Here is a 140,609-nt window from a genome sequence, read left to right as displayed (position 1 = left end):
AGTGACTTGCTGACTTCCCAATCTCCTGTCTTTCCCCGCGCCAGTCCATATTTGACTCTATTGCCCAGATCATCTTTCTACAAAAACATTCAGGATATGCCACCCTCCTCCTCAAAAATCTCCAGTGGTTGCCTGTTCACCTCCGTATCAAACAAAAACTTCCCACCATTGGCTTTCAATCACTCCATCACCTTGTCCCCTCTTACATCATCTTGTTTCTCTCCTTCTAAAACCCAGCCCACATACTTTGCTCATCTGGTGCTAATGTTCTCACTGTGCCTTCATCTCGCCTGTCTCGCCACCGATCCCTGGCCCAAGTCCTGCCTTCGGTGTGAACACCCTCCCTCCTCAAATCCGACAAACATTGACTCTCCCCCCTCCCTCAAAGCCTTACTGAAGGCACATTCATTCATTCAATCATTCATTCATTCAATCGTATTTATTGAGTGCTTACAGTGTGCAGAGCACTACACTAAGCGCTTGGGAAGTACAAGTTGGCAGCATATAGAGACAGTCCCTACCCAACAACGGGCTCACAATCTAGAAGAGCACATCTCCTCCAAAGGGCCTTCCCCACTTTCCTCAGCTCCTACTCCGTTCTGCCTCACCCTGACTTGTTCCCTTTGCTCTTCCCCCACTGCAACCCCACAGCACATAAGTATATAAATACATTCAATCGTATTTTTTGAGTGCTTACTGTGTGCAGAGCACTGCACTAAGCGCTTGGAAAGTACAATTTGGCAACAGATAGAGACAATCTCTACCCAACAACAGGCTCACAGTCTAGAAGGGGGAAGACAGACAAGTAGACAGGCATCAATAGCATCAAAATAAATGAATAGAATTATAGATATATACACATTAATAAAATAAATAGAATAAATATGTACATATATACACAAGTGCTGTGGGGGCGGGGGAGGCGGGTAGGACAGAGGGAGGGAGTAGAGGTGATGGGGAGGGGAGGAGGAGAAAGGGGAACTCAGTCTTACATATATACCTGTAATTTATTTATTTGTAGTGATGTCTGTCTCCCCTCTTCCCCCCATGGACTGTGAGCTCGTTGTAGTCAGAGATTGTCACTGTTTATTGTTGTATTGTACTTTCCCAAGTGCTTATTACAGTGCTGTGCACACATTAAGTGCTTAATAAATATGAATAAATGGAGGGAGCTTCCCGGGGGGCAGGTCCGCCCCGACGGCAGCCTGACGGGCGCAGCGGCCCCATTCCCAATTCCCCATCCCCGTTTCCCGGGAGCAGAGCCAGTCTAGAAGCCGGGCCAGGCCGCCCCTATTTGCCCCCTCTTCTCCTCCCCATCCCCCCCGCCCTACCTCCTTCCCCTCCCCACAGCACTTGTATATATTTGTACAGATGTATTACTCTTTGTACCTGTACATATATACTATTCTATTTATTTTGTTAAAGATGTGTATATAGCCATAATTCTATTTGTTCTGATGAGTTTGACACCTGTCTGCATGTTTTGTTTTGTTGTCTGTCTCCCCCTTCTAGACGGTGAGCCCATTGTTGGGTAGGGACCGTCTCTATCTGTTGCCGACTTGTACTTCCCAAGCGCTTAGTCCAGTGCTCTGCACACAGTAAGCGCTCAATAAATACAGTTGAATAAATGAATGAATGACCGGGGGGGAGGGCCTGGGACCCCCTCGCCTGGCTTGGCCCATTCCCGCAGAACCGGGGCCATCGGGGGACCACGCAGGTGCTGGATTACCACTGGGCATTGCCCTCTGCAACCCTGGATTGGGCTCTACCGCGGGGAAATGGGGAGACGAGGGGAAAGGGAGGGAAAGAAAGAAAGAACAGCGAGAAAGAAAGAGAAAAAAAGAAAGGAAGGAAGGAAAGAGAGAGAGAGAAAAAAGAAAGGAAAGAAAGAAAGAAAAAAGAAAGAAAGAAAGGAAGAAAGAAAGGAAGAAAGAAAGGAAGAAAGAAAGGAAGAAAGAAAGAAAGAAAATAAAGAAAGGAGAAAAGAGAGAACAAACTGGGGTAAAGGCAAAGTGGGAGATTCAAGAAACATATCTTCTTTTAGGGGCCTCCTAAACTAAGCTGGGCGGGGTGGGACGTGGCTGGTTTCCTGGGATGGTAGGGAATGCCGTGAGTGTAAAATTTTCCCAGAACAGCTCACAGGCACTGGCAGCTTGGTGTCCGGGGGTGGAGGGATGGTCAGGGCAGGACCCCACTATGACTGTAGATTGAGTCTGCAGCGGGTGGGTATTTGGGCCTCTGGGGAGAAGGGAAAGACCTGAGAAATGGGCTCCCCACCCTCACTGCACAAAGGGGAAGGGGACTCTTCATTTACTTAAAGTAGCCATACAAGGCAGCTCATCCGGGACAACAAGAAACCAGGCCACTGGCAAGTAATAATAATAATAATGGTGGTATTTGTTAAGCACTTACTATGTGCCAGGCACTGTATTAATGCTGGAGTGCATACAAGCAAGTCAGGTTGGACTCGGTCCCTGTCCCATGTGGGGCTCACAGCCTCAGTCCCCATTTTACAGATGAAGTAACTGCCAGGCAAGTTCAACTGCCAGGTCACACAGCAGGCAAGTGAGATTTTTCACCGCCCTGGACCATCTCCCCTCCCCTCGTTGGCCTTTCCCAAGCCTGGCTCCGTTCTCCTTCGGGCCAAGTGGGGCAGGGCCGGGCTGTGCTGCTGGACTGGGAAGTGGGAGAGGGCATTGCTTGGGGTGGGTAGAAATTCTATGTGGCACGCTTAGAGTCCCGGCCTGGCCACCGCTGAAGGCTGTCGCGGGCCGGGGTCCCGAGCCTGATGCCATGAGGCCCGTCCTGACCTGATCCAGACAGTTCCTGGGGCCTTTTCCACCCTGCTAGGGCCCTCTCGGGGCTCCCAACGACGAACGGAGGGTTTGGGGGAACTCGACTTGGACTGACTCAACATCAACAATCCCCGGTGCCCCCTCGGCCTGCATTTCCCGGGGGTGCAGCTGGACATTTATTCATTCAATCGTAGTTTTTTTTGAGCGCTTATCTGTGTGCAACACAGTGTCAGATCAGTGCCAGCGCTTAGAACAGTGCTTGGCACATAGTAAGCGCTTAACAAATACCAACATTATTATTATTCATTAATACGATTGAATGAACGAATTACTATTATTATTTCCAAGCGCTTGGAAAGTACAACACAGCCAAACCTACTTTGCCGTCTAGCTTCAGCAGGAGAAGCAGTGTGGCTCAGTGGAAAGAGCCCGGGCTTTGGAGTCAGAGGTCATGGGTTCAAATGCCGGCTCCACCACTTATCAGCTGTGTGACTTTGGGCAAGTCACTTACCTATGTGCCAGGCACTGTATTAATGCTGGAGTGCATACAAGCAAATCAGGTTGGACTCAGTCCCTGTCCCATGTGGGGCTCACAGCCTCAGTCCCCATTTTACAGATGAAGAAGCTGCCAGGCAAGGTCAATTGCCAGGTCACACAGCAGGCAAGTGAGATTGCCTGTGCCTCAGTTACCTCATCTGTAAAATGGGGATGAAGACTGTGAGCCCCCCGCGGGCCAGCCTGATCACCAGTTTTGACACCTGTCCACATGTTTTGTTTTGTTGCCCGTCTCCCCCTTCCAGACGACTGTGAGCCCGCTGTTGGGTAGGGACCGTCTCTATATGTTGCCAACTTGTACTTCCCAAGCGCTTGGTACAGTGCTCTGCTCACAGTAAGCGCTCAATAAATACGATTGAATGAATGAATGAATGAATCACCTTGTTAACCTCCCCAGCGCTTAGAACAGTGCTTTGCACATAGTAATCCTTAATAAATGCTATCATTATTATTATTATGCCCAGTCCTTCGAGGCCTCCCAGCGGGCGCCTCTGCGGGCCGGCGGTGGGGGGACTGAGCGGGGCGCTGGGGTCTGTCTGCAGGGGGACTCCCGTCCCCCTCCCCCAAAACACACACACACACACACACACACGCAATTCTCGGAGCCCCAAACAGTCCCCAGGTGGGAGGGCAAAGCTGTTGGAAAAACTGAGCATCCTCCGGTCCCACATTCCAGGCCGCCCCCCATCCCTCCCTTCCAACCACGCCAATCATCCCGGGCCCCGCCCCCCGAGGGGCTCACAGCCTCAGTCCCCATTTTACAGATGAAGAAACTGCCAGGCGAGGTCAATTGCCGGGTCACACAGCAGGCAATCTGTCCTCCTCAAGGCCCTACTGAGAGCTCACCTCCTCTGGGGCCTTCCCAGACTGAGCCCCTTCTTTCCTCTCCATCCCCCCATCTTACCTCCTTCCCTTCCCCACAGCACCTGTATATATGTATATATGTTTGTACATATTTATTACTCTATTTATTTATTTTACTTGTACATATCTATTCTATTTATTTTATTTTGTTAGTATGTTTGGTTTTGTTCTCTGTCTCCCCCTTTTAGACTGTGAGCCCACTGTTGGGTAGGGACTGTCTCTAGATGTTGCCAACTTGGACTTCCCAAGCGCTTAGTACAGTGCTCTGCACACAGTAAGCGCTCAATAAATACGATTGATGATGATGATGATCTGTCAAATGGGGATGAAGACTGTGAGCCCCCCCCCACTCGTGGGCCAACCTGATCACCTTGTTAACCTCCCCATGGCTTAGAACAGTGCTTTGCACGTAGTAATCCTTAATAAATGCTATCATTAGTATTATTATTATGCCCAGTCCAGCTGGGGGGGGGGAACTCCTGTCTCACAGACACCACACACACACACACACACACACACACACAATTCTCGGAGCCCCAAACAGTCCCCAGGGGGGAGAAGGCAAAGCTGTTGGAAAAACTGAGCGGCCTCTGGTCCCACATTCCAGGCCGCCCCCCATCCCTCCCTTCCAACGATGCCAATCATCCCGGGCCCCGCCCCCCGAGGGGCTCACAGCCTCAGTCCCCATTTTACAGATGAAGAGACTGCCAGGCAAGGTCAATTGCCAGGTCACTGTGCCTCAGTTCCCTCATCTGTCAAACGGGGATGAAGACTGTGAGCCCCCCCCACCCGTGGGCCAACCTGATCACCTTGTTAACCTCCCTACGGCTCAGAACGGTGCTTTGCACGTAGTAACCCTTAATAAATGCTATCATTATTATTATTATGCCCAGTCCTTCGAGGCCGCCCAGTGGGCACCTCTGCGGGCCGGCTGGGAGGCGGGGGACTCCTGTCTCACACACACCACACACACACAATTCTCGGAGCCCCAAACAGTCCCCGGGGGAGGGAAAAACTGTTGGAAAAACTGAGCGGCCTCCGGTCCCACATTCCAGGCCGCCCCCCATCCCTCCCCTCCAACGATGCCAATCTTCCCGGGGAGAGGGGGCGGAGCCAGGCTTTTCCCGGGCCCCGCCCCCCGAGGGGCTCACAGCCTCAGTCCCCATTTTACAGATGAAGAAACTGCCAGGCGAGGTCAACTGCCGGGTCACACAGCAGGCAAGTGAGATTGCCTGTGCTTCAGTTACCTCACCTGTCATCATCATCAATCGTATTTATTGAGCAGTTACTATGTACAGAGCACTGTACTAAGCGCTTGGGAAGTACAAATTGGCAACATATAGAGACAGTCCCTACCCAACAGTGGGCTCACCTGTCAAATGGGGATGAAGACTGTGAGCCCCCCCACCCGTGGGCCAACCTGATCACCTTGTTAACCTCCCCACGGCTTAGAACGGTGCTTTGCACGTAGTAACCCTTAATAAATGCTATCATAATTATTACTATTATGCCCAGTGCTTCGAGGCCTCCAAGTGGGCACCTCTGCGGGCCGGCTGGGGGGGGGGGACTCCTGTCTCACACACACCACACACACACACACACACACAATTCTCGGAGCCCCAAACAGTCCCCGGGTGGGGGGGAGGGCAAAGCTGTTGGAAAAACTGAGCGGCCTCCGCTCCCACATTCCAGGCCGCCCCCCATCCCTCCCTTCCAACGATGCCAATCATCCCGGGGGGAGGGGGCGGAGCCAGGCTTTCCCCGGGCCCCGCCCCCCGAGGGGCTCACATCCTCAGTCCCCATTTTACAGATGAAGAAACCGCCAGGCGAGGTCAACTGCAGGGTCACACAGCGGGCAAGTGAGATTGCCCGTGCCTCAGTTCCCTCACCTGTCAAATGGGGATGAAGACTGTGAGCCCCCCCACCCGTGGGCCAACCTGATCACCTTGTTAACCTCCCCACGGCTTAGAACGGTGCTTTGCACGTAGTAACCCTTAATAAATGCTATCATAATTATTACTATTATGCCCAGTGCTTCGAGGCCTCCAAGTGGGCACCTCTGCGGGCCGGCTGGGGGGGGGGGGACTCCTGTCTCACACACACCACACACACACACACAATTCTCGGAGCCCCAAACAGTCCCCGGGTGGGGGGGAGGGCAAAGCTGTTGGAAAAACTGAGCGGCCTCCGCTCCCACATTCCAGGCCGCCCCCCATCCCTCCCTTCCAACGATGCCAATCATCCCGGGGGGAGGGGGCGGAGCCAGGTTTTCCCGGGCCCCGCCCCCCGAGGGGCTCACAGCCTCAGTCCCCATTTTACAGATGAAGAAACCGCCAGGCGAGGTCAACTGCCGGGTCACACAGCGGGCAAGTGAGATTGCCCGTGCCTCAGTTCCCTCACCTGTCAAATGGGGATGAAGACTGTGAGCCCCCCCACCCGTGGGCCAACCTGATCACCTTGTTAACCTCCCCACGGCTTAGAACGGTGCTTTGCACGTAGTAACCCTTAATAAATGCTATCATAATTATTATTATTATGCCCAGTCCTTCGAGGCCTCCAAGTGGGCACCTCTGCGGGCCGGCTGGGGGGGGGGGGGGGGACTCCTGTCTCACACACACCACACACACACACACACAATTCTCGGAGCCCCAAACAGTCCCCGGGTGGGGGGGAGGGCAAAGCTGTTGGAAAAACTGAAAAACTGAGCGGCCTCCGCTCCCACATTCCAGGCCGCCCCCCATCCCTCCCTTCCAACGATGCCAATCATCCCGGGGGGAGGGGGCGGAGCCAGGCTTTTCCCGGGCCCCGCCCCCCGAGGGGCTCACAGCCTCAGTCCCCATTTTACAGATGAAGAAACCGCCAGGCGAGGTCACCTGCCGGGTCACACAGCGGGCAAGTGAGATTGCCCGTGCCTCAGTTCCCTCACCTGTCAAATGGGGATGAAGACTGTGAGCCCCCCCACCCGTGGGCCAACCTGATCACCTTGTTAACCTCCCCACGGCTTAGAACGGTGCTTTGCACGTAGTAACCCTTAATAAATGCTATCATAATTATTACTATTATGCCCAGTGCTTCGAGGCCTCCAAGTGGGCACCTCTGCGGGCCGGCTGGGGGGGGGACTCCTGTCTCACACACACACCACACACACACACAATTCTCGGAGCCCCAAACAGTCCCCGGGTGTGGGGGAGGGCAAAGCTGTTGGAAAAACTGAGCGGCCTCCGGTCCCACATTCCAGGCCGCCCGCCACATCCCTCCCTTCCAATTATGCCAATCATCCCGGGCGGAGGGGGCGGAGCCAGGCTTTTCCCGGGCCCCGCCCCCCGAGGGGCTCACAGCCTCAGTCCCCATTTTACAGATGAAGAAACCGCCAGGCGAGGTCAACTGCCAGGTCACAGAGCAGGCAAGTGAGATTGCCTGCGCTTCAGTTACCTCACCGGTCATCATCATCAATCGTATTTATTGAGCGCTTACTATGTGCAGAGCACTGTACTAAGCGCTTGGGAAGTACAAATTGGCAACATATAGAGACAGTCCCTACCCAACAGTGGGCTCACCTGTCAAATGGGGATGAAGACTGTGAGCACCCCCCCCCCCCGTGGGCCAACCTGATCACCTTGTTAACCTCCCCACGGCTTACAACAGTGCTTTGCACGTAGTAATCCTTAATAAATGCTATCATTATTATTGCTATTATGCCCAGTCCTTCGAGGCCTCCAAGTGGGCCGGCTGGGGGGGGGGACTCCTGTCTCACACACACCACACACACACACACACAATTCTCGGAGCCCCAAACAGTCCCCAGAGGGGGGGGGAGGGCAAAGCTGTTGGAAAAACTGAGCGGCCTCCGGTCCCACATTCCAGGCCGCCCCCCCCCATCCCTCCCTTCCAATTATGCCAATCATCCCGGGAGGAGGGGGCGGAGCCAGGTTTTCCCCGGGCCCCGCCCCCCGAGGGGCTCTCGACCAATGGGAGGCGCTCCCGACGGCCGGGCCACGCCCCCCGACGAGGGGCTGGCCAATGGGCGCCCTCCGGGCCCGGGGAGGCCACGCCCCCCCGCTGGGAACGCGGCCTGGCCCCGGCCGGGCCCGGGCGCGCAGGGCAGTCGCGCCTCGAGTTTGCACGGTGCACGTTGCCCTCGGCCTCGCCTCCGTCGGGCCCCCGCGGCTCCGGCCCGCAGCCATGGAGGACACCCCGCTGCACATCATCGAGACCCCGCTGCCCGCTCTCCCCGAGGACCGGGCCCCGCCCGCCCCGTCCCCGGGGCCCGAAGAGGCGTCGGGCCCGGCGGAGGAGCTGATCCGACCGGACCAGGTGAACGGCGTGCTGGTCCTCACGCTGCTCGACAAGATCATCGGCGCCGTCGACCAGATCCAGCTGACCCAGGCGCAGCTGGAGGAGCGGCAGGCCGAGATGGAGGGCGCCGTGCAGAGCATCCAGGGCGAGCTGAGCAAGCTGGGCAAGGCGCAGGCCACCACCGGCGGCACCGTCACCAAAATGCTCGACAAGGTCCGCAAGGTCAGCGTCAACGTGAAGACCGTCCGGAGCAGCCTGGAGCGCCAGGCCGGACAGATCAAGAAGCTGGAAGTCAACGAGGCCGAGCTCCTCAGGCGTCGCAACTTCAAAGTCATGATCTACCAGGTGAACGAGGCCGCTCTCCTGACCCCCTCCTTCCCTTCCCTTCCCTTCCCTTCCCTTCCTTTCCTTTCCCTTCCCTTCCCTTCCCTTCCCTTCCCTTCCCTTCCCTCCCCTCCCCTCCCCTCCCCTCCCCTCCCCTCTCCCTTCCCTTCCCTTCCCTCCCCTCCCCTCTCCCTTCCCTTCCCTCCCCTCCCCTCCCCTCCCTTCCCCTTCCCTCTCCTTCCCTCTCCTTCCCCTTCCCTCCCCTTCCCTCCCCTTCCCTCCCCTTCCCTTCCCTTCCCTTCCCTTCCCTTCCCTTCCCTTTCCTTCCCTTTCCTTCCCTTTCCCTTCCCTTTCCCTTCCCTTCCCTTCCCTTCCCTTCCCACCGCGGGCCGGAGTTCCCGCGCTGGAAACGGACCCGGCCGGGCCGGGACCGATTTAGCAGGGTGATTCAGGGCTCAGGCATCCGCTCGCAGAGCCGCCCGGGGAGGAGGAGGAGGGGGCTGGACCCCCTTCCTCTCCGTTTCTCACGACACCAAGCTCACCCCAGTTTGCCCCCACTCCGGGCGAACGGAGCCCTGGGCCTTGGGTCCGTTCGTTAAGGGTGCGAGAAGCCCCTGACGTCTATTTCTGGGCCCACCGGAGAGGAGGGCGAGGCCCGAGGGAGTGGGACCGGGCAGGGGGCTTGGGCCCGTTCGTTAAGGGTGCGAGAATAATTATAATAAGAATAATAATATTGGCATTTATTAAGCGCTTACTATGTGCAGAGCACTGTTCTAAGCGATGGGGAATTTACAAGGTGATCAGGTTGTCCCACGTGGGGCTCACGGTCCTCATCCCCATTTTCCAGATGAGGGAACTGAGGCCCAGAGAAGTGAAGTGGCTTGCCCAAAGTCACCCAGCTGACGAGTGGTGGAGCCGGGATTTGAACCCATGACCTCTGACTCCAAAGCCCGGGCTTTTTCCACTGAGCCACGCTGCCCCTGACGTCTGTTTCTGGGCCCACCAGAGAGGAGGGCGAGGCCCCGAGGGAGTGGGACCGGGCAGGGGGCTTGGGCCCGTTCGTTAAGGGTGCGAGAATAATTATAATAAGAATAATAATATTGGCATTTATTAAGCGCTTACTATGTGCAGAGCACTGTTCTAAGCGATGGGGAATTTGCAAGGTGATCAGGTTGTCCCACGTGGGGCTCACAGTCCTCATCCCCATTTTCCAGATGAGGGAACTGAGGCCCAGAGAAGTGAAGTGGCTTGCCCAAAGTCACCCAGCTGACGAGTGGTGGAGCCGGGATTTGAACCCATGACCTCTGACTCCAAAGCCCGGGCTTTTTCCACTGAGCCACGCTGCCCCTGACGTCTGTTTCTGGGCCCACCAGAGAGGAGGGCGAGGCCCGAGGGAGTGGGACCGGGCAGGGGGCTTGGGCCCGTTCGTTAAGGGTGCGAGAATAATTATAATAAGAATAATAATATTGGCATTTATTAAGCGCTTACTATGTGCAGAGCACTGTTCTAAGCGATGGGGAATTTGCAAGGTGATCAGGTTGTCCCACGTGGGGCTCACAGTCCTCATCCCCATTTTCCAGATGAGGGAACTGAGGCCCAGAGAAGTGAAGTGGCTTGCCCAAAGTCACCCAGCTGACGAGTGGTGGAGCCGGGATTTGAACCCATGACCTCTGACTCCAAAGCCCGGGCTTTTTCCACTGAGCCACGCTGCCCCTGACGTCTGTTTCTGGGCCCACCAGAGAGGAGGGCGAGGCCCGAGGGAGTGGGACCGGGCAAGGGGCTTGGGTTTAGAGCTGAGGGGGGTCTCTGGGATCTCTCAGATCCATCCTCTCACCCTGCCATCCCACCGCCAGCCCCCAGACATGGCACTGTCCTCTCCCCCTGCCCGCAGACTGGGCTGGGCAGTTGGGGAGGAAACTTCCTGGCCCTGGAGCTGGCCTGGTGCCGAGGGCTCCCTGTCCCACCTTGTCCCCTTCCGGACTTTGTTTGGTTCTGGCAAAGAGCGGGACATGTTTCTCTCCCCCCCCCCTGCACCCCATCCAGCCTCAGTAGAGAAGCAGCATGGCTCAGTGGAAAGAGCCCGGGCTCTGGAGGCAGAGGTCATGGGTTCAAATCCCGGCCCCGCCAACTGTCAGCTGTGTGACTTTGGGCAACTTCTCTGGGCCTCAGTTACCTCAACTGTAAAATGGGGATTAAGACTGTGAGCCCCCCGTGGGACAACCTGATCACCTCATTACCTCCCCAGCGCGTCGAACAGTGCTTTGCACATAGTAAGCGCTTAATAAATGCTATTAAAAAAGGGGGAAAGGACAGCATCTACATCTGGGCTGAGCCCTTCTCCTGCAGAGAGTCCCCCCCTCAAGTGCGTTTAGCATCCTCCCCAGCACACCCAAGCCATTCCTGGGCTCCTTCCTAAACTTTAAGTGCCCGCGTCCCTTCTCTCTCCCCCACCCAAGGAAGGTGGTCTCATTCAACACTAGTCAGCCGGGCCAGGTGTCCAGCCCAGGTCCAGTAGTTCTCTCCAGGCTCGCTCCTCCTGCAGAAGGGAGCCAGGAGAGAAGGCCGGGGGAGGCCGCAGAGTTTGACCCACCAAGGGGACCAAGAAGTTGACTCGCTTGACGGGATGCTCCTCGAGGGAGGGATCGTGTCTACCAACCCCGTCATATTGTACTGTCCCAAGCGCCTAGTACAGTGCTCCGCACACAGTAAGCGCTCAATGAATACCACTGATTGGATAGCACGAAGGGAGACGAGGTTTCTGGGCCAACCCCGCTTCCCGCAATGCAGGGCAGTCACATTCCACTTCTTCCCGATGAGTCCGGGCGTCCCCAGGCCTCGCCCGGGTCTTGTGGGTGGGAGTTCTGCTGTACGGAGGATGCCCGAGGCCGGGGGAACCGAGTTGTGCGGAAAAGAGAGGGCGGGGGTGGCCAGCCTCTCACCTGCTTCTTCCCCTAGCTAGAGGAGCAAGGCCACCATCACTTCAAAAATAACAATGATGGTTTTTGTTAAGCGCTTTACTATGTACCAAGCTCTATTCTAAGCGTTGGAGCACTGTTCTAAGCGCATGAGCGGGGCGGGTCCTAAGGCTTGCCAAGCGCAGAACATTTTGGGGGAAGGGTGAGAAAGCGGACCGTTGTACCCAGCCAAACCCCAGCCCCAAGACAGCCCTGGCTTCGCGCTCCAAAAGCCCCGGGCGGAGGGCAAGTGGGGGCTTCTTGCCCTGACTTCACCCAGGGAGTGCACCCTCCCGAGCCAGAGGCCCGGCCAGCCGACGAAGCTGAGAAGGGTGGCAGGGGGCTGGACCAGATGGCCTCTGGCTCCCGGTTTTGAAATTCTGGCCAGTAACGTCCCCTGACCTCCCTAGTCTGCAGCCGGTTCGTCGGAGCGGGCTGCATCTTTGGCCCTGACGGCCGAGACTGGGCCTGGTGTCGGCACCGCCCTGGGCATAGAGGTAGGAGAGGGAGTGGAGGCCGATCCGTCTGTGCTTCTAAAGGGGTCTCCTGACGATCTGATCATCCTCCACGATCCTCCCCAGCCCTTGTGTGGAACTCAGCCTCCTTATCAATCTGCCAGTCAAGCACTTAGTACAGTGCTCTGCACACAGCCCTCAATGAATACGATTGAATGCATGAATGGAGTTTATTGAGTGCTCCTGGAACCGCCCTGGCACCTCGGCGCCCCCTCCCCCTGGCTGGGCCCAGGATCAGTGGTCCTCTGCAGCTGTGGGAGGGAGGAGAGGCTTGGGGCGGGCTCAGGGGGCTACCCAGAGGCCCCCAGCCCCGTCCCTCCCACCCGTCCAGATGGCTGCGGGGGCGGAAAGCAGAGCAAGTATAAATAGCCCCTAGTCGGTCCGGTCCTTATAGGGACGGTGGGGTGGGCGGCTTTTATGGTAAAACCCCCAGCTGGGGGGCTGTCTGGTCCGGGGGCCGCTGGACCGACCGGGTCGTGGGTCACGGAGAGGCTGGGGAGTGGGTTAGGGCAAGGGTGGGGCCACGCTGGGAGAGACTCTGGGGAGGAGGCTTCAGGGTATGGTGGAGTCAATCTCTAAATGCAGCTTGGGACCTAGGCCCCTTGGGATGTCACAAAATAAAGGATCATGCTTGACACTGGGGGTGAGGGCTGTCTCCTCTCCCCCGCCCCAGGGATCCCCTGTCTCCGAGCGGGAAGGGGGCCAGGTGGGGCGGACAGGTAGGGCAGGCAGGTGGGCCAGAGGGCTGCATTAGGGACCAGGGGTGGGGTGGAGGCTATTGAAGGAGATGGAGTGGGTCTTTTTAGCCCCGGGTCCTTCTAGGTGGAATGAGACCCCACCCATGCCCCTCCCGGCCGCCTCACCTGGATCTGAGGGGTCTCTCTGGCCTTGCAGGGGCTCTGCCCCGGCCCAGGGAGAAGGGCGGTGGGCTGGAGGGAAAGGGTCCAGGCCTCCAATAATGCCCGGAGTGGGGAAGGGGGGGCATCTGGGAGTGGTCTGAGCTCCTGGAGGGCGGGGTGGGGCAGGAGTCTGGGGTTCCGGGCACTCCTGCACAGTAGCTCTGCTGAAGCTGGTTGGCTAATAATAATAATAATGGCGTTTATTAAGTGCTTACTATGTGCAAAGCACTGTTCTAAGCGCTGGGGAATTTACAAGGTGATCAGGTTGTCCCACGTGGGGCTCACAGTCTTCATCCCCATTTTCCAGATGAGGGAACTGAGGCCCAGAGAAGTGAAGTGACTTGCCCAAAGTCACCCAGCTGACAAGTGGTGGAGCCGGGATTTGAACCCATGACCTCTGACTCCAAAGCCCGGGCTTTTTCCACTGAGCCACGCTGCTCATCCTCTCCCAACAGAGCTGGAAGGGGGCCCTGGGGCAGGGGGACCAAAGGGTGGAGGAGGGGGCTGGGCTAGAGGAGACTAGAGGGAAGGAGAAGGGACCTAGGGCTGGGCTGGAGGGGCCCAGGGGGAGAGAGAGTACGGATGAGCAGCTGGGCCCAGCCATGGCCCACACTGAGAGAGGCACTTTTCATTCATTCAGTCGTATTTATTGAGCGCTTACTGTGTGCAGAGCACTGTACTAAGCGCTTGGGAAGTACAAGTTGGCAACATATAGAGATGGTCCCTACCCAACAGTGGGCTCACAGTCTACCCACCCCTGCAGGGCCTCCTCTGGCCACCCATCCCTACCTTACCTGCCTGCTTCCCTGCCTGGGTTACTGCCAACTGGCCTTTTGGCAAACAGGCTCTTCACCCCAGTCTCACTCCCCCCAGACCCACCTCCAGGGCTTCCCTCCATGGCTGGAGGGTAAGGAACATCTGTGCTCTGTGAGTCACTGTCAACATGGGCTCCAACACGTTGCAGTCGTCCTCCTGGCTGGGCCAGAGGCTGGGGGTGGGGTGCCGGGGTTGGGCCTGGGACCGGACGGGGATGGGGTTGCTACTAGACTGAGGCCGAGCCAGGGTGTTATCTGGGACTGGACTGGACTGGGACTGGCCTGGGGATGGACTGGGGCCGGGCTGAGGTGAGGCTGGACCAGGCTGGGAGCTAGTGGGTTGGGGCAGGAAGAGGAGAAACTAGAGGAGAGTGTCCTGTGTCCCACTAATGAAGGGGAGGAGATGGGGGAGAGAATGGATCCCAAGTTGCTGGGACCAAGAGGTATCCCTGTGTTTTGACATTAAATGTGCGATCGACAAATGAGCAATTTTATTGGCAAGACAGTAATAATAATGATTGTTAAACTCTTACTATGTGCCAACCACTGTATTCATTCATTCACTTGTATTTACTGAGCACTTACTGTGTGCAGAGCACTGTACTAAGCGCTTGGGGAGTACAAGTTGACAACATATAGAGACGGTACCTACCGAACAGTGGGCTCACAGTCTAGAAGGGGGAGACAGAGGACAAAACTGTATTAAGCACTGAGGTGTTTACAAGATAATTAGGTCAGGCACCATCCTTACCCACATGGGGCTTATAGACTAAGAGGGAGATGGGTGTGAATCCTCATTTTACAGATGAGGAACCTGAGGCTCAGAGAAGTGCAGTGACTTGCCCAGGATCACATAGCAGACAAGTGGTGGAGCCGGGATTAGAATCCAGGCCCGAGCTCTCTCCATCAGGCCATGCTGCTTCCTCAGTAGTTTGGGCACCTCCTCTAACTGTGCTGCAACTTCAGTGTGCGCTTCCCCAAACGGAGGTTGCCCGGGTTCTGTCGTCCCCTCTGCTTTACGCACCCTCCACTCACCCAATCCCACCTCAGTTTGCTGGCTGTGCTCGGCACTCGGGACCCCCTCCGTGTACCCCTTCATTGAAACCCCTTTTCCTCACCTTAGCCGGAGAAGATGCCACGAGCACCCTCTGACCCGGCCACAGCCGAGACCGTGTCCTTTGACCTGCTGTCCAAGAACGAGCCTGCCAGCCTGCCCTTTGACCCTGCTTCCCGGAGCGTACCCTTTTATCCGCTGCCCGGACCCCCGGCCGCCGAGGAGGGCGTGGGCCGGGGAGCTTTCTAGTGTCCCTCGGGGCCTGGGATGTGCCAGGAGCGGGATTTGGGAGCCGTGGGGCTCTTGAGCTGGCAGGTGGCCAGCAGCTTCAGGAACGGATTCGGGGCACGGGAGTCGGGTGGGGGCCCCTCAGAGTCCACCATGGGCCCCCCTAGACCCTGAAAGTCTGGCTGGGCCGCCTGGTGCCCCCATCCCCCTCCCAGGCTGGGCTGCCTGATTCCAGCTCCAAGCAGCCAGAGCCTGAGCTCCGCCCGTGGAGCCCAGCAGCTGGGCCCTCCCCCTCCCCTATCCCTTCCTGCCCACCCCTCCAGCTGGGAAAAACGTTCTTACTTGTTTTTTCCACTTTTATTTTAGAAAATGTTTTGCAAAAGACTCCTTGTGTTTCCCAGGCCCTGCTCTGGGAGCGAGCCCGGGGTGGGAGGTGGGGATCAGACCACAAGAGGCATGGGTGGTCCCAAGGAGTCCGCCTCCGGTTTTTCTGTTTCAGGGGCCGGGGGAGAGACTCTCCAGGGGGAAGGGGTCCCGTCCCCACCTTCCAGGTCTAAATGTTCCCATCCTGGAACCCCCTCAGGGGAATTTGGCTCCTATTGCATGTAAGGCTCTGTACTGGGTGCCAGTTGTATGCCAAGCACTGAACTAAGCTATTCATCCCTCCTTCAGTTTACAGCATAGTCTGAGCCCCGAGCCCTCCCAAATTTGCTCTTGGAGAGAGGGAAGGGAAACTGCATGTGTGTGTGTGTGTGTGTGTTTGTGTGTTGTGCCCACTGTTTGCCTCCCCGCTTCCCTCAAAAAGTCCCCTGCCTTCCCCAGTCCCATCTCCCCTGGGCACTCTTGCCCAGCTCAGGGGAAGGTTCGAGGGGGGCTGGATCAGGGGAGAGAGGTCCTCTGTGGCGGGATTTGAGGTGAGAGTGGGTGAGAAGGCCTGTAACAGGACTGTGGTCTGCAGCAGGGAGAATCCTTAGCCCTCGGGTGGGCTGCAGGTGTGAAATGGAATGAGTCTAGGTCCCGGCTGGGCCCCCCTCGTGTGCATGCTCAGACCCTGGACATTAAAGGTGCTAACTTTCACCCCTGCGCTCTGCCTCTGGTGTCTGAAAGTGTTCCTGGCCCCCCACGCCCACTCCAAACCCCCAGTTCTTCCCTCCTTCCGTCCCCCAACCCCACCTAAGGCACATCAGGGTGGGGTGCAGGTGTGTTGTCAGCTTGCGTCAGCTGTGGTGGCTCAATGGCAGCCTGAGCACCCCTGCTCTTTGGGGGTGGAGTGGGGTAGCCCCCTGGTCCAAACATACAGGAAAGGAAGCTGCCCCCCTCCTCTAGCACCCTCCCCTGAGCCAAACCTCCAAAGCAAACAGCAAGACCCATCCCCGATCCCCAGCAGGGAGGGGAGGGAAGAAAGGTCAGGCCTGGGGTTGAGGTTAGGCCACTCCCCAGCCCCTTACCCACTTGGCACTCTGGGCGGTCATTGAAGGCGAGCCCCACAGTCCTGGCACCCCCAACCCCCCGCCGCTCCGTGGCTCAGAAAACCTGCCAGCTCAGCTGTGCAGTAGGCCAGCCAGAGGGTGCAGGGGAGGGGATTGGCTGGGACACTGGACAGTGCTGATCTGTTTCTCTGATGCCCACCACCCCGAGCTGTTGGCTTACCCTGCCAGCAGCCCATTGTCTCTGCCCTCACTCTGGTACTGAGCATGCCCACCCTCCAGGTCACCTGGGCCAGCCTGGCCCAGAAGATCCCTCTCCCCTTCTGGGCCGTCCTCCAGTCCGGCTGCCCTGGTTCAGCAAGGGGGGTGGACACTCTAGCCTAAGCCTTGGGGTCTCTGGAGCCCCACAGAGAGCCCTTTGAAGAGAGGGCACTGGACAGAGCAAAACCAGCTGGGGAGGCCGTACTCCATTCCTGGAAACCCTTCCGGGGGGTGAGAGACCCCCCACCCGAATGGGCCCGTGGGGGCAAGATTGGCCGGTCTCAAAGGAGGTGGGAGCCCCACTGCCCCCTCAGTGTGACTGGGCTCTGTTTCAGACACAGGTGTGGCCCATGGAGACTACAAGTCCCAGCATCCCTTGGGTCCTAGACACTTGGCCTGTTGGGAATTGTAGTTTTGTGCCTGAGGGCTGGGGAAGCTGGGGGGGGTCTTTGGGCAGGGCCTGCGGTTAGGTGACGGGGGCCGGGGGGCTGGGCAGGGAGCTCCCTTTGTCCAGTGCTGTTGTCAGGAAGGAAGGAAGTGTGTCAGGGGAGGATTTGTTCCTGGCTTTCTGTATAAACCAGGAAATGGGGTGGGGGGGTGGGGGGGGGGAGAGCCAATCTCTGTAGCAGGTGGCCTGGAGACTCAGGCCGTCCTTGTAGGAACAGGGGGGATATCCTGCCCACCCCCACGCCCTGCCTGCTCCTCTGGCTCCCTCCTTCAGTTAGCTTTCCAGAACTAGGGGGGCCACCACCCCTCACCCACCCAGGAACCTCTGAGAGTGCTACCAGCCTTAAGGAAGAAAAGAAACCCCCTCCCCTGCACACTCATGCCAGCTTCCACCTCCAACCTCAGGGCTCCCCTGCCGTGGACCCACAAGCAGCCTGAGGGAGTCGAAGATCTCCCAGTCTCCTCTGTATTTTCAGGGTGTCACCTTCCCCCCTTCCCGGTCCCATCCGCCCCCCAGGGTCAGTTACACCCCAGTCCTTTCATTCATTCATTCAGTTGTATTTATTGAGCACTTACTGCGTGCAGAGCACTGTATTAAGCGCTTGGGAAGTACAAGTTGGCAACTTATAGGGACGGTCCCTACCCAACAACGGGCTCACAGTGTAGAGTAGCAGGGGAGTCATCCCTGGAGTTCTCCTCCAGCTCCTCAGGTTGGGACAAGCCGAGCCCTGGAATGTGTGGGAAGGTTCAGGGCCTTTAGAGCGACTTGGGAAAACATTCCAGCCCTGGAGTTCCACCCTCCCCCTTCCCTGCTGGAGGCCTCTGAGCCAGCAGCTCTAGGGAGGGGAGCAGCTGGGGTTGGGGGGGGGTGGCCAGCGCTGATCCCAGCTGAGAAAGAGGGTAGGAGGGGCAGGGGTGGTGGGCGAGAGTGGGACATCCTGGAAAATGAGCTGCCCTGCATCATCCTCCTCTGAACCAAGAACAGTGCAGGCAGCGTGAAGGACCCTCCTCTCCCAAACCCTTCCCCTGCTGCCGCTCCCTTCCAGGCCGGACGGTGACTGTAGCCACCAGACGGCGCTCGGCCCCAAGCCTGGGATTTGGGGGAATAATAATAATAATGATAGCATTTATTAAGCGCTTACTATGTGCAAACCACTGTTCTAAGCACTGGGGAGGTTACAAGGTGATCAGGTTGTCCCACGGGGGGCTCACGGTTTTAATCCCCATTTTCCAGATGAGGTAACTGAAACACAGAGAAGTGACGTGACTTGCCCAAAGTCACCCAGCTGACAGCTGGCGGAGCCGAGATTTGAACCCATGACCTCTGACTCCAAAGCCCGGGCTCTTTCCACTGAGCCACGCTGCTTCACAGCGTGGAACCACAGGCCTCCCGGTCTCAACCTGAAGCAGCGTGGCTCAGTGGAAAGAGCCCGGGCTTTGGAGTCAGAGGTCATGGGTTCGAATTCCGACTCCGCCACATGTCTGCTGTGTGATCTTGGGCAAGTCACTTAACTTCTCTGGGCCTCAGTTACCTCATCTGTAAAATGGGGATGAAGACTGTGAGCCCCACGTGGGACAACCTGATCACCCTGTATCCTCCCAAGTGCTTAGAACAGTGCTTTGCACATAGTAAGCGCTTAACAAATGCCAATTATTATTATTATTATTCTATTGGCTTCGAGTGGGGATGTTGGGGAAACAATCCAGCCGACCCCAGCCCCAAGAGAATCCCCTGTGCAGCCCCCATCCTGCTTCAGCGGGAGCCTGCCCCAGCCCCCTCGCTCCCGTCTGGCCGCGTGGGGAGACTGGGGCAGGGATGGAATCATTTATTAATTATAACCATTATTATTATAATGGTACTTAATAATAATAATGGTATTTGTTAAGCGTTTACTATGTGCAAAGCACTGTTCTAAGCGCTGGGGAGGTAACAAGGTGATCAGGTTGTCCCATGGGGGGCTCACAGTCTTAATCCCCGTTTTCCAGATGAGGTAACTGAGGCCCAGAGAAGTGAAGTGACTTGCCCAAAGTCACCCAGCTGGCAGTTGGCGGAGCCGGGATTTGAACCCATGACCTCCGACTCCAAAGCCCGTGCTCTTTCCACCGAGCCACGCTGCTTCTCTGAGGTTAAGCGCTTACAAGCACTGTCCTAAGCGCTGGGGGAGCCACAAGTTAGTCAGGTTGGACACAGTCCCTGTCCCCCATGGGGCTCACGGTCTTAATCCCCGTTTTACAGATGAAGGAACTGAGGCACAGAGAAGTGATTTGCCCAAGGTCACCCAGCAGACGAGCGGAGGAGAAGCCAGGCCCTTCTGGCTCCCAAACCCGGGCTCTAGCCCCAAAGCCACGCTGTTTCTCACTGCTTGCGAATGACTTATGTAATATTGGCAGGAGCGGTGCCCCCCGCCCCCCATCAATGGTTTCCCCTTCTCCTCCCCCAGATCCTCTCTGACTTCCCCTTCCTGATGCTCATAGTCCCCCTTCACCACGCCGTGCCTCTGACCATGGCTCCATCTGTGGCTTCTACTACAGATTCCTGGGCCTTCCCCGGTACCCTTGGCCAGGCCTTTTCCCACGGCCCCTTCCCCAAGATCCCCCCGGCCTCCCCGCGCCCCCTTCCCTTCGGCCCCACCTGGGATCCCGCCCGGAGCGCTGACCGCCCCTTTCCACTCTGTGCCCTCTCCAGGATGAGGTGAAGATGCCCTCCAAGCTGAGCATCGGCAAATCCCTGAAGGGATCGGAGCTGGCGGAGAAGGAGGCGGGAGAGCTGGCCGGAGAGCAGCGAGGGGAGGAGGAGGAGGAGGAGGAAGAGGGGGTTGGCGGGGCCCTGGAGCTGTCCTCCGACGAGGCCCTGGAGGTGGAGGAGACCATCGAGGAGTCGCGGGCCGAGCGCATCAAGCGGAGCGGGCTGCGACGCGTGGACGACATCAAGAAGGCCTTCTCCAAGGAGAAGATGGAGAAGACGAAGGTGCGCACCCGGGAGGGGCTGGAGAAGACGCGGCTGAGGACCAAGGAGAACCTGGAGAAGACGCGGCACAGCCTGGAGAAGCGGATGACGCGGCTGGGCACCCGCATCGTGCCCGTGGAGCGGCGGGAGAAGATGAAGACGTCGCGGGATAAGCTGCGCAAGTCCTTCACCCCCGACCACGTGGTCTACGCCCGCTCCAAGACGGCCGTCTACAAGGTGCCCCCCTTCACCTTCCACGTGAAGAAGATCCGCGAGGGCGAGGTGGAGGTGGTCCGGGCCACCGAGATGGTGGAGGTCGGGGGCGAGGAGGGGGGCGAGGACGGGGGCGACCTGCTTCGCGGGGAGAGCCCCGACGGGCACACTCTCCTGGAGATCACCGAAGAGTCGGACGCCGTCCTGGTGGACAAGAGCGACAGCGAGTAGGAGGAGGATGGAGAAGGAGGAGGAAGGTTGGAGGAGGAAAGAAGGAGCGAAAGCAAGAGAAGGAGCGAGAGAAAGAGGAGCCAGCGACCCTCGGGAAGGGGTGAGGGGCTGGGGGAGGGGGGGTAGGGCAGCTTCTCTCTCCCCCCCCCTCTGCCACCCTCCACCCCCGCCAATCCCACCCCGTTCGGACTCTTTCCCCAGCCGGAGTGGCAGCTGTTACTCTCCCAAATGGAAGAGTCTCCCAGCCCCGGCTCCAGTCGGAGACCCCGGGGCTGCGTCCCTGGGCCGGGCAGAGGGTCCGGCCGAAGAGGAATGATTTCTCCGGGAGCCAGGCCTTCTGCCCTCCCGCTCCTCCCGCGGCCCCTGGCCCAGTCTTGGACGGCATTCATTCCCGGCCCTCCCAGGCCTTCCTCCCTCCGGCCGCCCTCCGGGGCTGCCGTCGCGGTCAGCTGAGTTGTGAAGGCAGCCTGGCAGGGCGGTGGGCACTGGAGGCAGGGGGAGAGGGGACGGACGTTTGCACACAGACACACACACACAAACATGCGACAAACATGTATACCTGCAGGGGGACACGCATGCACCCTCAGACACACGTGCACACCCAATCGCCCATGCACGCACAGCCAGGGGTCCAGGTTGGGGGACAGGAAGGTGAAAGCGGGAGGAGTGGATAGAGGGGCGGGGGCGGAGGGGTGTCCCTCGAAGGCAGCCCTCCCTCACTCAGCGGGAGGGGACCCCAGGGAGCCGGAATCGAGGGAAGGAAGGAGTCCAGCTCAGCCACTAAATTCCTCAAGTGCCTCAGTTTCCCCACAGTTCCTCCCCCCACTCCTCTCCAGAACGGGGTCGGCCTCATTCTGCCTCTGGGCTCTTCCCAGACCCGAGTTAATCCAAACCAAAGGTGGAATGCTGGAGGTGGGCAGGGAGTGGGCCAGGACCGGAGTTGGGGTGGCAAGGTAGGGTGCCGCTGCCCGAAACTCCCCCTGGCCTCAGAGGGAGGACTGGGCCTGTCAGAGCTGGCTGGGCAGGGAGTCCCCGCCTCTGTCCAACCGTGCCGGGGTGACGGGGCACCGGCTCACTAACAGCACGGTGGTTTCTGCCCCTTCGCGGGGGTTTGGGCTGTTCTCACCCCTGCTGCTCCCTGCAGTCTTCCCCCATCCTTCAGTGGACACGGTGGGGGGCTCGGGGGGCTGTGCCCTTTGGCCAAATTCCCCTCCTCCCATTATCCCCCCGGGACCCGCTGCCCAGCCAGCTTGGCACTGACCCACACTGCCCTCCGTCCTCACCCCCAGCTGCTTCCCTGCTTTCTTTTGTAACCACATTCTGGGTTTTTTTTTTTTTCTGGTGGGCGGGGTGGGGGGGCTTGGGGACACAAACTTCTTTTATACAGTTCAAGGCTTTGCTTATTTTTCCTTCCCTCCCTCCCCAACCCCGATTTGACGGGGCGGGGGGTGGGGGCGGGCACCGGAGCATGGTGCTGGTGGTGGGAGGCGTCTCCCGTGACTGCATCCTGGTGATCAGCCTGACCAATAAACCTGCTTTTCTAAAGACTCCGTGTGGACTGGGTTTGTGTGGGAGGGGAGCGGGGATTTGACACCTACGTGGTCTACACCTACATCACTCTCACAGGCCTCTCCCAACTTCAAAGGGGGTAGGCAGCCCACCTAGGCCCTAGTATCGGGGTAGGGGCTCAATGGTGGGTCTATTCCCCCTTGTCCCCCACTCCCAGGCTGGAAACTGGAAACCTGAGGGGAAGGGGATGGGAGATTCCAGGGTAGGGGCTCAATGGTGGGTCTATTCCCCTTGTCCCCCACTCCCAGGCTGGAAACTGGAAACCTGAGGGGAAGGGGATGGGAGATTCCAGGGTAGGGGCTCAATGGTGGGTCTATTCCCCTTGTCCCCCACTCCCAGGCTGGAAACTGGAAACCTGAGGGGAAGGGGATGGGAGATTCCAGGGTAGGGGCTCAATGGTGGGTCTATTCCCCTTGTCCCCCACCCCCAGGCTGGAAACCTGAGGGGAAGGGGATGGGAAATTCCAGAGTAGGGGCTCAATGGTGGGTCTATTCCCCTTGTCCCCCACTCCCAGGCTGGAAACTGGAAACCTGAGGGGAAGGGGATGGGAGATTCCAGGGTAGGGGCTCAATGGTGGGTCTATTCCCCTTGTCCCCAACCCCCAGGCTGGAAACTGGAAACCTGAAGGGAAGGGGATAGGAGATTCCAGGGTAGGGGCTCAATGGTGGGTCTATTCCCCTTGTCCCCAACCCCCAGGCTGGAAACTGGAAACCTGAGGGGAAGGGGATGGGAGATTCCAGGGTAGGGGCTCAATGGTGGGTCTATTCCCCTTGTCCCCCACTCCCAGGCTGTAAACTGGAAACCTGAGGGGAAGGGGATGGGAGATTCCAGGGTAGGGGCTCAATGGTGGGTCTATCCCCCTTGTCCCCCGCCCCCAGGCTGGAAACTGGAAGCCTGAGGGGAAGGGGATGGGAGATTCCAGGGTAGGGGCTCAATGGTGGGTCTATTCCCCTTGTCCCCCACTCCCAGGCTGGAAACTGGAAACCTGAGGGGAAGGGGATGGGAGATTCCAGGGTAGGGGCTCAATGGTGGGTCTATCCCCCTTGTCCCCCGCCCCCAGGCTGGAAACTGGAAACCTGAGGGGAAGGGGATGGGAGATTCCACGTCCCTCTCGACCCTCCAGCCATATCTGCCCCTCGAAGCTGCGCCTGTCTGCCTAATCCAGATTCCTTCCCCCCATCGCTCTTAGGTCCAGAAAAGGGTCCCAGCCGTTCTCCCAGCTCTGTCTGGTCTCCCCCCATTTTAGCCAGCTCACACCAACCCTCCTACACCAGGAGGGCGTTAGCCAGGTCTACACCAGAGGAGCAGGGCTGTCCAGTGAATAGAGCACAGCCCTGGAAGTCAGAAGGACCTAATAAAAATAATAACGATGGTATTTGTTAAGTGCTTACTACGTGCAAAGCACTATTCTAAGCGCTGGGGAGGTTACAAGGTGATCAGGTTGTCCCATGGGGGGCTCACAGCCCGCTGTTGGGTACGGACTGTCCCTATATGTTGCCAACTTGTACTTCCCAAGCGCTTAGTACAGTGCTCTGCACACAGGAAGCGCTCAATAAATACGATTGAATGAACGAGTGAATCCCCATTTTACAGATGAGGTAACTGAGGCACAGAGAAGCTGTGACTTGCCCAAAGTCACACAGCTGACGGCAGAGGCGGGATTTGAACCCATGATCTCTGACTCCAAAGCCCGGGCTCTTTCCACTGAGCCACGCTGCTTAATAATTATGGTACTGGTTAAGCACTTACTATGCTTCTAGACTGTGAGCCCACTGTTGGGTAGGGACCCTCTCTATATGTTGCCAACTTGTACTTCCCAAGCGCTTAGTACAGTGCTCTGCACACAGTAAGCGCTCAATAAATACGATTGAATGATTGAATGAATATGTGCCGTGCACTATTCTAAACACTGGTGGAGCTACAAGTTCGTATCCCAGCTCTTCCGTTTGTCAGCTGTGTGACTTTGGGCAAGTCACTTAACTTCTCTGTGCCTCAGTTACCTCATCTGTAAAATGGGAATTAATAATAATAATAATAGTGGCATTTATTAAGCACTTACTATGTGCAAAGCACTGTTCTAAGCGCTGGGGAGGTTACAAGGTGACCAGGTTGTCCCACAGGGGACACACAATCCCCATTTTCCAGATGAGGGAACTGAGACCCAGAGAAGTGAAGTGACTTGCCCAAAGTCACGCAGCGGACCATTGGCAGAGCCAGGATTCGAACCCATGACCCCCGACTCTAAAGCCTGGGCTCTTTCCACTGTGCCACGCTGCTTCAAGATTATGTGCTCCATGTGGGACAACCTGATGACCTTGTATCCTCCCCAGAGCTTAGTACAGTGCTTTGCACATAGTACGCACTTAACAAATACCATTATTATTATTATTAAGTTGATCAGGTTGGACCCGGTCTTTATCCCACGTGAGGCTCACAATCTCAATCCCCATTTTACAGATGAGGTAGCTGAGGCACAGAGAAGGTAAGTGACTTCCCCAAGGTCACACAACAGACAAGTGGCGGAGCAGGCATTAGAACCCAGGTCCTTCTGGGTCCTTCTGAGTGGCAGTGTGACCTAACGGTTAGCGCGTGGGCATGGATTATGCTCATACTCTACCCTGCTTTCTAATCCCAGCTCTTCCACTTGTCAGCTGTGTGACTTGGGGCATATCATCTAATTCCTCTGAGCCTCAGTTACCTCATCTGTAAAATGGGGCTTAAGACTGTGAGCCCCATGTGGGACATGAACTGTGCCCAACCCGTTTACCTTGTATCTACCGCAGTTCCTAGATCAATGCCTGGCATTTAGTAAGGGCTCAACAAATACCATAAAAAACAAAACAAAAAAACCCGGTAATCTGCCTCGGTATTCCTTGGAATAGCCCCTGCCAGGGGTGGCAGGGTGTGGCGTTTTCCTTGCATCGGTTTCCCATCTGGACCAAAGCCCTGCCCCGGAGATTGGAAGAGTGGGGAACAGTCAGGTTTAGCGTTCTGGCAGGAAGGAACCATTCATTCATTCATATTTATTGAGCACTTGCTGTGTGCAGAGCACTGTACTAAGCGCTTGGGAGAGTACAATATAACCCTAAACAGACACATTCCCTGCCCACAGTGAGTTTACAGTCTGGGGGTGGAGGGGAGACAGACATCAATACAAATAAATGCAGTACAGATATGAACGGCATAGTGGATAGAGCCCGGGCCTGGGTGTCCGAAGATCATGGGTTCTAATCCCGGCTCGGCCCCTGGTCTGTTGTGTGACCTTGTGCGAGTCACTGCCCGTCTCTGTGCTCACTTCACGTCTCTGTGCCTCATCTGTAAAATGCGGTGTGAGCCCCAAGTTGGACAGGGACTGGGTCCACCCCGATTTCCTTGTATCCACCCCAGCGCTTAGTACAGTGCCTGACATATAGTAAGCATTAAACAAATACCGTGATTACTATAATTAGAATTATTATGTAACACGGGACGCTTCACTCTCCGCTTCAAGGCTGTCCATCCCCTCGCCCCCTTCTCCAGCCCAGCCCGCACCCTCCGCTCCTCTGCCGCTCACCTCCTCACGGTATCTCGTTCTCGCCTGCCCCGCCGTCGACCCCCGGCCCACGTCCTTCCCCTAGCCTGGAATGCCCTCCCTCCACACATCAATCAATCGTATTTATTGAGCGCTTACTGTGTGAAGAGCACTGTACTAAGCGCTTGGGAAGTACAAGTTGGCAACATCCGCCAAGCTAGCTCTCTTCCTCCCTTCAAACCCCTTTTCCTCTCCTCCTCCCCATCCCCCCGTCCTACCTCCTTCCCCTCCCCACAGCACCTGTTTGTACAGATTTATTACTCTATTTATTTTACTTGTACATATTTACTATTCTATTTATTTTGTTAAGGATGTGCATTTAGCTTCAATTCTATTTGTTCTGACGACTTGACACCTGTCCCCATGTTTTGTTTTGTTTTCTGTCTCCCCCTTCTAGACTGAGCCCGTTGTTGGGTAGGGACCGTCTCTATCTGTTGCCGACTTGGACTACCCAAGCGCTTAGTCCAGTGCTCTGCACACAGTAAGAGCTCAATAAATACGATTGAATGAGTGAATTTGCAAATCAGTTGGCAGCGGGGCCCTGCTCCGGTCCTAAGGCTTGATATGTCTCCAACTTGTACTTCCCAAGCGCTTAGTCCAGTGCTCTGCACACAGTAAGTGCTCAATATTATACATATTTACTATATTTATTTTGTTAATGATGTGCATATAGCTGTAATTCTATTTATTCTGACGGCTTTGACACCTGTCCACATGTTTTGTTTTGTTTTATTGTCTGTCTCCCCCTTCCAGACGACTGTGAGCCCGTTGTTGGGTAGGGACCGTCTCTATATGTTTCCTACTTGTGCTTCCCAAGTGTTTAGTCCAGTGCTCTGCACACAGTAAGTGCTCAATATTGTACATATTTACTATATTTATTTTGTTAATGATGTGCATATAGCTGTAATTCTATTTATTCTGACGGCTTTGACACCTGTCCGAGTGTTTTGTTTTGTTGTCCGTCTCCCCCTTCCAGACCGTGAGCCCGTTGTTGGGTAGGGACCATCTCTATATGTTTCCTACTTGTGCTTCCCAAGCATTTAGTCCGGTGCTCTGCACACAATAAGCGCTCAATATTGTACATATTTACTATATTTATTTTGTTAATGATGTGCATATAGCTGTAATTCTATTTATTCTGACGGCTTTGACACCTGTCCACGTGTTTTGTTTTGTTGTCCATCTCCCCCTTCCAGACGACTGTGAACCCGTTGTTGGGTAGGGACCATCTCTATGTGTTTCCTACTTGTGCTTCCCAAGTGTTTAGTCCAGTGCTCTGCACACAGTAAGCGCTCAATAAATACGATTGAATGAATGAATGAATGAATGAGTTTGCAAATCAGTCGGCAGCGGGGCCCTGCTCTGGTCCTAAGGCTCGATATGTCGCCAACTTGTATTCCCCAAGCAGTTAGTCCAGTGCTCCGCACACAGTAAGCGCTCAATATTGTACATATTTACTATATTCATTCATTCATTCAATCGTATTTATTGAGCGCTTGTATTCATTGTGTTAATGATGTGCGTATAGCTGTAATTCTATTTATTCTGACGGCTTTGACACCTGTCCACGTGTTTTGTTTTGTTGTCCGTCTCCCCCTTCCAGACCGTGAGCCCGTTGTTGGGTAGGGACCGTCTCTATATGTTTCCTACTTGTACTTCCCAAGCGTTTAGTCCAGTGCTCTGCACACAGTAAGCGCTCAATATTGTACATATTTACTATATTAATTTTGTTAATGATGTGCATATAGCTGTAATTCTATTTATTCTGATGGTTTTGACACCTGTCCACGTTTTGTTTTGTTGTCCATCTCCCCCTTCCAGATGACTGTGAGCCCGTTGTTGGGTAGGGACCCCCTCTATATGTTTCCTACTTGTGCTTCCCAAGCATTTAGTCCAGTGCTCTGCACACAGTAAGCGCTCAATATTGTACATATTTACTATATTAATTTTGTTAATGATGTGCATATAGCCGTAATTCTATTTATTCTGATGTTTTTGACACCTGTGCACATGTTTTGTTTTGTTGTCCATTTCCCCCTTCCAGACGACTGTGAGCCCGTTGTTGGGTAGGGACCATCTCTATGTGTTTCCTCCTTGTGCTTCCCAAGTGTTTAGTCCAGTGCTCTGCACACAGTAAGCGCTCAATATTGTACATATTTACTATATTAATTTTGTTAATGATGTGCATATAGCTGTAATTCTATTTATTCTGATGGCTTTGACACCTGTCCACGTGTTTTGTTTTGTTGTCCATCTCCCCCTTCCAGACCGTGAGCCCGTTGTTGGGTAGGGACCACCTCTATATGTTTCCTACTTGTGCTTCCCAAGCATTTAGTCCAGTGCTCTGCACACAGTAAGCGTTCAATATTGTACATATTTACTATATTAATATTGTTAATGATGTGCATATAGCTGTAATTCTATTTATTCTGATGGTTTTGACACCTGTCCACGTTTTGTTTTGTTGTCCATCTCCCCCTTCCAGACGACTGTGAGCCCGTTGTTGGGTAGGGACCGTCTCTATATGTTTCCTACTTGTGCTTCCCAAGGGTTTAGTCCAGTGTTCCGCACACAGTAAGCGCTCAATAAATACGATTGAATGAATGAATGAATGAGTTTGCAAATCAGTTGGCAGCGGGGCCCTGCTCCTGTCCTAAGGCTCGATATGTCGCCAACTTGTACTTCCCAAGCGCTTAGTCCAGTGCTCAATATTGTACATATTTTCTATATTTATTTTGTTAATGATGTGCATACAGCTGTAATTCTATACAGCACTGAGCAGCACCTGTATATATGTATATATGTTTGTACGTATTTATTACTCATTTATTTATTTTACTTGTACGTATTTATTCAATTTATTTTATTTTGTTAATATGTTTTGTTTTGTTGTCTGTCTCCCCCTTCTAGACGGTGAGCCCGCTGTTGGGGAGGGACCATCTCTATATGTTGCCAACTTGTACTTCCCAAGCGCTTAGTACAGTGCTCTGCACATAGTAAGCACTCAATAAATACGATTGAATGAATGAATGAATGAATTTATTCTGACGGTTTTGACACCTGTCCACATGTTTTGTTTTGTTGTCCGTCTCCCCCTTCCAGACGACTGCGAGCCCGTTGTTGGGTAGGGACCGTCTCTATATGTTTCCTACTTGTGCTTCCCAAGCGTTTAGTCCAGTGCTCTGCACACAGTAAGCGCTCAATAAATACGATTGAATGAGTGAATTTGCAAATCAGTTGGCTGCGGGGCCCTGCTCCGGTCCTAAGGCTCGATATGTCGCAAACTTGTACTTCCCAAGCGCTTAGTCCAGTGCTCTGCACACAGTAAGCGCTCAATATTGTACATATTTACTATATTTATTTTGTTAATGATGTGCATATAGAAGTAATTCTATTTATTCTGATGGCTTTGACACCTGTCCACGTGTTTTGTTTTGTTGTCCGTCTTCCCCTTCCAGACAACTGTGAGCCTGTTGTTGGGTAGGGACCGTCTCTATATGTTTCCTACTTGTACTTCCCAAGCGTTTAGTCCAGTGCTCCGCACACAGTAAGCGCTCAATATTGTACATATTCACTATATTAATTTTGTTAATGATGTGCATATAGCTGTAATTCTGTTTATTCTGACGGCTCTGACACCTGTCCACGTGTTTTGTTTTGTTGTCCATCTCCCCCTTCCAGATGACTGTGAGCCCGTTGTTGGGTAGGGACCGTCTCTATATGTTTCCTACTTGTGCTTCCCAAGCGTTTAGTCCAGTGCTCCACACACAGTAAGCGCTCAATCAATCAATCAATCAATCAATCGTATTTATTGAGCACTTACTGTGTGCAGAGCGCTGGACTAAGCGCTTGGGAAGTACAAGTTGGCAACATATAGAGACGGTCCCTACCCAACAGTGGGCTCATACGATTGATTGAATGAATGAATGAATAAATGTCTGACACATAGTAAGCGCTTAACGAATATCACAATTATTGTTATTATTATTACAGAGTTGATAGACGTTATTCCCGTCTTCTGGGAGTGTACATAACATGCCTGGGAGCTCGGACTAAACCATAGTGATGTGCTACCTACCTCCTTCCCCTCCCCACGGCACCTGTATATATATATATATATATATATTTGTACAGATTTATTACTCTATTACTTGTACATATTTACTATTTATTTTGTCAATGATGTGCAGATAGCTTTAATCCTATTTGTCCTGTCAATTTTGACATCTGTCTACATGTTTTGCTTTGTTGTCTATCTCCCCCTTCTAGACCGTGAGCCCGTTGTTGGGTAGGGATCGTCTCTCTAGGTTCCCGACTTGTACTTCCCAGTGCTTAGTACAGTGCTCTGCACACAGTAAGCGCTCAATCAATCAATCAATCAATCGTATTTATTGAGCGCTTACTGTGTGCAGAGCACTGTACTAAGCGCTTGGGAAGTACAAGTCTATTTGTCCTGTCAATTTTGACATCTGTCTACATGTTCACTGTAAGCCTTTTAGACTGTGAGCCCACTGTTGGGTAGGGACTGTCTCTATATGTTGCCAATTTGTACTTCCCAAGCGCTTAGTACAGTGCTCTGCACACAGTAAGCGTTCAGTAAATACGATTGATGATGATGATGATGTTTTGTTCTGTTGTCTATCTCCCCCTTCTAGACTGTGAGCCCACTGTTGGGTAGGGACTGTCTCTATAAGTTGCCCATCAATAGTATTTATTGAGCACTTACTGCGTGCAGAGCACTGTACTAAGCGCTTGGGAAGTACAAGCTGGCAACATCCGCCAAGCTAGCTCTCTTCCTCCCTTCAAAGCCCTACTGAGAGCTCACCTCCTCCGGGAGGCCTTCCCAGACTGAGCCCCCTTGTTCCTCTCCTCCTCCCCATCCCCCCGTCCTACCTCCTTCCCCTCCCCACAGCACCTGTTTGTACAGATTTATTTTACTTGTACATATTTACTATTCTATTTATTTTGTTCAGGATGTGCATTTAGCTTCTATTCTGAATAATAATAATAATAATAATAATAATGGCATTTATTAAGCGCTTACTATGTGCAAAGCACTGTTCTAAGCGCTGGGGAGGTTACAAGGTGATCAGGTTGTCCCCATTTTCCAGATGAGGGAACTGAGGCCCAGAGAAGTGAAGTGACTTGCCCAAAGTCACCCAGCTGACAAGTTGGCGGAGCCGGGATTTGAACCCATGACCTCGGACTCCAAAGCCCGGGCTCTTTTCCACTGAGCCACGCTGCTTCTCATGAATGAATGAATGAATGAATGAATGAATGAATGAATGAGTGAATGAATGAATGAATGAATGAAGCCAAGCCTCGCGAGAACGGGCCGCGACTCCGGCCCACGTGGCACCTCCGGGGGGAGGGGGAGCGGAGGGAGGAAGAGCGACGTCAGGGGCATTTAAAGGCCCTGTGACGTCATCAGCTGCCAGGAACTCAGCTGAGTTTCTAGCAGGCCGTTCCCACCACTTTCCCTCCCTCCCCCCGGGGCTTCCGCCCCCGCGGCGGCGGGAGGAGCGGCGCCGCTCGGGAAGAGCCCGCACGGGGGCGCCCCTGCCTCCATTTACATAATCCCCCGAGCCGGCGCGCCCCATTGGTCGGCGGGGCGGGGGCCGCGCTGAATAGTCAATGAGGATCCCCGCCGGGGGGCGGGGCCTGCGGGGCGGCCTCCGATTGGCTGCGCGCCTGTCAGTCAGACGCTTCCTGGCCCGCTCGGAAGGGAGCGCCAGCCCGGCCCGGCCCGGCCCAGCCCAGTCCGGCTCGGTCCGGTTCGGTCCGGTTCGGTCCGGTTCTCCAGCGCCTCGCGCCCTCAGGCCGCCAAGGACGAGGTAAGGCCGGGCCGGGGGATTCATTCATCCAATCGTATTTATTGAGCGCCCACTCTGCGCACAGCACTGATAATAATCATAATAATGATCATCAATCGGATTTATTGAGCGCTTACTATGTGCAGAGCACTGTACTAAGCGCTTGGGAAGTCCAAATTGGCAACATATCGAGCCAGTCCCTACCCAACAGTGGGCTCACAGTCTAAAAGACGATGGTATTTGTTAAGCGTTTACTATGTGCAAAGCACTGTTCTAAACGCTGGGAAGGTTACAAGGCGATCAGGAGGTCCCACGGGGGGCCTCACAGTTTTCATCCCCATTTTACAGATGAGGGAACTGAGGCCCAGAGAAGTGAAGCGACCTGCCCGAAGTCACCCAGCTGGCAGGTGGCGGAACCGGGATTTGAACCCGTGACCCCTGACTCCAAAGCCTGTGCTCGTTCCCACTGAGCCACGCTGCTGCCCAGCAGCTAGAGCCGGTCATCATCATCATCAATCGTAATAATAATAATAATAATAGGCATTTGTTAAGCGCTTACTATGCGCAAAGCACTGTTCTAAGCGCTGGGGAGGTTACAAGGCGATCAGGAGGTCCCACGGGGGGGCCTCACAGTTTTAATCCCCATTTTACAGATGAGAGAACTGAGGCCTAGAGAAGTGACCTGCCCAAAGTCACCCAGCTGGCAGGTGGCGAAACCGGGATTTGAACCCGTGACCCCTGACTCCAAAGCCTGTGCTCGTTCCCACTGAACCACGCTGCTGCTCAGCAGCTAGAGCCGGTCATCATCATCATCAATCGTAATAATAATAATAGGCATTTGTTAAGCGCTTACTATGTGCAAAGCACTGTTCTAAGCGCTGGGGAGGATACAGGGTGATCAGGTTGTCCCACGGGGACCTCACACTCTTAATCCCCATTTTACAGATGAGGGAACTGAGGCCCAGAGAAGTGAAGTGACTTGCCCAAGATCACACAGCAGACATGTGGCAGGGTTGGGATTCGAACCCATGACCTCTGACTCCAAAGCCCGGGCTCTTTCCAGTGAGCCACGCTGCTTCTCTATCGTATTTATTGAGCACCGATAATAATAGTAATGATGGTATTTGTTAAGCGCTTACTATGCGCAAAGCACTGTTCTAAGCGCTGGGGAGGTTACAAGGCGATCAGGTGGTCCCACGGGGGGCCTCACAGTTTTCATCCCCATTTTACAGATGGGGGAACTGAGGCCCAGAGAAGTGAAGCGACCTGCCCAAAGTCACCCAGCTGGCAGGTGGCAGAACCGGGATTTGAACCCATGACCCCTGACTCCAAAGCCTGTGCTCGTTCCCACTGAGCCACGCTGCTGCTCAGCAGCTAGAGCCGGTCATCATCATCATCAATCGTAATAATAATAATAATAACAGGCATTTGTTAAGCGCTTACTATGCGCAAAGCACTGTTCTAAGCGCTGGGGAGGTTACAAGGCGATCAGGTGGTCCCACGGGGGGCCTCACAGTTTTAATCCCCATTTTACAGATGAGGGAACTGAGGCCCAGAGAAGTGAAGTGACCTGCCCAAAGTCACCCAGCTGGCAGGTGGCGGAACCAGGATTTGAACCCATGACCCCTGACTCCAAAGCCTGTGCTCGTTCCCACTGAGCCACGCTGCTGCCCAGCAGCTAGAGCTGGTCATCATCATCATCATCAATCGTAATAATAATAATAATAATAGGCATTTGTTAAGCGCTTACTATGCGCAAACCACTATTCTAAGTGCTGGGGAGGTTACAAGGCGATCAGGAGGTCCCACGGGGGGGCCTCACAGTTTTAATCCCCATTTTACAGATGAGGGAACTGAGGCCCAGAGAAGTGAAGTGAGTTGCCCAATATCACACAGCAGACATGTGGCAGAGTCGGGATTCGAACCCATGACCTCTGACTCCAAAGCCCGGGCCCTTTCCACTGAGCCACGCTGCTTCTCTATCGTATTTATTGAGCGCTTACTGTGTGCAGAGCACTGGACTAAGCGCTTGGGAAGTACAAGTTGGCAACATATAGAGACGGTCCCTACCCACCAGTAGGCTCGCAGTCTAGACTGTGGACAGTCGACCCGACAAATGAACAAAATAAAATAAGCAGACTAGGAGGACGAGGCCAAAAACAGCGGGGAAGGGGAGTAACTGTTGGCTGTCACCCCCTTTTTTTTTTAATGGCATTTTTTAAGCGCTTACTATGTGCACAGCACTGTTCTAAGCCCTTCTAGACCCCAAGCCCGTTGCGGGGAAGGGACCGTCCCTATCTGTTGCCAACTTGTCCTTCCCAAGCGCTTAGTACGGTGCTCGGCACACGGTAAGCGCTCAATGAGTAGGATCGAATGAATGAATGAATATTTGCTAAGCGCTTACTATGTGCCAAACGCCGTTCGAAGCGCTGGGGTAGTGAGATGGGGTTGCCCCTTGCGGGGCTCACAGACCTAATCCCCATTTTACAGATGAGGTAATTGAGGCACAGAGACGTCAGCCGCCCTGCCCAAAGTCACACAGTGGGCAAATGGGTACTGAAATGGGGTTGCCCCATGCGGGGCTCACAGACTTAATGCCCATTTTATAGTTGAGGTGATTGAGGCACAGAGACATCAACCGCCCTGCCCAAAGTCACACAGCGGGCAGATGGGTAGTGAAATGGGGTTGCCCCATGCGGGGCTCACAGACTTAATGCCCATTTTACAGATGAGGAAATTGAGGCACAGAGATGTCAACCACCCTGCCCAAAGTCACACAGCGGGCAGGTGGGTAGTGAGATGGTGTTGCCCCATGTGGGGCTCACAGACTTAATGCCCATTTTACAGATGAGGTAATTGAGGCACAGAGACGTCAACCACCCTGCCCAAAGTCATACAGCAGTGAAATGGGGTTGCCCCATGCGGGGCTCACAGACTTAATGCCCATTTTCCAGATGAGGTTAATTGAGGCACAGAGACGTCAACCGCCCTGCCCAAAGTCACACAGCGGGCAAATGGCGGAGGCGGGATTAGAACCCGTGACCTCTGACTCCCAAGCCCCGGGCTCTTTCCACTGAGCCACGCTGCTTCTCGGAGAAGCCCGGGGGCCGGATTGATGGGGGGGAGGCCAGATGGGGAGGGGGCCCGGGCCCGAGGCAGCCCGGCCCCAGAGCTGTCAGGCCGGAGAGAAGCCCCTCCCTATCCCGGGGGTCCAGCTGGTCTGGTCACCTCCATCTGGGTGCTCCGAGCTGGTCAGCCCGCCTCCCTCGGGGGGCCCTCCCTTCCCCGACGCCCCTGGGGTTCTGGCCACTGCCTGGGCAGTGGGGGTCATGCGTGACCGGCCCTGGGCCCCATGGCACGGGACCTGGGCCTCCGCCCCCCCGTAGACCCCGGTGGACCCACTCCCCCACCTGACCCCAGGTGCCCGGTTAGAAAGGCCCCGCTCCTCCCCAATCCGGTCACTGCCCCTTCCCGGATTATGCTATTGCTCAACTGAGCTGGAATAGTGGGAGTTTGTTTACCCAGATTCTGGGCACGCTGTCGGCCGGCGGCCAGAGCCCGGAGAAGCCCGGCATCTGGCTCGGCGGCTGCGAGGCCTGGGTGATCGTGGTGGCATTTAACCTCTTACGATGTGCCAAGCTCTGTTCTAAACACTGGGATAGATACAGAGTTATCCGGTTGTCCCACGTGGGGCTCACGGTCTTCATCCTCATTTTACAGATGAGGTAACAGGCACAGAGAAGTTATGTGGCTTGCCCAAAGTCACACAGCTGACAAGTGACAACTCCCGAGCCCGTGCTCTTTCCACTAAGCCATGCTGCTTCTCTGTCGAGGCTGCCCTTATCTTGGGCCGTGGACCCCCGTCATCCCTCACGTCCTGCCTGAGGGGCTCCCCGGGCTCCGCTACGGGCGAGCCACTGCTTGGATTATGTTAGGAGGCCGTGATGGGCAAGGAATCTCCGGAAGGGATCGGAGGAGCCTCTTGGGCTGTCCATCGGTCCGCTCCACCGAGGGGGTCGAAAGAATGCGCTCCTTTCCGCCTTTGGGTTCTGCAACAGATATGGAGCTGGGCTCTGGGGCCTTGCAGGGGGGAGCTCTGGACGGGGGGCAGGTGTCCCAAGTCGCAGCATTTTGTGGGATTGGCCCCAGACACTCCTCCTGACATCCCTCTGGGGCGATGGTCGGTGGTATCCGCACATCCACTCAAGGTGGAGTGTGTCCTCTCGGGATGCGCTGCAGAATGCATTGTGGCCGCCGGCTAATGACCAGGTGAGTGCCCAGGAGCCCCTTTTGGGGCCTACTTTCCACAGCCCTGTATCTCTCTGCATGCCCATGGGCACACGACGTTAGGTTCATCCCTGGAATCCCAACTCGGGGCCGGAGCAGTCCTCCTCTCGTGATCCCGATCTTGGCCCTGCCACGCCGTAACTCTGGAGACAGTGGCCCAGATCTTGTCCTCAGTCCCGGTGGGAAGTGGAACTAGAGGCAGGAGGGAAAGGAGGGGTGAAAGATCATTGTGGCTCCGGTCCTGGCCGTGGTCCTACCCGGCAAGAGCCTAAGTGTGTTAACCAGAGCCCCCCGTACCCCCCCACAACCCGCCCCACTGTCCTAGCCCCCGTGGACCTGGTGATCGGAAGCGGGGGGGCTCCGGGGGCACGCGTGTCCCCTCCACACTATCCCTAGTTGGACTAACGGCCAACACGAGACGATGTCGTGTATGCGTTTGGCAAAACAGAATGGAGACAGAACATCTCTTGGCTCTGGCCTGATTCCTCATCTGCCAATGCCACCCACAGGGAACTGTGGAGTTGGGGTCAGTTGTGGTGCCGTGGCTGCCTCGACTGTGAGGGTCAGCATGGTGCCCCCCTGCCCCAGCAGCTGTCCGGGGGCCATTGGGGCGTCCATCCTAAAACCATATTTGGGGGAAGCAGACAGTGCTATATTGGGGCAGTTACCACTCCAGGAAGGACCCGCACCTGGGACCAGTCAGCCTCTCCCCACACTGGGGCCAGAGCGGGGCCCCTGCTGCCCGGATGGCAGCGGCCCAGCCCAACACTTTCCCCTCCATTGGGTCTGCCCAGCCTCTGGGGAAGGAATTTCCAAGGGAGTCAAGGATGGAGAAAGCACATTTAAAGTTTTCAGATGGTTGTGTGCTGGGTCTCTGGGGAGAATCAGGGATGGAGAGTCGCTCGATCGATCAGTAAGCTCTATTGAGCACTTACTGGGAGCAGAGCGCTGTACTAAGAGCTTAGAGAGTACGATGCAAAGTACGGAAAGATGATCTCTACCCACAAGGAGGTTACACACCAGAAGGGGAGACGGACACTTAAATTACCGGTGGATAGATACAAAAGTGATGTGGGGCTGGGATGTCAAGGATGAAGAGGGGAGAGTTAGGAGTAGTAGATGGTCCATGTTGGGTCTTTGGGAGGAAAGAGAGAAAGAGAAGGAGAAGGGGGCATTAGGGGTGTTGGATGGTCCATGCTCGGTCTCCAGAGGAGAATCGGGGATGAAGAGGGGAGAGTTAAGGGGTTTGGATGGTCTTTGCTGGTCACTGGAGGAGAATCGGGAATGCAGAGGGGTGTTGGATGGTCCATGCTGGATCACTGTAGAAAACCAGGGATGGAGAGGGGAGAGTTAAAGGTATTGGTTGGTCTGTACTGGGTTACTGTGGGAGAGTCAGGGGCCCAGAAGAACAGTTTGCATATATTTCCTCTAAGGATCCTAGTGCCCTTGTCAGAGACAGAGTCCTGGGCTGGGCTTTACAGGGCTGTGGGGTCAGTCAGTCAATCAGTTGTATTTATTGAGCAGTTACTCTGTGGAGAACACTGGTCTAAACACTTGGGAGATTGCCAAAATTTTAGGAGACGAGACCCTGCCTGCAAGGAACTGACAATGTGACAAGGGAGACATAAAAAATAATGATGGGTAGGAGCAAGAGGATGTCAGTGAGTCTGCCCACGGGTGCAGAGGGAGGTTGATTGTGAGTGAAAAAGTGCCACTTGTGGCAGCGCCAAGGTGCGGAGATGAGAGGCGGGAGGGCGGGACCTGGGGAGAAGAATTAATCGGGGAAAGTTTCCCGGAGGTGGTGGGATTTCGGAAAGGCTCTGGGGATGGGGCGATCAATAATCTGGCTAATTTGAAGGGGGAGGACGTTTTAGGTAGGAGAAAGGACATGAGAGATGGAAGAGTGGGGAAGGAGGCAAAGTGAGAAAGTGAGTTTGGGAGGAACGGAGAGTGCGAGTCGAGATGGAGTGGGAGAAGAGAGTGGATAGGTAAAGGTGAGAGCGCTGATGGACGGCCTTGAAGTCAACAGGCAGGAGTTTCTACTTGTTTCAGGAAGGACCGGACAACAGTTGGAGTTTTGGAGGAGTAGGGAGAGGGCTGTATGAGAAAAATGCTTTGGGCAGCAGAGCGAAGAATGATCTGGGGAGGGGCAGGAGGTGGGGAAATCAGTCTGGAGGCCCAGGGGCTGATGTTCTGATCCCCCTTTGGGTCTCAGCCCTCATCATCCTGTTACCTCAGTTACAGCTGATCTGAACTCTGAGCCAGAGGGCAATCAAACAGTTGTATTTACTAAGCAATTACTGTCTGCAGAGCACTTTAATGAATGCTTGGGAAAGTACCATACAACAGCCTTGGTATTTACGATGCCTACCCACAAGGAGCTTGTCATTATTATTATCGTCATCATCATTATTATTTTATTATGGCATTGGTTAAGTGCTTATTATGTGTTAAGCTTTGTTCTAAGTGCTGGGGAAGGTCCCTGACTCATATGGGGCTCACGGTCTAAGTAGGAGGGGGAACAGGTATTTAAACCCCATTTTACAGTTGAGGAAATTCAGGCAGCGAGAAGTTAAGTGACTTGCCCAAGGTCGTGGAGCAAGAAGTTTGGGTGAGTTAGCATTTTGTACAGATTTAGTACTTTCATACAGATTTATTACTCTATTTTACTTGTACATATTTACTATTCTGTTTTTGTTAATGATGTGCATCTAGCTTTATTTCTATTTATTCTGATGACTTGACACCTGCCCACATGTTTTGTTTTGTTGCCTGTCTCCCCCTTCTAATAATAATATTAATACTAATGTTGATATTTGTAAAGCGCTTACTATGTGCCAAGCACTGTTCTAAGCACTGGGCTAGATACAATTAATCAGGTTGTCCTATGTGGGGCGCACGGTCTTCATCCCCATTTTACAGATGAGGTAACTGAGGCCCAGAGATGTTAAGTGACCTGCCCAAGGTCACACAGCTGACAAGTGGCAGAGGCAGTGACCTCTGACTCCCAAGCCCGTGCTCTTTCCACTAAGCCATGCTGCTTCTCTAGACTGTGAGCCCGTTGTTGGGTAGGGACCGTCTCTATGTGTTGCCAACTTGTACTTCCCAAGCGCTTTGTACAGTGCTCTGCACACAGTAAGCGCTCAATAAATACGATTGAATGAATTAGAACCCAAGTCTTCTGTCTCCCAGGCTCATGCTGTTTCTAGCCCTAAGCAGTCCAGAGCCTGCTGCGTTACCCCAAAATCCCAGCACTGAGCCACCGTCTTTCTGTCCCCCCGTGCCTTGATGGGTACAGTGGGAGCCCAGTCCTTGCTGGGAGTCACTACCATGGGGCAGTGCCAGGTCATAGGCAAGTGGCAGCATCTTTTCAAAGATACTCTGTTCTGCCCCTGGTTGACTCTCCTGGGGAACCAAGAGGGAGGGAGGGAGAAAGTGTGTGTGTGGCCGTCCCATTCCCTGTCTGGACCCCTAAGACCTCCAACTGTGCCACCCCCTCACCCCACATCCGGCTGAACTCACTGGCCCAGCCTCCTCGCCCTTACCCTCCTGGCAGGTCCCGGGGGACTGACTGGCCGATGGAGGAGTGGATTGGTCCAGGCTGTGGCTGGGGGGGTGGTGGGGAGACTAGCAGGGGTTGGCAGAGGGCTGACTCGGGCTGTGGCTAATGGGGAGTCGAGGCGGGGGCTGGCTTGGGCTGTGGCTGGTGGGAGGGCTCGGGTTGGCAAGGGAGGGCGGGCCGGCCTGGGCTGTGGCTGGCAGAGGGGGCTGGGCTGTGGCTGGCCCGGCCTGCGCTGCGGCTGGAAATTGGCGTCGGAGAGGGAAACGGGCTTTTGGAAACAGAAAGTAACCGTTCGTCCCCCGTCACAGGAGGCTGGTGGGGGCTGGCTGCCGCCACAGAAATTTTTGGGTGCTTTGTAGCCGTGGCAGTTTCTGAAATTTGCTGTGGGCAAGAGCCAGGGTTTCCTGAGGATCTAAACCGCAGGCCCTGGCCCCAGAGCCAACTGGTTTGTTCCCCCTTGGCCCTAGAGCCACTGGCTAGGAAAGGCTATTGGTTGCTGAGCAGGGCTTTTGGCACCGGCCAACTGAATGTGCTGGACCCCTCTACCGTCCTTCAGTCCACCTGTCCACCCAGATTGTCCTCCCCGTGAGCTGAGGAATTGATGAGAGCTGCAGGCCTTGGGAATGGTGTAGCAGGATGCTGGGGGGCCTGGGTACCTAGAGCTCAAAGGATTGGGGCTGGGTGGGGGCAAAGTGGGGAGGGGGGCTAAGCCTGGACGGGAGGGCAGCGAGAGGGGGGCTGGAGATTGGGAGAACCAACATGGTGGCAGAGCCCGCTTGGCAACTCAGAGTAGATGCAATGGAAGAAGGGAATTACAGATTGAAGTTCATGATCCAGGAGGGGGGGCAGCAATCAGGCAAGGCCTCCTGGAGGAGGAGGTGGGTTGTCAGAGGGCTTGGAATGGTGGAGAGCAGATTCCATGCCAGGACAAGGGAGTGAGGCCCAGCTAGGAGAAGTGGAAGGGTTGGTGTCCTGCTCAAAGGGAAGCAGATGGTGGGGGAAATGGGGAACCGATGGTGGGGGTGGAGGTGTTGGAGGAGGTGGTCGGGGGACACTGTGTTCAGGGAGGTTGAGGGGGGATGACTGGGCAGTTCAGTGCCCTGCCGCTGCGCCCGTCGCCAGGATGGAGGGTAGTAGTAGGGGCTGCTGGGGTGGGGGAACCCTGCGGCCGGTCCCGTTCATCTCCTCCCGACTTTAGGTGTTGGTTACGGGGCTCGCTGAAGGTGGAGGGGATGCTAGCGGGCTTTGGGGAGGGAAGGGTTAACAGCTATGAATTAATTAATTCAGTCATATTTATTGAGCACTTACGGTTTGTGGAGAATTGTACTAAGCACTTTGGAGAGTACTGTTCAACAATAGACACACTCCTTGCCCACAATAAGCTTACTTTCTAGAGAGGAGCTTGTGGGTCCCCTTTCCTTCCTAAACCCAGGACTCAGGGCTCTGGCTGTGGTTCTTCCCACCATTATTAGGAGGCTGCTGGAGCCACTGCTGGGGTCTTCTGGGGTCCAGTGCTTTGGCTGCCCACTAACGCGGGGCCAGGGGTGGGGGACAGTTGGCTCAGTTTGGCCCAGAGCCAGGGGCCACCTGCCAGCACCCAGTGGGCTGAGAGACCCACCTAAGTGCTTAGTACAGTGCTCTGCACACAGTAAGCGCTCAATAAATACGATTGAATGAATGGGAAGCCATTCATTCAATCGTATTTATTGAGCGCTTACTGTGTGCAGAGCACTGTACTAAGCGCTTGGGAAGTACAAAGCCCGGGCTTTGGAGTCAGGTGTCATGGGTTCAAATTCCAGCTCCGCCAATGGTCAGCTGTGTGACTTTGGGCAAGTCACTTAACTTCTCTGGGCCTCAGTTACCTCATCTGTAAAATGGGGATTAAGACTGTGAGCCCCCCGTGGGACAACCTGATCACTTTGCAACCTTAGAACAGCGCTTTGCACATTGTATGCGCTTAATAATAAATGCCATCATTATTACAAGTCCGCAACATATAGAGACGGCCCCTACCCAACAACGGGCTCACAGTCTAGAGGCGGGAATAATAATGGCATTTGTTAAGCGCTTATTATGTGCCAAGCACTGTTCTGAGCACTTGGGGGGGATACAAGGTCATCAGGTTGTCCCACATGGGACTCACAGTCTTCATTTACAGATGAGGGAACTGAGGCCCAGAAAAGTTAAGTGACTTGCCCAAAGTCACACACCTGACAGGTGGCGGAGCCGGGATTAGAACCCACGACCTCTGACTCCCAAGCCCGGGCTCTTTCCACTGAGCCACGCTGCTTCTTCTTCCCCAAACCCCTCAGACTGGCATGATTGCGGGCTTCAGGGCATCACCAGCCCACCAGTCTCTGCCCTGCCACCCACTTCTCATCCTAGCCTGGGGCCAGACCGACCCTGAACCAGAGGAGAGTTCGGGCTCCCCAGGGCTGCTGGGAATTGTAATCCAGAGGTTGGGAAGAGGGAATAAAGAGGGTTGGGAACTGGGCATAAAAGAGGAAAACAGATGAGCGAGTTGGGGAGAGTCTTTGAAGCAAGGGAGAATTTCTGCTTGCTGTGGGAAGGGAAGAGTGCTGTGGAAACTGCTGTTCTGAGCAGCAGTGTATAATAATAGTAATAATAATAATGGTATTTGTTAAGGGCTTACTATATGCAAAGCACTGTTCTAAGCGCTGGGAGGGGATAGAAGGTGATGAGGTTGTTAATAATAATAATAATAGTAATGGTATTTGTTAAGCGCTTACTATATGCAAAGCACTGTTCTAAGCGCTGGGAAGGGATACAAGGTGATGAGGTTGTCCCATGTCAGGCTCACAGTCTTAATCCCCATTTTACAGATGAGGTAACTGAGGCTCAGAGAAGTTAAGTGACTTGCCCAAGGTCACACAGCAGACATGTGGCGGAGCTGGGATTCGAACCCACGACCTCTGACTCCAAAGACCAGGCTCTTTCCACTGAGCCACGCTGTGTGCGGTCTAGGCTGGGGACCCATCTCTCCAGGAAAGGCAGTGAGCTCACAGTCATTCATTGATTTGATCATTTTTATTGAGAGCTTACTGAGTGCAGAGCACTGTACCAAGCACAACATACAGAGTACGAGTCGGCAACATATAGAGACGGTGTCTACCCAACAACGGGCTCACAGTCTAGAAGGGGGAGACAGACAACAAAACAAAACATGGAGACAGGTCTCAAAATCGTCAGAACAAATAGAATTGTAGTTATATGCACATCATTAACAAAATAAATAGAATAGTAAATATGTACAAGTAAAATAGAGCAAAAGATCTGTACAAATATATACAAGTGCGGCGGGCTCAGTGGAAAGAGCCCGGGCTTTGGAGTCAGAGGTCATGGGTTCAAATCCCGGCTCCACCAATTGTCAGCTGGGTGACTTTGGGCAAGTCACTTCTCTTCTCTGGGCCTGTTACCTCATCTGGAAAATGGGGATTAAGACTGTGAGCCCCCCGTGGGACAAGCTTATTACCTCCCCAGCGCTTAGAACAGTGCTTTGCACATAGTAAATACTTAATAAATGCCATTATTATTATTATTCCCAGGCCACACAGACCCCAATCCCTGACCACTGGGCCTCTGGGCTTCTCCTCATCCCCCTTCCCCACTCCGCTCCCTCAATCATACACATCCCCTCTCTTCTCTCCTCCCAAGCTCCCTGCCTAACTGCACATCACTTTTGACTGTCCCGCCTCCGCCTCCTCGCTCACTCACACTGATCCCCCCCGCCCAGGTCTCCCCTGCTCCTCCTCAGCCCACGAGGTCACGACCCTCTCCGGGATCAAAGCTATTTCTGCGCGGCCCACCCGTCTGATGCTTCGGGTGGATGTGGACATGTGAACTCCTTGCATTCACTCATTTTCTGCTTTTCCTAGTATCAGTTGTGGCCCTGTTTTCCTTCCCTCTGTACATTTGCAATCTTGATCTGTCCTTCCGTGTCTCCCAGTGGAAGCAACTGACAGCAGGGATGGTTTGCTCCCAGATGCCTGGTCCAGCACCCTGTGCCCAGTGGCGAAGCTCGGTCCAATGTCCTCTGCCCAGTGGGGGTTCATTTTGGCAAGCACCCTGCCCACAGGCACTGTAGGAGGACGGAAGAGGCCCAGGGTGTCCTAGCTGGGTCAGCTACTTACCTGCCTGGAGGGAGTGGACCGGCCGGGCCGGGTTTCTGTCGTCGGTGCTGCTGATGGAGACTCAGCCGGAACTGGCGCTGAGCTGATGGGAAACCGACTTGTGAAGGCAGAGCTGCCGGCTCTTCCCGGCCCCCGCCATGCCCTGCCCGATCTGGAATTCCCTGTCACGTCCTCTCTTGCCCTTTCTGCCTTTCCTGGAGAGACCGGTCCCCAGCCCTGGGTAGGCAGAGGGCGAGGCCTGGAATTCCCGGAGCGTCCTCCTCTCGGAGACGGGGGGGGGCCCAGCTATCCGGCAGCTCCACCCTGCCTCTCTGCTCTGCCCGCTTCAGGGGACAGTGCCGTGGGTGAGGGTGGGGATGGGGAAAGGTGTGGATGGGCACGGGACTTCTGTAATTTATTTATGTTAACGTCTGTCCCCCCCCAGACTGTAAGCACAATGTGGGCGAGGAAAGTGTCTACCAACTTTGTTATAATTAATCTCACAAGCACGCTGTAGGGTGCTCTTTACACTGTAAGAGCTCAGTAAATAGGACGGACTGACTGAGTGGCTCCCTAGCAGTCCTTGCTGTGAGACTCCCTAGGGCGACTGGGTGAGGCTGGGGTATGGCCAGGGCCCTGGGTGCCAGGAAGCCATGTGGCAGTGGTGGCACAGGTCTGCGGCTGGCCGCAGCAGTTAGATTTCTGCTTGGAGCCTTGGGCCTTACTTCTGAGGCCCTCTTTCCTCAAGGCTAGCTGGGCTCTGTGTGTGCGTGCATGTGTGTTTACGCGTGCGAGCACGCCTACTCCCATCTCTGCCTGATTCAGAACTTCCTGGTTGCGGCTTTGTCCGGATTCCCGCCCCACTCAGCAGGGATTCACAGGGCCTTCAGGGTTTCGGGCCGGGCACCTGTTGCTGGCAGAGCACTGGCCCAGGTGCTCGGGAGAGCCCCATGGGATCAAAAGACACGGTTTCCTGCTCCCGACTGCGCACAGCTGAGAGGGCAGACGGGAGAGGGCAGACGGGCCGACCCCAGCGGACAAACTATTCTAGGTAGGAGCCATTTAGTGAGTGGGCTGGCGACTGGCACCCGTGTTCCTGGCGGGGTGCGAGGGGGTGCTGGGTCGGTCAGGGAGGGCCTCCCGAGGCTTCACTGAGCGCCCAGTTTCCCTTCCCCGTTTGCCTGGATTCCCAGCAGGCTCAGGCCCAGTCGGTTCCCATAAGGGCAGGGATGCGAAACTCACACACATCACCTGAGCTGTTTGGGCAGCTGCAGAAAGGCCCTTTGAAAATGGGCTGTGGGGGCTGGGTGGGGAGCCCGCCCACCCGCTGCCTCCCCAGGATGGAAGGGCCTGGGGATGGACGGGCTGGGCCGGGAGGGTGGTCAGGGTAACTGGTTAGCCCCTTTCCCATCCCCGAGCCCCCGAGGAGCCCCTCGCCCTCAGTCCAACTGGGCAGAAGTATGGCCTAGTGGCTAAAAGGCTGAGGAGGAGCTGACGCCCGACCTGTGGCGTCGGGCAGCTGAGGGTCGGGCCCGACTTTTGGGGTGGGCAGCTGCCTCCTCGGCTCGGGGTCCAGGAGCCATGGGGATCTTCCTTGCAGAGTGAACCTTCATCCCTTCAAGGCCCTACTGAGAGCTCACCTCCTCCAGGAGGCCTTCCCAGACCGAGCCCCTTCCTTCCTCTCCCCCTCGTCCCCCTCTCCATCCCCCCATCTTACCTCCTTCCCTTCCCCACAGCACCTGTATATATGTATATATGTTTGTACATATTTATTACTCTATTTATTTATTTATTTTACTTGTACATATCTATTCTATTAATTTTGTTAGTATGTTTGGTTTTGTTCTCTGTCTCCCCCTTTTAGACTGTGACCCCACTGTTGGGTAGGGACTGTCTCTATTTGTTGCCAACTTGTACTTCCCAAGCGCTTAGTACAGTGCTCTGCACTCAGTAAGCGCTCAATAAATACGATTGATTGATTGACTGATTGATGTATACATGCTTGTACATATTTATTACTCTATTCATTTATTTATTTATTTTACTTGTACGTATCTATTCTATTTATTTTATTTTGTTAATATGTTTTGTTTTGTTGTCTGTCTCCCCCTTCTAGACTGTGAGCCCGCTGTTGGGTAGGGACCATCTCTATATGTTGCCAACTTGTACTTCCCAAGCGCTTAGTACAGTGCTCTGCACACAGTAAGTGCTCAATAAATATGAATGAATGAATGAACCTGATGGGGGATGTGTGTGTATGCGTGTGAGAAGCAGCATGGCCTAGTGGATAGAGCACAGGTTTGGGAGTCAGGAGGCCATGGGTTCTAATGCTGCTTCCATTACTTGTCTGCTGCTTGGGCGAGTCACTTAACTTCTCTGTGCCTAAGTTCCCTTATCTGTAAAACGGGGGTTAAGACTGTGACCCCTATGTGGGACAGGGACCGTGTCCAACCCGCAGCGTGGCTCAGTGGAAAGAGCCCGGGCTTTGGAGTCACAGGTCGTGGGTTCAAATCCTGGCTCCACCACTTGTCAGCCGTGTGACTTTGGGCAAGTCACTTAACTCCTCTGGGCCTCAGTTACCTCAACTGTAAAATGGGGATGAAAACTGTGACCCCCCCATGGGACAACCTGATCACGTTGTAACCTCCCCAGTGCTTAGAACGGTGCTTGGCACTTAGTAAGCGCTTAATAAATGTCATCACTATTATTAGTATTATTATTGTATCTACGCCAGCACTTAGTACAGTGCCTGGCACATAGGAAGTACTTAACAAACACCATTATTATTATTAGCAATAATAGTAATTATTATTCTAGGCCCCCAGACCCAGCGGCGATGGCGCAGTGGAACCAGCTGCAGCAGCTGGACACCCGGTACCTGGAGCAGTTGCACCAGCTGTACAGCGACAGCTTCCCCATGGAGCTGCGCCAGTTTCTCGCCCCGTGGATCGAGAGCCAGGACTGGTGGGTCGGGGCGTGGGGGGAGCCCCCGGGGAGGGGAGGGGGGCTAGTGTGGGTGTTGGCTGGGACGCGGGGCTGGCTCTCAGTGCCGGCTCCTCCGCGCTGTCCCCACAGGGCTTACGCTGCCAGCAAGGAGTCCCACGCCACGCTGGTGTTCCACAACCTCCTGGGCGAGATCGACCAGCAGTACAGCCGCTTCCTGCAGGAGTCCAACGTGCTCTACCAGCACAACCTGCGCAGGATCAAGCAGTTTCTGCAGGTGGGGGAAAGGGGCCGGACCCACGGAGGAGGGCAGGGATCGTGGAGAGGGGCCGGCGGGCGGGCTCATGGCAAGAACTGGGGCCAGGGGCTACCCCACTGGGGCTGAGGGGGCAGGGAAAGCGGTCCCACCCCACCATCCTGCCCCCGCCTCGTTGCCTCCTCAGAGCAGGTACCTGGAGAAGCCCATGGAGATAGCGCGGATCGTGGCTCGCTGCCTGTGGGAGGAATCGCGTCTGCTTCAGACGGCGGCGGCCGCTGCCCAGGTAAACCTCAGCCTCTGCTGGGAGCGGATGGGGACCCTCCCCGCCCCCCGTTGGGCCCTCCCCCATCCATCTGTCAGTAGAGTTCACTGAGCACCTGCTGGGGACAGGGCGCTGTAGTAGACTTTAAGCTCGTTGTGGGCAGGGAATGTGTCTGTCGTGCTGTATTGTCCTCTCCCAAGCGCTTAGTACAGTGCTCTGCACATGGTAAGCACTCAATAAATGCGATTCAGATGCCCAGACTGAGCCCCTTCCTTCCTCTCCCCCTCGTCCCCCTCTCCATCCCCCCATCTTACCTCCTTCCCTTCCCCACAGCACCTGTATATATGTATATATGTTTGTACATATTTATTACTCTATTTATTTTACTTGTACATATCTATTCTATTTATTTTATTTTGTTAGTATGTTTGGTTTTGTTCTCTGTCTCCTCCTTTTAGACTGTGAGCCCACTGTTGGGTAGGGACTGTCTCTATATGTTGCCAATTTGTACTTCCCAAGCGCTTAGTACAGTGCTCTGCACACAGTAAGTGCTCAATAAATACAATTGATGATGATGATGATGATTGATTGACTGTCTTGGCGCTTGGGAAAGGACAGTAGAGTTGGGGCAAGGTGGGTGTGGGGGCCGTGAGTACCCAAGGTCTCTGTCTGGGGGTTGAGTTCCTGGGTATGTCCCTCCCCGACTTCCGCAGAGACCCCTCCCCTGGCTCAGGAGATGCAGCTCCTTGGAGATAACAATAATAATAATATTAATTATTAATATTATGGCACTAAAGCACTTACTATGTGCCAGGCACTGTTCTAAGCGCTGTGGTAGATACAAGCAAATCGGGAGGGACACAGTCCGTGTCCTACATGGGGCTAGCTGTCTCAATCCCCGTTTTGCAGATGAGGTAACTGAGTTACTGTGAAATGAAGTGACTTACCCAAGGTCACACAGCAGACAAGTGGCAGAGCCAGGATTAGAACTCATGGCCCTCTGACTTCTAGGCCGGTGCTCTATCCACTAGTCCACGCTGTAACCTAGGTTATGCCGACCCCTCCCAGCCTTTCAAGATACGACTTGGGGCCGAGTCTCCCCTCGGGCATCCTGTGCTGTGTTGCAGGGGCTGACCTCCCCCAGGGACTGACCGGGGGCTGACCCGGGTGGGAGGCAAGAGGTTTTCGGGTCTGGGGCAGCGGCTATGTAGTCTATAAGCTCCTTGTGGGCAGGGAATGAATCTACCAACTCTGTTGTATCGTACGCTCCCAAGCACTTAGTGCAGTGCTCTGCACACAGTAAGCGCTCACTAAATACCAGTGATCGCTTGATTGACTCATGTCCAGTTGCCCCCGTGTCTCTTGGGGTGGGCCCAGGGCTGCCCCTGGGGCACTCACCTCAGGGGCCCGGAGAGGGGACGTGAGGCCAGGAATGGGAGCTCCGAGCATGATCACACACTCTCATCACCTATCCCATCCCACCTCGGCCCTTCCCATCCACAGCAAGGAGGGCAGGCGAACCACCCCACGGCGGCCGTGGTCACAGAGAAGCAGCAAATGTTGGAGCAGCACCTGCAGGATGTGCGCAAGAGAGTTCAGGTACGACAGGGGGAGAGGTGAGGGTGTGGGAGGAGGGAGGGAGGATCCCCCCTAGATTTAAGAGCGAATGGCCTTTCCCCCGCCCCCATTCTCCTGTCCCCGGAACAGGACTTAGAGCAGAAGATGAAGGTGGTGGAGAACCTCCAGGACGACTTTGACTTTAACTACAAAACCCTGAAGAGCCAAGGAGGTCAGGGCGGCCCGCCTCATCCGCATCTCGAGGGGACAGCCGGGGACAGTGCGTGGGACCGCCCGGGTGTCTGTGTCTGGCGTGTGCATGTGTGCAGGGGGGCGGGGGTGCACGTGCGGTGTGGGTCCCTGCGTGTGCAGGTATTCCCACCTCCGACACCTGTCCAGCGTGGCAGGGAGGGGAGAAGGAGAGGGCTGGGGCCGGGGTTGGGTTGGGGGGTTGGAGGTCGGAGTCAGGATTGGGATGGGGCCGGAGGCTGGAGTTGGGGGTCAGGGGTTGGGGTCTGGGTTGGGGTGAGGGCTGGTTGGCCGGTCAGTGAGGTCCCGTCACCACCGCAGACATGCAGGACCTGAATGGGAATAGCCAGTCGGTGACGCGGCAGAAGATGCAGCAGCTGGAGCAGATGCTCACCGCCCTGGACCAGATGCGCCGGGTACCGTACCCCTTTCCCCTCCCTCCCTTGCCCCCAGGATGGGCACCTGCTGGGCTCCCCTCCCTCCCACCGTCCCCTGAAGGCCGGCTCGAGCCGGGGGGAGGGTGACGCGTGTGCCTCCTCCTCCCCACCCAGGGCATCGTGAGCGAGCTGGCCGGGCTCCTGTCGGCCATGGAGTACGTGCAGAAGACCCTCACGGACGAGGAGTTGGCCGACTGGAAGCGGCGGCAGCAGATCGCCTGCATCGGCGGCCCCCCAAACATCTGCCTGGATCGTCTTGAGAACTGGTACCCCATTCCCTGCCCGTACCCCGCTCCCCCCGGGCCTCCTGCCCTCTGAGGTGGAGGGAGCGAGGAGAGTCATCCGAGAGTCGGGGTCCCGGCCTCCCCCGCCCACCGCCCCGCTGGGCCTCGGGCCCGGTGCCGCCCGCAGGATCACGTCCCTGGCGGAGTCGCAGCTGCAGACGCGCCAGCAGATCAAGAAGCTGGAGGAGTTGCAGCAGAAGGTGTCGTACAAGGGCGACCCCATCGTGCAGCACCGCCCCATGCTAGAGGAGCGCATCGTCGAGCTCTTCCGGAACCTGATGAAGAGGTGGGTGCCGGGTCGGGGAAGGGAGGAGGTCGGCCGCTGCCCTAAACGGTCTGACCGCCTCTCCGCTCCTCCCCCAGTGCCTTCGTGGCTGAGCGGCAGCCGTGCATGCCCATGCACCCGGACCGGCCCCTGGTCATCAAAACCGGAGTCCAGTTCACCACCAAAGTCAGGTGGGTGGCCGGACAGACCTGACGCATTTGGAGATGGGAAAGGAGGGGTTGGGGGGAGGGGATCAGCGGCCGGTACTGTCACACCCCACCCCGGGACCGACCCCAACTGGTTTCCCATCAGCCGAGCGGCCGAGGGATTGAGTTTGACCGGCGGACACTGGTCCCTCGGGGTCACGAGGCCATAGAGCGGGGACCCTCGGTGGCCAGCTGCCTCGTTCCGGACCCATCTCTTGGGCTCCTGCCAACTCCCGGCCTAGTTCTCGTCCCTCATCCTCCCCAAACCTCCATTCCGGCCTGACCCCTGGACGTGCCCTCCATGTCCAGCATCGGTGAAGGGGACCTGAGGCGGAGAGTGGGGTGGACATTGCTGAATCTCTCCCTGAGGATGGGGCTGGGAGCGCAAGGGAGACCCTGGGCCGTGCGGGCATTATCCAGGCGGGGACTGCCTTTGCTATCTGGCAGTTTAGCAGGGAGAGATTTTCTGTCTCCCTGTAGTGGGATGGTCCATCTCCCCGCCCCCTACCCCTCCCCGGGCCGGCCAGCCTTCCAGCCCCTTTCTCCCCGGCTCTCTCCCGTACATAGGTTATTGGTCAAATTTCCCGAGCTCAACTACCAGCTGAAAATCAAAGTTTGCATCGACAAGTGAGTCTGCACAGCCCCAAGTGTGCGATGGGGCGTGGTTGAGGTGGCCTTTGACCTCTACCCTCCAAACCTATGCTTTTCCCCTCCCACTTCAGTTCACTTGCACGCACGGTCATGATGATGCCGGTGATCAATCAATCAATCAATCAATCAATCAATCGTATTTATTGAGCGCTTACTATGTGCAGAGCACTGTACTAAGCGCTTGGGAAGTACAAATTGGCATCACATAGAGACAGTCCCTACCCGATAGTGGGCTCACAGTCTAAAAGGGGGAGACAGAGAACAGAACCAAACATACCAACAAAATAAAATAAGTAGGATAGAAATGTACAAGTAAAATAAATAAATAAATAAACAGAGTAATAAATATGTACAACCATATATACATATATACAGGTGCTGTGGGGAAGGGAAGGAGGTAAGACGGGGATGGAGAGGGGGACGAGGGGGAGAGGAAAGAAGGAGCTCAGTCTGGGAAGGCCTCCTGGAGGAGGTGAGCTCTCAGCAGGGCCTTGAAGGGAGGAAGAGAGCTAGCTTGGCGGATGGGCAGAGGGAGGGCATTCCAGGCCCGGGGGATGACGTGGGCCGGGGGTCGATGGCGGGACAGGCGAGAGCGAGGTACAGTGAGGAGATTAGTGGTGGAGGAGCGGAGGGTGCGGGCTGGGCAGTAGAAGGAGAGAAGGGAGGTGAGGTAGGAGGGGGCGAGGTGATGGAGAGCCTTGAAGCCCAGGGTGAGGAGTTTCTGCCTGATGCGCAGATTGATCGGTAGCCATTGGAGGTTTTTGAGGAGGGGAGTGATATGTCCAGAGCGTTTCTGGACAAAGATAATCCGGGCAGCAGCATGAAGTATGGATTGAAGTGGAGAGAGACACGAGGATGGGAGATCAGAGAGAAGGCTAGTGCAGTAGTCCAGACGGGATAGGATGAGAGCTTGAATTAGCAGGGTAGCGGTTTGGATGGAGAGGAAAGGGCGGATCTTGGCAATGTTGCGGAGCTGAGACCGGCAGGTTTTGGTGACGGCTTGGATGTGAGGGGTGAATGAGAGAGCGGAGTCGAGGATGACACCAAGGTTGCGGGCTTGTGAGACGGGAAGGATGGTAGTGCCGTCAACAGAGATGGGAAAGTCAGGGAGAGGACAAGGTTTGGGAGGGAAGACAAGGAGCTCAGTCTTTGACATGTTGAGCTTTAGGTGGCGGGCGGACATCCAGATGGAGATGTCCTGAAGGCAGGAGGAGATGCGAGCCTGGAGGGAGGGGGAGAGAGCAGGGGCAGAGATGTAGATCTGGGTGTCATCAGCGTAGAGGTGATAGTTGAAGCCGTGGGAGCGAATGAGGTCACCAAGGGAGTGAGTGTAGATTGAGAACAGAAGGGGACCAAGCACTGAACCTTGGGGAACTCCCACAGTAAGAGGATGGGAGGGGGAGGAGGAGCCTGCAAAAGAGACTGAGAAAGAACGACCAGAGAGGTAAGAGGAGAACCAGGAGATCAGGTGATCACGGTGGTACCCTCACCGTGCGCCCGGCACCCACAACAGCACTCCCAGGCCTCCATAGCAGTGCTCCCACGCATCCATACTTTCACTGTCGCACAGTCAGACTTGGCGGGAGAGCAGGTCAGCAGCTAAGGTGCTGGGTGACCAGCCTTTGGCCTGCTATCTGCTAGCCTAGCGAGTGGGGCCCCGGGTTGGGAGTTGGAAGGCAGGTGCCCGTGTGACATCCAGCTTTCTCCTGGTCCGCAGAGACTCCGGGGACGTGGCGGCTCTTCGAGGGTAAGACAACCGATGCCTGTCCCACTCCCCCACACCGGTCCATTCCTCCCCCCACTCCCATCCCCCACCTGGAGGGTTCACTGCTCCCACCCCTGACCACAGATCCCGGAAGTTTAACATCCTGGGGACCAACACGAAGGTGATGAACATGGAGGAATCCAACAATGGCAGCCTGTCTGCCGAATTCAAGCACTTGGTAGGCGTTACATCCTTCACTCGCCTGAGTCTAGTGTTTCCACCCCACTAATCCCTAAACCCTCATTTCCCCTCCCATCCCTGCCCTCTGCCTATGCTCTTGGTGGCTTTTTAGACTGTGAGCCCACTGTTGGGTAGGGACTGTCTCTATATGTTGCCAGTTTGTACTTCCCAAGCACTTAGTACAGTGCTCTGCACATAGTAAGCGCTCAATAAATACGATTGATGATGTGTATTCCTTAAGCACTTTGATACTTTGAGAAGGAATATGTTGTAGTGGATAGAGCACGGGCCTGGAAATCAGAAGGGCATGGGTTCTGATGTTGCCTCCGCCACTTGTTTGCTGTGTGACCTTGGGCAAATCACTTCACTTCCCTGGGCCTCGGTTCCCTCTTCTGCAAAATGGGGATTGAGGCTGTGAGCCCCACAGGGAACAGGGACCGTGTCCAACCCAATTTGCTTGCATCCATCTCAGTGCTTAGTACAGTGCCAGGCACATAGTAAGTGCTTAACAAATGCCACAATTATAATCATAATTATTATTACTCACCCCAGCCCCTTAGCACTTAACATCCTTATCTTTATACTCAACAGTTTCCTCTGAAGTTTATTTTAATGCCTGTCTCCCCTATAGACTGTAAGTTCCTTGTGGGCAGGGATCTTGTCTACCTAATCTATTATACTGGACTTTCCCAAATGCTTAATACAGTGCTCTGCACACAGAAAGTGCTCAATAAATACTTAATCAATTGGCTCAGCAGTGACCCATGTGTTCAGCTCCCACTGTTAGCAGAGTACCATGCTAAACGCTTGAGAGCAGAGACCCACTTCCTGCCCTGGAGAAGCTTCCAGTCTATTGGGAAAGTCAGTTGGGCCCAGCTTGTATGTCTAGAAGAAGACAAAGGGGCACAGCTGGTGGTGGTGAAAGTGAGGGAGGGTGGGAGAGATGAATGAGTTGGAAAATAAATCTGCCTTTGAAGATGGTACTACTCCACCCACCCAGAGATATGTGCCCTCCTGCACAGGATGGAGTAGAATTTTTTTAAATGATATCCATTTAAGTGCTTTCTACGTGTCCAACATTGTTTTTAGTGTTGGGGTAGATACATAGCAACTAGATCCAACACAGTCCCTGTCCCACATGGGACTCCCACTCTAAGTAGGAGGGAGAACAGGTATTGAATCCCCATTTTGCACTTGAGGAAACTGAGGCCCAGAGAATTTAAGTGACTTGCCCAAAGTCACACTGGGGGAAAAGGGAAGGATTAAAAGCTCTAACTCCCGGGCCTGGGCTCTTTCCACTAGGCCGTGCTGCTTCCCAGGGCGGGTCAATCAGGGGAGGCTTCCAGAGGAGGTGGGGTTTTGAAACCGGGGGAGCAATGGGGTGACTCCCCCCGGGTGACCCTTCCTTCATTCCACGCAGACCCTGAGGGAGCAGAGATGCGGCAACGGGGGACGAGCCAACTGCGATGTAAGCGGGCTGTGCTTGGGAGGGGCCTGGGGCAGATCTGTGGGCTCCCCGGGGGCAGGGGGGTCCCTGGCCTCCTTGGGAGTCAAAGTGGAATAAAAGTTCTATGCTCCTGATCTCCGCTAAGGAAATACCTGGGCTTCTGGAAGAACCCCTACCTGCCGGCCCAAACTGACCCGCTCACTGTGCTTTTGGGTTGGGCCAAACTAGTCTGCTGTTGCCCCGACTCTGCTCTGCCTCCATCTCTCAGCCTCTGCTGCCGCGTCTCTGTCTCTCCATGCCTGGGTCTCTGTGTGCCGCTGCATCTCTGGCTCTCCATGCCCGGGTCCCTGTGTTCCTGATCGCGTGATTCCCTGGCCCCCCAGGCCTCTCTGATCGTAACCGAAGAGCTCCACCTCATCACTTTTGAGACGGAGGTGTACCACCAGGGCCTCAAGATCGACCTGGAGGTTTGTTGCCAGCGGCGGGGAGCGGGGAGGTGGAGGGGGCATGGGACGGAAGGCTAGGTGGGGGGCTGGTAGGGAGAGCCTGGAGGGTTAGTCGGCGGGGTGGGAGGCCAGGTCGGGGCACAACTCTGAGGCAGTGGGATAGCACCTCCATCTGTGGGACCCCGAGGCTCTGCGCCGGCACTGCAGAGGGCTGGATGCGGGCCGCCGGTGTCTTGTAGAGGCTGGAGGAGCCCAGTGGCCAGGCCCGGGGTGGGGGCTCAAAGGGGTGGGAGCGGGGGGCGGGATCTCAGGCCTGAGATGATCCCACCCCATTCTCAGACGCACTCCCTGCCGGTTGTGGTCATCTCCAACATCTGCCAGATGCCAAATGCCTGGGCCTCCATCCTGTGGTACAACATGCTCACCAACAGCCCTAAGGTCTGCCCTGTGGGGTCTGGCGGGGGAGCCGGAGCGGGAGGAGGGTCGGGGGGGCTGGGTGAGCAGTGGCCTCCGTCCTGTGGTACAGCATTCTCACCAACAGCCCCAAGGTCGACCCCAAGGTCTTGTGGGGGCCGGAGCGGGAGGAGGGCCCGGGCAGGTGGAGGTCTCTGTCCTGTGGTATAATATGCTCACCAACAGGCTCAAGGTCTCCCTTGGGAGGGGGCTGGGGGTCTCGTGGCCAGAGTGGGCAGAATCCTCCATCCTATGGTAGAGCATGCTCACCACCAGTCATCTGGGTTTCCAGCCCGAGGTACTGCGTGCTCCCTGACAGCCCTATGGGCCTCCCTGAGGGGAGCCAGTGGGGGTCCTTGGCACTGAGCCCCTTACCGGCGGCTTCCCCGAACAGAACGTGAACTTCTTCACCAAGCCGCCCATCGGCACGTGGGATCAGGTGGCCGAGGTCCTGAGCTGGCAGTTTTCGTCCACCACCAAACGTGGGCTGAGCATTGAGCAGCTGACCACACTGGCTGAGAAGCTCCTGGGTGAGATGGTCGAGCCGTGCCTGGGCCGGGCTTCCCTCTGGCTCCATTGCCCCGGTCCCGGCCCCCGCCCTAGAATCATCCGCTTCGGGCCAGGTTCCCACTGGCCTGGGGGTCCGAACACCAGAAAGAACAGAGAAAACAGCCCAGCTCCTCCCCTCAACCCATGCTGTTCCCCAACTCTCCCTCAGTTCCTCCCCATCCCTCCTCCATGCTCTCCCCTCTAGTGTCCGGGATGGGCTCCTTGTCTGGGAAAACTGACTGTGCCCTTCCCTTGCCCCCCACAAAATCCATCAACCCCATGCTGTTCCCCAGCTCCTGCTCTGCTCTTCCCCATTCCCCTCTCTGTGCCCGCCCCCCATCCTCCAGTATCAGCTGGTTATCTGGGGGAGACTGACTGTGCCCCTTTCGCCCTCCCCCCCCAACCCCGAAAATCCATCCCTAGGGCCCGGAGTCAACTATTCCGGCTGCCAGATCACATGGGCCAAATTCTGCAAGGTAAGTTGGGGGGCTCGCCCTGCGGGGAGGGTGGGGGGTACTCGGCGCGGTGGCACGGCCTCCGGGAGGCTCCGAGTGGCCCCATGTTGCCCTGTCTGCATCTTGCCAGGAAAACATGGCTGGGAAAGGGTTCTCCTTCTGGGTGTGGTTGGACAACATCATCGACCTGGTGAAGAAGTACATCCTGGCGCTGTGGAACGAGGGGTGAGCCCAATCAATCTGTCCATCAGTCCGCCCGTCCGTCCACCAGTCGTTCTTACTGAGCCCCTGCTGTGTGCAGAGCACTGTGCTAAGCGCTTGGGAGAGTACAAATACAGTAAGTAGACACGATCCCTCCCCTTGAGGAGTTTACAATCTAGCGGGGGAGACAGGTCATAAAGTAACAGGTAGGGGGAACAGCTAAGTTTGAAGATGGCAATCAGTGGTATTTATTGAGTGCTTACTATGTGCAGAGCACTGGACCAAGGGGATGGGAAACTACAAAGCCAGCTATGCTCTGTGAGGCCAAAACCAGACTTTACGTATTTCTTGGTGTTCTCTCAATTTGCCTGATTGTAATGAATATTTTTTTTTGTTACCTCCTCTCAATCATTCTAATATTCTTCTAATGTCATCCCTGCAGAATCATGTTATTTCTTTATCCTTTTTACTAATATAACCTAATTTTACATTTTTGGTAACTTTCACAACTTTGCCCTTCAAATGTCTTGAGTTCTTGGCTTAGCCGATTTAGCAACTTGTTACTTGTACTATCTTTGCCCTGCTGGTTGGCATCTAAGCTGGTAGAATTGTCACTGGGACGTACAGCCCGTTTTTTTGGACTTTTTCAATTCTTACACTTTTCTTCTACCAAGTCCTTGCTATACTATATTTCCTATAATAAACCAAAGGTTTTGATGTATTTTTATGGTATTTGTTAAATGCTCTGTATGTGCTGGGGTGGATACAAGATAATCAAGTTGGACACAGTCCCTGTCCCAAATGGGGCTCGCATTTTATGTGGGAGGGAGAATAGATATTGAATCCCCGTTTTACTGACAAGGAAACTGAGGCAGAGAGGAGTTAAGTGATTTGTCCAAGGTCACACAGCAGGCAAGCGGCAGTCGGAATTAGAATAATAATAATAATAATGGCATTTTTTAAGCACTTACTGTGTGCCAAGCACTGTTCTAAGAGCTGGAATAATGGTATTTGTTAAGCGCTTACTATGTGCCAAGCACTGTTTTAAGCCCTGGGGAAGATACAAGGTAATCAGCTTGCCCCACATGGGGCTCACAGTCATAATCCCCATTTTACAGATGAGGTAACTGAGACACAGAGAAGGTAAATGACTTGCCCAAAGTCACACAGCTGACAAGTGGCGGAGCTGGGATTAGAACCTGCGACCTCTGACTCCCAACCCCGGGCTCTTTCCCTAAGCCATGCTGCTTCCCTGTCCTCCGACTCCCAAGCTCTTCCTGCTGCTTTTGTAAATTTTCCACCCTATTTTAGGATCCTGAGTAAGATAGTGATGATCTTCCTCCCATCATGGTATCGATCCATCTTTAGCCCTTTGACTAATTTTCCACATTAGTGCAGCTTCAGTCAAGAAGTATATTTACCCCAGTCATTGCATATACTTTCATCTGTAGTAAGAAACTGCTCCTAATTTAATCCAAAAAGGTGTCATTTGTGGTCAGTAGAACTACTTTTACAGCATGGTCTGGTGGAAAAGAGCACGGGTCTGAGAGTCTAACCCCGGCTCCGTCTGCTGTGTGACCTCGGGCAAGTCACTTCACTTCTTTGTACTTCAGTTCCCTCATCTGCAAAAATGGGAATTCAGTTATACCTGTTGTCCCTGCTTATTGCTTATCTACCCCAGAGCTTAGTAGAGTGGTTGACACGTAAGTACTTAACAAATACCACAGTGATTATTATTAGAAAAGATCAATTTAATCAATTGTATTGAGTGCTTTCTGTACTAAGTGCTTGGGAGAGTACAACGTAACAATATAATAGAGTTGGTCGACATGTTCCTTAACCACCACGAGCTTACAGTCTAAAGGGGGAGGCAGACATGAATATAAATAAATGAATTGCCGATCTGTACATAAGTGCTGTGGGACTGAGGGAGGGATGAATTAAAGGAGCCAATCCAAGTGCCAGGGTATTGCAGAAGGGATTGGAAGAGGAATGGAGGGCTTAATCAGGGAAGACTTCGTGGAGGAGATGTGCCTTCAGTAAGGCTTTGAAGGTGAGGAAAGTAATTGTTTTGGATATGAAGAGGGAGGGCATTCCAGGCCGGAGGCAGAATGTGGGTGAGAAGTCGGTGGAAAAAGGTGGCCTTAGAGGAACAAAGCGTGCCGGCTGTGCTGTAGTAGGAGAGCAGCGAGATGATGGTAGTAATGCTATTTATTAAGTGCTTTCTATGTGCCAAGCACTAGTCTAAGCACAGGGGTAGATACAAGGTAATCAGGTTGTCCCACGTGGGGCTCACAGTCTTAATCCCCATTTTACAGTTGAGGTAACAGGCACAGAGAAGTTAAGCGGCTTGCCCAAGGTCACACAGCGGACAGGTGGCGGAGCCGGGATTAGAATCCACATTCTCTGACTCCCAAGCCCGGGCTCTTTCCACTAAGCCACGCTGCTTCTCTAAGATAAGGTAGTAGGGGGCAAGATGAGTGAGTGCTTTAAAGCTGATGGTAAGGAGGTTCTGTTTAAGTTTCCCGGCCTTGACCCAAAGCCAGTTTTTGACCAACGTGCTCACCCGCCGCCTTTTCTTGGATTGGAAGAGTGCAACAGTCATCCCCTTTTCACTGCAGCTCAGATATGGCTATTAAATGGCTGCCTTCTGCTCTCTGTAGATAGACAAATTTGATATACCAGTTACCCGAGGACTTAATCCCATTTCTGCCACTGATGTGCTGCGTGACTTCAGGCAAGTCACTTCACTTCTCTGGGCCTCCATTTCCTCATCCTTAGAATGGGGATAAGATGCCCCATCCTTATAATTCTGTTGTGTTCTCCTCTTCCAAGTGCTTAGTACAGTGCTCTGCACATAGCAAACACTCAATAAATGTGACTAATACCGGCTCTCCCCCGTCCTTACACTGAGAATTCCACGTAGGTCAGGGACTCTGCCCAGTCTGATTATTTGCATCTATGCTGGTGCCTTGGCACATACAAAATCAATCAATCGTATTTATTGAGCGCTTACTGTGTGCAGAGCACTGTACTAAGCGCTTGATGCTTAATAAATAAAATGCTTAATAAATTCCATAATTCATTAGTTATTAATATGGCGCTATCCCTTGACTGGTATCCTAATTAACTTGCCACTCATACTAGAATTTTTGAAGTCTATTCTTGTATTCAGGCCTCCCCACCCGGATCCGTTAGACTATAAGCTCCTTGGGGGCAGAGATTATGCCTACCTACTATTGTACACTCCCGAGCACTTAGCCCAGTGCTCTGCACAAAATAAGCACTCAGTAAATATCACTGATTTACTGATGGGCAGAGGAGAGTCTTCCAGATATGAAAGACAGGAGTTTCAGGCAGGAGGAAGGTCATGAGCAAGAGTTCATCGGTGAATGAGACGAGAACAAGGCAGTGAGCAGTTTGGCGAGCTGTCGTAGTAGAAGAGTGGAGGAGTAGTGGGGAGAGAGCTGATTAAGTGCCTTAAAGCCAATTCATCAGGAGTTTCTGCTTGATGCAGCAAGGCAGGGACAACCATTGGAGGTTTTGGAGGAGCAAAATGATGTCTTGGGAAAACAGTCTGGGCAACTGAGCTAACTGTGGACTGGAGAGGAGAGAGGCTGGAGTCAGGGAGGCCAGTGAGGAGGAGGATGCAGTAATTGAGTTGGGATATGACAAGTATTTGTAGCAGTTTGAGTGAAGAGAAAGGGGCAGATTCTGAAGCTGTTGTGAAGAAAGAACCAACAGGATTGGGTGACTGAATATGGGGATTGAGAGAAGGAGAGAGAGGAGTCAAGGTTAATGCCAAAGTTGTAGAGAGACAGTGGTGGTGTTGACAGCGGTGCTGGGAAAGTTGGAAAGAGGAGAGAGTTTGGATGGCATGATGAGGAGTTCTGTTTAGGACACATTTAGTTTGAGGTGTTAGTGGGACATCCAGGTTAATATATTCCAAAGGCAGAAGGAAATGTGAGACGGCAGAGAAGGAGAGCGGTCGCCGCTGGAGAGGGAGATTTGGAAGGCACCCGTAGAGTTGGGATTTGAAGCTGTGGGAACGAATGAGTTCTCCAAGGGAATGGGGTGTAGCTAGAGAATAGAAGAGGACCTCGAACTGAACTTTGAGGGATTCCCCCACAGTTAGGGAGTGAGAGGCAGAGGGGGAACCAGTAAAAGAGGTTGAAAAGGTGCAGCCACAGAGGTAAGAAAAGGACCAGGAGAGGACAGTTTTGGTGAAGCCAAGAGTAGTTAGTGTTTTCAGGGAAATGGGGTGGATTACAGTGTCAAAGGCAGCAGAGAGGTCTAGAGGGATTAGGATGGAGTAGCGTCTCTTGGACTTGGCCGGGAGGAGGCCATTGATGATCTTGGAGAGAACAGTTTCCAATGCATGAAAGGGGTGGAAGCCAGATTGAAAGGGGTCGAGGAAAGAATTGGAGAACCGGTGGAGCCAGTGGTTGTAAACAACCTGTTGGAGGAATTTGGAAAGGAAGGGGAGGAGGGAGGTGGGGTCCAGAGAACGTTTTTGAGCATGGGGGGAGATGTGGGCACGTTTGAAGGCCGAGGGGAAGGAGCCATGAGAGAGAGAATAAGTGAATGGTTGAAAATGGTGGTCAGGAAGGGAGAAGGATGGGCCTGAATATTTTTAGAAGGTGAGAAGGGTTGGGGTCGGAGGCGCAGGTAGAGGGAGGAGATTGTTTGAAATTAGGTGGGAGTGCTCCTCTGGAGAATCGGTGAGGAGGACTGAGAGGCTGTTTGGGGGGTGGGAGAGAGTTGGGATGGAGAGGAGGAGATTTACACAGTAAGCTGTCAGTAAAGACGATTGATTTTTAAAACCTGATGGATTTAATTTTTGTCAATAAAGTAGTTGGGAAAGGACGAAGGAGGGGGCGTTAGGAGTTACAGGTGGGAGTGAAAGGGTTGGGATGGTGGGTAGGGAAAGTGGGAAGGACAGTGGGCATGGATGAGGGAGAATCCTGTGCCGCTGAGTGGAGGGTGGGGCAGGGGTCTAGCAGCTGACAAGGAATCTGAGGTAGCCAAGGTCAGCCTGGCCCCTGGACTCAAGGCCCAGGCCCTGCCCAGGAGAAAACCCCCGGGGATCCTGGGTGGAGGCACAATTGGGGACCCAAAAAGACAACAGAGAGAGAGACAAATCCCCTCCCTGAGGTCTGAGCGGGGAGGCTGTCTCGTGGCCCAGGAGAGCTCCCAACCCCACCTTCTTCCTCTTCCTCCTCTTGACCAGGTACATCCTGGGCTTTATCAGCAAGGAGCGGGAACGGGCCATCCTGAGCACCAAACCGCCCGGCACCTTCCTCCTGCGCTTCAGCGAGAGCAGCAAGGAGGGGGGCGTCACCTTCACCTGGGTGGAGAAGGACATCAGCGGTGAGGGTCGGGGCCTGGGGGTGGGCCGGGGCCTGGGGGTGGGACCACAGGCCTTCTCCATCCCTATCCATTCCTCTGGTGACCAGGGCTTGAAAGGATAAGCTGCCCAGCCGCCTCAGACAGGCAGGCTCGGGTCTTGGACTGCCAGCCCCCAGACCCCTCACGGGTCCGGGTCCCCTTCTTCCCCATCCACCCGTCCGTCCGGCCTCTGCCCGCCCAGGGAAGACGCAGATCCAGTCGGTGGAACCGTACACGAAGCAGCAGCTGAACAACATGTCTTTCGCTGAGATCATCATGGGCTACAAGATCATGGATGCCACCAACATCCTGGTGTCACCGCTGGTCTACCTGTACCCCGACCTCCCCAAGGAGGAGGCGTTCGGCAAGTACTGCCGCCCCGAGAGTCAGGAGCACCCCGAGGCCGACACAGGTAGGCACTGGTTTCCCATGCCCGGGCTGGGCCCCGGGCCGAGCAGGGGAAGGTGAATCCCAGGGGCCAGTGGGTGGTGACTGGGGACAGCAACAGGGGCCAGAGCCAACAAGTGGGGGTCTGGGGCTGGAGAGGAGACAGAGGTCCGATAGAGGGGTTGGGAGGACTGGGATGGCCACCTCAGATTCCTCCTCAGGATCCTGCCCTCCTCTCGGCAACATGGTTTCTCCTCCCTAGTAGCCTCCTGTGCCCACTGCCCCCACTCCATTCCGTTCCACCCCACCCCATTCTCCCCTGAAATCCACAGTGCTCCTACCTTCGCCCTTTCCCATCTCCCCCGGGATGGCCCCGAACAAAAGAGTGGGGGATGAGGTACAAGACCCCCAGGAGAAAGTTGAGGTGGGGTGGGGCAGGGAAAAGAGCTGGTTGATGGCATGAAGGGGCAGGGGGTGTTCACCAAGGGCAGCAAATGGGCTGCTTTTAAGCGTCTGCTGGACTCCTGGGGCAGTAGAGCTCGGTGCCCTCCCCTTGGGACTTGGGGTGACCCCTACGGCCGGCCACTCGATGTCTATTTTGGGGAGTCACTATAGGGTACCCCAGACAGAATGGGTTCCCCCCCGCCCCATCTGTCAGGAAATTCCCCTTAGGGTCCCACCACAGTGTCTTCAGCTGCTGTCTGAGCCACCAACTTCCTCCCTATAGAAACCCTGCACGCCCCCTCCCCACTCTCCCCCGCCACACTTACACTGGGCAGGGGGACCACCCTGTGCCTCTGGAGGGGAGAGGGGAAGGGGGCCCTGGGAGAGGGACGGGGCCGTTTGGCCGGACCGCCCCATCCAAGGTGACCGGGACCATTTCCGCGGCAGGTGCGGCCCCCTACCTGAAGACCAAGTTCATCTGCGTGACCCCGTAAGTGACTCCCCGCACCAGGGTGGGCGAGGGGCTCCAGGTGTCGGGGAGCCGGGGTTCAGCACCCCAGCGTAGGGTGAGGGATGGAGGGCTCATTGTCCCTGGCCCCCATTGCCCCCAGAACCACCTGCAGCAACACCATTGACCTGCCCATGTCTCCCCGGACCCTGGACTCCCTGATGCAGTTCGGGAACAACAGTGAGAGCGTCGAGCCCCCGGCCGGTGGCCAGTTTGGTGAGTCCGTGGGGCCGGGGGGGGCCGGGGGGGGCCGGGACTGAGACCGCCCCACCCTCGTCCCCTGCACCGGACGGCGCTGGGGCCTGAGCCGGCGTTCCCGCCTGTGCCCCCTGCAGAGAGCCTGACCTTTGACATGGACCTGACTTCGGAGTGCGCCACGTCCCCCATGTGAAGCCCCCAGTTCCTGGCTCCGCCTGCTCCCCCTCCCTCCCCTCCCTCTCACCCACCCACCCCAGTTGGAACTGGCGGGGGTGAAGCCGAAGCCACCGGCTCCCTCTGAGTTCAGGCCAGGGGGCTGTGGGCCTCTCCTCCCCCCCACACCCCTTTTCTTCATTTTCTTTCGCTACACAAGTGCCTCTCGGCCAGCACCTTCCACACCTCTCCGGCCCAGGGTCCGCGGGGTGGAGAGTGACGCCTTCTCTACGAAGCCCCTTCCTCTCCTCTGAGCCCTGGGCCGAGGGCCCCGGCCGGCCTCCCACAGTGCCCTCAGGGCAGGACAGAGGGCGGGAGCACGGGTCCCGCTGGCAGCGCCCAGGCCCGTCCCCACCGCTCCGTCCCCCTCCGACAAACATAGTGTGTTGGGGCGGAGAGGGGCGTCGGGGGTGACTGGCCGGCCGTGCTGACCCAGCCCCCCGTGTCCTCCGCGGGGTCAGAGTTGGGGGGTCACCAGGGCTCAGCATCAGGGGCGGTCTTTTCTGTTTGGATTTGAAACCCACGGGCAGAGGCGAAATGGGGTGCAGCCGTGGTTGTGCCCATCTGGGGGAACAGAAAGTACCCACACAGATCCTGGTTGGGCCTTGGTCCCCTGCACCTGGCCCCCTGCCCCTGTATACTTCAGACTGTAAAAATTATATTTTTTTTGTATATTTTATTGCTGTACCTACCCATACTGGAATAAACATTCTCAAGCTGAGTGTGTGAGGTGCCGGGATGGAGTTATTTGGGGAGAGGGAAGGGAAGATACCTGCCTGCACTGCCGAGACGTTATGGGCGGGGAGGCCCGGGAGCAGGGACTCATGGCAGATACATAGTCCATATAGCCGAGTGGATAGAGCATGACCCTGGGAGTCAGAAGGACCTGGGTTCTAATCCCAGCCCTGCCACTTTTCTGCTCTGGGACCTTGGGCAAGTCACTCACCTTCTCATCTGTAAAATTAAGACTGTGAGCCCCAAGCGGGACAGGGACTGTGTCCAACCTGATTTGCCTGTGCTTAGTACAGTGCCTGGCACATAGCACTTAGCAAATACCACAAATACCAGTACTAGGAGGTGGGAGCAGGACCGTGGATGAACTGAGCTGGCTTGCTTGACAGGAGTCAGCGTCACTGGAGGGAGAGTCGGGGATGGAGAGGAGAGATGGTCTGTGCTGGGATGCTGGAGGGAGAGTCAGGGATGGAGAGAAGAAAGGGAGGAGTGTTGGACAGTCCATCCCTGTCCAGCAAGGGCCAGCAACACAGTTCATGAAAGCATCTGGGGGCCCCAGATGGACACAGTAACGGTAATGGATCTGTGGCGAGAACATGTCACCTAAGGGAAAGTCTTTATTTTACTGAAAAGGCTACCCACATCTTTCTCCTACACAGAATCATTATGTAAAGGTCTCACATACTACCGACAATCTCCACCACACCCAGGAACCCACACGAACAGCCCTGGGCCCGGACAGGGTGGGCAGAGGCGGTCAGATCAGGGAAATGTCCCCTGGCTCATGATCTCCTCCCCCTGACCCCTAAATCCCAGCACCCGTCCGCATGCAGCATGGAACCAGCGTCACGACAGTCACGACTAGCAACAACACTTCACATCATCAACATTGTTTCCAGAGAGCGGAGGCCGATGGTGGGGGGGGGCGGGGGGGGCCCGGTGGGTTGGGCGGGCGGCAATGGTGAGTCAGGACTGGGTGTGAGGAATCCATTGGCCGACGAAAGAGCTCCTCCACGTGTCTCACCATGTCCGTTGTCGTCCAGGTCAAAGTCGCCGTCGTGGTCCAGGATGGAATTGGGGCTGGAGGAGAGAGGATGGTGAGAGGAAGGGCTTTGTTGGTGGGGGGCTGCCGGACCCAGTGTTGAGGGACAGGGAACACACCCACAGGCTCCAAGCCATCTCCTCCCCCCGCCCCTGCCCGTCCCTCCACCGAGTCTTCCTGGGGATGGCACCCAGAAGCCCGGTTAGCCTGGCAGGGCCCCATGGCTGCGTCCCCCCTGCAACCTGCTGCCGCTCCCAGGCCCCATGGCCGGGGGGGAGGGTTGTGTGGGGCAGCACTTAATTTGTGGGGTACATGTTGTAATGGGACTGGTGGACTGGGCCTGGTCCATTGACGTCGTCCCGCCCAGTGAGTCCACGACTAGCCAGATGTAAAGCCAAGCCAGAACCCCAACTGTATACCTCCTCGCTGGCCCCTCCCCGTTCCCCTCTGCCCTGGGGTTTGGGGGGTGGCGGCTGAGCCGGATGGTTGGGCTCCCCTGGCCCCATGTGGGTCCCAGGACTGGGTTCCCTGGGGCTGAGGGTGGCACTGGGGGATTGGGTACTTATTCTGGCACCAGCTGCTTGGTCTGTGGCTTCACGTACCCATCGGTGGCCTTGGCTGCAGAGGAGGAGGAGGAAGAGGAGGGGGCTGCAGCTTTAGCCCCATGGGTAGTGGTGGGGGTTGGATTCCTACCGGCCTGCCCCTCACCCTAACCGCCCCTGCTGGGCCTCCTGCTCTCCCCAAGCACCAATCAATCAATCAATCAATCGTATTTATTGAGCGCTTACTGTGTGCAGAGCACACTAAGCGCTGGGGAAGTACAAGTTGGCAACATACAGAGACGGTCCCTACCCAACAGTGGGCTCACAGTCTGGAAGGGGGAGACAGAGAACAAAACCAACCATATTAACAAAATAAATAGAATAGATATGTACAAGTAAAATAAGTAGAGTAATAAATATGTACAAGCATATATACATATATACAGGTGCTGTGGGGAAGGGAAGGAGGTAAGGCGAGGGGGAGGAGGGGGAGAGGAAGGAGGGGGCTCAGTGTGGGAAGGCCTCCTGGAGGAGGTGAGCTCTCAGTAGGGCCTTGGAGGGAGGAAGAGAGCTAGCTTGGCGGATGTGCGGAGGGAGGGCATTCCAGGCCAGGGGGAGGACGTGGGCCGGGGGTCGATGGTGGGACAAGTGAGAACGAGGCCTGGTGAGGAGATTAGCAGCAGAGGAGCGGAGGGTGTGTGTAGTACTTGGAAAAGCCCTCGTCCTTGGGCCAGTTGGGGAACACAGAGATCAGGTAGCTCAGGCCTCCCAGCCAGTCCACCAACGAGCAAATGGAGAAGTCCCGCAGGGTGAACGGCTTTAGGTTCCACAGGCTGTGGAGGCACGGTCCCCCAGCCCCCCGGGATTGGGGACACCCACATGGAAGCCTGAGGCAGCCTTGCAGAGAGGAGCGGGAAGGGCCGGACCCTCTTCCACCCTGCCCCCCAGCTCCTGGGCCAGTGGGTAAGTGGCCACATTCCCAAGCTCTGGCCCACCTCGACACAGGAGGCCGGCAGGCCGGGGCTGTCTGCGAGGCCAGGCTTGGATTGAGAAGGCCAGCTTTGAGAGGTGGCAAATGGAGGGATTATCTGATTTGGGAGAGGGAAGGAGGGATGGGCAGGACAGGAAACTCACGGGAGTCGAACTTCCAGGCGATGGTGATGCCGCCGATCACAGAGTCGCCGAATTGCAGCTGGAAGGTGTTGTCAGGCTTGTTGATGGGCCTACTGTTGGTTCACCAAGCCCAGAATGGTGCTGGGTGCAGGCGAGGGACACGCAGGACCAGCAGATGAGATTTCCACCGTTTAAAGGGGTGTCCCCCACCCCAGCCCTCGCCCAGGGCCAAGCCCATTCAGCGCCCGTCGTTCCAGTGGGGCTTTTTCAACACATCCATGATGCCGTCGAACCACTGCCAGAATGGGTAGCTCCAGCCAGGGAGGTTCTCCTGTGCCAGAGGGCCGGTAAGTACCCCCAACCCAGGCCCCCTGCCTGGCCCCCAGCCCAGCCTTCAGCATCCAGCATCCAAAGACCACAGGAACTGGGCAGAGTGGGGAGGCAGGGGCTCAGCCTGGGCTGAGCAGTGGCGTGAAGTTGGGGCGGGGGAAGTTTCCTTTGGCTCCAAAGAGCCTGGGGACTCATATGATTCCGGGATTTTCCACGTCAAATTAGCAACAGGCTTGAAGCAGCGGCCGGCTCCCACAGGAATCACCAGCAACGACCGATGGGGTCCAGAAAATGGCCTGGACACAGCCCCGACAGGGCCCAGACTGAGCTTGGCCTGCGCCTGCACAGTCAGAGTGCTGGACCAGAAAACTAAGAGGCAGTGTGGCCTAATGGACAGAGCACGCACTTTGGGCTAGTCACTTTAACGTCTCTGTGCCTCAGTTACCTCATCTGTAAAATGGGGATTAATACTGTGAGCCCCACGTGGGACAACCTGATCACCTGGTAACCTCCCCGGCGCTTAGAACAGTGCTTTGCACGTAGTAAGCGCTTAATAAATGCCATTATTATTATTATTAAGGGCCTGGGTTCTAATCCCACATCCACCACTTGTCTGCTCTGTGACCTAGGGCAAATCACTTCATTTCTCTGGATCTCAGTAACCTCATCTGTAAAATGGTGTTTAAGATTGTGAGAGACTCTGGCCAACCTGATTATCTTGCACCATCTACCCCAGAACTTCAAACAGTGTCTGGCACATAGTAAACTCTTAATAATAGTAATAATAAATAATAGTTATTATTATGGTATTTGTTGAGTGCTTACTATGTGCTAGGCACTGTACTTGGGTGGATACAAGCAAATTGGGTTGGACACAGTCCCTGTCTCACGTGGGGTTCACAGCCTCAGTGCCCATCTTAACAAATACCTTTAAAAAAACCCTCAATCAATCAATTGTATTTATTGAGCGCTTACTGTGTGCAGAGCACTGTACTAAGCGCTTGGGAAGTACAATTTGGCAACATATAGAGACGGTCCCTACCCAACAGTGGGCTCACAGTCTAGAATACAGAGATAGGACGTGAGCCGGGGTTCGGCGGCGGGACAGGCGAGAACGAGGCACAATTGGCAGCAGAGGAGTAGAGTGTGCAGGCTGGGATGTAGAAGGAGAGAAGGGAAGTGAAATAAAAGGGGAAAAGGGGATGGAAAGCTTTGAAGGCAATAGTGAGGAGTTTTTGCTTGATACGAAGGTTGTTAGGAAACCACTGGAAATTTCTGACGGCGCGGGGATGGGGGTGGGTGGTGAAATGCCCAGGGTGTTTCTGTAGAAAGATAATCTGGGCATCAGAGAAACTGGATGGGTACTGAACTGAGGTGGAAGGCCCTGGGGTGAGGAGAGGAGTTAGGCCTTGATACTCGATTTTCGCTCTCCTCAATCAAATGGCAAACCCAGGAGAAAGAAGCAGGCCGGGACCATGCCAAAGCCCGAAGTGACGGGACCCAGGGCCCTTTAACGCTGGTGCTCACAGGATGCTGAGCCCACTGTTGGGTAGGGACTGTCTCTCTATGTTGCCACTTTGTACTTCCCAAGCTCTTAGTCCAGTGCTCTGCACATAGTAAGCGCTCAATAAATACGATTGATGATGCTGGTAGTTCCCACCCCGCCTTTGAGACATCACGACCCAGCTCCTTGGCAACCGGCTGTGGGGTCAGTTGGGGACACGGTCACCTGGTCCTCGAGCCCAACAGCCCCCTCAACCCCCAGACCCTCACACACTCCTGGGGTGGATGGGGGGCTCGGAAATGGGGGGCTGCCTGGGAAAGAGGGAGGGGGAAGGGGTCTTGGCCTCCCCCCCACCAACAGCCTTTCTGGTGGGGCTGTGGTCCACTTTCCCCACCCCCGGAGCCGGGTGGGGAGGGGAGGGGGTGCACAGCCGGGTGGGGGGGGGGGGGGCCCTCGTGACTCTGTGTGTGTGTGTGTGTGTGTGTGTGTGTGTGTGTGTGTGTGTGTGTTGGGGAGGCGATAGGGCGGTCTAGACTGTGAGCCCACTGTTGGGTAGGGACCGTCTCTCTATGTTGCCACCTTGGACTTCCCAAGCGCTTAGGACGGTGCTCTGCACGCAGTAAGCGCTCAATAAATACGATTGAATGAATGAATGGTCTTCAGGTCCTCCCACTAAGTTGGGGGGGGCGGGGGGGCAACGGCCCGGCCGGCTCAAAAAAAGAAAGGGAAACCAGGCTGCGGAACTGGGTGAAGGGCCCCGCCCCGCCCCGCCCCGCCCCCCGGGGGGGAGCAAGGAAGCGGGAGGGGGCCAGACAGCTTCCCCCCACCCCCCCACGCCCCGGGGCTTCGTGCCGCCGCGCACGTGCTTTCCCCGGGGGAGGAGGAAGGGGGACCTGCCGGGAAACGGGGCGGACAGGGAGGGGGCGGTGCTTCTCCGGCCCCGGCCGCTGGGGGGCACACGGCCCCCGGCCCGCCCCCCGCCGCCTCCTCCGGGCTCTTCTCCCGCCCCAGCCGCTAGGGGGCGCACGGTTCCCGCCACCCTCCGGGCTCTTCCCCGGCCCCGGCCGCTGGGGGGCGCACGGCTCCCGGCCCGCCCCCCGCCACGGCCTCTGGGCGCTTCTCCAGCCCCGGCCGCTGGGGGGCGCACGGCCCCCGGCCCGCCCCCCGCCCACTCCTCCGGGCTCTTCTCCCGCCCCAGCCGCTAGGGGGCGCACGGTTCCCGCCACCCTCCGGGCTCTTCCCCGGCCCCGGCCGCTGGGGGGCGCACGGCTCCCGGCCCGCCCCCCGCCACGGCCTCTGGGCGCTTCTCCAGCCCCGGCCGCTTGGGGGCGCACGCCCCCCAGCCCGCCCCCCGCCGCCGCCGCCTCCGGGCTCTTCTCCAGCCCCGGCCGCTGGGGGGCGCACGGCTCCCGCCCGCCTCCGGGCGCTTCCCCGGCCCCAGCCGCTGGGGGGCGCACGACTCCCGGCCCGCCCCCCTCTGCCGCCTCCGGGCGCTTTTCCCCCCCGGCCGCTGGGGGGCGCACGGCTCCCGCCCCCCTCCGGGCGCTTCCCCGGCCCCGGCCGCTGGGGGGCGCACGGCTCTCGGCCTCCCGAAGGTCAGCTGCCTCCCGGAGGCCTTCCCAGACTGAGCCCCCTTTTTCCTCTCCTCCTCCCCATCCCCCCCCACCTCCTTCCCCTCCCCACAGCAGCTGTCTATATCTGTACAGATTAATTATTCTATTTTACTTGTACATATTTACTGCTCTATTTCATTAATGTTGTGCATATAGCTATAATTCTATTTACTCTGACGGTTTTGACACTTGTCTACTTGTTTTGTTGTCCGTCTCCCCCTTCTAGACCGTGAGCCCGTTGTGGGGTAGGGACCGTCTCTAGATGTTGCCGACTTGTACTTCCCAAGCGCTTAGTACAGTGCTCTGCACAAAGTGCTCAATAAATACGATTGAATGAATGGCCTCCCTGCGTTCCCGCAGAGACCCCCGACTCCTCCCACCTCCCCGGGCACCCTGCCTCCCCCGGGCAGCCCCCAGGGCTTGACTTCTTTTTTTGTTTATTTTCGATCGCCTTTTTAACGACTTACTATGTGCCAGGCACCGTTCTAAGCGCTGGAGTTAATACAAGGTGATTATAATAATAATAATGGTATTTGTTAAGCGCTTACTACATGCCAAGCACTGTTCTAAACGCTGGGGTAGATATGAGGTAATCAGGCTGTCCCCCGTGGGGCTCACAGTCTTCCCATTTTACAGATGAGGGAGCTGAGGCACAGAGCAGTTAAGTGACTTGCAAGCGGCAGAGCCGGGATTAGAACCCACGACCTCCGATTCCTAAGACTGCGCTCTTTCCACTAAGCCACTCTGCTTCTCTATCAGGTTGGACACAGTCCACGACCCACGTGGAGTGTGCAGTCTTAACCCCCATTTTACAGATGAGGAAACTGAGGCCCAGAGAAGCGAAGTGACTTGTCCAAGGTCACACAGCGGACAAGTGGCAGAGGTAAGATTAGAACTCGCGTGAAGCAGCGTGGCTCAGTGGAAAGAGCACGGGCTTTGGAGCCAGAGGTCGTGGGTTCAAATCCCAACTCCATCAATGTCAGCTGTGTGACTTTAAAGGGGCAAGGCACTTAAACTTCTCTGTGCCTCATCTGTAAAATGGGGATTAAGACTGTGAGCCCCCCATGGGGCAACCTGATCCCCAGCACTTAGAACAGTGCTTTGCACATAGTAAGCGCTTAATAAATGCCATTATAATAAAAAGCCCAAGTCCTTCTGACTCCCAGACAGGTGCGCTAACCATTAAGCCATGACTTTTCCCTGTCTTCCCATTCCAGCCCACCCACTCCGCTCCCCCACCCACCCAGTGCCCGGGATGCAAGTTGGGGGAGGCTCCCAACCCCGCGGGACCCGACAGGAGGGGAACTGGGGGGGCTGGACAATGAGGAGTTACGCTACACGCTGCACAACTGACACACACATGCTCCGCACACAGTAAGCACTGGATAAATACGACCGAATAAATGCACAACAGATACAAACACAAACTACGCGAGACACAACCGTGCCGTAGACACTACAAAGAGACCAATGGGCAGAATAATAAGCATGTCCATAGGGACACCCACGCAACAGACACACTGAACTCCAAATAGGCCGACATGCTATCGTATTTATTGCAACCCGCAGATATGACGCCAAGGATACTCGGACAGTACACAGCTACAGAGATATCGCAGGAGACGTGAAGCTGCTAGAGAGAGAAAGCAAAAAGATATTCATTCATTCAATCATTTATTGAGCGCTTACTGTGTGCAGAGCACTGTACTAAGCGCTTGGGAGGTACAAGTCGACAACATATAGAGACGGTCCCTACCCAACAACGGGCTCACAGTCTAGCACCTCGAAAGGCACCCCCATTCTTCCATTTATTCATTCAATCGTATTTATTGAGCGCTTACTGTGTGCAGAGCACTGTACTAAGCGCTTGGGAAGTACCAGTTGGCACTTTCCCCCCGCTGGCCCCTCAGTCCCTCCAGCCCAGGACTCTGTCCATGGACAGTCAGAGGAACTGAGTTTGATTGATTGACTGATTGGTTGAGAAGCAGAATCGATCATCATCATCATCATCATCATCATCAATCGTATTTATTGAGCGCTTGCTGTATACAGAGCACTGTACTAAGCGCTTGGGAAGTCCAAGTTGGCAACATATAGAGACAGTCCCTACCCAACAGTGGGCTCACAGTCTAAAAGGGGGAGACAGAGAACAAAACCAAACATACTAACAAAATAAAAGAAATAGAATAGATATGTATAAGTAAAATAAATTAATTAATTAATAGATAAATAAATAAATCAGTTGAGAAGCAGCATGGCGAAATTGAGAGAGCCTGGATCTGGGAATCAGAAGGTCATGGTTTCTAATCCCGGCTCCGCCACTTGTCTGCCGTGTGACCTTGGGCAGGTCACTTCACTTCTCTGGGCCTCAGTTGCCTCATCTGTAAAATGGGGATTGAGACTGTGAGCCCCACCTGGGGAAGGAACTGTGTCCCACCTACTTGCCTGCACACACCCCAGCTCTTAATACAGTACCCGGCACATAGTTAGTGCTTAACAAATATCGTAATTATTATTGTGGGTTGACTGCAGAGTGTGTGCAGAGCACGACTGCTTGGGAGAGTCATCATCATCATCAGTCGTATTTATTGAGCGCTTACTGTGTGCAGAGCACTGTACTAAGCACTTGGGAAGTACAAGTTGGCAACAGTCCCTACCCAGTAGTGGGTCCAGTCCAGCAGCGTGGCTCAGTGGAAAGAGCCCGGGCTTTGGAGTCAGAGGTCACGGGTTCAAATCCCAGCTCTGCCACTTGTCAGCTGTGTGACTTTGGGCAAGTCACTTCACTTCTCTGTGCCTCAGTTGCCTCATCTGTAAACTGGGGATTAAGACTGTGAGCCCCCTGTGGGACAACCTGATCACCTTGTAACCTCCCCAGCACTTAGAACAGTGCTTTGCACATAGTAAGTGCTTAATAAATGCCATTATTAGTGGTAGTATTATATGTACTCTGCTCATTAGGTGCTGTCTTACTTTCCCCTTCTCCATCCTTGACTTTCCCCCAGTGCCTCAGCGCAGACCACTCATCCGTGGATTTGTCCAAGCTCCATGGACCAATTGATGTTTCCAACTGCACGCACGCACACACGCATGAATATGGACTCCCCTGCCCCCTTTTATTATATAATAATAAATATTATTATTTAATTAATTTTATTTGGGGGCCAGGCCCAAGGCTAGGATATAAGATGGGATAGGATGGTGCTGCCCACCTGGGGACAGTCGTACTATTCCGACAAGGTCTCGGTCAATCAATCGATCTTATTTATTGGGCACTTAATGCGTGCAGGGCACTGTACTAAACAGTTGGGAGAATACAACGTAACAGATACATTCCCTGCCCACAACGAGCTTAAATCTAGAGGATTATAGAGTGCAAGTCTCCCAATTTGCCCTCTCCCTAACCCTTGCTCAGCTCCCAAGTCCCATCCCCTTCTACGAGGCTGGCTGAGCCCTGGGCCTGGGCCCTTGTGACTGACCTGCTCCCCTTTGCCAAGGGCTCAGCCAGCCCAACCCCTCTGAGAGTGACTGCGGCTACTGGCTTCATGTACCTCTATGATCCAAGGACAATTCTCCTCTGGCCTAGCACTGTCTGCCCTAGCCAAGAACCCCCATCTTAGTTTAGGACCAGGGGGGTGGTGAGCACAGTGGCGGCGGGGTGCCTGCAGAGAGCTCTGGGATCAGAGGCCCGGTCAGGGGGTCTTCTCAGCCCCTCATACAATATTAGCCCTTTCAGCCGCTCTGAGGGAGACTAGAGCCCTGCCCAGCCTCCAGCTGTAGCGGGACGATGGCTTCATCACAGCTCATAGCTGGATGGGGAGGGGGGAGATGCTTCCTTTGCCCCACAGCTGGGCTGGGGATAGGCAGGGGGGCCTGAATGCCCCATTCTGTCCCACCTCCTGACACTCCCACTCAAGGGTAGCCCCAGCTCACAGATCCCCGGGTTGTCCCTGGGGTGCCCCCAGTGTAACCGGGTGACTGGATCTGGACGGTCCAGGGCTCACCCACTAGCCTGGCCCACCCCCCTCTTCTCTGGGGGCTGCACCCACCAGCCGGCCAAATCTATCTGGACTGCTTGATTCAGACCCACTGGCCACTTGGGGCCGGCCCAGCTGCCCTGTCCCCCCCAGCAGTGACTAGCCTGCCTGGCAATGACTAGCCCGGTGGCCCTGTCACGGACGGAGGGGAAGGAACAAGGTGGGGAAGGAAGGAGGGGAAGTCTCCCTGCCTACCCAGACCCCGACAGCTCCCAGCAACGGCATCCTGGCCCGTTCCCCATCTCTCCGGGCGCTTCTCTGCCTCCACCCACTCCTCTGAACCTGATCTTCCATCAACCTGTCTCTATCTCTCCCTCTCTCTGTGTGTCTCTGTCCATCTCTGTCTCTCTGTCTGTCTGCCTGTCTTGTCTCACTCTACCTTTACCCTGTGAAGGAGGAGCCAGGACCCTGACCTATCTCCCTCCCCAGTCCGGGCTGAGGGTCTGAGGCAAGGGCAGGGACAAGACTGAGCACTTTGGACCAGACTAGGGCAAGGAAAGGGCAGTCCCCCCACCCCCTTCTGAGTTGGAGTCATTCCACAGGGCCATGGGGGTGTGGCAGGGCAGGACAGCCTGAGGGAACATGGTGGTGGGGAAGAGGGGAGGCTCTGGGAGCACGGCTCTCGGCTGGGAACTCCCTGGGGAAACTGGAGCATCTCCCAATCTGGAACTGTGGGCAGGCGGGCGGGCAGGCGGGCGGAACCGAGGTCACGGTGCCCCTGCCGCCCGTCTGGCCTCCGGGGTTGGGGGAGGGGGTGGGGGACGTCAGCAACATAGAGCTGCCTTTGTCTCCTCTTCCCTGGGGAGGGATCTTAGTTGGGGGGGGGGGGGGTACTAGAGGGAGCCAATATTGGTGGGGGGGGGGTAGGGCCTTCTTGGGAAATCTGGGCTGTTCTGTGAAGCTGCTCCAGGCAGAGGAGCAGGGGGAAGGACAAGATGGGCCCAGGGCCCTGGAAGCCAAAGCCAAACATCCTGCTTCTGGCAGCAGGGGGGACCGTGCAGCCCCCGGGGGGGGGGGGAAGCCCCGGCCTGTCCCCTCTTGGCTGGGGAGGGGGCGGCCGTTGAGGCCAGGAGCCAGATGCGGGGAGGAAGGGAGAGCTGGGGTGCTGGCGAGGGCTGAGGGGGGTGGCAGGAAGGAGAGCCCTCGCCCCGCAAGGGGAACCCTCAAGGAACGGAGGGTTGTGGGAGGGGGACCCTGAATCGGCCATTCAGAGAAGCCGGGTTCCTGGGAAAGTGCTGGGATGGAGTGATTGGGCCTGCCTGCTCACAGGGCCCTGCCTGGGGCCTGTTTATTGTTCCATCATTTCTGGGAATGGCTGCTCAAGGTGTGGGGGTTCGGGACTTCATGACCTGCCCTCCCTCCCACCCCACCCCCACACACATCAAGGGAAGGATGGTCCCGGGAGGATGGGGGGGGGGGGGGCAAGGGGAGGACCTGAGATGGAAATGTCAGGAGGACAGGCTCGGTGGCACAACAGGGCTGGTGGGGCTGGGACTTTCTCAGCACCCGCCCCTTCGCCTCCTTCCCACCAACAAGAACTCATTTTTCAGGAGTCCAGTGGGGGCCAGAACTCAGGCAGATCAATACAAAATAGGGGGAATCAAGCTTTTTTGCCCCCCCGCCCCCATAAGGTCTGTGGCTCTGCTCCTCCCATTACTGGAGAGGGACTGCCTCGCCACCCCCCTCAACTTTCCAGGTAGCTGTCTGCCCCATCCAGCCTGCCTCCAAAGCCCAGCCCAGTCCAGAGGGCCGGGCTCTTCCCCGAGGACAGGGGCAGGGCAGGGCAAGCCCACGGTCTCCTCCTTGTCACGCTCTTCTGGTTGGGCCCTCCCCAATCCCCAAGCCCTGGGGATTCTCTTAGGTTGGTGAGGGGGTTCCACATTCCTTCTTGGGCCCACCAGTACCCAGAATTCAGCACCCCTTGTCTCCCCATGAAGGTTGGGAATCCTTATTATTTAGGATCTGACTGGGCCATCCAGCCAGAGAGGACCATTGACACCTGTTCCCCTCCACTCAATCAATTAACCATATTTAAGCATTTGGGAGACTACAGTACAACAGAGTTCGTAGACACATTCTCCGCCAACAAGTTTGCAGTCTAGAAGGGGAGACAGCCATTAATGTAAACAAATAAATAACAGATATGTGCTCAAGTGCTGTGAGACTGAGTGTGGGGTGAATGATGATGATGACGGTATTTAAGTGCTTACTATGTGCCAGGCACTGTACGAAGCGCTGAGGTGGATACAAGCAAATCTAGTTGGACACAGTCCCTGTCCCATGTGGGGCTCACAGTCTCAATCCCCTTTTTACAGATGAGGTAACCGAGGCACAGAGAAGTGAAGTGACTTGCCCGAGGTCACACAGCAGACAACTGGTGGAGCTGGGATTACAATCATAATAATAATAACGATAGCATTTGTTAATTGCTTACTATGAAGCAAATTGGGTTGGACAGAGTCCCTGTCCCACGTGGGGCTCACAGTCTCAATCTCCATTTTACAGATGGGGTAACTGAGGCCCAGAGAAGTGAAGTGACTTGCCCGAGGTCACACAGCAGACAACTGGTGGAGCTGGGATTACAGTCATAATAATAATAACGATAGCATTTGTTAATTGCTTACTATGAAGCAAATTGGGTTGGACAGAGTCCCTGTCCCGCGTGGGGCTCACAGTCTCAATCTCCATTTTACAGATGAGGTAACTGAGGCACAGAGAAGTGAAGTGGCTTGCCCAAGGTCACACAGCAGACAAGTGGTGGAGTCAGGATTAGCACCTGTGCCCTTCTGACTCCCAGGCGCTTGCTTTTTCCACTATGGCTCTTTGCTGCCCTTGGCTCTACTCTTCTCCCCTGTCCTCCACTCCTCTTTCATCTTCTCCCCTCCTTTCCCCTCCCCTATCCTCCCCTCCTTTTGCTCCCTGCCCCAGGCCCCCAGTCCACCTGACATACCAGTGAGGACCCCACCTCTGCCTGGGGCTCAGGTGGGCAGGGGTAAGGTAACCTCAACCCCGGCCCCAGCCGGCTAGACGAGTCAGTATGGGTTCCAGGACTGCCCCATCCCTGTAGCCTCCCCTCCCTCCTCCCCCCGGCTCTCGCCTATATTGGACTCGGGCTCAGCAGAGAGTCCCTCTCCACCATTCCCGAGCCTAGGCTCCAGTTTGTCCCTGGGACCTGGAGAAAACGGGGCTGGAGCTACCCAGGGGGCCCAGACTGTAACCCCCTCTTCCCAACCGCATCCAGGCTCAGTTGGCATCATGGCCTTGCAGAAAAACCACGGGCCTGGGAGCCAGAGAACGTGGGTTCTGATCCCAGTTCTGCCACTTGTCTGCTGTGTGACCTTGGGCAAGGCGCTTCGCTAGTCTCCATTTCTTCACCTGTGAAATGGGAACCCAATACCTGTCCTCCCTCCTCCTTAGACTGCGAGTCCCATGTGGATAAACTTCTCTAGACTGGGAGCCCATTGTGGGCAGGAATGTGTCTATTTGTTGTTCTATCGTACTCTCCCAAGCGCTTTGCACACAGTAAGCGTTCATTAAATATGACTGACTGACTGAATGAATGAATAAGCTTGTTCTGGGCAGGGAATGTCTCTACTTATTGTTATATTTTACTCTCCAAGCACTTAGTAAAATGCTCTGCACACAGTTAATCACTCAGTAAATATGATTGAATGGACTGAATGGACAGGGACTGCATCCAACCTACCTTAGTGCTTAGAATCGAGGTTGGCACGTAGTAAGCGCTTAACAAATATTATTATCATTATTATTATTCACAGAGACCCTTTGAGGAAGGCCAGACTGTGGAGATCGCCTCCCTCTCTCCTTCCTCACCAGGGACCTATGTGGCCTTTACCTTTTGGCCTGGGCCTTACTGCCCAGCATTGCAAATATGTGACCAGGTGGAGCAGTGGCCCAGGGTCCGTGAGACACCATAGGTCCCAATTTGGTGTCCTCCGCCCTCCACAGAGGCAAGGCACAGTGAATCTGCAGGGAGACAATGACGTGACCCTGGCTGGAGTGGTAGAGAGACAGACAAAGACAGACAAACACTATTACTGTTACGATAATTGTGGAATTTGTTAAGTGCTTACTATGTGCCAAGTATTGTACTAAGCACTGGGGTAGATAAGCAGGTCCCACATGGGGCTCACAGTCTAAGTAGGAGGGAGACCAGATATTGAAATCCCGTTTTGGCAGATGGGGGAACTGAGGCACAGAGAAGCTAAGTGACTTGCCCAAGGTCACACAACAGGTAAGTGGCAGAACTGGGATTAGAATTATTCATTCATTCAATCATATTTATTGAGCTCTTACTGTGTGCAGAGCACTGTACTAAGCACTTGGAAAGTACAATTCAGCAATAAAGAGAGACAATCCCTGCCCACACTGGTCTTACAGTCTAGAAGGGGGGAGACAGACATCAGAACAAGTAGACAGGCATCAATATAAATAGAATTATAGATACATACATATATACATAAGTGCTGTGGGGCGGAGAGGGAGGGAAGGGAGGTGACGTGGAAGGGACGGGGAGCTGAGGAAAAGGAGACCTTAGTCTGGGAAGGCCTCTTGGAGGAGATGAGCATTCAGTAGTGCTTTAAAGGGGGGGAAGAACGATTGTTTGGTGGATTTGGGGAGCGAGGGCATTCCAGGCCAGAGGTAGGACATGGACCAGGGGTCAACAGTGGGCCAGGGGTCGACAGCGGGACAGGCAAGATTGAGGCACAGTGAGATGGTTAGCACCAGAGGAGCGGAGTGTGCAGGCTGTGATGTGGAAGGAGAGAAGGGAGGTGAAGTAAGAAGGGGGCAAGGTGATGAAGAGCTTTGAAGCCATTGGTGAGGAGTTTTTGTTTGATACAGAGATTGATAGGCAACTGCTGGAGATTGAGGAAGGGGGTGACATGCCCTGAACGTTTCTGAAGAAAAATAATCCAGGCAGCAGAGTGAATTATGGACTGAAGTTGCAGGAGACAGGAGGTTGGGAATTCTGAAAGGATGCTGATGCAGTAATCCAGTCGGGATAGGATGAGAGATTGTACTAACATGGTAGTGGTTTGGATGGAGAGGAAAGGGCGGATCTTGGTGATGTTCTGAAGGTGAGACTGGTAGGATTTGGTGATGGATTGGATATGTGGAGTGAATGAGAGAGCCGAGTCAAGGATGACACCAAGGTTGTGGGCTTGTGAGATGGGAAGGATGGTTGTGCTGTCCATAGTAACGGGAAAGAGTGGGGGGAACAGGGTTTGGGAGAGAAGATAAGGAGCTCTGTCTTGGACATGTTGAGTTTTAGGTGGCGGAAGGACATCCAAGTGGAGGTGTCCTGAAGGCAGGAGGAGATGTGAGCCTGGAGGGAGGGAGAGAGAACAGGGGAGGAGAATTGGGTGTCATCCACTTAGAGATGATAGTTGAAGCTGTGGGAGCAAATGAGTTCTCCAAGGAAGTGAATATAGATGGAGAATAGAAGGGGACCAAGAACTGACCCTCGAGGAACCCCTACAGTTAGGGGATGGGAGGGGGAGGAGGAGCCCGTGAAGGAGACTGAGAGTGAACGGCCAGAGAGGTAGAAGGAGAACCAGGAGAGGACAGAGTCAGTGAAGCCAAGGTTGGATGACGTGTTGAGGAGAAGCGGATGATCCACAGAGTCAAAGGCAGCTGAGAGGTCGAGGAGGATTAGGATGGAGTAGGAGCCGTTGTATTTGGCAAGAAAGAGGTCATTGGTGACCTTTCAGAGGGCAGTTTCAGTGGAGTGGAGGGGGTGGAAGCCAGATTGGAGGGGTTCCAGGAGAGGGTTGGAGGAGAGGAATTTGAGACAGCAAGTGCAGACAACTCGCTCAAGGAGTTTGGAAAGGAAAGGTAGGAGGGAAATGGAGGAATAACTGGAGGAGGCTATGGGGTCAAGGGAAGGTTTTTTTTAGGACGGGGGAGACGTGGGTATGTTTGAAGGCAGTGAGGAAGAAGCCATTGGAGAGTGGGCGGTTGAAGATGGTAGTTAAGGAGGGAAGGTGTTTCAGTCCTTCCAATCTGCCCCTGCTTCTCCAGCTGCTTCCAACAGAGCTTAACTGGGCCTTTTCCCTCATGCCCCCAGCCTGGGGGCAACACACCGCTCCAACTGGGGACCACTATCCTATCTGGGTTCACCTCACCCCGTGCCCAGGGGGTGCAGGGACCTTTCCAGGGACCACTCTGGAGAGGGACTGGCTCCAGAACCCCACCTTCTTCCCAGCCCTTTCCTTTGGAAGAGGCAGCCTGCCGCCTGGGCCTTGTGGGGGGGTCATCCCTGAAGCCATGCTGCCTTCCCTAAGCCCAGTCTGGCAGCCTCCTCTCCTGCTCCATGCAGTCTGTCTCGTGGGGACCTGCACCCCCGTCAACCTCCACTGGACCCTTTCTGCCCCTTCCTCCCAGCTCTCCACCCCTCCTGTGACTATGATTTAAGGGGGGAAGTTGCAGGGCACCTGGTCATCTTGGGAGGGCCTGAGGATGATGGGGGATGCTCTGAGTGGGAGAGATGGACAGGAGGAGGGGGCAGGCAGATAGATGGACAGGCCAGTATGGGGCAGCCATCTTCAAGGTGAAGAGGGTATGTGGTCTGCGGAGGCGGGGGATGGGGAGTAGAGGGGCCCTGGACCTGGGGTGGGGGGGGAATCAGTGACAGGGAAGGAGAAGTTGGGCTGACCTATACTCAGAGATTGGAAGTCAGGGGCTGCCTTGGGGGTCTTATGAGGAGATGGGGCTGCAAGAAAGAGTCATTCATTCATTCATATTTATTAAATGCTTACTGTGTGCAGAGCACTATCCTAAGCGCTTGGGAGAGTACAATTCAACATTCCCTGCCCAAAACGAGCTTACAGTCTAGATGGGGTACACAGACATGAATACAAGAAGGAGGACATGACTGGGAGTCGAATAGCAATCATTATAGATGGCCTTCATCACTGTGAACCACCCCCATCTCCTGGAAACATTACCCAATCTTGGCTTCACTGAATGTCCTCTCCTGGTTCTCTTCTTATCTCTCTGGTGTTCATTCTCAGTCTTCTTCATGGACTCCTCCTCTGCCTCCACCCCTTCATGGACTGTGTGGTTCCCTCAGGGCTCAGTTCTCGTCCCCTTCTATTCTCCATCTAGCCCGACTCCCTTGGAGAACTCATTTGCTCCCATGGCTTCAACTATGTGAATGATACCAAATCTACATCTCCAGCCCAGATCTCTTGCCCTCTCTCCAGTCTCGCAACTCCTCCTGCCTTCAAGACATCTCTACTTGGATGACCTCCTGTCACCTCAAATTTAACCTGTTCAAAATAGAACTCCTTCTCTTCCCACCCAAACCCTGCCCTCCCCGTGACTTTCCCATCACTGTAAATGGCACCACCATCCTTCCAGTCTCACAAGCCCATAGCCTGGGCATTATCCTTCACTCCTCTCTGTCATTCAACCCACACATTCAATCCATCACTAAATCCTGTTGGTTCCTCCTTCACAACATAGCTAAAATCCGCCCTTTCCATCCAAACTGCTACCACATTAATACTCGTCCTATCCTGCCTGGATTACTGCATCTGCCTCTTTATTCATTCATTCAATCGTATTTGTTGAGTGCTTACTGTGTGCAGAGCACTATACTAAGCACTTCCTGACCTCCTGACCTTGTTTACTGACCTCCCAGCCTCCTGTCTCTCCCAACCCTAGTCCATACGTCACTCTGCTGCTCAGATCATTTTTCTACAGAAATGTTCAGGACATGTCACCCTGCTTCTCAAAAAATTCCAGTGGTTGCCCACTCACCGCTGTATCAGACAAAAACTCCTCACCATTGGATTTAAAGTACTCCACCACCTTGCCCCCCATATCTCACCTCACTACTCTCCTTCTATATGCACACTTTGCTCCTCTAGTGCTAAACTTCTCACCGTGCCTCGCCTCGCTCTTGCCTGTCTCGCCTCCTGGCCTGGAACGCTGTCCCTCCTCAAATTCTACAGACAATTACTCTTCCCCCCTTCAAAGCTTTATTGAAGGCACATCTCCAAGAGACCTTCCAAGACTAAGCCCTCCCTTTTCTCTTCTCCTACTCCCTTCTGTGTCACCCTGACTTTCTTCTTTTATTCACCCCCCCCTTCCCAGGCCCATGTGTAATTTATTTATTTATATTGGTGTCTGTCTCCCCTTATAGACTGTGAGCTTATTGTGGCAAGGACTATATCTGCTTATTGCTGTATTGTTCTCTCCCAAGCGTTCAGTACAGTGCTCTGCTCATGGTAAGCATTCAATAAATATGATTGGATGAATGAATGAATAGTAGTAGTAGTAGTAGTAGTAGTAGTAGTAGTAGTAGTAGTAGTAGTAGTAGTAGTAGGTTTGGGGCTGGACACTTGTCCTGGAAGCTTGAGAAGAACAGAAGACACATTTCCTGCCCATAACGAGCTTATACTGTAATGTAGAAGACAAATATAAAAATATTTTCCCAGGAGTGCGAGGTTCTGGTCTAAGCCCTGCCTCTGGTCAACTGTGTAATCACAGACAAGTCATATAATAATAATAATAATAATAATAATAAACACTTACATTCCCACCTTTACCATCAGCCTCCTTGCTGACCCCCCTGCCTCCTGTCTCTCCCTACTCCAGTCCATACTTCACTCTGCCGCCCAGATCATTTTTCTAAAAAAATGTTCGGTCCGTGTGGTCCCACTCCTCAAGAACCTCCAGTGGTTGCCCATCCATCTCCGCATCAAACAGAAACTCCTTACCATAGGCTTTAAAGGATTGAGTCAGCTGGCCCCCCTTCTACCTCACCAACCTACTCTCTGTACCTCGATCTCATCTATGTCGCCGCTGACACCTTACCCATGTTCTCCCTCTGGCCTGGCACTCCCTCCCACTTCATATCCAACAAACCATCACCCCTCCTCTCTTCAAACCTTTATTAAAATCACATCTCCAGGAAGCCTTCCCCAACTAAGCTCTTTTTTCCCCCCAACTCCCTCTCTCTTCTGCATCATCAGATGATCATCCTTAGGATCGGTATCCTTTGAGTACTTGGTATTCACTCTACTTTCAGACCCACAGCACTTAGATACATTTCCAAAATTTATTTATTGATATTAATGTCTGTCTTACCCTCTAGACTGTAAGCTTGTTAAGGCCAGGGAGCGTGATTACTACCAACTCCGTTGTACACTCTCAAGAGCTCAGTATAGAGTTCTGCACACAATAAGCATTCAATAAATATCTTTGATTGATTAATGAGAATAACAGTGGTATTTGTTAAGGGTTTAGTATGTGCCAAGCATCATGCTATGCGCTGGCTAGATTCAGATTAATTCGATAGGACAAAGTCGCTGCTTTACATGGGGCTCACAGTCTGAGAGGATAATCTTGGGGGCTAACAAGGTCTTGGGGACTTTTCAGGGAGAGAAGCAGCATGGCTTTAGCAGATACAGCCCGGGCCTTGGAGTCAGAAGGACCTGGGTTCTAATCCCAGCTCTGCCACATGTCTGCTGTGTGACCTCGGGCAAGTCACTTCACTTCTCTGGGCCTCAGTTCCCTCATCTGTAAAATGGAGATTAAGAGTGTGAGCCCCATGTGAGACAGGGACTGTGTCCAACCTGATTAGCTTGTATCTACCCCAGCGCTTAGAACAGTGCTTGGCCCAGAGTAAGAGCTTAACAAGTGCCATTATTATCATTACTATTGTTATAAAATATCTCTGCTGTCCCTCCCCCTTAGGTCGTGAGGCCCTGTGAGACAAAGCCTGTGACGATGTGATGATTTTGGATCTACCCCAGCATTTAACACATCACTTGACATACAGCACATAGAGAAGCATTGCCCAGTCATTAGTACAGTGCTTTGCACACAGTAAGCGCTCAATAAATACGACTGAATGAATGGTTAAAGCAAGGCTTGAGCGTCAGAAGGACCTTGGTTTTAATCCCAGCTCCGTCATTTCTCTGCTGTGGCCTTGGGCAAGTCACTTCATCTCTCTGTGTCTCAGTTGCCTCATCTGTAAAATGGGGATTAAGACTGTGAGCCCCTTGTGGGACAGGGGCTGCGATCAACCTGACCAGTTTGTATCTTCCCCAGCGCTTAGTGCCGTGCCTGGCACACAGTGAGCCCTTAACAAATACCATTAAAAAAACTGTAAAGTGCTGAATCCAAAAACATATCTAGATTTGGCCTGACCCTGCTTTGGGTCAGGAGGCTGGCTGAGGGGAGAGTGGGAAGGAGATCATGGCTGATAAACAGGTCCAGAGGACAAGCAAGGAAAGTGGGAACGGTCCCTTCCTCTGCAGGGCAGGTTGCTATGGAGATGCCTTGTTAATCAAACGATCCAATCAATCGTAATTTTTGAGTGCCTATTGTGTGCAGAGCACTGTACTAAGCACTTGAGAGAGTACAATACAGCAATAAAACAATCTCATTTCCTGCCCATGTCCTGAATGCCTACTGAGGCATTACCGGTATGATCTAAGAGGGAGGGAGAGCAGAGATATTTTATAATAATAACAATGGCACTTGTTAAGCACTTACTATGTGCCAAGCACTGTTCTAAGCGCTGGAGTAGGTACAAGCTCATCAGGTTGGACACAGTCCCTGTCCCACATGAGGCTCATGCTCTTAATCCCCATTTTACGGATGAGGTAACTCCTAGACTGTAAACTTCTGGGCAGGGACCATGTCTTCCAACTCTGTTGTATTATACTCTCCCAAGCGCTTAGTACAATGCTCTGTACACAGTAAGTGCTCAGTAAATACCATCGATTAAGGATGAGTCACTGCATTAAGTACAACAGACTCCAGAAAGATGTTTCCTGCCCTTAAGGAGCTTGCAGTGTAGTGAGGGACATAGATGGAGATAAATAATATACAAACGGAGGGAGCAGGAGGGAGAACAAAATGTCAGGTATTTTATTTTGATATCTCCCTCTTCCATTAAATGTATGCTCCTTGAGAGCAGGGATCACCTCTAGCAACTCTATTCTACTCTCCCAAACACTTTAACACAGTGTTTTGTGCATAGTAAGTTCTTAGTAATAATAATAATTTATTTTTTAACCACTTACTCTTGTGTTGAGTACTATTGTAAGGGCTGGATAGATACAAGTTAATCAGGTCAGACACGGTCCGTTTCCCATATGGGGTTCACAGTCTAAGTAGGAGGGAGAACAGATAAATACTATTGATTGATTGACCAATTGAATATACTAATAAATATTCATATACATATATAGGTAAATGTATATGAGAAGCAGTGCGGCTTACTGGAAAAACATAGGCCTGGGAGTTAAAGACCTGGTTTCTAATGCCGATTTCACCACTTACCTGCTGTGTGACCTTAGGTGAGTCACTTGACTTCTCTGTACCTCAGTTCCCTCATCTGCCAAATGGGAATTTAATACCTGTTCTCTCTCCTACTTAGACTGTGAGTCCCAAGTGGGATCTGATTATCTTGTACCCATCCCAGCGCTTAGTACAGTGCTTGGTACGAAGTAAAGGCTTAACAAATTATTGTCATTATTACCCAGATGCTGAGGATAGGAATGAAATACATAAGTGCAAAGGGGCACTGATGGATGACACAGGGAGTGGGGATGGTGGGGAGAAGGGGAGGGGTCCCAGTCAAGGGTAGTTCCCCCAGAGACAATCTTCTTGCCCCCAGCCTAGGCAGAGATTTAGGGGAAGGAAACCCTTGGTCTCCCCATCTAGATGCTCAGACCGCCCACCTGCTGCAGCCTAGGGTGGGCAGACAAATCAATCAGTAGTATTTACTAAACGCCCACTATGTGCTAACTACTATGCACCCGAGAGAATACAAAAAAAGTAAAAGATTTGATCATGGTCTACAGGGAGTTTACAGTCTGAAGGGGGAGGCCGAAAGAATCATTTACAAGTAGAAGAAAGAAGTGTTCAAACAGCACTGCCTGCAAATTCATACGTACTTAGAATGATGAGAGGTTGTGGGTGCAAAAGTGCCGAGATGAAAATTAACCTGGGGAGAGGAAAAATTGATTGGCGAAAGCTTCCAGGAGGACTTTGAAAATGGGGAGACCTGCGGGCGGTGGACTTGAAGAGGAAGATGCAGCGCATGAGCTGGGATTAGAGGCTGGACAGGCGAGAACAAGGCAAGATGAGCTTGAGCGGAATGGAGACTGTGAGCTGTATATGTAAGATGTCTTCTCTCTCTCTCTCTCCAGGCTCTAGGGTCAGGCAAGTCTATATGTTTGTACATATTTATTACTCTATTTATTTTACTTGTACATATCTATTCTATTTATTTTATTTTGTTAGTATGTTTGGTTTTGTTCTCTGTCTCCCCCTTTTAGACTGTGAGCCCACTGTTGGGTAGGGACTGTCTCTATATGTTGCCAATTTATACTTCCCAAGCGCTTAGTACAGTGCTCTGCACATAGTAAGCGCTCAATAAATACGATTGATGATGATGATGATGATGAAGTCTAGGGAAGGGAGTCAGGACAGGATCCTATATTAGTGAAAGACTTGTGACTGTCTGTCTTCCCCATTAAATTGCAAGCTCCTTGAGGACAGAGATCTGTCTCCTATTTAGTTGTACTCTGCACATAATAAACCTTCAATAAATGCCATCGATGAATTGGGAGAAGATCGGGGGGGGGGGGGGGGGGGGCCGGTTGTGGTTGTTCAAAGCGGTCCTTCTCAGTGCCGAAAAAAGCAGTGGGGAAAGGCCAGACCCAAGCAGTGTGGTCCAGTGGAAAGAGCCCGGGACTGGAAGTCAGAGGACCTGGGTTCTAATCCCGGCTCCACCACTCGTCTACTGGGTGACCTGAGCTGGGGGAGGGCCGGGCCATCATGTTAAGGGCTACTAGCTCTCTTCCTCCCTTCAAAGCCCTACTGAGAGCTCACTTCGTCCAGGAGGCCTTCCCGGACTGAGGCCCCCCTTTTCCTCTCCTCCCCTCCCCATTGCTCCCCCCTCTGCCCTACCCCCATCCCCTCCCCACAGCACTTGTGTATATTTGTACATAATTATTACTCTATTTTACTAATTCATTCATTCATTCATTCAATCATATTTATTGAGCGCTTACTGTGTGCAGAGCACCGTACTAAGCGCTTGGGAAGTACAAGTTGGCAACGTATAGAGACAGTCCCTACCCAACAGTGGGCTCACAGTCTAGAAGGGGGAGACAGAGAACAAAACAAAACATATTAACAAAATAAAATAAGTAGAATAAATATGTACAAGTAAAATAGAGTAATAAATACGTACAAATATATATGCATATATACAGGTGCTGTGGGGAAGGGAAGGAGGTAAGGCGGGAGGGATGAGCTCACCTCCTCCAGGAGGCCTTCCCAGACTGAGCCCCCTCCTTCTCCCACTCCTCCCCCTCTCCATCCCCCCCGCCTTACCTCCTTCCCTTCCCCACAGCACCTGTATATATGTATATATGTTTTGTACATATTTATTACTCTATTTATTTATTTATTTTACTTGTACATATCTATTCTATTTATTTTATTTTGTTAGTATGTTTGGTTTTGTTCTCTGCCTCCCGCTTTTAGACTGTGAGCCCGCTGTTGGGTAGGGACTGTCTCTATATGTTGCCAACTTGTACTTCCCAAGCGATTAGTACAGTGCTCTGCACACAGTAAGCGCTCAATAAATACAATTGATTGATTGATCGAGAGGAAGGAGGGGGCTCAGTCTGGGAAGGCCTCCTGGAGGAGGTGGGCTCTCACTAGGGCCTTGAAGGGATTAATGACATTATTATTAATAATGACATCATTATTAATGATGTGTACATAGCTATAATTCTATTTATTCTGATGGTATTGACACCTGTCTACTTGTTTTGTTTTGTTGTCTGTCTCCCCCTTCTAGACTGTGAGCCTGTTGTTGGGTAGGGACCGTCTCTATATGTTGCCGACTTGTACTTCCCAAGCGCTTAGTCCAGTGCTCTGCACACAGTAAGCGCTCAATAAATACGATTGAATGAACGAATGGCCCTACAATAACAGGCCCAGGAGGTGAGGGAGGGATGGGCCTCCATGCTAAGGGTGACCCTACCGTAACTGTCCCAGGAGGTGGGAGAGGGTCGGGGGCTCTATGCTAGGGATGCAAGGAGTGTGGGAGGGTTGATGCCTCTATGCTAAGGGCCATCCTACAATAATAGTAATAATAATAATAATAATAATGACATTTGTTAAGCACTTACTATGTGCCAAGCACTGTTCTAAGCGCTAGGGTAAATACAAGGTAATCAGGTTGTCCCACATGGGACTCACAGTTAATCGATTGAATGAATGAATCCCCCCTGCCTTACCTCCTTCCCCTCCCCACAGCACCTGTATATATGTATATATGTTTGTACATATTTATTACTCTATTTATTTATTTATTTATTTATTTTCCTTGTACATATCTATTCTATTTATTTTATTTTGTTAATGTGTTTGGTTTTGTTCTCTGTCTCCCCCTCCTAGACTGTGAGCCCACTGTTGGGTAGGGACCGTCTCTATATGTTACCAACTTGCACTTCCCAAGCGCTTAGTACAGTGCTCTGCACACAGTAAGCGCTCAATAAATACGATTGAATGAAGGAATGAATCAGGTTGTCCCACGTGGGACTCACAGTCTCCACCCCCATTTTACAGATGAGGTAACTGAGGCCCAGAGAAGTTAAGTGACTTGCCTACGGTCACACAGCAGACAAGTAGCGGAGCCGGGATTAGAACCCATGACCTCTGGCGCCCAAGCCCAGGCTCTTGCCACTAGGCCATGCTGCTCACAACAGGAGTCCCAGGAGGTGGGAGGACGACCCTAGGAGCACAGGCCGGGCCTCCACGCAAAGGGTGACCCTACAATAACAGAGAAGCAGCGTGGCTCAGTGGAAAGAGCCCGGGCTTGGGAGTCAGAGGTCATGGGTTCTAATCCCGGCTCCGCCACTTGTCAGCTGTGTGACTTTGGGCGTCACGTCACTCTTCTGTGCCTCAGTTTCCTCATCTGTAAAATGGGGATTAAGACTGTGAGCCCCACGTAGGACAACCTTGATTACCTTGTATCCCCCGCCAGCGCTTAGAACAGTGCTTGGCATATAGTAAGAGCTTAACAAATACCAACATTATTATTAATAACAGGACTAGGAGGTGGGAGAGGGCTGGGCCTCCATGCCATGGGCCACCCCCGAGGCCCAGGAAGGGGGGGAGAGGGGGCTGAGGCTGGGCTCCGTGGCTCAGTGGAAAGAGCCCGGGCTTTGGAGTCAGAGGTCATGGGTTCAAATCCCGGCTCTGCCACTTGTCAGCTGGGTGACTTTGGGCAAGTCACTTGAATCAATCAATCAATCAATCGCATTTATTGAGCACTTACTGTGTGCAGAGCACTGTACTAAGCACTTGGGAAGTACAAGTTGGCAACATATAGAGACAGTCCCTACCCAACAGTGGGCTCACAGTCTAGAAGGGGGAGACAGAGAACAAAACGAAACATACTAACAAAATAAACTAAATAGAATAGATATGTACAAGTAAAATAAATAAATAGATAATAACTTCACTTCTCTGGGCCTCAGTTACCTCATCTGTAAAATGGGGATTAAGACTGTGAGCCCCCCGTGGGACAACCTGATCACCTTGTTACCTCCCCAGTGCATAGAACAGTGCTTGGCACATAATAAGCACTTAATAAATGCCATTATTATTATTCCCCCTCCTTCTTCTCCCCCTCCTCCCCCTCCCCATCCCCCCTGCCTACCTCCCTCCCCACAGCACCAGTATATATGTATATATGTTTGTACATATTTATTACTCTATTTATTTATTTATTTTACTTGTACATCTTTATTCTATTTATTTTATCTTGTTAATGTGTTTTGTTTTGTTGTCTGTCTCCCCCTTCTAGACTGTGAGCCCGCTGTTGGGTAGGGACAACCTCTATATGTTGCCGACTTGTACTTTCCAAGCGCTTAGTATAGTGCTCTGCACACAGTAAGCGCTCAATAAATACAAAGCCCTATTGAGAGCTCACCTCCTCCAGGAGCCCTTCCCAGACTGAGCCCCCTCCTCCCCCTCCCCATCCCCCCTGCCTTACCTCCTTCCCCTTCCCACAGCACCGGTATATATGTATATATGTTTGGACATATTTATTACACTATTTATTTATTTTACTTGTACATATTTATTCTATTTATTTTAGCCTGTTAATATGTTTTGTTTTGTTATCTGTCTCCCCCTTCTAGACTGTGAGCCCGCTGTTGGGTAGGGACTCTCTATATGTTACCAACGTGTACTTCCCAAGCGCTTAGTACGGTGCTCTGCGCACAGTAAGTGCTCAATAAATACGATTGAATGAATGAATATTTTGTTTTGTTGTCTGTCTCCCCCTTCTAGACTATGAGCCCGCTGTTGGGTAGGGACTCCCTATATGTTGCCAACTTGTATTTCCCAAGCGCTTAGCACGGTGATCTGCGCACAGTAGGCGCTTAATAAATACAATTGAATGAATGAATGAATGAATGTTTTGTTTTGTTGTCTGTCTCCCCTTTCTAGACTATGAGCCCGCTGTTGGGTAGGGACCGCCTCTCTATGTTGCCAACTTGGGCTTCCCAAGCGCTTAGCATGGTGATCTGTGCACAGTAGGCGCTCAATAAATACGATTGAATGAATAAATGAATGTTTTGTTTTGTTGTCTGTCTCCCCTTTCTAGACTATGAGTCCGCTGTTGGGTAGGGACCATCTCTCTATGTTGCCAACGTGTACTTCCCAAGCGCTCAGTACGGTGCTCTGTGCACAGTAAGCGCTCAATAAATATGACTGAATGAATGAATGTTTTGTTTTGTTGTCTGTCTCCCCTTTCTAGACTATGAGCCCGCTGTTGGGTAGGGACCGTCTCTAGATGTTGCCAACTTGTACTTCCCAAGCGCTTAGCACAGTGCTCTGCACACAGTAGGTGCTCAATAAATACGATTGAATGAATGAATGTTTTGTTTTGTTGTCTGTCCCCCTTCTAGACTGTGAGCCCACTTTTGGGTAGGGACCGTCTCTAGATGTTGCCGACTTGTACTTCCCAAGCGCTTAGTATGGTGCTCGTCTCTAGATGTTGCCGACTTGTACTTCCCAAGCGCTTAGTATGGTGCTCTGTGCACAGTAGGTGCTCAGTAAATACGATTGAATGAATGTGTTGTTTTGTTGGCTGTCTCCCCTTTCTAGAATATGAACCCGCTGTTGGGTAGGGACCGTCTCTATATGTTGCCAACTTGCACTTCCCAAGCGCTTAGTACGATGCTGTACACACGGTAAGCGCTCAATAAATATGATTGAATGAATGAATTTTTTGTTTTGTTGTCTGTCTCCCCCTTCTAGACTATGAGCCCGCTGTTGGGTAGGGACTGTCTATATGTTGCCAACTTGTACTTCCCAAGCGCTAAGCACGGTGCTTTGCGCACAGTAGGCGCTCAATAAATACGATTGAATGAATGTTTTGTTTTGTTGTCTGTCTCCCCCTTCTAGACTGTGAGCCCGCTGTTGGGTAGGGACCGTCTCTATATGTTGCCAACTTGTACTTCCCAAGCGCTTAGTACGATGCTCTGCACACGGTAAGCGCTCAATAAATATGATTGAATGAATGAATTTTTTGTTTTGTTGTCTGTCTCCCCCTTCTAGACTATGAGCCCGCTGTTGGGTAGGGACTCACTATATGTTGCCAACTTGTACTTCCCAAGCGCTTAGCACGGTGCTTTGCTTACAGTAGGCGCTCAATAAATACGATTAAATGAATGTTTTGTTTTGTTGTCTGTCTCCCCCTTCTAGACTGTGAGCCCGCTGTTGGGTAGGGACTGTCTCTAGATGTTGCCGACTTGTACTGAGGTACAGTGCTCTGTGCACAGTGAGCGCTCAATAAATACAATTGAATGAATGAGGCGGGGGGGGAGGCGCAACTTGTACTGAGGTACGGTGCTCTGCGCACAGTGAGCGCTCAATAAATAAGATTGTATGAATGAGGCGGGGGGGAGGGGTTGGCTTGTACTGAGGTACGGTGCTCAGCGCACAGTGAGCGCTCAATAAATCAATCAATCGTATTTACTGAGCGCTTACTGTGTGCAGAGCACTGTACTAAGCGCTTGGGAAGAACAAGCTGGCAACATGTAGAGACAGTCCCTACCCAACAGTGGGCTCACAGTCTAGAAGGGGGAGACAGAGAACAAAACCAAACATATTAACAAAATAAAATAAATAGAATAGATACGCACAAGTAAAATAAAATAAATACGATTGAATGAATGAGGCGGGGGGGCGACTTGTGCTGAGGTACGGTGCTCTGCTCACAGTGAGTGCTCAATAAGTACGATTGAATGAATGAGGCGGGAGGGAGGGGCGGCTTGTGCTGAGGTACGGTGCTCCGCGCACAGTGAGCGCTCAATAAATACGATTGAATGAATGAATGAGGCGGGGGGTACCTTGTGCTGAGGTACGGTGCTCCGCGCACAGTGAGCGCTCAATAAATACGATTGAATGAATGAATGAGGCGGGGGGGCGACTTGTGCTGAGGTACGGTGCTCCGTGCACAGTGACCGCTCAATAAGTACGATTGAATGAATGAATGAATGAGGCGGGGGGAGGGGAGGCTTGTGCTGAGGTACGGTGCTCCGCGCACAGTGAGCGCTCAATAAATGCGACTGAATGAATGAATGAGGCGGGGGGGAGGGGCGGCTTGTGCTGAGGTACGGTGCTCTGCGCACAGTGAACGCTCAATAAATACGATTGAATGAATGAATGAGGCGGGGGGAGGGGCGACTGTGTGCTGAGGTACGGTGCTCCGCGCACAGCGAGCGCTCAATAAGTACGACTGAATGAATGAATGAGGGGGGAGGGGCGACTTGTACTGAGGTACGGTGCTCCGCGCACAGTGAGCGCTCAATAAATACGATTGAATGAATGAATGAGGCGGGGGGGAGGGGCGACTTGTGCTGAGGTACGGTGCTCCGCGCACAGTGAGCGCTCAATAAGTACGATTGAATGAATGAGGCGGGGGGGAGGGGCGGCTTGTGCTGAGGTACGGTGCTCCGCGCACAGTGAGCGCTCAATAAATACGATTGAAGGAATGAATGAGGCGGGGGGGAGGGGCGGCTTGTATTGAGGTATGGTGCTCCGCGCACAGCGAGCACTCAATAAATACGATTGAATGAATGAATGAGGCGGGGGGGAGGTGCGGCTTGTGTTGAGGTACGGTGCTCCGCGCACAGTGAGCACTCAATAAATACGACTGAATGAATGAATGAGGCGGGGGGGCGACTTGTACTGAGGTACGGTGCTCCGCGCACAGTGAGCGCTCAATAAGTACGATTGAATAAATGAGGCCGGGGGTGGGAGGGGCGGCTTGTGCTGAGGTACGGTGCTCCGCGCACAGTGAGCGCTCAATAAATACGACTGAATGAATGAATGAGGCGGGGGGGGAGGGGTGGCTTGTGCTGAGGTACGGTGCTCCGCGCACAGTGAGCGCTCAATAAATACGACTGAATGAATGAATGAGGCGGGGGGGAGGGGTGGCTTGTGCTGAGGTACGGTGCTCCGCGCACAGCGAGCGCTCAATAAATACGATTGAATGAATGAATGAGGCGGGGGGAGGGGCGACTTGTACTGAGGTACGGTGCTCCGCGCACAGTGAGCGCTCAATAGATACGATTGAATGAATGAATGAGGCCGGGGGGGGCGACTTGTGCTGAAGTACGGTGCTCCGCGCACAGTGAGCGCTCAATAAATAAGATTGAATGAATGATGGGGGACGACTTGTTCTGAGGTACGGTGCTCCGCGCCCAGCGAGCGCTCAATAAATACGATTGAATGAATGAGGCGGGGGGGGGGGGGCGACTTGTGCTGAGGTACGGTGCTCCGCGCACAGTGAGTGCTCAATAAATACGATTGAATGAATGAATGAGGCGGGGGGGAGGGGCGACTTGTGCTGAGGTACGGTGCTCTGCGCACAGTGAGCGCTCAATAAATACGATTGAATGAATGAATGAGGCGGGGGGGCGACATGTGCTGAGGGACGGTGCTCTGCGCACAGTGAGCGCTCAATAAATACGATTGAATGAATGAATGAGGCGGGGGGGAGGGGCGACTTGTGCTGAGGTACGGTGCTCCGCGCACAGTGAGCGCTCAATAAATACGATTGAATAAATGAGGCCGGGGGGGAGGGGCGGCTTGTGCTGAGGTACGGTGCTCTGCGCACAGTGAGCGCTCAATAAGTACGACTGAATGAACGAGGCGGGGGGGGCGACTTGTGCTGAGGTACGGTGCTCCGCGCACAGTGAGCGCTCAATAAATACGATTGAATGAATGAATGAGGCGGGGGGGGGCGACGTACTGAGGTACGGTGCTCCGCGCAGTGAGTGCTCAATAAATACGACTGAATGAATGAGGCGGGAGGGAGGGGCGGCTTGTACTGAGGTACGGTGCTCTGCGCACAGTGAGTGCTCAATAAATGCGATTGAATGAATGAGAGGGGGAGACTTGTGCTGAGGTACGGTGCTTCGCACACAGTGAGCGCTCAATAAATACGATTGAATGAATGAATGAGGCGGGGGGGGCGACTTGTACTGAGGTACGGTGCTCCGCGCAGTGAGCGCTCAATAAGTACGACTGAATAAATGAGGCGGGGGGGGAGGGGCGGCTTGTACTGAGGTACGGTGCTCCGCGCACAGTGAGCGCTCAATAAATGCGATTGAATGAATGAGGGGGGGAGACGTGCTGAGGTACGGTGCTTCGCGCACAGTGAGTGCTCAATAAATACGATTGAATGAATGAATGAGGCGGGGGGGGCGACTTGTGCTGAGGTACGGTGCTCCGCGCAGTGAGTGCTCAATAAATACGACTGAATGAATGAGGCGGGAGGGAGGGGCGGCTTGTACTGAGGTACGGTGCTCTGCGCACAGTGAGTGCTCAATAAATGCGATTGAATGAATGAGGGGGGGAGACGTGCTGAGGTACGGTGCTTCGCGCACAGTGAGTGCTCAATAAATACGATTGAATGAATGAATGAGGCGGGGGGGGCGACTTGTACTGAGGTACGGTGCTCTGCGCAGTGAGTGCTCAATAAATACGACTGAATGAATGAGGCGGGAGGGAGGGGCGGCTTGTACTGAGGTACGGTGCTCTGCGCACAGTGAGCGCTCAATAAATACGATTGAATGAATGAATGAGGCGGGGGGGGGGCGACTTGTACTGAGGTACGGTGCTCCGCGCAGTGAGTGCTCAATAAATACGACTGAATGAATGAGGCGGGAGGGAGGGGCGGCTTGTACTGAGGTACGGTGCTCTGCGCGCAGTGAGTGCTCAATAAATGCGATTGAATGAATGAGAGGGGGAGACGTGCTGAGGTACGGTGCTTCGCACACAGTGAGCGCTCAATAAATACGATTGAATGAATGAATGAGGCGGGGGGGGCGACTTGTACTGAGGTACGGTGCTCCGCGCAGTGAGTGCTCAATAAATACGACTGAATGAATGAGGCGGGAGGGAGGGGCGGCTTGTACTGAGGTACGGTGCTCTGCGCGCAGTGAGTGCTCAATAAATGCGATTGAATGAATGAGGGGGGGAGACTTGTGCTGAGGTACGGTGCTTCGCGCACAGTGAGTGCTCAATAAATACGATTGAATGAATGAATGAGGCGGGGGGGGGGCTACTTGTACTGAGGTACGGTGCTCCGCGCAGTGAGTGCTCAATAAATACGACTGAATGAATGAGGCGGGAGGGAGGGGCGGCTTGTGCTGAGGTACGGTGCTCCGCGCACAGTGAGCGCTCAATAAATGCGATTGAATGAATGAGGGGGGGAGACTTGTGCTGAGGTACGGTGCTTCGCGCACAGTGAGTGCTCAATAAATACGATTGAATGAATGAATGAGGCGGGGGGGGGCGACTTGTACTGAGGTACGGTGCTCCGCGCAGTGAGTGCTCAATAAATACGACTGAATGAATGAGGCGGGAGGGAGGGGCGGCTTGTACTGAGGTACGGTGCTCTGCGCGCAGTGAGCGCTCAATAAATGCGATTGAATGAATGAGGGGGGGAGACTTGTGCTGAGGTACGGTGCTTCGCGCACAGTGAGTGCTCAATAAATACGACTGAATGAATGAATGAGGCGGGGGGGACGACTTGTACTGAGGTACGGTGCTCCGCGCAGTGAGTGCTCAATAAATACGACTGAATGAATGAGGCGGGAGGGAGGGGCGGCTTGTACTGAGGTACGGTGCTCTGCGCGCAGTGAGTGCTCAATAAATGCGATTGAATGAATGAGGGGGGGAGACTTGTGCTGAGGTACGGTGCTCCGCGCACAGTGAGCGCTCAATAAGTACGACTGAATAAATGAGGCGGGGGGGAGGGGCGGCTTGTGCTGAGGTACGGTGCTCCGCGCACAGTGAGCGCTCAATAAGTACGACTGAATGAATGAGGCGGGGGGGGGGGGGCGACTTCTGCTGAGGTACGGTGCTCCGCGCCCAGCGAGCGCTCAATAAACACGATTGAATGAATGAGGGGGGGGAGGAGCGCGCGCGAGGCCGAACGCGGAAGCGCCGCGCGCGCGCGCCCGCGGGGCGGGGCCTCGAGGGCCTCGGGGGGAGCGCGCGAGCGCGCGCGGGGCGGGGCGGGGGCGTCGGGAGCGCGCGCACGCACGGAGCGGGGGCGGGGGCGTCGGGAGCGCGCGGCGCGCCCCCGCGACCCGGGCGGGAGAGTGCGGGCCGGAGCCGGCAGACACCGAGCGGGCCCAGCCAGGGAAGGCAGCCGGGGACGGCCCACCGGGGCCCGGTGCGGGGAGGTAGGAGACGGGGCCCTCTCCGGGACCGACCGACGGAGGGAGGGAGCCGTCGGGGGGGGGGCCGGGGGCGACTGTGCTTTTCCCCGCGCCCGCCCGGGGTGGGGGGCGCGGGGGGAGGTCATTCCTTCATTCGTTCATTCATCATCATCATCATCAATCGTATTTATTGAGCGCCTACTGTGTGCAGAGCGCTTGGGAAGTCCAAGTTGGCAACATAGACAGTCCCCACCCAACAGTGGGCATTCATTCAGTCGTATTTATTGAGCGCTCACTGTGCGCAGAGCACTGGACTAAACCTTGGGAAGCCCAAAGTCGGCAACATCTAGACCCGACATTCGTTCATATGTATATATGTTCGTACATATTTTTTACTCTATTTTACTTGTACCTATCTATTCTATTTATTTTATTTTGTTAGTATGTTTGGTTTTGTTCCCTGTCTCCCCCTTTTAGACTGTGAGCCCGCTGTTGGGTAGGGACTGTCTCTATATGTTGCCAATTTGGACTTCCCAAGCGCTTAGTACAGTGCTCTGCACATAGTAAGCGCTCAATAAATACGATTGATGATGATGATTCGTTCAGTCGTATTTATGGGTCCACTTGGACTGCGACAGGGCCTGTGTCCAACCGGATTATCTTGAATCGACCCCATCAGTAAGCATGGTGTAGAGTAGGCTCTCAGCAAACACCCCTATATTAGTATGTCACGTCTTGTGTGACTTTGGACAGGTCACTTAACTTCTCTGTGCCTCAGTTTCCTCATCTGTAAAATGGGGATGAAGATGGTGAGCCCCACATGGGACAACCTGATCACCTTGTAGCCTCCCCAGCGCTTGGAACGGTGCTTGGCACAAAGTAAGCGCCTAACAAATGCCATCATTATTACCTGTATATATGTTTGTACATATTTATTACTCTATTTTATTTGTACATATTTATTCTGTTTATTTTGTTAATATGTTTTGTTGTCTGTCTCCCCCTTCTAGACTGTGAGCCCACTGTTGGGTAGGGTCCGTCTCTATATGCTGCCAACTTGTACTTCCCAAGCGCTTAGTGCAGTGCTCTGTACACAGTAAGCGCTCAATAAATACGCTTGAATGAATGAATGAATTGAGCGCTTACTGTGTGCAGAGTACTGGACTAAGCGCTTGGGAAGTACAAGTTGGCAGCATTTTGAGACGGTCCCTACCCAACAGCGGGCTCACAGGCTAGAAGGGGGTCGCCCTTCGGTGCCCAGGGGGACTGTGAGCCTGCTGTTGGGTAGGGACTGTCTCTATATGTTGCCAACTTGGACTTCCCAAGCGCTTAGTCCAGTGCTCTGCACACAGTAAGCGCTCAATAAATACGATTGAGAGGGGCGGAAGGATGGGGGTCCTGGGGGAGAGAGCGGAGCCGTTACGGGCCCCACCGTGGGGCTGCAGCCGGGTGAATCCGTCCAGATGGTCAGCCTGCAGGAAAGGCTGTGTGGGAGGCCGGGCCCACACATGCTCACCCCCACCGCACGCAGCCAGAGGCCGGCGGGCACACCGAGACGGGCAGACCCACCCAGATGCCCCAGCAGACCCGTGCCCAGATCCAGAGCCCACTGTTGGGCAGGGACCGTCTCTAGATGTTGCCCACTTGGACTTCCCAAGCGCCTAGTACAGTGCTCTGCACGCCGTAAGCGCTCACTAAATACGATCGAATGAGTGAATGAATCCAGAAACAGGCCTCACACACACACAGTCACGCACGACCTCGCCCGGGAGCCAGCAGTGATGGGAAAGGAAATGCAGAGGGGGAAAAAAAAAAGGCTTCAAGGCCGTACTGTACAGGAACATGGCAGCGGGGGCAGGCCAGAGGGAGCGGAACACCCTTTCCCCAAACCTCTGCTTCCCACCTCTGCACCCCTTAAGGTTGCATTTTTCCAACGTCCACCAAATCCCAGGTTCCCCGGGACTCCCAAGCGGCGGCCCGTGATGGGTCGGTGCCCAGGTTCCAACCCTACCCATAGCGTGCCCTCTGCGGCCTTGTCCGAGCCTCTTGTGAGACCCCCCTAATCGAGGCGTGACCCTGAAGTTACCCTGTCCTAACGGTTTTCACCCCGGAGCCCCATCTCAGCTTCGCCCGGCCGTAGAGAGGACTGTCCCGCACACCATTCCCCCTGAGAAATGTCACTCTCCCAATAATAATAATAATAATGATAGCATTTAAGCGCTTACTATATGTAAAGCACTGTTCTAAGCGCTGGGGGGGATACAAGGTGATCAGGTTGTCCCACGTGGGGCACACAGTCTTCATCCCCATTTTACAGATTAGGTAACTGAGGCCCAGAGAAGTGAAGCGACTTGCCCAAAGTCACCCAGCTGACAAGTGGCAGAGCCAGGATTTGAACCCACGACCTCCGACTCCAAAGCCCGGGCTCTTTCCACTGAGCCACGCTGCTTCCCCAATCAGTTTGGTCATTTCGTCGGCCGGCACCCCTTCTGCTTTGCTTGTGCCCACTGTTTGAGGTTGATTGAGGACCGAGGGGTGGTGAGGGGGTGTTGTCTGTTGTCAGATTGTTTTTGATACTGTGCGGGGGAAGAAGGTTGTAGGAGCGGAGTTTAAATAAGACCAAGGGCTGGCTTTGGCTGCCACCGTTGCAGAAAGGTTTCCATTCGTTGGGATTCTCCCAGCAAAGCGGGGCGTGGGATCCTAGGAAGAAGCTGGCACTTCTGCCTGGCCAGAGACCGTCTTGCTCAGGGGCAGATAGTGTTTTCCAGTGGCCACAAGCAAACCGCTGTGCCGACGACTCCCTCGGTTGATGAAATCTCATCTTCAAGAAGGCATTAGAAACTGTTCCTAATTATTAGCTGGGGAAGAGGGAAGGGTGTTTATGTGTGTATGTGCGCGTATGGTGGGGTGGAAGTTGGCAGAGGGAGGGAGGGGCGGCCGGGGAAGGGGCAGGGCTCTTTTTAAAAACCAAAATAAGAGTTTTTTCCATTGTCAGTGCTGGGGTGATTGCGTAACGCGGTGTTAAATTGTCCACAAAGAATCCTCTTTCCCCCTCCTCCCCTCTGCCCCCCACCAACCAAAGCAGCCCAGAGGCCTGGGCACTGCCCCGGTTTGTGCCCTGTCAGAAGGAGAGCTTGGGCGGCCAAGCGGAGTGGACAGCTGCAGAGCTTGGCCCCGGTCCCAGAGAGGAGCCTCCCCCAGGACCCGTCCTGGTGGGGGGCTTGTGGGGTACCCACCACTGGGCCCGGGGCCTGCAGGAAAACGCCCCGGCACCTCGGGTGGACTGACCCAACGTGAACGCTTTCGCCCCACCTTCAGCCTATGGGGTCTGTGGTGGATGGATGGGGATCCCCACTACAAACACACACAGACATACATGTACACACCCACCCCTCCCCTCCGTGCAGGGGTGCGAAACCCAGCCAGCCTGATTTCAGCCTGGACACACGCCCTTGGGAGGGTGTGGGGTAACCGTTGCCTTTGAAAGTGAGAGCGGCAGCCTGCGCTCTCGAAGCCGGGACCCCAAGGGTGCCCCCCACCCCGGGCCGAGAGGAGCGAGTGAGCCGGACCCCCCGTTTCTGATCTCCCCACTCCCCATCCCTCTCCCCTCCGCCGGACTCCCGGAGTCCGGACCACGTCCAGGGAAGGGACGCCAAGGGCGAGCTCGGTTTGCTCTCCTCTCCCACCCGAGAGATACAGAGTCACTTCTTTTTTTCAGGAAGTTGTTTTGAACGTCGGAAAGTGTTTCTTATTAAAGGTTAACGGTTTATTTGCACAGTCCCTGGTCTTTTGGAGGAAAGGCGTTACATAATCGAAAAACAGTAAAAGAGTTTGGATGGTGCAGGTCAGTGAAAGAAATGTTGAAAAGTGTTTGGGGTTTTAAGAAGGGGAAACCTGTCTGCTTTTGTATGTGAGTGTGGTGGGGGGGGGAGGGGGCGGAGCGCGGTGTGGGCTCAGATATTTCTTTCTGAATAAAAATCAGAAGCACTCTTCCCCTGCAGTGTCGAAAACACCGAAAAGTGTTATGCTAGTTTCTGGAAACCAAAAAGTCAGAGTTACCAATGTAGTTTCCATTGATCGAGCAGTTTTATTTCCAAAAAGCAAGAAGCACAGTGAGAAGAGGCGGTTGGATTTGAAAAAAGTTTAGCCTCTTCAGTCTTCCGTGTGTGCTGACGCACAGAGAATTCTTTATCTCTCTACCTTGTCCCTCGGCCTGGGGCAGAAATGGGCCAGGTCAGGGTCCCCCCGGGGCTCTCGGGGTTGTGGAGTGGGGGGCCCTGCCCGGGCAGGAGGTCACTGGCGGCCAGGTGGTGCCCATTGAATTCATAGATTGAGCACCCAGTGGATGGAGTGCGCCTTACTAGGCACTGGGGAAAATACAGCGGAGGAATAAGACCCGTCCCCTGCCCACCAGCAGCCGATCCTCCAGCCCGGGAAGACAGACGCGGAACTATTTGCCAGCGGTGGAATCGGAACAAATGATCGACTGCACAGTTAAACACGTGTGTCGACACGAGTGCCGAGAATGGGTATAAATCCACGTGCGGTGGCCGGGCCGTTGAGGTACCCTGACTGGGGGTGTTGGGTAGGATTTGGGGAAAGCCTCCCGGTGGAAGGGGTGAGATTTCCCGAGGTTTGGATGGTGGGGAGAGTAGTTGTCTGTTGGAATTTGGGGAGGGTGGGGTTTCCAGAGCAGGGAGGGGACAGATGGGTGAGGCGAGTGAGTCCAGAGCCAGGCAGGCTGAAGGAGACCCCTCGCTGTTGGTGGTTTCTGATGATGCTGTCTTGCTTTGGCAGTCTGGGTCACACCCTCGACTTCCTTGGAAGGTGTCTTTGTGGTTTGGTTTCCTTTTTTCTTCATGGTAATATTGGGGCGGGGGGCTTCCTGTTTGCATTTTCATCACTAGGAGGACATATGCACTAGCCCTGCCACGGGGTCGGCCGCACCTCGAGTCCTCGAGACAGCTCTGGGGGCCCGGGGTTTGTCTGGGCCCTAGGGCAATGACCCGGTCGACTCGCTCCATGGAAACGGTCTGGCCGGCTGAGGAGGCTGCCAAATAGGTGCCCGTCCCTTCCCTTTTTAGGAGCTGGGCAGCCCGGGCCTCCGAGTCCCGCCCTGAACCTGAGGCTGGGTACCCGACAGGGAGGCTGGAGGCCCTGGGCCCACTTGCTGATGTGCTTCTTGGTCTTGGGACACTTGGTGAGCTGCTTCTTGTCCTCAGTGGGTGGGTGGTGCCGCCCTTGTTTGGAGTGGTTAGGGACCCCCCTCCCCCCTACCCCAGTGCAGTGGGCTTTGCCCTCAGGTTGTGACCCCAGCCCATAGATCACCCCGGGGCTGGGATGGGCAAACACAGCGCAGTATTTCTAGCCTGGCTTCCCCCAGGCCCTGTCCCCTCCCAGCCCCAAGGTTGGGCTTCCCCTTGGGCCCTGCTCTTCGCTCAGGCGACGGTGGACCTAGAATGGGGAACAGGCCGGCCGACCACGCTTTTATTCGCCAGAGCTTCCCGACACCCAGTAGCCTCCCAGAGTCAGAGCAAGCCGTCCGACTGCTCTCCGGGATCGGTTGTCGCCTGGCACCCCCCCACCCCCACCATTTGGGCAGCTGGGAGAGTGACCGGAGTCCCGAGCGGGTGCCAGGGAGGAGTGGCAGAATCAGGCGGGTGGCTGGGACCCCAGGGCGTGTGTCCCGACTTCTCTGCCGCACGCTTTTCCCGATGGCACCCCAGGAGCCCGGTCCCCCTAGGGGAGGGGCGCCCGGACTTTCCAGCTTTTCCGCAGTCTTTGCTCCTTTTTGATCATCGTGGAAAAGAGGACTGTTATCCGAGTGGTTTTGTCGTTCTTCCAAGCGGTAGCCTGCAGAGTCCCATCCTTCCACTGTCTCTCTCTTTCTCTCCACCCCTCTGGGACCTGAACCGAAGACACCAGGCAGAGTGTGTCCTCTGTGGGTTCCCCGCCGTCCAGAGCCCCCCGCCCCGCCGCAACATGGAGGGTCTCTGGGGACTGTTTGGTTCTGGCCCATGGCGCCCTGAGGTTGTCATGCTGACTCATCCTTTCAGTTGCCATTCTAAGGTGCCGGGCCCCACCGCCACCGGGCCTGAAGGTAGAAGTCAGATTCTCAGAAAATGCGTTCACTTTCCTCTCTGCCTCGCCAGAGAAAGGTTGGGGGAGACCAGGGGAAATTTCGTCAGTGATCCAATCAATGCGTGAGCCGCTTGTCGGGATTCATTTAGTGACTAATGCTTTCAGTGGTCACCGGGCCGGGCGCGGGAGCCTGAACGTAGCCTCGACTCCTGGCCGCCCCAGAGCCGTGGGCCAGGAGAGCTGGCGGCTGGGGGATTTCTCTGCCCGGGCCGGGGGAATTCAAGTTCGCACTTAACCACAGACGGTTGTGTCCATGATTTGCATGAAAATGAACTATTTGCCCCAGCCCCCAGCCTCGAGCCCTGCTGGTTGCTGGCCTGTCCGACCGATCCACCTTAGGATGACTGGTCCGCCTTAGGACGTTTGGCAGGCTGGGACCCGGAGTTCGGGACTTGTGCACCGTCCCCCGAAACCCAACTCGGCTGTGGAGAAGCCAAGGAGGCGGGGGGAGCCCAGTTTCTCGCACCGGTGGGCTACCTCTCTGGGACCTCGCCCGAACTTTTTGTTTTACCGGGAGGCAGGCATCACATCGAAGACTCTCCCTCATGAGGGTTGTCAGCGTGTTCTTCCTCGGCCGGCCGGGAGGGAAATGGGGGAATTAGCCACGCTGGCCCTCTCATTGTCTTGGGATCCCGGCAGGCTCTCATCCCAGGTGCCAGGGCCTGTCGCCCGGGAGCTGGATGCGGGGTCCGGATAATTTCCCAGCCCCCTCTGTGGGGTTGTGGGGCCTTTTCGGCTTCACTGAAGCAGCGTGACTCGCGTGTGAGGTGGTGAGGAGAGGGTTCTGGAACTCCATCCATTTGGGCTGGCTCTGAGATTGTTGAGCGAGTGCGATGATGATAACTGTGATATTTGTTAAGAGCTTACTACGTGTGCCAAGCACCGTACTAAGCACTGGGGTAGATACAAGAGAATCAGTTCAGTCAAAGTCCCTGTCCCACGTGGAGCTCACAGTCTAGGTAGAAGGGAGGTAGTGGTGGGTGGGTTGGGGTGTGTGTGGTTTCATTATGACCCCAGCTTGGAACTGGGATCTGTATTTCCACCCTCCTACACTGTTCCCCTTTTTCTCCCCACCCCAATTGGCTACGCTTCCCTGTGGCGAGCCAACTAGGTGTCAGGGCTGGCCCGGGACATATTCAGAGCACAGGACTGTCCCGGAGAAACATCAGGAGTGTTTGGAATGCTAGAAGCAGGCAAAGCTGACTCCATCCCAAACTGCCACACCCGCCCCTCTGGCCAAGCTGGAGTTCCCTGGTTGGGGGGTGGGGAGCGAGGTGCCCGGGTCACGGTCGCCCCGTGCCTTCAGGATGCACGGGAGAGCGATGCCTCGATGATCCCACTGCACATGGCTCACGGTTCCCCTCGGGGTCCTCGAACCAGATTGTGCCTCGAGACATGGTCCCTCACATTGCTGCTGCACTGCGGACTGAGCACCCCCAGGCTCTGGGCTTCCATCTCATCTCGTCGGCTGCAAGATGCTTGGCGGGCTCCGGGAAGGTGCCAAGAGGTGCAGGAGGGAGCTCGAGGGAGAGGCTGGCCAATCGGGGCCTCAAAGGGAGCATCCCTGGCTGGAGGTCTCCATATGATGGCATCGAAGCACAGGCGGGTGGCAACTGGGGTCTCTCTGCGGGCTGTGGAAGCCGTGCTGCGATCTCCGGCCCGACCGGGGCTGCCTCGTCCGCTCCCAGGCAGGAGAGGCCATCGTGGTCCCGGCCGGTTGGCTCCGGTCCAGCTACCGCTCGCCATTCCTCCGCCGTGGTAGGAAAGGACTGGGAATGGGGATGCATTTGGCTTCACACTGGTCAGAGTGCCAACATACTCTCTTCCTCTGGTGCCCTCACCCTCATGTGTAGCAGTGTTAATAATGGCTGTGGCATATTTTTTTTCACGATATTTAAGCACTTACTATGTGCCAAGCACTGTACTCAGTGCTGGGGGAGATACAGCATGGCCTCGTGGGAAGAGCACAGGCTTGGGAGTCAGAGGACGAGGGTTCTAATCCCGGCTCCTCTAATTGCTGCGTGACCTTGGGCAAGTCACTTGACTTCTCTGTGCTTCACTTTCCTCATCTGTAAAATGGGGATTAAGACTGAGCCCCATGTGGGACAGGGCCTGTGTCCAACCTGATTACCCTGTGTCTACCCCAGCGCTTAGAACAGTGCTTGACACATAGTAAGCGCTTCACAAATACCATAATTATTATTATTATCACAAACTAATCAGGTTGGACATAGTCCATGTCCCGTCTGGGGCTCGCAACCTTAATCCCCATTGTATTGATGACATATCTGAGGCACAGAGAAGTGAAATGACTTGCCCGAGGTCTCACAGCAGATGTGTGGCAGAGGAAGGATTAGAACCCACACCCTTCTGACTCCCAGAATTGGACTCTATCCATTAACAGCAGGGCCTAGTGGCAAGAGCACGGGCTTGGGAGCCGGGGGACGTGGTTTCTAATCCCGGCTCCTCTAATTGTCAGCTGTGTGACCTTCGGCAAGTCACTTCACTTTTCTGTGCCTCAGTTACCTCATCTGTAAAATGGGGATTAAGACTGTGAGCCCCACGTGGGACAACCTGATTTCCTTGCATGTACCTCATCACTTAGAACAGTGCTCGGCACACAGTAAGCGCTTAACAAATACCATAATGATAAATTAAGCCACGCTGTGGTTTACCATGTTGCCGTGCGCTGTATTGAGCACCGGGGAAGAGATCAGTTCATCAGGTCGGATCAGTTCACACAGGGCTCACAGTCTAAGCGGGAGGGAGAACAGGTAACCCAGGCACAGGGCAGGAAGATGACTTTCCCTAAATTACATATCAGGTAAGTGTTGGATTTGGGAGTCCCCAGATTCCCAGGCCCGGGCACTTTCCATTGGCCACGACTAATGACAGCTGGCTTCAGAGCCAAGTGGCCCACCCCCAAGCCCTCCCGTCGGGCCTCCGTCAGGCCTGCTTTGGGTCCATTTCTTCAGACGCTGTTTCCAGACTCTATTGTGGGCTTCTGGCGGGGCCCCAGCACGTCTTCCTGGGGAACAGGGGTGAAAACGACTCTTTGCAATCTGCAGCGTTTTTCTGGCCTGTTTTCCAGCACAGATGAGGCGGATGAGGGGGGCTGGTTGGGGAGCCAAGGTGGGACCTGCTGATAAAGCCCCTGCACCGCTGGGGGCCGGAGTCACGTGGCCCCTGCTTCCTGGGCCTGCTTGCCCCAGAGGACTGCCGGGGCCCTGGAATTGGCCTGTTTCTAGGGAGGGGGAGAACTGGGGCTTTGAGCGGTACCCCCGTGGCCGAGCGAGCGGGTCTGGGTTGTTTAAGTCGACTCGTGCCTGCCCGCCCGTCCTACTGCCCGCTGCCTGCCCATGTGCTGGGGATTTGTGGAGTTGGTGGCTCTTTTCCATCCGTGTCTGAGTGGCATGGCTCTCTGAAGATCCCGGGGGCCAATGGTGGGCGTGGGGGTCAGAGGGGAGTGGCTCCGGGCCTACCCGCCGCTGCCACAGCCCCCAAAACGCACTGTCTGAACTTCTCCACCCAGCCAGGCTGGCATCCTTTTTGCAGAAAAGTTCCGGCATCTCCATTCCCTGTGCAGAACCCAAACTATGCTCCCTTTAGTTGTCCCGCCCAGCCCACCCCCCATCACCACCCCCACCTCTGTGTCTCCAGCCGCTTTCCCCTTTCTGTGGGTGGCTGTGGGAGTTGTGGCAGCATGTGGCTCTCTCTTTGTCGTAATTGCATTAGTCACACTCGGTACCTCTTGCGAACATTTACAATGGCATCTGTCTGGGAAGGTTGTCTGTAGACCCCTTCGGGGCGAGCGCCTTTCTCCTGGCTGTGTGTCACCGTCAGTTCCAGGGACGCCCGCCTGGCTGGGACCCCCTCCACCCCTGAGGCGGGATTCCCAGGAACCCGTTTCTGCCTTACCGGAATCGAAGCACCGGGAGCCATTTCACATCATCCTAATTATAACAGTCATTGCTGTGGTGTTTAAGTGCTTACTCTGTGCCAAGCACTGGGCTACATGCCAGGATTGATACGAGCTGATCAGGTCAGACCCAGTCCCCGTCCCTCGTGGGGCTCACGATGTAAGTCGAAGTAGGGGGCCCAGGAGGGGCTTCAGAAGGACAGTCAGGGGCAGATCTTTGTGTGTGGGGGCCACAGCCTTCCCGTCTCCTGGGATGGCGGGATGGGTCAAAGAGGGAGATGGGAGGGATCCGGAGACACCCCCACACTTGGCGCTCTCCAGGTTCACTCTGCGGGCAGAACCCTTTCCCTCCGGGCCTCACCGACGATCCCGCTGTCGACCTCAACACTCCCTCCTCGCCAATTTCCTGCCATTCACCCAGCTAGAATCCTAGGCTCTGGTCCCCACCAGCCGTCTCCGCTGTGTCTATCTTTCGGCGCTGCCTGGATCCCACGGTGTGTTGGTGGCGGCGGCGGTGGCAGCCTGGGCTGGAGGGGAGCCTCTTTCTTTGGCTTCAAGGGATTCTGGAAGGTGGTCCCGGGGTGCAGGTCCCCGGACTACCGTTCCCAGGGCTGCAGGTCGTGGGGCTGGCTGTCATTCCACACCCTGGAGGGGCTAGGTGGCCCTGGAAGGGGGGCGGCGGGGTGGGATCCTTGCTGGGTGAGCATGATGAATAAGGCTGACTCTCCAGCCTGTTTGAGAGCAGAGGGCTTGGGCCCCCCCGGACAGTCTGTTCAGCTGCCTCACTGCCATTCTTAGTCACTTTTCCTCTGAATTCTCATTCCTCGGGTTGCCCACGATCTCCGCTGTCCCCTGGCTGGGCGCGGGGTTCGCTGCTGGCCAAGGCTCCGCGGAGGAAAGTGAGACCCAAGTGCAATGACTGCTGTCTGACTGTCCATCTGGTCTGGGACTTTCATCCCACCTCTCCCTTTTGTCTGCTTGCTTAGTGGTACCTGTTAAGCACTTACTATGTGCCAGGCACTGTACTAAGCACTGGGGAGCTAATCAGGTTGATACAAGTCCTTGTCCCAAGTGGGGCTCACAGGGTGCAGGATTGAATCCCCATTTTACAAATGAGGTAACTGAAGTTAAGCGACTTGCCCAAGGTCGTGCAACAAAACAAATGGCAGAGTCAGAATTAGAACCCAGGTCCTCGGACTCCACAGCCTGTGTTCCTTCAGACTAGCCCATGCTGCCTCCCCTTCCAGGGGGGCGTGCCCCCTGGCCCTCCTGGGGCCTCTTGGGCTGCAGGTTTCATCGATCCAGTCCCTGCTTCCAAAATTGGGGTTCTCAGGATCAGATGGCCATGCCGCCCTACCCCATTTCATGTGCCATCTTGTCCCGTGCTGGGTCTCCTGGGGCTGTTCTCCCCCATCAACCCCCTGAGCTCAGGGCAGGGACCACACTGTCCATTCTCCCATCGGTTTGCAATGGCGACTCACCCTCCGGGTTCTGATGAGGTGTGCCCACCCTCTGGATCCCGGTTGGGCTCGTTCATTCAGTTGTATTTATTGCGTGGTTCCTGTATGCAGAGCACTGGACTAAGCACTTGGGAGAGTACAATATAACAATAAACAGATACATTCCCAGACTACAGTGACCTAGGTGTGCCCACCCTCTGGGTCCCAGTTAGATGTCCAGCACTTAGAACAGTGCTTGGCACATGGTAAGCGCTTAACAAATACTATTATTATTATTATTATTATTATTATTATTATTATTATTATTATTATTATTATTGTTATGTGCCCACCCTCTGGTTCCAGGTATGGGTGTGCCCACGCTGTGGATTCCAGTTAGATGTCCAGCACTTAGAACAGTGCTTGGCACATAGTAAGCATTTAACAAGTACTATTATTATTATTATTGTTATGTGCCCACTCTCTGGTTCCAGGTGTAGGCGGGCCCACCCTCTGGGTCCCAGTTAGATGTCCAGCACTTAGAACAGTGCTTGGCACATAGTAAGCACTTAACAAATATTATTATTATTATTATTATTATTATTATTATTATTATGTGCCCACCCTCTGGTTCCAGGTATAGGTGTGCCCATGCTGTGGATTCCAGTTAGATGTCCAGCACTTAGAACAGTGCTTGGCACATAGTAAGCGCTTAACAAATACTATTATTATTATTATTGTTATGTGCCCACTCTGGTTCCAGGTATAGGCGGGCCCACGCTGTGGATCCCAGTTAGATGTCCAGCACTTAGAACAGTGCTTGGCACATAGTAAGCACTTAACAAATACTATTATTATTATTATTATTATTATTATTGTTATGTGCACACTCTCTGGTTCCAGGTATAGGTGGGCCCACGCTGTGGATCCCAGTTAGATGTCCAGCACTTAGAACAGTGCTTGACACATAGTAAGTGCTTAACAAATACCATTATTATTATTATTATTATTATTATTATTATTATTATTACGTGCCCAACCCCTGGGTCCCGGTGAAATGGGCTCACCACCTGGGCCATTAATTCAGTGGTATTTATTAAGCACTTTATCTGTATGCAGAACACTGTACTAAGCGCTTGGGAAAGTACTGCTCCCACAGTAATAATCCAGAATAGGCTTTTCCCATGCTCTCCTCCTTCGAGCCTGATTATGTGCTGGAAAATTACTGTACCTCAGTTGCCTCTTCTGTAAACAGTCCTGGTGAGGTGTGTGCACCCTCTGGGTCGTGGTGAAGTGGGCCTGCTCTCTGGGGCCTGGTGAGGTGGATTCCCCTCTTCTGCCGGGGAGACACATCTCCTCAGAAACCACAGAGGAGAACCCATAGCACTACTTTCTGGGGACTTTGGGCCAACTGGGGGATGCAGGGAAGGGGAGGGGATTATCTCCAGGGCTCAGTTTGGACCCAAGGGGTGGGAAATCCTTTACAGTTGTTTCTAGAGTGTGGGGGTGGGCGTGGGGGAGGGCAGGAAAGAGGGAGAATCCCTGCCTTCCCCCTCTTTCAGTGGGCCAGGAGGCTGTGAGGGTGGTTGTGGGGCGGCGGTTCCAGAGCTGGCTGGGAGAGGGTCCTCAGTGGCGAGCCCGCCCCGGAGGAAGGCCACCCAGTCGGTCAGACTCCGGGTCCTGGCATCCTGCCAGCGGGGCACCGCTTCTGGAAATCAGGCTGGAGAGATAAAAACTTTCGCCGTTTGATTGTGACGAGCACAGAAGATAATCTTCATAATGAAACCGTGTACCACGAGCCAAATCCGCACTAATGCTCCACGAAAATGGTCCTAATCCCGGGATCCGTTGACTAGACCACGTTGGTCTGTCGGACGCATGCCGGGCCTCGTCGGAGACGGTTGGGCCCTGGCAGGGGCCGACGGGGACCCAGCGACTTTCCTCCTGGCAGTCTGATGGGGTGGGGGTGCGGCGGTTGTGGTTGTGGAGCAGGACGGTGGGACTCGGCAGAAGGCTCCGATTTGGTTGTCCCTGACCCGCTGCTCTAGTGGGGCGGGGAGCGAGGCCGCACCCAGAGGAGGAGCAGCTCTGGCCTGGATGTTGGGGGCCTGGTTAACAGGTTGTCTTCTTGGCACGGGGTGGGGTACAGTGATTGATTGATCGATTGATTGGCAGGGGGCTGGAGGGGAGGGGCGTGGTGATGTACTCGGCGTCTTCCAAGAAAAGCAGCAGGTCTCCAACCCACCCCGCCCCCGTGATGGGGAGTCAGAGGGAGCCCCTCAGCGAGGCTCACTGGGCAGCTGGCCGCGAGGACCCCGGGAGGTGATTAAAGGCTGAAGAGCTGATTTCTAATCTGGATGTCTGCAGGTTTATCCTCTCCATGTCATGCTGATAGGCCTGCTCCCACAGTAATAATCCAGATTAGGCTTTTCCCATGCCCTCCTCCTTCGAGCCTGATTATGTGCTGGAAAATTACTGCTACATTGTTGTCGTCATTTTCCGAGCCCTCCGGATGCTCTGAGCATCAGGTTCTGGTCATTCTGGTCTTCGGGAGGATTGTCTGTCAATAATAATAATGATGGTTATTTGAGTGCTTACTATGTACTAAGCGCTGGGGGGCTACAAGGTGATCAGGTTGTCCCGTGTGGGGCTCGCAGTCTTAATCCCCATTTCACAGATGAGGGAACTGAGGGATGAGGGAACAGATAAGTAGTTGCCCACCTGGGCTCATGCTCCAAAACATAAAAAAGCCAAATTGTCAGGGGGACCCTCCCCCTGTGCAGTCTACTAACCACCTCACCTTTGCCCAGTTTGCTGTTAGGCTCCTGCGAGCTCTTCTGGAGCATAGTGGCCTAGTGGAGCTCAGGCCTGGGTTCTAATTAATTAATTATTTCATTCATTCATTCAGTGTATTTATTGAGCACTTACTGTTTGCAGAGCACTGTACTACGGTTAGATTTGTACATCCTGACTCCACCGCATACCTGCTGCATTACCTTGGGCACTTCACTTAACTTCTCTGTGCCTCAGTTCCCTCGTCTGCACAATGGGGTTTCAAAACCTGTTCTCCCTCCTACTTAGATTGTGAACCCCATGTGGGACCTGATTATTCTGTCCCTACCTCACTGCTTAGAACATAGCACTTAACCGATGCCATCATTATTTTATTTTTATTATTACTGATATAATATTATTAATTATGTAATAATAATAACTAGAGAAGCAGCATGCTGTAGTGGGTAGAGCATGGACCTGGGGATCAGAAGGTCATGGGTTCTCATCCCGGCTCTGTCTCTTGTCTGCTGTGTGATCTCGGGCAAGTCTCTTCACTTCTCTGTACCTCAGTTGCCTCTTCTGTAAAATGGATATTGAGACGGTGTGGCACAGGTACTGTGTCCAAACCAATTTGCTTCAATCAATCAGTCAATCAATCGTATTTATTGAGCGCTTACAGTGTGCAGAGCACTGAACTAAGCGCTTGAGAAGTACAAGTTGGCAACATATAGAGACGGTCCCTACCCAACACTGGGCTCACAGTCATCCACCCCAGCGCTTAGTTCAGTGCCTGGCACAAAGTAAGCGTTTAACAAATACCATAGTAATATTATTATCATCATCATCGTCGTCATCACTCTGTCTTTGGAAATTGTGTCCCTGGAGGGGGAGGGAGACTCCTTCAAGTCCACTGGAGCCATAATGGATCGGGAGCAAGAGGGGCAGCAGTGGCACGCGGGGAAGAAGCCTGCCTCACCTGAAGGAAGAGGGGCAGGAAGTCTGGAAGGGAGGAAAGAGCGGCTCACACAGTGGGGAAGTGGAATGAGAGGCCAGCAAGGAGCAGAGTGGGGAGGTGCCGAGGGAGGGAATGGCGCAAACGGTATTGGGGCTACTGTCCTTCCTGCCTTCAGCCTCTCCCCTCCTCAGGTTGCAAAAGTCAGCTTCCTGAAGTGCCAACTGGAGAAGGAGGAGGAATCAATCAATCAGTGGTATTTACTGAGCGCTTACTCTGTGCAGATCACCGTATTGAGCGCTTGGGAAAGTACAATACAACAGAGTTGATAGATTCCCTACCCACAACGAATGTAATAGGAGCAGTAGCACCAACATTTATTGAGTCGATGAGCACCCACTCGGTGTGGTGCTCGGAAAGCACAGAATAACGAAGTCAAGAGATCCCTGGCCACAAGGAGTTTCCAGTCTAACAGGGGAGGCAGACACAAAACCATCTGCGACTCGAGTGGTCCGAAGAAACAATCAAGTCCATGTATATCAAGATGTGCTCAGGAGCGGGTATGTTAGTTCAGAAATGGTCAAGTTGGCCAGTTGCTGGAGGATCGGTGCGGGGAGGTGGGATTTAGGCGGAGGGACTGGGATGTGGGGAGATCCCGGGTCCGCCTGATGGTGGGAAAGGGGGGCGTTCTCGGATCGGAGTCAGGGAGCTGCAGGAGAGTGGAGTGGGAGGTACAGCTAAAAGGTCATCTTGGGAGGAATGAAGACGGCGAAGAGAGCAGAGAAGTCAGCCAGGGTAGGATGGTGGAGCCCCCTCCCACCCCCAGCCCCCTCCTCAGATGCCCTGGAGGGCTCCCCATCACTTCTATCCTGACCAGGGCAAGCCAGCCCCAGCCTATTCCTCCGCTTTCCTGCCCGTGCTTTTCTCCTGCTCCTCCCAAGTAAACCCGTGTCCTTCACTCTTGGCTTACCACTGCCATCCCAGAGCTCAGGCCTATCTCATCTGGATTGCCCTCTCCCCTCGGCTTCACCAGACTTTGCCCCTTCCCCGGCTTTAAAGGCTAATAGTGCTTGGCACATGGTAAGTGCTTAACAAATACCATCATCATGATAATAATGATGGTGTTTATTAAGTCCTTTCTGTGTGCTGAACACTGTACTAAGCTCTGAGGTAGATACAAGTTAATCAAGTGGGGCACAGTTTCTGTCTCACATGGGGCTCATTTAATTTCCTTTTATTACTATTGTTGGTAATCGCCTACTATGTGCCAAACACTCTTTTAAGTGCTGGGGTAGATAGCAGGTTAATGAGGTTAGACACAGTGTCTGTCCCACATGGGGCTCACAGTCCCCATTTTATAGATGAGGTAAAAGAGGCCCGGAGAAGTGATTTACCCAAGCTCACACAGCAGACACGTGGCAGTTGGGATTAGAACCCAGGTCTTCTGATTACCATCATCATCATCAATCGTATTTATTGAGCGCTTACTATGTGCAGAGCACTGTACTAAGCGCTTGGGAAGTACAAATTGGCAACATATAGAGACAGTCCCTACCCAACAGTGGGCTCACAGTCTAAAAGGGGGAGACAGAGAACAAAACCAAACATACTAACAAAATAAAATAAATAGAATAGCTATGTACAAGCAAAATAAATAAATAAATAAATAAATTACCAGGCCCGAGTACTTTCCACTAAGCCATACTGTTTCTCTACAGAGGTTTAAACCAGCTAGGAGGGAATAAAGTAAGGTCTGGGTTGGGCATCACTCGGTTGGGAAGGAGAACAGTAACTCTGTTACATTGAACAAGCATTCTCCCAAGTGCTTAGTACAGTGTGAAGCAGCGTGGCTCAATGGAAAGAGCACGGGCTTTGGAGTCAGAGGTCATGGGTTCAAATCCCGGCTCCGCCAATTGTCAGCTGTGTGACTTTGGGCAAGTCACTTCACTTCTCTGGGCCTCAGTGACCTCATCTGTAAAACGGGGATGAAGACTGGGAGCCCCACGTGGGACAACCCGATCACCTTGTAACCTCCCCAGCGCTTAGAACAGTGCTTTGCACATAGTAAGCGCTTAATAAATGCCATCATTATTATTATCACAGTGCAGTAAGTGTTCAAAAAATATGTTTGATGCCAAAAAAGCCATCTCCTCCAGGAGGCCTTCCCTGGTGAGCTCCTCCTCCTTCCCATTCACTCCCTGCCGAGGCACCACAAAACTCCCGTCTGGAGTGTCTCTCCCTCCAAACTGCTACAATGTTAATCCAAGCTTTTATCCTACCCTGCCTTGATAACTGTATCAGCCTCCTTGCTGACCGCCCTGCCTCCTGTCCCTCCTCACTCAAGTCCATACTTCACTCTGCCGACCAGATCATTTTTCTAAAAAAAAAAGTTCAGTCCATGTTTACCCACTCCTCCAGACCCTCCTGTGGTTGCCCATCCACCTCTGCATCAAACAGAAACTCCTTACATTGGCTTTAAAGCACTCAATCACCTTGCCCCCTCCAACCTTACCTCCCTGATTTCCCACTACAACCCACAGACTTCATTCCTCTGGTGCCAACCTACTCACTGTACCCCGATCTCGTCTATTTCGCCGCCGCCTTCATGCCCACGTCCTGCCTCTGGCCTGGGACATCCTCTCTCTTCCTATCCAACAGACAATTATTCACTCCACCTTCAAAGCCTTATTGAAGGCATGTCTCCTCCAAGAGGTCTTCCCTACCTAAGCCCTCATTTCCTCTTTTCCCACTCGCTTCTGCGTTACCCTGATTTGCTTCTTTTATTCACACCCGCCCCATAGCACTTATACAATATCTGGAATTTATTTATTTATATTAATGTCTGTCTCCCCTTCCAGACTGTAAGTTCATTGTGGGCAGAGAATGTGTCTGTAATATTGTACTCTCTCAAGCTCTTAGTAGAGTGCTCTGCTCTCAGGAAGCGCTCAGTAAATATGATTGATTGGTTGATTGATGCATCCCTTGGCCCCTTTAGACTGGTAGCCCCTCCAGGGCCGAGACCAAACATCCTCCGACTGCCCGAATGGCGCTAGGTGCCCAAATCTAGTCAGGTTGGCAGGAGGTGCCAATCCAGGTCTGACGATTCGGGGTCAGGGTTGGTGCTGGGACACTAAGAGCCTGAAGCTGTAAGTCTCTAGATTGCAAGCTCATTGTGGGCGGGGAACGTGTCTGTTTATTGTTATATTGTGCTCTCCCTGGCGTTTAGTACAGTGCTCTGCGTACAGTTAGCTCTCAATAAATACAGTTGATTGAGGCTGAAGCAGAGAGGAGCCTGGCAAATGGCCACAGGTGGCATCTGAGGTTGGAGTTGGGGTTGGACCCTGGGGGAAAGGGTTGTGACCTAGTGGATAGAGCACAGGCCTGAGTCAGAAGGGCCTAATAATAATAATAATAATGGTGGCATTTATTAAGCACTTACTTTGTGCAAAGCACTGTTCTAAGCGCTGGGGAATCTACAAGGTGATCAGGTTGTCCCATGGGGGCTCACAGTCTTAATCCCCATTTTACAGATGAGGTAACTGAGGCACAGAGAAGTTAAGTGACTTGCCCAGAGTCACACAGCTGACAATTGGCGGAGCTGGGATTTGAACCGATGACCTCAGACTCCAAAGCCCATGCTCTTTCCACTGAGCCACACTGCTTCTCTGTCTTCTAATCCTGGCTCTGCCATTTATCTGCTGTGTGACCTTAGGCAAGTCACGTAACTTCTCTGGGCCTCTGCTACCTCATCTGTAAAGTGGGATTAAGAGTGTGAACCCTATGTGGGAAAGGGACTGTGTTCAACCTGATTAACATGTGTCCACCCCAATGCTTAGAACAATGCTTGGCACATAGTGAGCGCTTAACAAGTACCATAATTATTATTATTATTTTGGAAACCCAGTGCCTGTCTGACCTATGCTTTCCTGTGGCCATTGTGAGAGGCCCATCCGGGCTCACTTCTCTCCCCGTTGGGGCCGGCTAGATAGAGCTCCCCAAGACCAGGTTCAGGCGACTGGAAACCGCTGGAAGGCAGGGAGGGCCTCTCTACTTCTGCCTGTTCCCTCAGGGCCTGAACCCATCCCCTAGCAGGCCCTCCCTCTGGGTGCCCACTTGGTAATGTCAGTCAATCTCTGTTGAATGAACACGGGGCCAGGGGGGATTGTCACCCAAAGGGATTTAGAGCACGCCCTTGTCCCTCTCGTCCCCCCTCACACCCTGCCCGCCACCCCTGGGACCTTGGGTGCGAATTCACATCTCCTCCCTGCCCCCCGCCCCTGCAACTCTGACCGCCTTCCCGTCTGAGGGTCTTTCCGTCTGGCAGCTCAGCTTGTTCGTCCCCAGTCCCCCCCCCGCCGCAAGGAATTAACTAAGTATGAGTGGGGTGGGCTTTCCAAGCTGCCCTCCCTAGTGTGGATGCTGGCTCCCTCCCCACCCACCTCGGCAGCTGCTGATTAGTGGCAGCATGTCAGTTTGGCCAGGGTGAAGACAGCTGGGCATGCCAACACTAGGCTTCCATTCGCTGGGATTGCTTCAGAGCTCCTGGGGGTGGGGCAGGGGAGGTAGGGACTGAGCGGCCTCCCTGTGTTCACAGGGACAGAAATAGCCACCCTGCCCCCCGGCCAGTCCGTAGGAGCTCTGCCCAGTCGAGTGTGGGGCTCTGTCCAGTGTCAATCCAAGTCTTACACGTGGCTGGCCCAGATGCCCCCTTGGGACTGTGTTCTGAGGCCCCTGGGTGTGGGGAGGGGGGTGTTGGGCCCCGTGGCCGGGGAGCAGGCCTCCGGGTGCCGTGTGGGTTAGGGTCGGGGCAGTGCCGGCCTCGGTGGGTGGGTGGGTGGGGTGGGGGGAATCGGCCAGGTCCCGCTGATGTTCTGGCGTCTGTGGTGCCAAGGCTGGAGAAAGCATTTGGCCCTTCCCCTGGAAACCTGACCTTGGGCACTTGGCACTTGGACCGTGTGGGCTTGGGTGTGGGGAGCTGGAGATCCGCCCCCCCACCCCACCCCCGGAGTCCACGGGTGAGCGAAGGCTGGCATCTGGCACTGCCGGCCCCGGCCCCCGCCGCCCGAGACCTTTCACAAGGCTGGGGCCTCGACCCGTGGTCCTTGTCCCCAAACTCTCCCTGGCACATTGCACAACTACACGACTTGAGGGGGCGCGGAGGCAGCTGGGTGCCCCCCCAACTCCTCCCTCACAGTCCAGCTAGCACCTTGAGCAGCAAGCTGGGCCACCCACCCCAGTCCCCTTCATCCCAGCCCCACCCCCCTCCCCCGGGCGCCCTACTTTAACCCAGCCGGCTATGCCGAGGTCTGCTTTGAGTAGATCTGGCTCTGCTTAGGGGCCAGGGTTTGAATTGTGTAATCTCTTCCCAGTGGTCACTGCCCGCAGTAGCTGGCCCTTCTCCCCACCCAGCCTCCAGGATGGCCGGCACACCAGGGACCCAGGCACTCCTGGCCACTGACTCAAGTTTCAGGAGGAAGGCCGGGGGGCCTCGGGACAAGAGCATAAGATTTTCTCAGCCAGCAACGAGCTGTGTTGACTCGTTCTCCCCTCCACCCCCCAGTTCCTGCCCCGGATAGGGCCTGGAGGGGCAGCTGGCATCTGTTGGCTCTCCTGGGCTAGTTGCACCCTGTCCTCTTGGCACGGCGTCACCCTCCTGTGGTCCAGGGCTGCCGATGGCAGGTCTGGGCTGCGTGAGGCTGAGCCTCTGTGCTCACCGATTGTCCGGCTGCTCCCTCTTTGCAGCCTTCCATTCCCCTGCCCGCGAGCGCGGCCGACCCCGTCCCTCCCACCGCCGCCGCCGCCCTGCCCTATGGCTGGGAGAGGGTCAGAGACTTGCCTCTGGCACAGAGCTGACTGTATCCTTGGGCTTTTGTGCCTGGAAGTTGGGAGGCTAGTTCCTCACTTGGGCTCTCGTGCGTGCCTCACCCTGGTCAGCCCGCAACCTTTCCGACACCCGCCCCGGCGAGACAGCACCCCGGCACTGCACGGGCATCCCTCAGGACACCCGGCGTGGGCTCGGAGGGCAGCTGGCACAAGCAGTTGGCTGGTTGCTCGATCAGTGCCATGGCCCTCTCCCTGCCAGGTGACTCTTCCCCGGCCCATCCTGATTGTCCACCCCTGCAGCCAGCCCCACTCGCCCATTTAAGGATGTGTTTCTGTTTCCTCTTGTGGCTCCTCACAGCCCGACCGAGGCTGGGGGAAGGGTGAGGTGGGGGCGGGGGGGATGAGGGGGGTGTCTCACCCCCACTCCCTTCTTATTCTCCGGCTCTGCTTGCCTGAGAGTTTGAACTGAGCCTGGCTGGAACTCCTGGGGACTGTTGGGGGCTGGGAGCGATGTTGTTTCTGGGTGGCCGTCGTCCTGTGCCCAGGAGTCTCACCTGCCCTTTTCCTTCCACCCTTCAGACCCTGGTGGTCCTGCTCCTTCACACTGCCCCCCCCGCTCTCTCAGATGGGCTGTAAACATAGGCCCAGTTGGCTTGTGGCCCCCTTTGGGTTGGGTGAGATGGACGCTTTTTGGCCCCGACTCGGGGCCGCCTTCTGGCTTTGTTTTTCTCTGGAGCTTTACTGGAAACGGAGGTTTTGCTGCCGCGGCGGCAGCAGCAGCGTCACCACCGATGCAGGAGGGGAAGTTGGCACAACCAAGAGTTCTGTGTTTGGTCTGTCAGAGGCAGCTGACCTCTGGGAAGGAAATCGCTGCTCTCGGCTGCTTCCTGGAGTAGGGTTGAGGGCCAGAGCGGGCCCGGGGGCATTGGGCAGGGATCCCCACGGCGGCAAGAGGTGGGAGTCTGTGGCCGCATCCTTGCAACGGCCCTGGGGGCTGGGGGTGGCCGGGAGGGATGGAGCCGGATGCCACCTGGGGTGGTCTAACTTGGGATGGGGTGGCCAGGGGGACCTGAGCTGCCACCTCGACACGAAGAGCGTGGCCCCTCTCAGCCTCCCCCTATGTGCAGCCAGCCCCTGGCTCCCCAGCAGCTAGCCCGGGCCACCCTTCTGCGGACCCCCAGCTGGGACTGTCCAGGCTCAAGGCTCCGGGCCTTGGGGCTTCCTTCCCTCACCCAGCAGGGACAGGAGCTTGGGGCCTTGACATGCAGGCCCTTGGGAAGCTACAGACCGGATCCCAGGGAGGACCCGGGACCGAGTCCGCATTTGGGAAAAGGTCCACTGGGACCATCTGGTCCAGGACAGCAAGGCCGGTGAATGGCCACGAGTCCCCTGTGCCCACTCCCAGGCTTCCCGTTGGGGAGGAGGAGGACGAGGGTGAGGAAACCAGATGTAAACAAGGTTTGAGTAGGGCAGGGATGAGCTCTTGAGCACGCAGTGTGCAGCACGGGCTCTGGGAAGGAGGGCACGTTCTCAGAAGTGCCCAGTGGTTGGGTTTACCACGCGTTCTCAGGAGAGGGGTGTCCTCCCTCCCCCCGCCCTCCGTCCAGCTGGTCCTGGGCCATCAGCCCTTGTTGAGCCAAACAGCATGGGAGGATTTATTGTTTTGAAACTCAGGATCGACCCTGAGGCAGCCAAAGCCTAGGGCAGATCAGACCCTCGCCTCCCGGCCCCCTGTGATGGGAGTGTTCCACACAGTGGGCCACAGGGGGACGGGGGTCCCAAGGGAGGCAGAGATGCTGGCTGGCTGGTGGGTGGGCTAGAAGGGAAGTGCTCGGACTGGGGAGACTGAGAGGATTCCCAGAAGTGCGGAGCTGGCAGGGCTTGGCCCTCAGGCCAGGCCGGAGGGAGAATAAAACAGCAAAACAGACTAGAGGACAGGAACTGGCCGGGGTGGGGAGGTGACAGGGCAGCGGCAGCCTCCAGATTCCAGAAGTCACAGACCCCAGAGCCAGAAGGGTACCTTAGGTCATGTCACCGAGCCCTTACTCCTGGGCAGTTGAATGCCTCTGCCTTCAGGGCTGGCTACCCTTTCGCGAGCAGGCCCCCTGGGCAGCTGGCACTGCTTCTCTCCAAGTCCCAAAGGCATAGCGGCATCTCTCCTGGCTTGTGCACAGGCAGCCCAGCAAAACCAGGGCAGGGGGCAGCTGGCCGTTTGGGCCCAGGGCCGACTTGGGCCCCTTGGGTGGCATCTCCCCCAAACTCCCATCTCTCTTTTGGTGTGTGGTGTTGCCGGCGGGTATCGGTGCTAGTCTGCTGTGACACTAAATAGGTTGACAGCCCCCCAGGGCTCCCAGCCCGAGCAAGGCTCTGCTCCCCCATGGCCCAGACCTTCCTAGCCCCTCCCTGCCTTCTCGTCCACCTCCCTGCCCCTGCTGTTCCCTCAGCACTCTGGCTGGCCCTGCCCTCCTGGGGAAGTCGAGGGCTGCAACTCCCGGAGCCCCTGGGAGGTCCCTGCCACAAGGAAGTAAGAGCAACAACTGCTTTCTCCTGCTTAACGAGAGGTAGATATGTGTAGGTAGAGGGTCGGTGGTTTGTGGCCCTGAGGGATGGGGTGGACGGCCCCTCTTGACACTGCTCCCAGCCCAGCTTCCCAGCCCAACCCGGGCCCTTGAGCTGGGGTTATGCTGTGCCGGGGCAGAATTGTGAGATTTCTGTGTTCAGCACAGGACCACGGCCCCACCCACACAGACCCACAAGCCCCTGGTCTCTGAACCTCTGAGAGGGGAACGGATGCCACCCCTTCCACCCCCTCACCCCGCTGGCAGCTTCCCAGAGAGATTGAGCAGACGCATGGAGAGAAAAAAGCTGCCCCCTCCTAGACAATAGAAGCAGGTGTTTGTGACCCCTGGTGCCAGGGGTGGGTGAGTGACTTCACCAGGGGGCCCGGTCCCCATTTTTCAGCGTGGCTGCATCGGGGGTGGACCCGCAGGGCCGGGGCAGCTTGGGCTTGCTCAGAGCGGAGTTGTGGCTTGGCCGGGTCTTGGAGATTTTGACGATTGGTTTCCCCGAATGCCGTTCCCTCGGTGCCATCAGCCAAACCTTTCCTCTTTCTCTTGTTTACGAGCCACCCCTGTTCCATCCGGCCGGCCAGTGCCCTGAGTCTGGATCAAATCTCGGCCTCCATGGAGGCCCGTCTGCCTGCCCCCGAGGCCACTTTGCTTAGCCATCCCAGCGTCGTGAGCCCTGGACCTTGCCGGAGGGAGACCAGCCGGGCACCTGGCCATCTGAGAATCTCTGCTGCTGGCTTGGGCCATTCTCCCGGGGTGTGCCCATGTGGGTCCCCGGCTGAAAGGATGGGTGCCCTCCTTTGCCCAGGCTGGACTGGGAGCCTTTTGCTCCAAGGCCTCACCTGCTCCCCGGGAGCGACCGCCACTTCTGGCCGCCCCGGCGTGCCAGTCCAGGAGTCCGTCTGGGACCGTGGCTGGGCTCGAGCTGCAGCGTTGTTTATTTGGAGAACTGATTGATTAATTGGCCCCAGCAGGGGCCTTGTCCCTTGGCTTCCTCCCTCGGTACAGTCACTCACTCTGTGCTCTGGGGAGCCGGGACTCAATGACCAGTCCTTCCTTGCCCTCCCTCTGGGACCAGAGAGGCCCCGGCTGAAGGACTGAGCCGCCTGGACCGGCTCTTCCTTTGCACTGGGATTTTCTTGCAGTCCGCTTCCGGCTACTTAGAGACTCGATTCACCAGAGGAAGAAATGGGCATACCGAGCTTAGGCTGGACAGGCCTGATGGCCTCCAGTCTAAGAGCCATCTGGGCGGCCCCTCCCCAAAGTCCCTGGGCCTGTTGGAGCCGGTTAGGAAAGGGAAAGTCACTGTTTGCCCAAACAGGGTGGCCAGGCGGGGGGCATCTTGGCCCACTTCATTCAGGGACGGTCTTAGGGGATGTGGGGGTGGAGCAGGGATGGTATCTGTGGGTACAGAGAGATGTGGCAGAGGAGAGCCATGTAATGGGAGGGGTGTGAGGTGGTAGGGATGGGGAGAGGAAAAGAGAAGGGAAGGATGGAGACACACACACACACACACACACACACACACACACGCACGCATCCTGAGGGAGCAGGCCACAGAGCGCCTCCTGGGATCAAGCCCTCCATCCTTTGTGGTGTTCAGGAGTAGAGGGGGGCCTTTTTGGGGCATGGTTGTGCCTTTCTTGGCATGAGAGCTGCCTGTTTCCCAGATGGGCAATCTCCAGACCACATGCGCAGTGGGCTTCAACTGTGCAGTGATGTGCGGCTCAGCACAGGAGGGATCCAGATGCCTCTTGATCAGTTGGCTTTATTGGTCCCCTTGAGAGAGTCTGATGGAGTACAGGTCTGTGGCCTCCACTGGGGCATCGTGGCCACCGGCCGGGCCCAGTGTCAGGAAGCTGGGGGTGACTTGTCACGGCTCTTAGTAGGCTGCGACAATGAAGGGAATGTGCCGAGGGGACGTGGGGCCAGCTGGGAATCGGGGAAACCTTCCCTCTCCTCACAGGGTTAGGGATGGGGTCTGGTCATTCATCCGTCCCCTTTCCATCACTCTGTTTGCCATCTTGGACCAGGAAGGGACCCTCAGAGCCGCTAGGCCACCGGTGGAGAGGTTGTGTCTCCCAGACAATGAATAACCTACTAGACCAGGAAGGTGATGATCCACGGCTCTGAGGCCTGGAGCTGCCAGGGAAGGGGCTGAGACTGGGAGCCCAGAAGCTTGTCTTCCACAAGGAGGACCCCTGGCCCTGGGGTGCACCCTCCTGCCCACCAGGCCCGGCTGGAAAAGACACGAGGCCATAGTTCTCGAGCGTCCCGCCGGCCTCCTGTCCAATCCAAATCTTCACTGGCCACCGCCATCCCAGGGGGCCTCCAGGCCAGGCCAAGCTCCCTTCGGGCAGCCCCAAATAGACCGCGTCCTCCAGGGGCCCGGCTCAAAATAGACCTGGCGCCTTCGGGGCCGCCCACCCAGAAATAGTCCAGTGAGCGGGGGGCGGGGGGACGGTCACGCCTCAGTAAGTCACTGGACAGGCCAACCCCCAGAGGGTCCCAGGAGCAACTCAGGGGGCAGCCTGGTTCTGGGCTCCCCTTCCCGAAGCCTAGGTCACAAGAACGAAGGGGTGGTGGAGGAGGGGGCCTGACCTTTTGGTCCCCTGAGGGCAGCGAGTTAGGAGCACATCAAAGATTGCAGCTCGACCTGCCCAGGGCAGGACACCGTGTGCACACGTGTGCTGGGGCGGGTGGGGTGCTTGCGGGCCTTGATGCTGGAATGTCCCAGAAGAAAGGTACTGCGCCAGTTTGCTCCACAGCATCTGGCTCTGACCTCCCGGGGACACCGAGTCCTCCGGGCACTCGACCTGCAGCCAAAGGGTGTCCAGGGCGATCCGGAGAGACCTCGGGCTCCTTCCCCAGTGCCCAGCCTGGCCCCTATTGCGGACTGTGCTCAGACTGGGGCTGGGGCGAGGTAGGGGGCTTGGCAGGAATCCTGGGCCCCTCTTCACGTCCCTCCACGCTCAGCGAGGGGCAGAACGCAGTGGGTGGTAAGAGCGGTGCCCTGGGCCGTGTTCTCTCCATGTGACCTCGCCTTGCTGGGCAGGCGCCCGCTCTGTGCCCAGGTCGGGAGCCATGGCGGTGTGGATCCAGGCGCAGCAGCTCCAGGGCGACGCCCTCCACCAGATGCAGGCTCTGTACGGCCAGCACTTCCCCATCGAGGTGCGGCACTACCTGGCGCCCTGGATCGAGAGCCAGGCCTGGTAAGTGAACGGGCTGCTGCAGTCAGCGCATGAGCCACCCCAGGGGCTGTCTCTCTTGCAACTTGAGGCGGTTGTCCCAGGGTTCATCCTGGGCCGGCGGGATTTGGGGACCTGGTTGGCCAGGCTGCAGAGTGTGAGAGGAGGCGCAAGCCTCTCCCTCTGGGGCCGGACCAGCCCCAAGGTGTATGGGCTAATGGCGAATTCCTCCTCACCAGGTTCTGCTCTGGCGTATTCCTCATACATTATCTTCCCCGTCCTTATCATCCCCTGGCATCCCCCTGAGGCCCACCTGGTGCCAGGCCAGGGGACCTACGGGGCTCAACCCGCTTCGTTCAGCAGGTTCAGTGCCCACATGGCCCTTGGCCCCAGCCCAAAGCAAGTTTCCAGTTTGCCTCATGGGGCCATGGCACCTCAGGGGCATTTCCTCCTGGGCTCATCAGTGGCCCGAGAGATCCTCCTGGAGGAGAATGGGAGGGTGTCCCCACCCCCTGCCCTTCTGGGCAGAGTCAGAGCCCCCAGCAGGCAGACACAGTGCCTTGAAGGAAGTGAAGCGTGTCAGAGGGTGGAACAGAGGGAATGGAGCCATGGGACATGTCCCTATCCGGGCCCTCAGGCAGAGGGAAGGGCTTGGGCTGGCAGCACACCTGCCCACTGACGGCCTCTCTGTTCTCCCGCAGCCCGCCCTGTGGGCTTGGTGGCGAGAGGAGATGGGGGGTTGGAGTTCTCGTTCCACTTCACTGTACAGAAATACCAAGTGCGCCTACCTCAGTGACCATAGGAGTGATTGTACGGGTGGGACACTCCCCTCCCCAGCAGCATCCATGGGAATCCCCTGGCTTCAGGCCGGCCAACCTACGAGCTAGATGGAGGAGGGAACCCCCCAGGTCTCTTCCACGTCAGCCTCCAGCCTTGGGAAAGTACAGTACGATAGAGCTGTCAGACCATCCCTGCTCTCACGGAGCTTACAGAAGACAGCACTAAAAGCTAGTCCCCTCTGGGGCTTCCCCGTGGGGACTGGCTTCGTAGGTCATCTGTGGGCCACAGCTTCACTTCACCCGTCTCGGCCCAATGAGGGGCAGCCCCGGCAGCCACTTCTCACTGCCTAGGAGGCCGGTGTCCCCAAGCCCGCTGGCTTGATCGCTCTGGTCCCTGATAGGAGTTTTGGGCATGCGAGGAGGTTTCCTTCTGGGCCCCCTGAGAACCAAAATGCAAAGATGTGAAACAGGCCCTAGGGCTCTGGGAAGGGATGGGCTGAAGGTGATGCAGGCTTCCAGCTCCCCCCAAGGGTTCCAGAATGCTCCCTCCCTTCCCTGCTCCCTCGTTTCAGGGAACAGGTAGAGCATGGTGGAGCAAATTTTGGGGATGGAGAGAGGCAGGGCTCCATGTGGGAATCAAAAGTAGACAGGCAGACCCGGTGGCCCCATTCATTCATTCATTCATTCATTCATTCAATCGTATTTATTGAGCGCTTACTGTGTGCAGAGCACTGTACTAAGTGCTTGGGAAGTACAAGTTGGCAACATATAGAGACGGTCCCTACCCAACAACAGGATCAAAGTCTAGAAGCGGGGAGATTGTTTCCCCCCAGGAAACATGGCAGGGAGATATAGTGCATTCAGCCCACTTAGTTTCAGAGGAACCGGCCCCAGGAACTCTCCCCAGGACAGTAGCAGCGCTGTGAGGTGCTCGTTTGCATGTGTGTATACACATATGTGTGTAATTTTTTTCCCCCAGGGACTCAATAGATCTTGATAATCCACAGGAGAACATTAAAGCCAGCCAGCTCCTGGAGGGTCTGATCCAGGAGCTGCAGAAGAAAGCTGAGCACCAAGTGGGGGAAGATGGGTTTTTACTGAAGATCAAGCTAGGGCACTATGCTACCCAGCTCCAGGTGGGTGCGGGACCGGTGACCGCCACCCGGGAATCACCTGATCCTGCTCTGGGTGCTTTCTGGGGACGGGAGCGGCCCCTGGGCCAGAGGCCTGGGGTCCATGAACGAAACCCCCCAGCCACCTGACCCTGCCACCTCTATCCCCAGAGGTGACAATGGTGGCAGCCCCCCTCACCCACAGCCTGATGTCATCTTGTTGGGGGTCTCACCCCCCGTCTGGGACTCAGGGTGTACTGGATGAATCGGGGTAGGGGAAGGTGGCGGGGAGGGGTGGTCTGGCCATTGGGGTGGGCGACGGTGGCTGAATCACGCCGTCCGCAGGGCTCTCCGGCCCAGAGCGGGAGCAGATGCCACCGAGTCACTCCCGGCTTTTGACTCTTGTAGAACACGTATGACCGTTGCCCCATGGAGCTGGTCCGCTGCATCCGCCACATACTGTACAATGAGCAGAGGCTGGTCCGGGAGGCCACCAACGTGAGTGAGGGCGGTGCTCCCCCCTCTGCCCTGGGGTCTCGCCGCTTGTCCTCCCGGGCTCCCCGGTGACAGTGCCCAGGAAGGGTGGATCGCCCCTGCCCGCTTGGCCCGTGGGGAGACCTGGTGGTCGCGTGGTCCCTGAGGCCCAAGCAGATGGGGTCCTCCTGGGTGTGTCTGCCCAACGGGTGGGTAGCAGTGATGACGTCAAGAATGGCTGGTGCTTGGCAGGCTTCCCCCATGCCGGGGACTCCAAGACTCACGGGGTCTTGGGAGGAATCCTGGCCCCCACTGTGCTGATGCCCTCTCTTCCACCTTTGCCCTCCAGTGCAGCTCTCCGGCCGGGAGCCTGGCGGACGCCATGTCCCAGAAGCACCTGCAGATCAACCAGACGTTTGAGGAGCTGCGCCTGGTCAGCCAGGACACGGAGAACGAGCTGAAGAAGTTGCAGCAAACCCAGGAGTACTTCATCATCCAGTACCAAGAGAGTCTGCGGCTCCAAGGTGAGGCTGCCCACCCCCAAGGAAGAGCCCACCCTACCAGCCTCCAGCAGGGTGGAGGTCTCCGCGGACACTTAGGGGCATTATATGGTCTGTGCTGGGACACTGGGGGAGAGTCAGGAACAGAGGGGGAGAATTAGGAATGTAGGATGATGCTTGCTGTGCCACTGAGGGAGAGTCAGGGATGGTGGATGTCCTTTGCTGGGTCACTGGGGAGAAGCAGGGATGGAGAAGGGCAAGCCGAGGCCTTAGGTAGTATGTGCTGCATCACTGGGGGAGAGGCAAAAACCTAGAGGGGAGAGCCAGGGGTGTTGAGCTCTCTGTGGTGGGTCACTGTTGGGGACTCTGGGACAGAGAGGGGAGAGTTAGGGATGTTGGTTGGTCCATGCTTGGTCACTGTGGAGAGTCAGGGATGGAGAGGGAAGATTAGAGGCATTGGGTGGTACGTGCCAGGTCACCGTGGCCATTGGATCCTCCAGCTAAACCATGAGGACAGGTGTCCAGGAGGACAAGCAGGTCACTGATCTGGACACAGACCTCGGGGCACCTAAAGGCCCGAGTCCCAGGCAGTGAGGCCATGCCCGGGAACCAATGTCCCGATAAGGGGTGACTCTGCTGCCCCTCTGCCCGCCTTGGATGGTGCCTGGCAGCCTGGGTCGGCCTGCGGTGGACATGGAGCAAATCTCTTAGAGAAGCAGTGTGGCCTACTGGAGAAAGCATGGGCCTGAGAGTGAGAGCATCTAGGTCCTAATCCCAGCTCCCCCACTTGTCTGCTGGGTGACTGTGGACAAGTCACTTCACTTCTCTCTGCCTCATTTACCTCAGCTGTAAAATGAGGGCGCCATACCTGGTAGTACTCCCACTTAGACTGTGAACCCCATGTGGGACTGGGACTGTGTCCGACCTGATTAATTCATATCTACCCCGGCGCTTAGAACAGTTTTGGAACCCATAGTAAGCACTTACCGTCATCTCCTAACCCTCCTGCCCCCAGCCCAGTTTTCCCAGTTGTCGCAGCTGAACCCGCAGGAGCGCCTGAGCCGGGAGACGGCACTGCAGCAGAAGCAGGCGTCGCTGGAAGCCTGGCTGCAACGGGAAGCGCAGACCCTGCAGCAGTATCGTGTGGTGAGGACGGGGGCCCCATCCTTTTCCCCTCGATGGGCCGCTCCCCCCCGCAACCTCTCAGCTCCCCCGATGCCCTGGTCTGTGGGGGGTTTTGGGGCAGCCTGGGGGAGAGTGCATCCCAGCCTGGTCCCCTGTGGGGTACGCCGGCCAGTGGTCTGGGAAGTCTGCCATGAAAGTGTCGGTAGGGCCCGGGACCCCTACTGCTGGCCCCACCCCAGCTCAGGAGCCCCCCGGCGTGAGGCTAGGGCTCCCCGAGACGAGGTCCGGCCGTCCCCACCCCTGCAGGAGCTGGCGGAGAAACACCAAAAGACCCTGCAGTTGCTGCGCAAGCAGCAGACCATCATTCTGGACGACGAGCTGATCCAGTGGAAGCGGCGTCAGCAGCTGGCCGGCAATGGGGGGCCACCCGAGGGCGGCCTGGACGTGCTGCAGTCCTGGTATGGGAGGTCGGGGGGCCGAGGCGGGGGGGGTGCGTGTGGCCCCAGGCAGAGCCGGCTGACGGAGGGCCCCCCCACTCAGGTGTGAGAAGCTGGCAGAGATCATCTGGCAGAACCGGCAGCAGATCCGGCGAGCGGAGCACCTGTGCCAGCAGCTGCCCATCCCGGGCCCCGTGGAGGAGATGCTGGGAGAGCTAAACGCCACCATCACTGACGTCATCTCCGCCCTGGTCACCAGGTAGGCTTCTGGCCCGGTCCTCTGGCTGCCCTGCCACGCCCGGCGGGGACGACCCCAGGATGGGGGCAGAGGGACTTCTCAGCTGGCCCCTGTAGGCTTCTTGGGGCTCACCACGCCCCTCCGTTGTTGCCGCTCTCCCCCGCAGTACCTTCATCATCGAGAAGCAGCCCCCGCAGGTCCTGAAGACGCAGACCAAGTTTGCCGCCACTGTGCGGCTCCTGGTGGGCGGGAAGCTGAACGTGCACATGAACCCTCCGCAGGTCAAGGCCACCATCATCAGCGAGCAGCAGGCCAAGGCTCTGCTCAAAAATGAGAGCACGCGCAAGTAAGTCCCCTTCCCGGCCCTCCCGGCCTCCGGCTGTTTTGCCAGGGGGCTGCAGCCCATGCCCGAGAGGCGAATTCTCCTTCCAGGGTCTGGCCCATCCCAATCCTGTCCTCTCCCCCATAGGTCACCGCTTCATTGGGGAGGGAGGGAGAGAGCACCTGTCTCCCAAGGGTCAGGGCCCTGGGTCCCCCGGGGTGGTCGCGGTGGCATCTTACCCGATCTATATCTGCGACAGCGACTACAGTGGGGAGATCCTGAACAACTGCTGCGTCATGGAATACCACCAGGCCACCGGCACGCTCAGTGCCCACTTCCGGAACATGGTGAGGGCCGACCCCGGCTACCCCCGGCGGGCCGCGTGCTCGCCCCCTCTGCCCTCCCGGGCCGCTCTGCCATCTGCATCTCCTCCTCCCACAGTCGCTCAAGAGGATCAAGCGTTCCGACCGGCGTGGGGCGGAGTCCGTGACAGAGGAGAAGTTCACCATTCTGTTCGAGTCCCAGTTCAGCGTAGGGGGCAACGAGCTTGTGTTCCAGGTTAAGGTGAGGCTAGCCCCGGGACCCTTGCCCCCCAGCCCCATACCCTCGTCCCTTGTTTCCATCCTGTGCCCCTGGACCCTTTCTGCTCGCCGTATTTTTTGCTGATTTTTCCACATCTGAATCTCCCGTCACCTCAGTGGGCCACAAAAGGCACAGGGTGAGGCGAGATGCGGGGCTCTCCCTGCTGGGCAGGCCCTCCAGGTCTGCTAGGGGGTGATGGGACCCCCAATGCAGGTCTGCCAGACACAGCACGTGTGGGTCGGCCAGGATCCTGCCCCCTCCTTCCTCTCCCCCTCCCCATCCCTCCCGCCTTACCTCGTTCCCCTCCCCACAGCACCTATATATATGTATATATGTTTGTACGTATTTATTACTCTATTTTACTTGTACATATTTATTCTATTTATTTTATTTTGTTAATATGTTTTGTTTCGTTGTATGTCTCCCCCTTCTAGACTGTGAACCCGCTGTTGGGTAGGGACCGTCTGTATATGTTGCCAACTTGTACTTCCCAAGCGCTTAGTACGGTGCTCTGCACACAGTAAGCACTCAATAAATACGATTGAATGAATGAATGAATGAATGATAAACTGCTGCACCAATGCCAGGCATAGGGAGGAGGTGACACCTTAAGGCCCCTGTGGCAATTCTAGGGCTGGTGGGCTGGAGACTCTGTCTCAGGTAGCCCCTGAAGGCCGGACGTTCATCACAGCCATTCGGCCTTCTGGCTGGTCAGTCCCAGCCCAGCTGTTTCAGCCAGGAGGGCCCCTCTCTCCCAGGCCGGTGAGGTTGTTCAGATCCTGGGGAGTTTTCTGGGTGGCACGGTGGTTTGAGTCGGGGGAGGAGTGGAGGACAGGAGGGAGTGAAGAAGGAAGTTGGTGGGGGCCTTGCCCACCGAGTGCCCCACTCCCCACTCCCCAGACCCTGTCCCTGCCGGTGGTTGTGATCGTCCACGGCAGCCAGGACAACAACGCCACGGCCACCGTCCTGTGGGACAACGCCTTCGCCGAGCCTGTGAGTGCCCCCCGCCCCCTGTGCCCCTGCGCAGGTCAGCCCTGAGGGTCTTGCACCCCGGGGCCTAGTATCTTACTGTCCTCTCCTATGGCCCCAGTTTAGAGAATGACATTATTTGTTCAGTGCTTACTCTGTGCCCAGCACCATGTGAAGTGGTGGAACAGGTGCAAGATTATCAGATTGGACACCTTTCCTGCCCCACACAGATTAACCATCTAAGAGGCAATGGAAGGAGAGGAGGCTTCTTATCTCCATTTTACGGATGAAGAAATTGAAGCCCAGAGAGATTAAGCGACTGGCCCAAGGCCACGGTGCAGGCCAAGGGCAAAACTGGGACTCTCTCCCCCTGCCCCCGGTCACAAACACCTTCATTACACCCATTTACCAACCTGGCACGACCTCCTCCACCTCACCCTTGTGGAGGAGTTTCAGAGAGAAATGCCCAGGGCTGTCCCTGCCTCTCTCCTGGATTTGCTTGTTCATTCGTGTAGTGAAGGTAGCAGCCTCATTTCTCTGATTAGGCTGGAGGGAGGAAGAGCGGGAGACCCTGGGGTGGGATAGGTGGTTTTTTGGGCAGGGTAGTTGGGTGGGCCTCCCTCCCTCTAGACAACCAGGTGGGCCTGGGCTGCCCTGTCCCCACCCCACCCCACCAGGGCTTCGCTGTGCTCACAGGCTGGCAATCCCTGAGGTAGCAGCAACTGATCCCTGCCTTCCCTTATCCTTCCCTCTCCCTCCGCCACCAGGGCCGGGTGCCGTTCGCCGTGCCAGACAAAGTGCTGTGGCCGCAGCTCTGCGAGGCTCTGAACATGAAGTTCAAGGCCGAGGTGCAGAGCAGCCGGGGCCTGACCAAGGACAACCTGCTCTTCCTGGCCCAGAAGCTCTTCAACAGCAGCAGCGGCGGCCACGTAGAGGACTACAGCGGCATGGCCGTCTCCTGGTCCCAGTTCAACCGGGTGAGGGGTGCTCCTGGCCCAGTCTCCCAGCCTGCAGGCTCTCGGATTTTCCCTCGCTGGTCTTTGGGGGTCCTTTCTGGCACTGCTCGGCCCCCTGCCAGCTCCGGGGGGACTTACCGTCCCAGCGTAGCCACCCGCTGATCTTTTTTCAGACCAGCAAGGGGAAGGCAGAGATGCCATCAGTCAAAATTCAGCAGTGCCTAAGTGGTCTGGGCCTCAGTGGTTGGTGGGGGTCATGGAGATTAAGCAGCCTGTGGCAGGCAGAGTAGTCTCTGGGTTCAGCCACCCTCAGAAAGTGTTCGAATGCCCATCACCGGGGCTGAGGGCCCTTGCGGAGTCGTGATAACCGCGGGCAGTGGGCCCCCGTTAAGCTCAAGAAGAGGTCCGGAGTAATCTTCCTGGAAGAGGCAGGGTTCCATTCGGCCTCCACTGTGGGTTGGCTGAGGTCTGCTGATGGACTAGGAGGGAGTCCATGTTGGGGTGACAGTGGTGCACCCACAGTCTCACCCAAGGCCTGCCTGGGGCCGGGGAACGGGGTCACAGGGCGGCGGGTGACCCCAGGTCAGGCGAGACGCGAGGCCAAGGGTAACCACAGTCTTCATGTGCCCCGTGCCCCAGGAGAATCTGCCAGGGCGGAACTACACGTTCTGGCAGTGGTTCGACGGCGTCATGGACGTGCTCAAGAAGCACCTCAAGCCGCACTGGAATGACGGGTGAGAGCCTGTCCCCCCGCCCTCCACGCGAGTCCAGCCAACACTCGCTTCTGTCCTGGGCAGCCAACCTCCCTCTGTTCTCTCTCCCCCCCGGCCTGCGCCCAGCGCCATCCTGGGCTTCGTGAACAAGCAGCAGGCCCACGACCTGCTCATCAACAAGCCTGACGGCACCTTCCTGCTGCGCTTCAGCGACTCTGAGATCGGCGGCATCACCATCGCCTGGAAGTTCGACTCTCGTGAGTGCCCGCCCAGGCAGACTGGGGTCGGGGGGTGGTCACCGGGAGCATCAGTCAGCCGTCCTGGGTCACCAGGACCACTCACCACCCATCGAGGAGAACCCCAGGGGACCCCCCCCGGAGTCCTCAGGCCAGCCCGGCCCACACAGCCCTCTAGAGTCGCTCCGAGGCCCGAGAGCCATGGGCTCTACTGAGCCTCCCTGAGTCCCCAGGGGGAGACCCAGGCCAGACTTGCCAGTCACTCCTGGATGAGCATCCGTTCCGGGGTGGCCACGGAACATCGAAGCAGCGTCTGAGGCTGGGTCTGGGGCGGGTCCGGAAAGATGGCTGGGCCTTTGAGGGGTGGGGGCGGGGGCAGGAGAAGATTTGGAGGCTGGCAGAGGCTGCGGTCGTTCCTGGGAACTGTCCGGGGTCCGAGGGGCTCAGCCCCCTCCCCCAAGCAGGGCCCAGGACGGCTTTGCGTCTGCCACCCCAGAGGAGAGGATGTTCTGGAACCTGATGCCATTCACCACGCGGGACTTCTCCATCCGCTCGCTGGCGGACCGGCTGGGAGACCTGAGCTACCTGATCTACGTGTTCCCCGACCGGCCCAAGGATGAGGTCTTCTCCAAGTACTATACACCTGTGCTGTGCGAGTCCACTGCTGGTGAGCCTCTGGGTGGGTGGACTGAGGTGGGCTGGCAGGTGAGGAGATCAGTCTGAAGGGCAGGAGTGGGTGTTACTTCTCCAGGGCAGGAGAATGTTGTGCCCGGGATTGGGGGGCATCCGGCCTTCCTGTTCCCACCAGATCCTGGGAAAGGAGCGTCTGCTTCTTGAGGTCAGGGCTGGGTCTCCTAACCCCAGCTTGTGTTCCCCAGGTCCAACAGTCCTGTGCCCCAGCAGGCCCCCAGGGCAGGGGTCTGTCCACTGTTAAGACCTGAAGCCCCATGTGGGACAGGGACTCTGCCTAAGCTGATGTGCTTTTATCTACTCCAGCGCTCAGTACAGTGCCTGGCATATAGTGCGCGTTTAACAAATGCCAAACATATCAGTAGTAGTGATTGTGAGCGAGGCCCCCTTCACCCTGCATATTCCCTCCCAACTCCCATCACTCCCCTATTCGAGGAGGTGGGAAATCCATACGCACATTTAGGACCTTCTCTGCCACCTGCGGGCCCCCCTTCTCCTGACCTCTTCCCGAGGGCCCTGGAGGGAGGAAAGGAGACTGGGTCACCAGTGGGCATTAGGGCGGAAGACGGAGGGAGAAGATATGGTCCCAGAGGCAGGGGAACCCAGGAGCAGAACTCAGCCTGGAGTGGAAGGAACGAGAAGGTCTGTCAGGCCGGCGACACTCTGGGAGAGCGCTGGGGTGGCCAGGAGTCGAGGTCCCAGGCTTGGAGTCCAGGCCATCCCCCATCCTTCATCCCCGCCCCGGCCCTTGGCTGCACAAAAGTGGATGACTGCAGCCCTCTCTTCCCCTGCCTCCTCCTTTTCCTCCCTTCCTCCCCCCTGCAGCCAAGACCGTCGACGGGTACGTGAAGCCACAGATCAAGCAGGTGGTGCCAGAGTAAGTACCCACCGACCAGTGCCACCCTCAGCCCCAAGGGAACAAGTCCCAGAGCCCGTGTGGGGCCAGGAGAGCCCAACCGTCCGACTTTGGCTGCCAACCCAGCAACAGCAGGGAAGGGGTGGATCGGGGGCCTGGTGAGGATCACAGGGCTGGGGGTGGGGGACAGTGAGGAGGAGGAGATCTGCAGATCTGACAAGTCGTAGACTCACCGGGGGAGGTCTAGGGAGAGGGACCGCAAGGGGTCACCTTGTCCTTCCCCCATTCCAGGTTTGCCAACGCGTCCTCGGACTCGGCCGGGAGCGGTGCCACATACATGGACCAGGCCCAGTCCCCCAACGTGTGCACCCAGTCCCATTACAATATGTACCCCACGAAGTAGGTGCTGCCCTGGGGCCTGGGAGTTGCCCGGGGAGGGTGTGGCCACGGGGCAGACCCACCTGCTGGGACCCTCCCCGGGGAGGAGGGATGGAGGGACGGACGGGTAGGGGCCGGGGAGGAGAGGGCCTCGAGTCTACGAGGGTGTCCGCCGTCCCTCAGTGCCGGGCTCGGCAGCCCACGGCCCCCATCTGCCCTCCCCTTCACCGCGCTCTCTCCTCCAGCCCCGATTCCGTCCTGGACCCCGACGGTGACTTTGACCTGGACGACACGATGGACGTGGCGAGACACGTGGAGGAGCTCTTACGCCGGCCAATGGACAGTCAGTGGATCCCTCACGCCCAGTCCTGACCCACCCTCGCCGCCCGCCCGCCCACCCGCCGGGTGCCCCCGGCCATCGGCCTCCGCTCTCTGGAAACAATGTTGATGATGTGAAGTGTTAATACTAGTCGTGACTGTCGTGTTGCTGGTTCCATGCTGCGTGTGGGTGGGCGCAGATGGGATCTCTTCCTCCCTTCCTGGCTGGGGGCGGGGCTGCACGGTCGGCCCCGGGCTGGGACCCCCTTAACGCAGGCCAGTCTTTCCGGGGCGGGGCGGGATGGGGGGGGGGCAGGATAGCCGGGTCAAGGGACAGGTTTTGCTCAATGAAGTTGTTCAAGCTTTACTCAGAACTCAGCCTAGAGAAAAGTGGAGCGGTCGTATCACTGCTCCCCGCCCCCCTCGAACACCTTGGTGCCCGGACGGGCTAGCCAGAGGGGACCCTGGCTGTGGTTTCACCGCCCCCCCACCCCCAGCGGGCAAGACGTGTGGTTTTCTGTTGTTGTGTAGTAGCTGTTGTGTCAAATAGGTAGTCACGGGCTTGCTTTCCTCTCCCGTGTGCTGTCAGTTCTTGTGTGTCTGTGTGTGTACACGTGTGGGGAGCGTTTCCCTCGACTCCAGTGATCTAGACAGCCCCTGGGTGGGTCCAGAATCCTTCCGCCATCTGGCTTGAGTCCACTGACTCTCCCTAAGGGTGCCAGGAGGGCCGTGTATGAGGTGTGGGGATCCTGGCCTCTCCCTCACCGCCCATCCCATCCCTTGGCTGTACTCTGCGGGAGTACTGCGTTCCGGGCGTCCGTCCGTCCGTCCGTCCGTGGCTTGTGGAGTTCGGGTGTCCTTTGCTTCTTTATAATGTGTATGCCACCTGCCGTCTGCCCCCCCCTCCCGCGGGGCACCCCCGCTCTGCCTTCCCCACTGGTGTTCATCCCCTGTCTTGACAACGTGGTGGCGTGAAGATCATCTGGAGGTGGGTTTGAGTGTGAGACGAGGGTACTCGGGACCCTCCACGCGGGCCTGGGCACCGCTGCCGTGGGCCGGAGAACTGCCAAAACCAAAAAAGGTTACCAGATTCCTCTGTGGCCCAACTCTGATTCTCAGCAATTTCTCCAGTCGTTTCTCCCCCCAGCTCGGGGCTGCCGGTTTTGGGCCCGGCAGTGGGGCGGCTGGGCTCCCTCGCCCCATCCCCATCCCACCCCCTCTTGCCAGGAAAGCACCCTGGCCCCCAAAACTTATTTTTATACACGAAGTAAATAAACAGATATTTTTTTAGCAAAAAGAAAAAAAAAGCGACGGATTTCTCCATTGTCTGTTTCAGGAGCATGTTCCTCTTTATTTCGTAAATTATTTATTGGGAAATGGCGAGCCCAGGCTGGCGTGTCCAAGCCCGGCCCATTGAGGGGGGGCTGCGGTCAGGGAAACTGTAGGGACGGGGGGAGGCCAAAGCCCCCCGGTGAGGGGGGGGTTCTCTCCCCCCACCCCCTCGACCAAGTCGCCTCTGGGCAGAGTCACCCCCTCCCGCCCCCCAACACAGGCACACACACCCCAGGGAGACAGACGGTCACCCGCAGAGTCAGGCGAGCGGAGCCGGACGGTGAGTCGGTCGGGGTTTCTGCCTCCTCCGTCCTCAGCCCGGTGCTCCTGGGACGGGGGTGGGGGCCGGAGCCCTGCCAGCCACCTGCCCGGGGGAGACAAAATCCAGGCCCCGGCAAAGCCGGTCCCTCCGGGACCACTGTCGAGCCAACCACATCCCCCAGGCTCGACCGTGCCCTTTGACCCGGCAGTACCCAATTTGGTCCCCCCGACCCCGCAGCTGCTTTAGGCCGGAATGTACTTGGGGCCTGCGGCTTCGCCAGTGGCTCTGAGTGGGGGCTGAGTAACCGCGGGGCTCGGCCCACGCTCCCTCCTTGCGCCCCTCCACTCCTTCCTCCCCATCTCTGCCTTTCCCTCCCCGTTTCTGCCCCTCTGCCCCCCCTCTCCCCATCTCTGCCCCTCCACCCCTCCCGCCGTCTCCCTTCCCTCAGAGCCGCAGCGTGAGGCTCAGCACCTGCGCTGGCTTTCGTTTAAAGCCAAGCGTGGCCATTTCCAGAGAAGGGATGTTGAAATGGGTCAAGCCAAGGGGACTGTTTCTGCTATCTGGGCTCTGCGCCGTACCAGGGGCAACCCCCCCCCCCCCCCCCGAAATACTGATGGTGATGTACAAACCGGGACATATACTTTTGATAACTTTTCTTTTTAAGACCTTGTGACATGATTTCCGATCCATACCGTAGTGTTGAAGCGGATTAGCTTGGCCACCGATGAAGTCTTGTGTCCAGCCACAGAACTGTGTATTTTATGTTACAATAAAGGCCTCTGACGGACTCACCCTGACTTCTCTCCGTGCTTTCCCTGAGGGCGGTGGGGAATGGGAAAGCGGGAGGTGAACCGGAGCCGCTGGGGTCATCTGGTCCATCCCCCTGCCTTCTGACGATGATGGTGTTTGTTAAGCGCTTACTACATGCCAAGCACTGTTCTAAGCACTGCAAAGTTATCAGGTTGGACACAGTCCCCGTCTCACATGGGGCTCACAGTTGTAGTCCAAGGGGCCACATTGGGGCTGGGAACTTGGGGTTGCCCACCTCCTTCATCCACTTCATCCAAGGGCTGCTGGCTTTTGGGGCGAGTTGAGGGTGGGAAAGGTGGAGGTGCTTTAATAACAATAGCGTTTACTAAGCGTTTGCACCCTGTGCTAAGCCCGCAGGGAGATCCTAGAGAAGTAGCATCGCCTAGTAGATAGAACACAGGCCTGGAGGTCAGAAGTTCATGGGTTCTAATCCCAACTGCCACTTGTCTGCTGGGTGACCTTGGGTAAGTCATTTCTCTGTGCCTCGGTTCCTTCATCTGTAAAGTGGGGATTGAGACTGAGCCTTGTGTGGGACAGGGACTGGGTCCAATCCAATTACCTTGTATCTACCACAGTGCTTAGAACAGTGTCTGGCACATAGTAAGCGCTTAACAAATACCATTATTATTATTAATAATAATAGTAATCCCCATTTTATAGATGAGGCAACTGAGGCACAGAGAAGTGAAGTGACTTGCCCCAGATCACACAGCAGACAAGTGGGAGAAATGCCATTATTATTATTATTATTATTATTATTATTATTAATAATAATAATAATAAATGCCATCATCATCATATAAAAAAATCCAAGAACAGATTTCTAGAGGGATTTTTTTTTGTACTTTTATATCACTCAAGAGTCTCCGGGCAGACTGTGAGCCCACTGTTGGGTAGGGACCGTCTCTATATGTTGCCAACTTGTACTTCCCAAGCGCTTAGTACAGTGCTCTGCACACAGTAAGTGCTCAGTAAATACGATTGAATGAATGGGATTAGAATCCAGTTCCTTCTGGCTACCAGGACCGTGCTATATCCACTACGCTACTTTGCTTCTATTTCTTACTTCCCAACCCGATCCCAGCTGGGTCCAGGCGGGTGACAAGACCAAGCCTGGAAAAACAAGCTGGCCTCCAGCTACAACTACCACCCCACCATTGCCACTGTACACCCTAAGTACTATCTCTACTGTGTGAATCAGTCAGTGGTATTTATTGAGCACTTACTGTGTAGAGAGCACTGTAGTAAGCACTTGGAAGCATATGGTATAATCGAGTTAGGCATTTTCCTGCCCACAAGGACTATACAATCTACAACCCCAAAGTTATGACAACCAAACAGCCACCTTTAATACTTAGGTGTTTCCTCCCAGTTTCAGCATGTGTATGTGTACATTCAATTTTATTTTCTAACCTCCCCCGCTTATATTCCCCCCCCAGCACAACTACCACTACTTCAACCCTTCTGAACCACTTATATACCCCCAACTTAGTAGCCGCTAAGTACATAGCTCATAGACCCTGTTACTTAAGCACTAATTCATAGTAAGTAAAAGGTGGAACTGGGGGAGACGTCCAATGGCTCCGTAACAGTCACCGAAAGCTATCTCGATCGAAACGGTTTTAACTTTCGGGCAGAATGATTTTTTGCGCTTTTCGCGGCCCGGATGCCTTCGCCCCCGTTGATGGATTCTGTTTGGGCGCTGGAGCGGCAGATGTTTTTACCGGCAAGCACTTATTACAGTGCTCCTCCCCCTTCTAGACTGTGAGCCCACTGTTGGGTAGGGATCATCTCTATATGTTGCCAACTTGCACTTCCCAAGCATTTAGTACAGTGCTGTGCACACAGTAAGCCCTCAATAAATACGATTGAATGAATGAATGAATATAGATACCCCTTTTTCCTTGTTCTTACCTGTAATTTATTTTAGCATCTGTCCTAATAAAGACTCCTTATTATCAGCTTTAAAGCAGTCAGTCAGCTTGCCTCCTATTTTACCCAGCAAGCTTACTTTCCTTCTCTAACATACTCACTGTAGCTCCATCTCATCTCTCACCACCATCCCCTCACCCATGTCCTGCTTCTGGACTGGAATCCCCTTCCCCTTCATGTCCAGCGCTTAGAACAGTGCTCTGCACATAGTAAGCACTTAAAAAATGCCATCATTATTATTATCATTATGTCCGCCAGAGCATCACTCTTCCCACCTTCAAAGGCTAATTAAAATCACTTCTCTAAGAGGCCCTCCCCACCTAAGCCCTCATTTATTTCCCCTACTCTGGCATCACCCTTGCACTTAGATTTGTTCCTTTTGTTCACCCCACCCTCAGTTCCAAAGAACTTATGTACATATCTAAAATGTATTTTAATGTTTTTGAGGGTTTTTAAGGTAGTAAGCACTTACTAAGCACTGGGGTAGATACAAGATAATTGGGTTGGACTCATTCCTTGTCCCACATTCATTCATTCAATCAATTCAATCAATAAATACGATTGATTGATTCAATCATTTATTGAGCACTTACTGTGTGCAGAGCACTGTACTAAGCGCTTGGGAAGTACAAGTCGGCAACATATAGAGACGGTCGTTACCCAACAATGGGCTCACAGTCAAGAAGGGGGAGACAGACAACAAATAGGGCTCACAGCCTTAATCCCCATTTTACAGATGAGGTAATAGGCACAGAGAAGTAAAGCCTCTTGCCCAATTCACATAGCAGACAAGTGGCAGAGCCGGAATTAGAATCCAAACCCTTCCAGAGAAGCAGCGTGGCTCAGGGGAAAGAGCCCGGGCTTTGGAGTCAGAGGTCATGGGTTCAAATCCCGGCTCCACCAATTGTCAGCTGTGTGACTTTGGGCAAGTCACAACTTCTCTGTGCCTCAGTTACCTTGTCTGCAAAATGGGGATTAAGACTGTGAGCCCCCCGTGGGACACCCTGATTACCTTGTAACCTCCCCAGCGCTTAGAACAGTGCTTTGCACATAGTCAGCGCTTAATAAATGCCTTTATTATTTTATTTATTATTATTCTGGCTTCCAGGCTGGGGTTCAATCCACTAGACCACGCTGCTTCTGCTTCACCCTCTTTCTTTTTTTTATTTTATTTAAGTGCTATGTGCCAGGCACTGTATTAAGTGCTGGGGTAGGTTCAAGATAATCAGGTTGGGCACAATCCCTGTTCCACATGGGGCTCACAATCTTAATCCCTATTATACAGATGAGGTAACAGGCACAGAGGAGTTAAATAACTTGCCCAAGGTCATACAGCAGACAAGTGGTGGAACCGATATTCACCCTCTAAACTGTAAACTCCTTGAGGGCAGGGATGGCAGCTATCAACTTAGAACAGTGCTTGGCACATAGTAAGCGCTTAGCAAATACCAACATTATTATTATTATCAACTCTACTCTATCGTACTCTCCCAAGTACAGAGGGGGAGGCTTAGTACAGTGCTCTGCATACAGTTAGTGCTCAATCCCCGGCCACCCTCCCTGTAAACTCCTTGAGGGCGGGGGTCTCCCAGGTGTTCAGCACATAGTAGATGCTC

At 55.1% G+C, this 140,609-nt stretch overlaps 3 protein-coding genes across 5 annotated transcripts; all 3 read left to right on the top strand.

The window, feature by feature from the left end:
• Window positions 1-8,307: 8,307 nt before the first annotated feature.
• CAVIN1 (caveolae associated protein 1) lies at window positions 8,308-20,900 on the top strand. The gene is made up of 2 exons (XM_038753716.1): window positions 8,308-8,855; window positions 20,121-20,900. Exons 1-2 carry the CDS (start codon window positions 8,397-8,399, stop codon window positions 20,823-20,825), a joined length of 1,164 nt encoding a protein of 387 aa, XP_038609644.1. The 5' UTR covers window positions 8,308-8,396; the 3' UTR covers window positions 20,826-20,900.
• A 10,798-nt stretch (window positions 20,901-31,698) lies between these two features.
• On the top strand, window positions 31,699-64,226 carry STAT3 (signal transducer and activator of transcription 3). 2 transcript variants are annotated; one of them, XM_038753359.1, is made up of 24 exons: window positions 31,699-31,799; window positions 46,575-46,721; window positions 46,833-46,977; window positions 47,144-47,242; window positions 48,725-48,820; window positions 48,929-49,010; window positions 49,349-49,443; window positions 49,579-49,730; window positions 49,876-50,034; window positions 50,112-50,204; window positions 50,787-50,846; window positions 52,588-52,617; window positions 52,720-52,813; window positions 54,236-54,283; window positions 54,646-54,729; window positions 55,048-55,146; window positions 55,556-55,691; window positions 56,134-56,186; window positions 56,296-56,390; window positions 61,597-61,736; window positions 61,957-62,166; window positions 63,033-63,075; window positions 63,197-63,309; window positions 63,429-64,226. In XM_038753359.1, exons 2-24 carry the CDS (start codon window positions 46,594-46,596, stop codon window positions 63,482-63,484), a joined length of 2,310 nt encoding a protein of 769 aa, XP_038609287.1. In that variant the 5' UTR covers window positions 31,699-31,799; window positions 46,575-46,593; the 3' UTR covers window positions 63,485-64,226. The 2 variants fall into 2 exon arrangements, with proteins under 2 accessions (XP_038609287.1, XP_038609286.1); XM_038753358.1 differs by having other exon boundaries at window positions 48,929-49,058.
• A 32,906-nt stretch (window positions 64,227-97,132) lies between these two features.
• Window positions 97,133-136,586, top strand: STAT5B (signal transducer and activator of transcription 5B). Of its 2 annotated transcripts, none has more exons than XM_038753512.1 (19): window positions 97,133-97,192; window positions 123,840-123,996; window positions 125,731-125,887; window positions 126,272-126,361; window positions 126,687-126,861; window positions 127,853-127,983; window positions 128,269-128,420; window positions 128,503-128,658; window positions 128,804-128,983; window positions 129,219-129,306; window positions 129,401-129,523; window positions 130,442-130,534; window positions 131,278-131,487; window positions 132,106-132,200; window positions 132,306-132,436; window positions 132,912-133,082; window positions 133,931-133,982; window positions 134,253-134,360; window positions 134,585-136,586. In XM_038753512.1, exons 2-19 carry the CDS (start codon window positions 123,869-123,871, stop codon window positions 134,709-134,711), a joined length of 2,367 nt encoding a protein of 788 aa, XP_038609440.1. In that variant the 5' UTR covers window positions 97,133-97,192; window positions 123,840-123,868; the 3' UTR covers window positions 134,712-136,586. The 2 variants fall into 2 exon arrangements, with proteins under 2 accessions (XP_038609440.1, XP_038609441.1); XM_038753513.1 differs by lacking the exon at window positions 97,133-97,192 and adding an exon at window positions 113,006-113,011.
• Window positions 136,587-140,609: the final 4,023 nt, after the last annotated feature.

This window comes from Tachyglossus aculeatus, chromosome 11 (genome assembly GCF_015852505.1).
Source record: "Tachyglossus aculeatus isolate mTacAcu1 chromosome 11, mTacAcu1.pri, whole genome shotgun sequence".
NCBI classification, from domain to species: Eukaryota; Metazoa; Chordata; class Mammalia; order Monotremata; family Tachyglossidae; genus Tachyglossus; species Tachyglossus aculeatus.
This window is presented reverse-complemented; position numbering and strand designations above follow the sequence as displayed.

What these genes read in the sequence shown, in the direction of transcription:
- STAT5B (XM_038753512.1), top strand. Translation starts at nt 123,869, where the DNA reads ATGGCGGTGTGGATCCAGGCGCAGCAGCTCCAGGGCGACGCCCTCCAC. An exon ending in AGAGAGTCTGCGGCTCCAAG is followed by an intron (nt 126,862 to 127,852) that starts GTGAGGCTGCCC and finishes TCCTGCCCCCAG; the next exon opens with CCCAGTTTTCCCAGTTGTCG. An exon ending in GCTGTGCGAGTCCACTGCTG is followed by an intron (nt 133,083 to 133,930) that starts GTGAGCCTCTGG and finishes TCCCCCCTGCAG; the next exon opens with CCAAGACCGTCGACGGGTAC.
- STAT3 (XM_038753358.1), top strand. Translation starts at nt 46,594, where the DNA reads ATGGCGCAGTGGAACCAGCTGCAGCAGCTGGACACCCGGTACCTGGAG. An exon ending in TTCCGGAACCTGATGAAGAG is followed by an intron (nt 50,035 to 50,111) that starts GTGGGTGCCGGG and finishes CTCCTCCCCCAG; the next exon opens with TGCCTTCGTGGCTGAGCGGC. An exon ending in CAGTTCACCACCAAAGTCAG is followed by an intron (nt 50,205 to 50,786) that starts GTGGGTGGCCGG and finishes TCCCGTACATAG; the next exon opens with GTTATTGGTCAAATTTCCCG.
- CAVIN1 (XM_038753716.1), top strand. Translation starts at nt 8,397, where the DNA reads ATGGAGGACACCCCGCTGCACATCATCGAGACCCCGCTGCCCGCTCTC. An exon ending in TCAAAGTCATGATCTACCAG is followed by an intron (nt 8,856 to 20,120) that starts GTGAACGAGGCC and finishes TGCCCTCTCCAG; the next exon opens with GATGAGGTGAAGATGCCCTC.